Here is a 142483-nt window from a genome sequence, read left to right as displayed (position 1 = left end):
TGACTTTAAAGAATAAACTTTACTTATTGGCTAATATGATAAGAAGATATGTGAGTCTAGTTTCAGGAAAAATTAGCGGATCTTAATTTGGAGTTCTGTAGCTCCAGATATAAATAATTTAGTGACTATGACACGGGTGGATATCTTGAATATTCATATGCCCGATTATAATCGATAAGTGTTGAATTAGAAACGATATAATGTTTTATTTGGAATATTTATAATGGAATTATGATTATCGTTATAATACAAAAATTGAACTTGTGAGTTTATATGGCTAAATTTTAGTGATTATTTGTTAATTTTATGAATTTCATGATGTGTTATTTCATATGTATTGATGATAAAATCGTGAATAATGAAAAAGCATGAAAATTGAATAAATGATCAAGTTGAGCACTTCAGTTCAGTGACAAGGTGAATTGACGGAAAAGAACATGGTTGGACTATGGCAACCAGTGATAAGTGATAGCTTCGGCTACACTTATTTGATCAAGGATAAGTGAAAGTGATAAGTAATAACTTCGGCTACACTAATCTGATCAAGGACAAGTGAAAGTGATAAGGGATAGCTTCGGCTACACTTATCTGATCAAGGACAAATGACAAGTGAAAAGTGGTAACTTCGGCTACCTGATCAGTGAAAAGTGGTAGCTCCACTACGATCGATGAAAATGGTAGCTTCGACTACGATCGATGAATAGTAGTAGCTTCGGCTACAAGTGACAAGTGATTTCCGTATAAGACCATATCTGGGATATGGCATCGGTGTAATATATGCTACTGTATAAGACCATATCTGGGATATGGCATCGATATGTGATATGTGATTACGTGTAAGACCATAGCTGGGTTATGGCATCGATATATGAATATGTGTATGACCATAGCTGTGGCATCATTATGCGAAGATGTGTAAGACCATAGTTGAACTATGGCTTCGAGAAAACGAAGTACTCAATTTCATAAGACGTTCACTAATTTGACAAAGTTTGGTAAGTGTTACATAGAATTATGTGATACAAAGAAGTACGAGTTGATAAGATATGAGTATAGAACTTGGTTGATAAATGAATTCATTTGTGATTATATAATTGTTCATATTGAATGTACTGTCCATATGTATTGATAATTCAAATGTTTTAATGAATAAAGTTCCGACATGGAATAAATTGAACACGAGACAAATAATTATGAAATTGAACTCGAAATTCATGAAAATGACGGTTATTGATATATGGAGACATGAGACATTGATATATGAATATGGAAAATGTTTAATAAATGTGTTCATTCATAATTATGGAATTATATACCTCATGTGTACTATTTGCATAAAGATGATATTTCAAATACTTTGGTTATTTAAGCTTAAATATGAAATAATATGAAATCAATATAAGTTGTTATGAAAAATATATTTAGATTACAGAGATATGGCTGATATATGTTGTATGATTACATAACGTGAAATTGTGTATATATATGAGAAATTTAATGAGAATTGAGATCATACATGTTTCATGTTATTTATATTAAGTGTACGACTGACAAGGGTAAAAAGTTATAAATAGAGAGTTACACGGGTTGAAAACACGGGCGTGTGACTCTCTAAAGTGTGAAAATTTTCTAAGTGTTGCAAAAGTTTCATATGTTTACGGTTTGGTCCCGAACCACCTTGAATGTATGTTTTGGGCCCCGTAGGCCCATATAAGGGACGTTAAACATAAGTATGAAAGTTTTTAATTTAGAAGAAATTTTATGGCTGATTTTTACATGATTGGTCATATTAAGTTCGGTAATGCCTCGTACCCTATTCTAGGCTCGAAATACGGGTAGGGGGTGTGACAGTCCTAATTTGACCCTAGTCGGAATGTGGTTTTGGGGCCACAAGACCGAGTCCCAAAATTTATTTAAAATTTGGTTGCATATCCTCTATGTATATTAGTGCACGTGTGAAAATTTGATGTTTTAATTTAGACTTATGAATGTGAATTTCATGTGATTGACTTAGTTGAGAACTTAAGAAAATATGATAGGGGAATATGTAAGGATCAAATAATAACAAAGTGAGGAAACTTGGGTTTACATGTCAAATTACCCAAACCTCAAGTACTGGCCGGCCAAGCAAGGATGGTTCTTCCATTAAGTTGAATTTTTAATGATGCTTTTATTAGTAAATGATTAAAATAGATAAAAAAAAAAGAAGAAAGGGGAATAAAATAAGAAAGCAAGAGAAAGTCTTCATCTTCTTTCTTTTCTTGAAGTACCGTGAGCTAGGGAAAGAGGGGAGAAATGTTCTAAGACATTCGGCCATCATAAGAGAGGATTAAGGTAGGATTCATGTTAGTTTTGTTAAATTTTTGTGAAAATCTAGCTAGTAGCCAATGCCTTATCATGTCCCATATGTTAATTTTCTACCTAAATAAGTAATTAAATGGCATACGGTTAGGGAGAGGTAAATGCTAAGAGTATGGTGCTTTTGATGTTGTGAAGGGAAATAGTAGGAAGGTGAAAGAAGATTTAGGTAGAAATGTAGTTACATGTAGATTTATATGATGTTACAAATAGATGTGAAGCTAAGCTAGATTAGAAGAAAAAATTTCGGCCAAGTGTTCAAGGGAGGAAACTATGTGTTTGAAAGAATAAAAATGATACTATAATTGATAGTATAGGTATTCGGCCATTTAATCAAGTGTATAGGTGATGTTAGATCTAATTTTAGCACATTCGGCTATATAAGTATGCCCATTTGTGATATTACCTTTGATTGTATAAAATCGACTAAAATGGGTAGTTAGTAAGGGTGGTTACCTAATATACAAATATGTATATGTGTATGTGTAATTGGATTATTGATAGTAATAATATTATATGGTTATTAGCCGAATGGCCCAAAAGCATAAGGTAGAAAAGTAAAAATTTACCATGTGTTTCTTATGATATGAAATCATTAATATTTGGATATAAATATTTAGCAAGACGGTTAAACTAGTTTAACTTATTTGATTAAGCTCAAGAAGTTAAAGGAGGGGAATCAAGCAAGGGCAAAGCAAAGAACATCGAGTAGCCGAGTTGGAACCGTTTTACCCAACACAAGGTAAGTCCTTAAGCATTTTTGTAAGGTTTATTAGTTGGTATGTAAAAAGAAAATACTAGTGAATCATAAAAGAATTCCTTTTGATGAGTATTTTTTTTGGAGTGAATTTTCTAATTATTAATGTGACCATATGTGCTATTTGAATTAAGTAAATTGCCTTATCAAAATGAGTTAACATATGGCACTATGTGTGCGGAATTAAGTAGCACTATGTGTGCCGATTTGGATGTTGAAGTATGAGAGAAAATCCAATGCACTGAGTGTGCGGTGTACTATGGCACTATGTGTGCGAGTGTGACGAGCACTATGTGTGCAAATTCGATTGATAATAAAAAATGTGCGTGAAAGAACGAAGTGGTAGAACTAGTAACTAAAGTATCGAACTTGAGGCATGTACTGAGTAGGTACAAATTATCTAGTGCATCATAATTCCATGCTTTGAGGAATCGGGTCTAAATCAATTGGGTTGTTTTGGTGTTTGATTTGATTATAGGACTTGGCATGAGATTGAACCGAAATTCTAAGAAATGATAGCATAGTTCGGTATAATTGGAGTAACTGATTTTGCATTATTTGCCTTCTCTTATGATCTCTTATAATTGTACGGTATGTAATGCTTATGGCTTACTGAGTTATATACTCATTTGGTGTGTTTATTTGTCACTTATTTAGGTTCCTTTGATCTATTTTTGTGTGCTCGGGACCATCGTCGAAGTCATCACACCAGCTTGCAACTTTTTGGTATCTTCTTCTTAGTTGGCCTAAGAGAACATTTCGGCATGTATAGGCTATTATGTTTTGTTTGAACTTTGGTATGTATACTTTTAGCCATGCGAAAATGGCATAAATGTTAAGTTGGATTTGGTCTTATGATACTTAGTTATAAGTAATAGTTAAAGTCTATTTGATTATTATGCCGTTTTTCATGGCTAATCATTTTCGGTGTTACACTCATGATATGGTTATTGAGTAGTAAGGAAATGCTTGGTAATGATTAGCCTTTGGTATGGCTAGTCATGATCATACTTGGTGATATGTATGTTAAATTACTCTAATAGGTAAAATTTACTCTAATAATAGATGCAGACAGCAGTAGTGATGTGAAATTGAAAAATCACTAAAAATAGTAGAAATGGAATTAAATAATGAATAAGTTATGGAATCGAAGCTTGATGATTCTATTTTCACATGGAAGAAGTAAAACAAGTATATGAGCTATATTGTATGAGATATTTAAAATCTTGTGAAACAGGGCCAGAACGATTTCTGGATCCCCTATTCCGATTTTGGAAATTCACCAGAAATTTTACAAAGATAATTAGAAGTCATAATTTATATGCACAGATTCCTTATTGAGTCTAGTTTTATTAGGGATAAACGGCATAGTTATTGAATCTCTGTACAGGGAGATATATGGTTCGTAATACACAGAGGTCAGAGTAGTCGAACCCTGAAACAGGGAAGATTTTAACTAATAAACTGTACTAATTAGACCGACCAAAAATTGTGGAAAAATTTCAGTAGATAGCTATATGAGTCTAGTTTCAGGAAAAATTTACGGAATTGGATTTTGAGTTTCATAAATCAAGATACGAATTTTTAAGTGACTATAACGCAGATTGACAGCTTGTCTGGGAGTTTTAAAATAAATTGTTTGAGCTGTATAAGTGATGAATTAAGCCAGATAACACCTCGTGTTCGACCCCGGTGACGGCCACGGTTTCGGGGTGTTACATTTTTATTGGTATCAGAGCTATGGTTTAGTCGGTTCTAGGACTACCATAGCGCGTATGAGTCTAGCTATACATGCCTTAATGTTAGTGTTTAATAGTGTGATGACTTCTGACGGCTAAAATTTTTGTTTTGATTAGTAAATGGATCCCGGTTGAGAGAGAACTTTAGCGGATGACGTTGAAAGTGTAGCAGCTGCTCCTGCGCAAGGGACATCGCCTGTTGAACCTCAGTCATCTGCGAATAATCAAGATGAGGGGGCAAAACAAGCCTTCTTTACTATGATGAACGAGTGGGTCACACAATATGCCCGCACTAATCCGGCTGCCCAACCATTCTCGAATTTAAATAATCCGCCCCAGGAGCCTATAATGCCATCGACTACTGATCCTGTAAGGCCGAGTAAACCACCTGTAGACTTGATTAGGAAGCGCGGGGCCGAGGAATTTAGAGCCATAGTTACTAATGATGCTGAAAGGGCAGAGTTCTGGTTTGATAACACCATCCGAGTTTTTGATGAACTGTCCTGCACACCTGATGAGTGTTTAAAGTGTACTATATCTTTGTTGCGAGACTCAGCCTACTATTGGTGGAGGACCTTGATTTCCATAGTCCCGAAGGAACGAGTTACTTGGGATTTCTTTCAAACGGAGTTTCAAAAAAATATATTAGCCAACGGTTCATCGATCAAAAGCGTAAGGAATTCTTGGAACTTAAGCAAGGCCGCATGACAGTATTTGAATACGAACGTGAGTTCGTAAGACTCAGTCGATATGCTCGGAAGTGTGTAGCCGATGAAATCGCTATGTGCAAAAGATTTGAGGAAGGATTGAATGAAGATTTAAAGCTACTAGTGGGTATTTTAGAGATAAAAGAATTTGTAACACTAGTTGAACGAGCTTGCAAGGCGGAAGAACTTGGAAAGGAGAAAAAAAGGCAGAATCTGAAGCTAGAGACTTTCGTAAAAGATCAACGAGTAGAACTCCGTTCTCAGCTATAAAGAAGTTCAGGGAGGATACTCACAAACCGAAGACGACTGCGGGAATTTCTATTAGGACACAACCATTAACGGACTCACGAGCTACTTCGGTTGCTAGTGTGGGTAACAATCGCCAAGAAAAACCTGAATGTCCACAATGTGGAAGACGACACATAGGTGAATGTTGGGGTAAGTCCACTAACAGGGCCTGTTACAGATGCGGTTCGAAGGATCACTTCATTAGAGATTGCACGGAATTTGATGAGAAAAATAAGATGCAAGGTGCAAGACCTAGTGGAACAACGGTTAGGGGTAGACCACCGAGAATTTCAGGAGGTAGGGGTGGTGGTCAGAGAGGGACTTTTGATACGGCTGTTCGATCTGAGACCGTACTCTGCTAGAGCATATGCCATCCGTGCGAGAGGAAGCATCCTCCCCGATCTTCGGTACTTTCACTCTTTTTGATACTAATGTAATTGCATTAATCGACCCTGGCTCTACTCATTCTTATGTATGTGAGACTTTAGCATCCAGTAAGACTTTGCCTATTGAGTTTACTGAGTTCGTAATTCGAGTGCCAAATCCTTTGGGTCAATATGCGCTTGTTGACAAAGTGTGTAAGAGATGCCCTCTAATAATCCGAAAATCCTATTTTTCGGCCGATTTGATGCTTTTACCATTTGATGAATTTGATGTTATTCTTGGTATGGACTGGTTGACCGTATATAACGCAGTGGTGAGTTGCAAAAGAAAAACCATTGATTTAAGGGGTGCAAATACTGAGATAGTCCGAGTTGAGTCTACTGATTTAAAGGGAGTGCCAGCAACAATATCCTCGATGATCGCTCGGAGATATGTGAGGAAGGGGTGTGAAACATATCTTGCGTATGTATTTGATAGCAAAGAGATGGAAAGGAAACTCGGATCGGTACTAGTGGTTTGCGAGTATTCAGATGTTTTTCCTGAGGAATTACCGGGGTTGCCACCTGTTCGAGAGGTAGAATTTGGCATCGAACTTGTACCTGGTACCATGCCAATCTCGATAACCCCGTATCGTATGGCATTAACAGAATTAAAGGAATTGAAAATTCAGTTGCAAGAACTGACGGATAAAGGTTTTGCTCGACCGAGTTTTTCACCATGGGGTGCACCAGTATTGTTTGTGAAAAAGAAGGATGGAACCATGAGGTTGTGCATCGACTATCGTCAGTTGAATAAAGTAACAATAAAGAATAAATATCCGTTACCGCGTATTGATGATTTGTTTGATCAATTGAAGGGAGCCTCAGTGTTTTCAAAGATAGATTTGAGGTCGGGTTATTATCAGTTGAGAGTTAGAGACTCGAGACATACCCAAAGCGCTTTTAGAGCGAGATACGGTCACTCTGAATTCTTAGTGATCTTGTTTGGGCTTACTAATGCCCCTGCGATATTCATGGATTTAATGAATCGAATTTTCAGACAATACTTGGATCGGTTTGTGGTTGTGTTTATTGATGATATTTTAATTTATTCCCAAGATGAAGCTGAACATGCCGAGCATTTGAGATTAGTATTACAGATTTTACGAGACAAGCAGTTATACGCGAAATTCAGTAAATGCGAATTTTGGTTGAGAGAGGTTAGCTTTTTGGGGCACGTCGTATCTGCATCGGGAATTAGAGTTGATCCGAACAAAATTTCAGCCATACTCGATTGGAAACCTCCAAGGAATGTTACTGAAGTTAATAGCTTTTTGGGACTTGCCGGATACTATCGACGGTTTGTAAAAGGTTTTTCGATGATAGCTGCACCGTTGACGAAACTACTTCAAAAAGATGTTGAGTTTGAATGGTCAGAAAGCTGTCAGGAAAGTTTCGATCGACTAAAAACCTGTTTAACTGAAGCTCCAGTGCTAGTACAGCCGGAGTCCGGTAAAGAGTTTGTCATTTATAGTGATGCATCCTTGCTTGGGCTAAGGTGTGTGTTGATGCAAGAAGGTCGAGTTGTGGCTTACGCGTCGAGACAATTAAAGCCGCATGAGAGAATCTATCCGACCCATGATCTTGAATTAGCGGCCATAGTGTTTGCCTTAAAAATATGGCGACATTACTTGTTTGGGGAAAGATGTCATATTTACTCGGACCACAAAAGTCTTAAATATTTGATGACTCAAAGAGATCTGAATCTGCGACAAAGACGCTGGCTTGAATTGTTGAAAGATTATGAACTTATCATTGATTATCACCCGGGCAAAGCTAACGTGGTTGCCGATGCTTTAAGTCGTAAAGCGTTATTTGCTTTGAGAGCAATGAATGTTCACTTGTCCGTCTCACCCGATAATGTGCTAGTAGCTGAATTAAAGGCCAAACCATTATGGATTCGTCAAATATTTGAATCCCAGAAAGTCGACGATGAATTGGTTGCTAAACGAGCTGAATGTGCTTCGAATGAGAAATCGGAGTTTCGGATTGACGACAATGATTGCTTGACGTTCAAAAGTCGATTATGTGTTCCAAGAAATTCGGAACTTATTTCGATGATTTTGAATGAGGCTCATAATAGCCGAATGTCTATCCACCCGGGTAGCACGAAAATGTACAATGATTTGAAACGTCAGTTTTGGTGGCCTGGTATGAAACGAGACATCTCTGACTTTGTGTCGAAGTGTTTGATATGTCAACAAGTGAAAGCGGAACATCAAGTGCCTTCGGGATTACTTCAGCCAATCATGATACTCGAATGGAAATGGGATCGGGTAACAATAGATTTTGTATCTGGTTTACCATTGACACAGAATAAGAAAGACTCGGTCTGGGTTATCGTTGATAGATTGACAAAGACTGCTCATTTTATCCTTGTCCATACAGATTTTTCGCTCGATAAATTGGCAAAATTATATGTCTCCCAAGTTGTCCGATTGCATGGGGTACCTATTTCTATCGTGTCGGATAAAGACCCAAGATTTACATCGTGATTTTGGAAGAAATTACAAGGAGCATTGGGTACCAAGATGCATTTTAGCACCGCATTTCATCCCCAAACCGATGGCCAATCCGAACGGGTAATTCAGATACTCGAGGATATGTTGAGATGTTGCATCCTTGAGTTTAGTGGCTCATGGGAGCGGTATTTACCTTTGATTGAATTAAGCACAACAATAGTTTTCAATCAAGCATTAAGATGGCACCTTACGAGGCTTTGTACGGTCGTAAATGCCGTACACCGTTGTTTTAGACCGAGCTCGGTGAGAGTAAAATTTTGAGTTGATTTGATTAAGGATCTTTGCGAAAGTAATAATGATTCGTGAAAGTCTGAGGGCAACTTCAGATCGCCAGAAGTCGTACGCGGATTTGAAACGAAAAGACATTGAGTATCAGGTGGGAGATAAAGTGTTTCTAAAAGTTTTGCCTTGGAAGAAGATACTCAGATTTGGCCGTAAGGGCAAATTGAGTCTGAGGTTCATTGGGCCGTATGAAATATCCGAACGAATTGGTCCAGTTGCATATAGATTGATTTTACCCCTCGAACTTGAAAAGATTCATTACGTTTTTCATGTCTCGATGCTTCGACGATATAAGTCCGACCCATCACACATAATTACTCCATCTGAGATCGAGATTCAATCTGATTTGAGTTACGAGGAAAAACCGGTTCGCATTTTAACACGTGAAGTAAAAGAATTGCGAAATAAGAAAATCCCATTAGTGAAGGTACTGTGGCATAAACATGGGGTCGAAGAAGCTACTTGGGAGCTCGAGGATTCGGTGAAGGAACGTTATCCAAATTTATTTGCTGGTAAGATTTTCGGGGACAAAAATTTTTGAGTGAGGGAGAGTTGTGACAGTCCTAATTCAACCCTAGTCGGAATGTGGTTTCGGGGCCACAAGACCGAGTCCCAAAATTTATTTAAAATTTGGTTGCATATCCTCTATGTATATTAGTGCATGTGTGAATATTTGATGTTTTAATTTAGACTTATGAATGTGAATTTCATGTGATTGACTTAGTTGAGAACTTAAGAAAATATGATAGGGGAATATGTAAGGATCAAATAATAACAAAGTGAGGAAACTTGGGTTTGCATGTCAAATTACCCAAACCTCAAGTAGTGGCCGGCCAAGCAAGGATGGTTCTTCCATTAAGTTGAATTTTTAATGATGCTTTTATTAGTAAATGATTAAAATAGATCAAATAAAAAAGAAAGGGAATAAAATAAGAAAGCAAGAGAAAGTCTTCATCTTCTTTCTTTTCTTGAAGTCTTAGTGAGCTAGGGAAGGAGGGAGAAATGTTCTAAGACATTCGGCCATCATAAGGGAGGATTAAGGTAGGATTCATGTTAGTTTTGTTAAATTTTTGTGAAAATCTAGCTAGTAGCCAATGTCTTATCATGTCCCATATGTTAATTTTCTACCTAAATAAGTAATTAAATGGCATACGGTTAGGGAGAGGTACATGCTAAGAGTATGGTGCTTTTGATGTTGTGAAGGGAAATAGTAGGAAAGTGAAAGAAGATTTAGGTAGAAATGTAGTTATATGTGGATTTATATGATATTACAAATAGATGTGAAGCTATGCTAGATTAGAAGAAAAAAATTCGGCCAAGTGTTCATGGGAGGAAACTATGTGTTTGAAAGAATAAAAATGATACTATAATTGATAGTATAGGTATTGACCATTTAATCAAGTGTATAGGTGATGTTAGATCTAATTTTAGCACATTCGGCTATATAAGTATGCCCATTTGTGATATTACCTTTGATTGTATAAAATCGACTAAAATGGGTAGTTAGTAAGGGTGGTTACCTAATATACAAATATGTATATGTGTATGTGTAATTAGATTATTGATAGTAATGATATTATATGGTTATTAGCCGAATGGCCCAAAAGCATAAGGTAGAAAGGTAAAAATTTACCATGTGTTTCTTATGATATGAAATCATTAATATTTGGATATAAATATTTAGCAAGACGGTTAAACTAGTTTAACTTATTTGATTAAGCTCAAGAAGTTAAAGGAGGGGAATTGTAACACCCCTAACCCGTATCCGCTGCCAGAACAGGGTTTCGGAGCATTACTACCATTTACAGATCACTAAAAAAAATTTAAATACTTACCGATTCAATGCATCATATAAATAAATATATTACCATTCAATCAACAGTTTGACAGTTGTATAAGCATCAAACAACAACATTGTTAGTATACTTGCACATATCTCATATAAATTCAACAACGATATATCTATTTTCTCGACATATCGTACTTGAGTTTAATAATAGTCTCAATTACATAATTTCCTTGTATCAACATATCAAAGATAATCATATATGTACATGTCATGAAACATATCATGCTCTTACCGTTTCTTCATAAGCATATATCATTCATTTCATTATATCAATATTTCATGCTCCATCATTTCCATATATTTTATGTATATTTATTAGGTAATAGCTTATATCAAACTTAACATAAATTATATTTCATGTACTTGTACTTATTTCGTTTATCTATCCTCATAATTATTTCATATAACCATTCGTCATCGATACATATTACACGAATATCAATTGTTCAATGATGCTAGGCGTCTCCCATCCACGGTCTTATTTATCTTTGACATGATGCCATAGTGTCTTTCAACTATGGTCTTACTCATTTTCATCATGTTGCCATGGTATCTTTCAACCATGGTCTTACACATTTCATATCGAGAGCACACTCCATGAACCTCATCCTTGCAATGGGATTACCGGTCGAGCTAAATCCTGCAATATAAACTCATAGAGTATTGTCGGGATTACGGTCGAGCTAAATCCTAACGACAATTACTCTAATGAGCTTGGATCTGAATTACTAGTCCAGGCTAAATTGAGACCCTAATTCGGATTACCGACCGGGCTAAATCCATTTTACACATATTCTTCGGAGGGCTATATCGGATAGGATCACCCGTCCGGCTAGATCCTTTTACCGTCAATTCCTTTTCGAAATCCATCGAATTTTCCTTTCATTCAACCGGATTTCTTCCCATTTTATCAAATATATCAATGTTTTATAAATTTTCATACAATGAACATTCAAATCATATTCACATCAATAACATACAATCTCAAGCATTTCGAATATAATTCAAGTTACACGAACTTACCTCATTGATTGCTCGTGTTTATTATTTTATTATTCGATATATTTTCTTTCCATGATCAAGTCTCGTATTTGTGTCGTCCGGATCTTTATAAATAAATTTGATCATCATTTTCATTCATTTCATATTCTAATATATTTAATTAATGCTCTAGGCAAAATTACCATTTTGCCCCTAAACTTTAATTAATGACGATTTCATCCTTAGGGACGGAAAGTAAAATTCTTGCAATTTAATCCTTATTTCCAACTATTATTCTCATATATAATGATAACAGTCCATGAATTCTATAAAATATCAAAATTTTCCATAATTTCAACACTTTTCAATTTAATCCCTAAAACATGTTTTCCCGATCTTGAACTAAATTGATAATTTCGTTAAATTTTGTAATTTAAATAATAAAATAATCTATTTCATGCAATTTAGTCATTTCGACATTTTTACAAAATTGCCCATAAAATTTTACTTTTATTCAATTTAGTCCACGAGCCTAAAACATGCAAATTAGCCATGCTAGATGAATATTCATACATATTTTCCTCCTCCTCCTCTCCATTCCACATCCTTAATTTATATAACATACAACAAGTAACATTATCAATAATTTCACTATTTACTTATATGTACATTCAAAACTGTCCATTTGCGTCATAGTCACTAAATTATTTATATATTAAGCTACAGAACTCAAAATTAAGATCCGTTAATTTTTCCTGAAACTAGACTCACATGTATTCTTATCATAAAATTTTCAGAATTTTGGTTTAGCCAATTAGTACAGTTTATTCATTAAAGTCACCCCTGTTCTGCTGTCTGACAGTTCTGACCCTTCTTCACTAAAAATTAGTTATCTCCTTTTACAGAATTCAAATGATGTTCTAGTTTGTTTCTAATAAAACTAGACTCATTCAGGATTCTATAAATATAAATTTAAGCCTCTAATTATTTTTCTTCATTTTTTATTATTTTTCAAAGTCTGAACAGGGAACCCGAATTCATTCTGACCTTGTCTCACAAAATTAATTATATATCAAAATTTACAAATTCATTGCTTACACTGTTTCTTCTATGAGAAACTAGACTCATTAATATTTAATTCCATATTTTTTTCATCTTCTAATTCAATTTATAAAATTTATGGTGATTTTTCAAAGTTAGACTACTGCTGCTGTCCATAACTGTTTTAGTGCAAGATATTAATTACCATGTTATAACACCCTTATTTTCTTTTTCTACACCATTTCTCATCACTTTCTCTTATTTTCTCTTCACTAACATATCAAGAACATAGGACCTTATGTAATAAAACTCTACTATAACATTATTTCCATGATTTATCAACAATAACAAACTTAAAAACATATTGAAATCTTGATGTACTTACCTTATTCTCTTGATACCAATCTTTAACTTGATTTTCTCTCTCCTCCAGCTTCTATTTCTTGAATCCAACTTGATATTCTAACTCCCCATGTTCTCCTTAACATTTTTCTCTCTTGGTAGCTATGGAAATTCATTTGATTTTTAGGTGAAAATGGTGAATTTTTGGTAAAAGGACCAAATTGTGAAGAAAGTAAAACTTTCTTTCTTCCTCTCTTTCTCTCACGTTAGTTTGCATAGAAAGGAAAGATGATGAAAATTCTTCATCTTTCTTTCCTTATATACTAAATAAATAATAATAAAATAATATTAAATATCTCATAAAATATTAATAAAATAATATTTATCTAATTAATTAATTTAAAATATCATTAACATAATCATTACATTCTAGAATTCTCTCTCTTACTAATTGACCATTTTGCCCTTCATGATCTTTTAGAATTCCATCCTTGAGTCATCATTTAATTTGGTAAAATTGCAATTTAGTTCCTCATAGTTCTTCACTTATTCAATTTGGTCTTAATTCATCCATTTTCCTTGGTTTCTAGATCATTCTACCCTTAAAATATTTACACTATTGGTCCTTCAACTTTTCATATTTACACTTTAACCCTTTAAGTCTTGAGTATTTACTCTTAGGCAACAAAACTTTTCTAACTTTTACAATTTAGTCCTTTCTGAATCAACATATCATAATTTACTTCCCAATGTTGCCATAACTCAAAACTTCCTTTTTATCACTTTATTTCCTTATTTTATTATATCAAGGATAATATATTCTTGTAAAGATTTTCGAGGTGTTACATTTCTCTCCCCTTAAAATAAATTTAGTCCTCGAAATTTTCTTGTTTTCTTTGATCATGAATTTCATTATTTCTATAGTTCTATAGTTTCTTTCGTACATATTTACCCAGTTTATCATTTATATCCATTCTCTATCTTTTCATTTCATAATTTATTTTCAATACAATATTTCACATTTACCTTTCGAGCTTCTACCAATAGAAATAGAAAATAATATCATATGAATCTTATTATCAAGTGTTCTATCACATATATTGGCTTGAAAAACCAAAGAAAGATAGAGTAGTACCACTTGTGAATCAATCAGACTTGCGATAATTTCTGTCTATTAGCATATTTATCCAACCTTTTCATATATTGATTATAGCATCCAAACATGAACAATTCCATATGCCTATGAAAATATCAATATATATAAGATACCCATATAAAATCCCAAAAATTTACTATAATATACCCAGTTATAACGGCTATATTCAAATATTTTTGCAATCTATTCACCAATCTATTGACTAGTATAGTCATCAATAATTTCACATCATTTACTCCACTCAAAAAAAACTAATTCGGAAGAAATTTTCAGTTAACTATTCTGTAAATACCATATTTAAATAAATCGATTTTCCCATAAATAACTTCTTTCTTTAACAGTGATACTGTATATCTCAACTAGTTTAAGAAAAATCTGATATCTTTATTCAAAACCCATCTTTACTTATTAACTCATTCTCAGTTCCGACTGCATTATCAATTGTTCAACCATTGAGTTTTTCACTTTCCGCTTCTGAACTTAATCAATATAAATCTCATGAATTTCATTGCATATAATTGTACTAGTAAAGGGGTATAGATCGTAAAGTCTCATAATTTAATTGTCATATATTTACTCATATAACATTTATCTTTCTCAAGTACTATAAAACATTTATTCGTACTTTTACGAGTTCTACTTCATCATAACTAACATTTTTACTCAGAGATAATCCTTTACTTAAGAATGAAAATTGTTTACTTTTTACTTAGCAGAGGCCCGAGAGACTAGATAGAACACTTGGATATATGGGACTTATATAGAGGTGCATTATTATGCACTATTAAACAGAAGAACAACTTGAAGTGCTATCTGAAAAGTACAAATGTCTTGAATGTGCTAATAATCGAAAAGTATCTTTGAGGTCCCTTAATATACTAGTAGTTCTAATCTTGTCTACTTGGGCAAATTATTTCATGCACGCATATCACTTTTACACCTTTCGCATGATACTTTTACATGCTTTACAATTTAATCCTTTTACCAATAATTCATATACTTATATCTTACATATCTTCCATACATGTAATATATTTCAAAATTCACTATTTATTCATAATTCTCTAATAATCCTTATCATGTACTTCATATATTACTTTTATATATTTTGTAATTTAGTCATCAAGACAATATTTCATGTAGTAATATAATTTGCTTTTAATAATACATATAGCATCATATTCATCATCGACATGTATTATAAAACATTTATTCATACCATTTTTTTTTATACCGATTCATCATAATCAACTTTCTACTCATATACTTGAGTATCGCTTTTAACATTATCGAATTAGCTTGGTTGAAAAACATCTCTTTCTATAAATAAAACAAATCTCATCGAGTCGAAAGATATCACACTATCACATATTATAATGACATGTGTTTTAGACTTCACATGTACTACGTTTGGTCCGAGAATCGACTAAACCATAGCTCGATACCACTAAATGTAACACCCTAACCCGTATCCATTGCCGAGCAGGGTTTGAACATTACTACCATTTACTGAGATCACTAAAAAATTTAAATACTTACCGATTCAATGCATCATATAAATAAATATATTACCATTCAATCAACAGTTTGACAGTTGTATAAGCATCAAACAACAACATTGTTAGTATACTTGCACATATCTCATATAAATTCAACAACGATATATCTATTTTCTCGACATATCGTACTTGAGTTTAATAATAGTCTCAATTACATAATTTCCTTGTATCAACATATCAAAGATAATCATATATGTACATGTCATGAAACATATCATGCTCTTACCGTTTCTTCATAAGCATATATCATTCATTTCATTATATCAATATTTCATGCTCCATCATTTCCATATATTTTATGTATATTTATTAGGTAATAGCTTATATCAAACTTAACATAAATTATATTTCATGTACTTGTACTTATTTCGTTTATCTATCTTCATAATTATTTCATATAACCATTCGTCATCGATACATATTACACGAATATCAATTGTTCAACAGATGCTAGGCGTCTCCCATCCACGGTCTTATTTATCTTTGACATGATGCCATAGTGTCTTTCAACTATGGTCTTACTCATTTTCATCATGTTGCCATGGTATCTTTCAACCATGGTCTTACACATTTCATATCGAGAGCACACTCCCATGAACCTCATCCTTGCGGCGGGATTACGGTCGAGCTAAATCCCGCAATATAAACTCATAGAGTATTGTCGGGATTACCGGTCGAGGCTAAATCCCTGCAACGACAATTACTCTAATGAGCTTGGATCTGAATTACAGTCCAGGCTAAATTGAGACCCTAATTCGGATTACCGTCCGGGCTAAATCCATTTACACATATTCTTGGGAGGGCTATATCGGGATAGGATCACCCGTCCGGCTAGATCCTTTTTACCGTCAATTCCTTTTCGAAATCCATCGAATTTTCCTTTCATTCAACTTGGATTTCTTCCCATTTTATCAAATATATCAATGTTTTATAAATTTTCATACAATGAACATTCAAATCATATTCACATCAATAACATACAATCTCAAGCATTTGAATATAATTCAAGTTACGAACTTACCTCATTGATTGCTCGTGTTTATTATTTCATTATTCGATATATTTTCTTTCCATGATCAAGTCTCGTATTTGTGTCGTCCGGATCTTTATAAATAAATTTGATCATCATTTTCATTCATTTCATATTCTAATACATTTAATTAATGCTCTAGGCAAAATTATCATTTTGCCCTAAACTTTAATTAATGACGATTTCATCCTTAGGGACGGAAAGTAAAATTCTTGCAATTTAATTCTTATTTCCAACTATTATTCTCATATATAATGATAACAGTCCATGAATTCTATAAAATATCAAAATTTTCCATAATTTCAACACTTTTCAATTTAATCCCTAAAACATGTTTTCCCAGATCTTGAACTAAATTGATAATTTCGTTAAATTTTTGTAATTTAAATAATAAAATAATCTATTTCATGCAATTTAGTCATTTTTGACATTTTACAAAATTGCCCATAAAATTTTACTTTTATTCAATTTAGTCCACGAGCCTAAAACATGCAAATTAGCCATGCTAGATGAATATTCATATATATTTTCCTCCTCCTCCTCTCCATTCCACATCCTTAATTTATATAACATACAACAAGTAACATTATCAATAATTTCACTATTTACTTATATGTACATTCAAAGCTGTCCATTTGCGTCATAGTCACTAAATTATTTATATATTAAGCTACAGAACTCGAAATTAAGATCCGTTAATTTTTCCTGAAACTAGACTCACATGTATTCCTATCATAAAATTTTCAGAATTTTGGTTTATCCAATTAGTACAGTTTATTCATTAAAGTCACCCTGCTCTGTTGCATCACGATTCGACCCTTCTTCACTAAAAATTAGTTATCTCCTTTTACGAATTCAAATGATGTTCTAGTTTGTTTCATCATAATTCTATAAATATAAATTTAAGCCTCTAATTATTTTTCTTCATTTTTTATTATTTTTCAAAGTCTGAGCAGGGAACCCGAATTCATTTTGACCTTGTCTCACAAAATTAATTATATATCAAAATTTACAAATTCATTGCTTACACTGTTTCTTCTATGAGAAACTAGACTCATTAAGATTTAATTCCATATTTTTTTCATCTTCTAATTCAATTTATAAAATTTATGGTGATTTTTAAAAGTTAGACTACTGCTGCTGTCCATAAGCTGTTTTAGTGCAAGATATTAATTACCATGTTATAACACCCTTATTTTCTTTTTCTACACCATTTCTCATCACTTTCTCTTATTTTCTCTTCACTAACATATCAAGAACATAGGACCTTATGTAATAAAACTCTACTATAACATTATTTCCATGATTTATCAACAATAACAAACTTAAAACATATTGAAATCTTGATGTACTTACCTTATTCTCTTGATACCAATCTTTAACTTGATTTTCTCTCTCCTCCAGCTTCTATTTCTTGAATCCAACTTGATATTCTAACTCCCCATGTTCTCCTTAACATTTTCTCTCTTGGTAGCTATGGAAATTCATTTGATTTTGGGTGAAAATGGTGAATTTTTGGTAAAAGGACCAAATTGTGAAGAAAGTAAAACTTTCTTTCTTCCTCTCTTTCTCTCACGTTAGTTTGCATGGAAAGGAAAGATGATGAAAATTCTTCATCTTTCTTTCCTTATATACTAAATAAATAATAATAAAATAATATTAAATATCTCATAAAATATTAATAAAATAATATTTATCTAATTAATTAATTTAAAATATCATTAACATAATCATTACATTCTAGAATTCTCTCTCTTACTAATTGACCATTTTGCCCTTCATGATCTTTTAGAATTCCATCCTTGAGTCATCATTTAATTTGGTAAAATTGCAATTTAGTCCCTCATAGTTCTTCACTTATTCAATTTGGTCCTAATTCATCCATTTTCCTTAGTTTCTAGATCATTCTACCCTTAAAATATTTACACTATTGGTCCTTCAACTTTTTCATATTTACACTTTAACCCTTTAAGTCTTGAGTATTTACTCTTAGGCAACAAAACTTTTCTAACTTTTACAATTTAGTCCTTTCCTGAATCAAGATATCATAATTTACTTCCCAATGTTGCCATAACTCAAAACTTCCCTTTTTATCACTTTATTTCCTTATTTTATTATATCAAGGATAATATATTACTGTAAAGATTTTCAGGGTATTACAGGAATCAAGCAAGAGCAAAGCAAAGAACATCGAGTAGCCGAGTTGGAACCATTTTACCTAACACAAGGTAAGTCCTTAAGCATTTTTGTAAGGTTGATTAGTTGGTATGTAAAAAGAAAATACTAGTGAATCATAAAAGAATTCCTTTTGATGAGTATTCTTTTGGAGTGAATTTTCTAATTATTAATATGACCATATGTGCTATTTGAATTAAGTAAATTGCCTTATCAAAATGAGTTAAGATATGGCACTATGTGTGCGGAATTAAGTAGCACTATGTGTGCCGATTTGGATGTTGAAGTATGAGAGAAAATCCAATGCACTGAGTGTGCGGTGTACTATGGCACTATGTGTGCGAGTGTGACGAGCACTATGTGTGCAAATTCGATTGATAATATAAAATGTGCGTGAAAGAACGAAGTGGTAGAACTAGTAACTAAAGTATCGAACTTGAGGCATGTACTGAGTAGGTACAAATTATCTAGTGCATCATAATTCCATGCTTTGAGGAATCGGGTCTAAATCAATTGGGTTGTTTTGGTGTTTGATTTGATTGTAGGACTTGGCATGAGATTGAACCGAAATTCTAAGAAATGATAGCATAGTTCGGTATAGTTGGAGTAACTGATTTTGCATTATTTGCCTTCTCTTATGATCTCTTATAATTGTACGGTATGTAATGCTTATGACTTACTGAGTTATATACTCATTTGGTGTGTTTATTTGTCACTTATTTAGGTTCCTTTGATCCATTTTTGTGTGCTCGGGACCATCGTCGAAGTCATCACACCAGCTTGCAACTTTTTGGTATCTTCTTCTTAGTTGGCCTAAGAGAACATTTCGGCATGTATAGGCTATTATATTTTGTTTGAACTTTGGTATGTATACTTTTAGCCATGCGAAAATGGCATAAATGTTAAGTTGGATTTGGTCTTATGATACTTAGTTATAAGTAATAGTTAAAGTCTATTTGATTATTATGCCGTTTGTCATGGCTAATCATTTCCGGTGTTACACTCATGATATGGTTATTGAGTAGTAAGGAAATGCTTGGTAATGATTAGCCTTTGGTATGGCTAGTCATGATCATACTTGGTGATATGTATGTTAAATTACTCTAATAGGTAAAATTTACTCTAATAATAGATGCAGACAGCAGTAGTGATGTGAAATTGAAAAATCACTAAAAATAGTAGAAATGGAATTAAATAATGAATAAGTTATGGAATCGAAGCTTGATGAGTCTATTTTCACATGGAAGAAGTAAAACAAGTATATGAGCTATATTGTATGAGATATTTAAAATCTTGTGAAACAGGGCCAGAACGATTTCTGGATCCCCTATTCCGATTTTGGAAATTCACCATAAATTTTACAAAGATAATTAGAAGTCATACTTTATATGCACAGATTCCTTATTGAGTCTAGTTTTATTAGGGACAAACGGCATAGTCATTGAATCTCTGTACAGGGAGATATCTGGTCTGTAATACACAGAGGTCAGAGTAGTCGAACCCTGAAACAGGGAAGACTTTAACTAATAAACTGTACTAATTGGACCAACCAAAAATTGTGGAAAAATTTCAGTAGATAGATATATGAGTCTAGTTTCAGGAAAAATTTGCAGAATTGGATTTCGAGTTTCAGAACTCAAGATACGAATTTTTAAGTGACTATAACGCAGATTGACAGCTTGTCTGGGAGTTTTAAAATAAATTGTTTGAGCTGTATAAGTGATGAATTAAGCCAGATAACACCTCGTGTTCGACCCCGGTGACGGCCACGGTTTCGGGGTATTACAGGGGGTTTTACACCCGGCCTATTTTTAAACGGGCCTTTTTTTGTCCAAACCCTTTTTTCGAGCCTATATTTTTGTTCAAACCATCCTACATTTTGGGCGGACCTTCGGGCCGAGCCAGGTGGCCCGACCCATGAATAAGTCTAGTTACAGTCAGAAAAAAGAGATTAACTTTGAAGAAATATTTTCTCCGATTGTGAAAATGTCCTCTATCAAAACTATATTGAGTTTGGAAGCTTATTATAACTTAGAGGTTGAATAAATGGATGTGAAAACTACTTTCCTTCATGGTGATTTGGAGGAAGAGCTTTACATAGAACAACTAAAGGGTTTTATTGCAGAAGGAAAAGAAGACTACGTGTGGTGATTGATGAAGAGTTTGTATGGTTTAAAGCATGCTCTAAGGCAATGGTAAAAGAAGTTTGAGTTTGTTATGGGGGAGAATGACTACAAGAAGGCTACTGATTATTGTATTTTCATTTACAATTTTTTTTTATGATGATTTCATTATTCTATTGCTTTATTTCGATGATATGCTTATTGTCGATAGTAATATTTCTAGATTTCCCATGTTGAAGCAAGAGTTGAGTAAGTCCTTTTAAGGTGAAAGATTTGGGGCTAGCAAAGTAAATCTTGGCATTCGATTGACACATGATAGAAAAACCAATAAATTTTGGTTATCATGTAAAAGGTTTATTGAGAAAGTACTTAAAAGATTTAATATGGATAAAGCTAAAATGGTGAGCACTCCCTGCTCTTTGCAGTTCAAAGTGAGTGTCAAGCAAAGTCCTTTAATAGAGAAAGAGAAGGAAGATATACGAAAAGTTCCTTACTCTTCAGCCATGGGTAGTTTGATGTATGCGATGATATGCATGATACAAGACTTGGCTTATGTTGTTGGTACTGTTAGTTAGTTTCTTTTTAGTCTAGGCTAAAGTGCTACTCATCTTGGTAAGAATTCGACTTTCCATGCTTGGACTAAACATATTGATGTGAAGTATCATTGGTTTCGAAAAGTTCTCAAGGCTAAGTTTTTAAAGCTTGAGAAAATTTATACTGGTGATATTGTGCGAATATATTGACCAAGGTATTGCCAAGAAGGAAGTTTGAGGCTTGTTGCTCGATTGCCGGTATGGAGAACATCCCCACGTAGTGGGAGGGGGAGATTTGTTGGGCCGTGGGTGGTCCCATGATGTGGGAACCCACTTCTATACGTGCCCTACATATATATAGTTTGTGGGGTTGTTGAAACATAAAAGAGTGTGTGTGCTACAAGTCAAAGAAAACGAAAAGGAGAAAAATGAGAGAGAAAACAACTTTCTTACACAGACTAATAACCTTTATATTTTCTTCGATCAGAGGTCCGTTTGGTGTCCATTGGAGCTGATTTTTTTACAGTAGTTAGTAGACTCGAAGATATTTAATGTGTATAGTCTAATTCTTGCTTGGGGTACTATAGCTTTGGGTTTTCGGCTTTCAGAGTCAGCCCATTTTTTGGTGATATTTTCAACTTTTCTCTTAAAGTTTGCTTGGAATTATTTGCTGATAACCTAGTTTTAGTTGTATACTCTTTATTATGGCTTGATTGTAATATTGTAGTAAGCCTTTGATCATAGTTTCCATGTAAAATATTGTGCGTCTCAATTTATTATTTTTTGCTTGTAATATTTGGTTGATTTGCATCGATTGTTGATGTATTATGTTATTAGGTTGGTCATAATTATCAAATTGCTTTTGAGAGTAAAAAAATATAAATTGTACTTGCGTGGGTGGTATTTCATTGGGTTGGGTTTAGTTCAACATAGCAAGATGGAGAAATTAGTCATTAACTATACGCCTCATTTGCTTCCAATGCAGTGCAGAGTGTGAACATGATAGCAGAGAAGCTTTTAATATAGGCTGTTGCGTTGATGAAGAAAATATAGGTTAGATCCAGTGCGTGCGACTACACTCGCTTCTAGACTCGGAATCTGATCTCTTGTTAAACAATCTCAAATTTGTAAGGAGAAGCACATGCTCTGATCTGAGCTATTTAAAAATTCCAAACCTACCAACGAATTAAACCACAACTTGCTTTGCCCTTGCATTAATTTTATAACCCAAGTTCAAGTTTCCACTACTCCTCAAATCCATCTTCGTGGTTTTTAATTAGATCTTGAATTTGAGATATAAAACTAGGTCATGTTTACAGTACTAGTTTCAGCTTCTTCATTGCATTACATGGTGGGCTAATAGAATGTCTAATGCTATATAAAATGTTAAACGGTACTTGCATTAATTAATGGTGGATCGAGGGCAGCGGGCTTAAAAAAAGAAGAGAAGAAAAGTCAAAGTAGTAAATTAAATTAATGTGATAGAAACGCATCTCTAAAAATACTAAATTAATGCAAAAGTCACATGCAAATGAGTATACAGTTGCTGTATGTATTTTCTTCTTCACTGAATCCCATGCCATTTTCCACTCCACTTGTCAATCGGATTCATGAATCCCAGAAATTACAGTCCAAGAAGCACATAGTAGAGTATTGTAATGGGCAGAGCAATCAACATTCCGAAAATAACCCTGCAATGAATGGAAGAAGATGACAGAAGTAATTTAATTACTCCCAACAAAAGAGAGAACGTGAAAATGACAAATATGTGCTGTCGCACTAGAATATTATTCCTGAATCAAAGGAATCTTGTTAAAAAAAATAAAAGATGCATGCATCCCAATGGTTATTAACAAGATAAGCACAAATCAATAGAAAGATTAGTTGCAATTTTCCACACTTGATTGTATAAAGTTTGTTTGAAATGGGTATCAATTAACTTACGCAGTGCTAAGTATGTCGGGATGAACATTATACTCCTTGGCAAACACAAATGGAACTATTCCTTGTGGAAGGGCAGCCTGGAACATTAACTCACAATATTTATATCCTGAGTAAAAAAGCCAGAATTGGAAATCATTTTACAATACTATAAAGAGCGGGTCAAGTAAATACCTGAACGATAGCGACATGCAAAAGAACCCCACGAAGACCAATGGCTATGGAGGTTGCAGCAATGACAGCGGGACCCGTCAAAAACCTGACAGCCATGGAAAATGTTGCTACAGATTTTCCGCAAGCTATGATCCTGGGTTGTAATGCCATGAATAAGCCTGTTTTTTTCATATAAAATATTAAAACCAAGCTATATAGCAAGTAAGTGAAGAAATTGATTTGGTACATACTAACTATACTACAATGTATGGAGGGAAAGTGAGTCAGAGAAATACCTAGACTAAACATTGCCATTCCCAGACCAGCATCGGATAATATTGCTATCGACCCACTTACAATTGTTGGCATCTGAATGTTCCACCTGCAAGCAACAGATAGATAGATGTATATAAAATCAAAATTAGTTACTTGCCTTCTACTATTATGTAGTGATTATTAAACAAAACTAAAAGTGAAGAACCTGAAAGATATGAGGGACCAAGTCAAGCCGAAAAGACTGGAATATGTGTTAGGGTTCCTAATGAGCTTCCTCCAAACCATGATAAGAATAAGCCTTGTCATCACACTTGCAGGAGGCATCTGTTGTTTCTTTGCCACTTCGCCTTCTTCCATGTTCATCTTTTTCTGACAACTCAAGGGAGATCCACTTGTTGGAAACTTGGATCCCTCCTCTAATATCTCCAAATCCTTGTCCCCCCCACTGCTTTTACCCATATTTTCAATTAGCTCATGCATTGCTGCAACAACAACAACAACAATTAAGCATGCATCTCGATCGTATCAGATCATCATCATCATCTATTGTTATATATATATATTTATGCTCGGTCAACCTAATGAAGATGAGAATGATGAGAGAAACAGCAACAACAAGAGCCAAATTGATTACCTCTTGAAGCAGCGTTTTCTTGTTGATGGGTAGGTTTAGAAGAGTCAAAGTCAGTAGAGGCAGCTCTATTAACTGCATGCCTTAGATTCCCTTCCGACACAGGAGAAGCACTAGAGCTCCAAACAAACATGTGAAGCTCCTTGTTAGGCATTGCGCCACTTTCCTTCTTCTTAGAGCCACCGCTAGTTGACCCCGCAAATATTGGATTGGGTGGTGGATAAGAAGGAACACCACCACCGTTATACAACTCGCCGCTCATGCTCCTTCCCCCCCTTCTCTTGGCAACCTTGAGCATCTCTTCATCGAAGTTTGAAGTTCTTGGTGTTGCTCCTTTGGAAGATTGCAGCGAAAAAACATCACCAACTGCCCCCTGGAAGCTGTTGTTGTAGCCATGCTTGGGACTTGGAGCCTTGCTTGCAAACATGGCATAGAAATCGTTTTGATTAAAGCTTGAAGCCCTGGGAGTGGGCTCTCTGGATGACTGGACAGAGTATATTTCTACCCCGGTAAGGTTTGAGGCTCTGGGAGTCATGGACGTTAAGGAATTCAGTCCATGTGATTTGTTAAAGGACGATACCATTGATGACGCACTTGATCTTCTCACCACAACGTGGAGTTTTCCGTCATCACCAATCTCAGCGTCAGCTTGTAGAGGCTCGCGGCCATTAAGTGAAACAACATCCGACTCTACTCGGAAAGAGGTAATAGATCCAGCAGTCTCCGGGAACTGGTCGTTGATCAGAAGCTTTGCTCCTCTATATTCAAACATGAAGAGCATGAGAGTGTACCAAATCACACTCTGCAAAACTACAATTTGAACCATAAGGCTGCCGGAGAAATCCCCGTACATAGCCTTTAAAAGGGGGATCCCCATGACAAGAGTGTTGGGGAGAGTGGATAGAGAGAAGAGAGTAATCATCCACTCCAGATTGCCATGTTTGGTGAAGGCTTGCCATAGGAAAAGGGCAACGAGGATGACTACCTTCTGGAGAGAATCGGCAGCTATGAAGTGGTAGTTCATGGCATATGGATCATTTGAGGAGATGAAATGGAAGGAGAGTAACGGAACTGCAAACACTGCAACGAAACGGTTGATGCCTGAACATTGATCTGGGGTAAATATTTTCCACCACCTCACCGACCCATATGCTAACATCATAGCAATATATAGGGGCACAATAGCTGCCAGAACGTCGTATATGTCCTTTCCAGTGATCATGCTTAACAATTAGCTACCTACCTACTTGGATCAGCTTTCAGTATTCAGTAACACTAACACTAGCACTGACTGAGAATGATATTTCAGAGGAGAGGAGAGGAGACTCCCTTATATGGAATCAAACATATATAACTGAAGGTGGGCTAAGAAAGAAATGAAGACAAGTGCCAACCGCCTAGTTTTCCGGGTTTATAGATGGGTTATTAATGACAAACACTAAACTTGTTTGTTTATTTATTTATTTATTTATATGGCGCGGCACGGAAGTTGACGGTGACACTGGCAGAGGAGAAAAGAAGTTGTGCCACTCGCCTTGCTCCCTCTATTTACTCCCTCAAGTTTAACAGTCTCTAAAGATAAATTCAATGAAGGAAAGCCAAGTCTGAATGGAGCCGAGACAGCAAGATCCTTCCTGTCTAAGTAGGTGCGAAATTTTTGAAAATGAAAAAAAGGGGATGTTTGGGTTAAGCTAAACACATTGCAATATAAATATTGCAAATAACGCATAGTTATCGGCAGAGCAGTCGTTTATGCACATGTGTGAGACAGCGTTTAGCGATCTGCGGTTGCAGTAAAGATCTGTCTGCATGCAGATACATATTATATAGAGGTTGCATTGGATGGAGGTATATATTGTCAAAGATTACTCTTTTACCATCATCGATGTAAGCACTGATGTAAGCAAACGGTAGTTTAATAATCACATGCAAAATACCAAGCGGCAAGAGGTTTTTGGCATAGTGCAGCGCTCCTCCTTGACGTCCATCACTCCAAGTCCAATACAAGCGTTGGTTGTAACATTATTTCCTGATTTCCATCGACATGGAATCTCAACACAAATTGGGAGTTGTTTAGATTCATAATATTCAACGTGGAAGCTGCCTTTTTCCTTTTACAAATGACATCAAACACGTTGCATATAAAAATAAAATAAAAGATGCAATATCTTTACACCACTAAAGTGAATTTAATTGAAAATAATAATATTCTCTTCGATATTGATAGCAAGTTGAGAAAATGGAAGTTTTTTATTTAGTGAGCGCAAATATTATGAGGGGTTTAGGTGAGAGTGGAGTCATTTTGTTTTATTGTTGGTCTTAAATGAGACCAATCATCTGGAATCAACAATAATAACTACCGATGAAAATTAGATCATAGTTGACAAGGATATTTTCACAATCCATTGATGATTGTCAACCTAGGCCCACAAGTACTACACATTCACTAATATCTTGCAAAATATAGGGGCATCTTCCTCAAACCGACCAGTAAATTGGAAATCAAGCCCTCTTTTGCCTTCAGTTTCAAGTCCTCAACTTTTTACATAAATCATGGGATTTTGAGTTGGTGTTCTATCTATGTTTCGCCGCCAATTTAGTGGAAGCATGGACACAATAATATAATAATTTTTTAAATATTAGGACACAGGACACGACAATAAAAAATATTTTTTATTAATTTATAATTAGAATTCATTTTATACAGAAATTGAAACTTTAAGAAAATAAATAAATAATATTATATTTACTTTAATCTATTTATTATATAAAACCGAGTTAATAGATGTATTTTAAGGAGTAAAAAAAAAACAATACGGGCTTAGGAGTGTATTTTAGGTAGTATAAAAAATCAAGAGGGATATTTTAGACATTAGAACTTAAAAGTTTTGTTAAAAAAAAAAAGATAATTAATTTACTTAATATTATATATTTAATGTATATCTATTTTAAAAACATATATTTCAACTATTTTTGGAAGTAAATAGAGGTATTGGAAGAATATATTAAGGAGACTTAATGATATTAAGTTATTTATATATTTATCATTAATTGTTCCTTTGAATTTTAATTTATCTGCATCATCTATTAAATTTTAAAAAAAAGTTTCATCTTAAATTATATTTTAGTTAGTTAACTATTAAATTTAGTGTATGGGAGGATTATCTGTTGTTATATTTTAATTTAACTAATTATGCTTCAATAGTTAAGTTGTTCCTTGTTTTACATTCAATCATGGCATGTATCGTAGTTATTGCTTTCATATTATCTTATGCACCACAATCCTGATGTATGAGATTAAATTGGATAGTTGAAAGGAAAATTAAACTTGAGATGATGTTGTTTCCTTTCTCGTTACATTTGAGATTATTTTTCAGGTTGCTAACTTGTTTTTGTTTTTAGTGTGAAAATGGTGACAGCAGTTCCTGATTCCATCTCTTTCTTAATCAAGAGTGTTTCTTTTTAGTATACAGATATAGTTCCAAATTATTTCATACAATTAATTTTACTGATTTTTGTGTAACAAATAATAATAAGAGATTCAAACCACCATTTATCTCATGTGTAATACTTCAAATCCATGTGGTTGGACTATCGAACAGGGTAGAGGTGTAATCTAGACTCCTGTACTTGGGCCATTAAATCTGCACTAAATTTTTCAACAACCGTCTTTTTGAATCATGCCAAAATTTATGTTTTATTCACTTAGTTTCAAGTAATTATAAAATGGTCATTAAATTATTCAAAACTTTTCATTTAACTCACTAAATAACAGGGGTACAGGGCATAAATTAAATTGTAATTTTTCAATAGTAAAAATGTAATTTCACCATTTTAATAGCTATATCTTTATAATTTTTAAAGGATTAAATTAAACTTTTATCATTTTAGGATGTCAAAAAGCAATTTTACTTTTACTAATTTAAAATTTAATAAAATTTAAAGGGCTTGAATGAAAAATTTTCCATTGTAGGGGGTTGGGGCCCTTGCCAGCCCCCTAGCTATTAATTTTTTTTTTTTTTAAAAAAAAGTCTAACTGGCGAGCTCCAAACAACAATTTGACATTCAATACAGTGGATCAATACCCATCGGTGAGTAGAACATACCTTAAATCCAAGTTGATCTAATAGTCAGTGTCAAAGATTAGAGAATAAAGATAATTGGATTTTGGTTTGCAAATTTGTGACATTTAAAGTTGTTACATGAATAAATAAAAGTTGAATTGCATAATAGAAGGGAAATGAGAGCTTTCTACTGGGTGTATTTACCCAGTAATTAATATAGATTAAATCCTAAAGTTTAGCAAAGTAGAGGGCACGAGCAAAGTCAAAAATTTTGTTTGGGGGAGGCAAGATAAGATTATAAAATTTAGAAGGACCAAAGTGGAAAATTTTGTATTAAAATTGCTTAAATTAAATCAACAGTTTTAGAAAAAGGACTAAAACTATAAATTTTCCATTTAACCAAAAGTTAAAAAGGCCTAAATTAATTCTTTTTAATTTTGGGAGGGCATAAGAAGTAATTTAGCTACCTATTGCCCTGCTTTGGCTACACCCCTAATAGAGGGATCAATACTAAAATTTTACTGTTATTTTATAGGGCAAAAAGAAAAGGACATATGTGATTGACACAATCGTTTAGCAACTTCTTTTTATATAAAAGATTAATGAGATTTTAAACATTGAGGTACTAAATTATGTAAAAAAAATTAAATCTTTAATTCTAGCGTAGTATAAGGATGAAAATTGAAAATTGAAATATAAATAAAATAAAAGAAGTAGAATTGAAAAAATGAAGCATTTTATGTTTAGAATGAAAAAGACAAGGATTGGAGAGGTGTGAAAGAAAAGGCTAGTATAGATTTGTAACCAAATTTCAAATTTCGCAGCAAGTGTGAAGCAAAATAAGAAGTGAGTTGTTGACTTGTAGTGAAGTTTGGGAAGCAATATGCTGGCATGAATGTACTTCTCCATTAACACTAATATGCAGCAGCAGCATCTTCCTCAAAGGACAATGCATTGTATCATCAATAATCATTTATGGAAAGAGATAGCATCAATGTTTAAAATTTAATATTAGCTATAATTGATAATTTTTAAAGAAATGAAGGAAGATCCATAAATTCCAAATATAAAAAATTGGTGGGGAATTGTTAATTATGTTTTGATAGTATGGACCCATTGAAGTGTTGAAACATTTCTGACAGGTAAATTTTAGTAAAGCATAAGAGTTGTCCAACTACAGCAAATCAGAAAACAGTTTCAACATTAACAGACCTGGGAATATAAGAAAGTAGGGCAGCCTTGATCCACTTGGCATTTGTTACCCTTGAAACTCCTTCATGAAGCTTTGGCTTTTACATATCACCATCAAACAACAGTTGTTCATAATTAAAATCATATCACCCTAAAGCTTATCTATTTTAAACATACAAACCTCACTTTCTACATCTTTACTTGTATGAAAGAATTAACCATATATCCTTTACCTTAGCTTCATGGTTATATTAGGAAAATCTTTTACTTCATTATTATTGGGAAAAATGTAATGGGTTGGTAGTACCAATAAGTTGTACAAATATAATCTATAATGTATAGTAATTGATGATTATACTAAAAGAAATTGTTGATTCCTAATGTAAAAAAGATGGCATTAGAAGAAGAAGAGTATAGAAATTGAAACCCAAAAGATTTGGGTGATGAAAAACAGATTCAAAATTTTATTTATCTTTTTCTTTATCTCAGTTCTGTAAATGATTCAACCAATAGTTTAGGTGATGAAAATGATGTCAAGTAGAGTGAAACATTTTGTTACCACCAATAAAGGACTTTAGCATCTTACTCTAATTATATGCCTTCTTTTGTTTCATTGTATTTAGTTACAACAACTTCAAACTTATCCAGTTTTTTTCCCTAAGAATGATAATGCATCCTCACAGTGCAATTTTCACAGAATTTAATTTCTAAAATTTAACAACATTTTCAAGTTTAAAGGCTTTTGCAATTTTAGTAATTAGTTGACATCTTGCTTCCACTTTCTCTTGAAAAAACAGTCTTAGTTTTCATTAATATAATTTTAATATATGTGTTTGTTTATGATTTTAGTATATATCGAGAGAAACATAAAATAATAAAATGATCATTTTCTTCTTAAAAAAAGTAGCTACCATAATGGTCCACCCCCACACCATATAGGGAAAAGAGTTTTGAATGGAAGAAGCAAAGGCAATAGAGGGGAGTGGAGACAAGGGAAAAGAGTTTGAGGTATAAGGTTTAGCATTAATTTCAGGGAAGTTGATGATGTTGCTCTTTCCTCTTTGGTCTAACAACCCATTTCATTTTGAATTATTTGCAAGGCTCAATTACCCACTTTTAACACTATGGAAAAAGCCTCTTTCACTACTAATCTAATCCCACACATTTACGCTAATAATAATTTTGGAAAAGGCCATATTTCCTTACATGTGAGTGTGTGGGTAAGCAATCGGATTTAACTTATGTTGCTAACCCTCAAATTTTATATAATGTCTGTGTTTTGAGTTTTCATACATTAAGCAAGCACAAGACAGTAAAATCTCAGATCTGTCATCTCTCTTTTTTCGGTCAGAAAAGCATTGAAGCCTGCCTCTCTGGATCATCATCATCGCCGTCGTCATGGTAAAACAAAACCACAGGGAAGGGATGGTCGGCGAGATTTTTTTTTATAAAAAAAAAAAAAAAGAGCATTGGTAGGCCGCCATTGAAATGGTTTGAGATTGTGGTGAAATAGAAAACCTTGGTAGCCTAAGCTAAACTAATTAAGATGCGAAAATGGAAATTAACCTGAATTAGAATTAACCTTCCAATTAATTAAAAAAAAAAAAAAAACTAGAAATACAAGACCAAACGCCTAGAACATAAGGTGCAGCAATATTTTCGCTTAATGGAGAAGCAAATGGGAAAGAAACAGCAGCACCTCCAACGCCTTTCGACGTCCACCGCTTGGACTTTGCCACCGCAGTGCGGACAAGTCCCAGGCGCTTCCTGTCTTCCCAACTCTCTCTCTTCTTCGTCACACATTCTTTGTAATTGATACCTGTAACTGCTACTGCAAACAAAAATAATGCATTAGTAATGTGAAGAAGCAGGGATAGTGAAGATACCAACACAATACCCTTTTGTTTTCATTTCATGTCAGAACAAGGGTATTTAAAGACCCCCCTGTGTTGTTTGTTGGAGAGATCAGAACTTTTTTTCTTATTTTTGCTTTTCTTTTTCAGGAGAATAATTTATTTTAAATTCCAATAAAATTTAATCATATTATTAAAGATATAAAATTATTATTATACATTTATTTATATTTAACCTAATTTTTAACTTTAATTTTAAAAAAATCATAAGTAATTAAAATAAAAATTAAATTACATAAAATTCAATATAATTTATACTTTTAAAAATATATAATATGAAATAGGAAAACAATTTAAAATAAAAATTTACCTGCACAAAAATAAAAATATTAACTTCTAGAAAAATAATTAAAAATTATAAAAGAAGAAAAGATGTTGGTTTATAATTTAGAAATTAATTATTTTAAGTAATTTAATTAAAGTTAAATTAAATTAGAAAAGATAGTATATATATACGAGAGTATAATAATATTCTATTATCTTTAAATTTTAATAATATGGTACTATTTTATTAATGTCTAAAACTATATTATTTAGTATGATTTTTCTTCTTATATTTATTTATATTTTCACTTTTGATCATTTTCTAGATATTTTTATTTATATCTCTTTTATTACAATTGGCACTGGGGTCACTGGATTTTTTAAAATTATCACTAATAAATATATGAAAAAGGAAAAATTATTTATTACTAAAAATATGACTAGTTTTTAAAAAATATATTTTGTTTTAGAAAATAGGACACAAACTTCCTTATAATTACTACTTTCTATTTAATTTAACTGAGTTAATATCTTATATCTTAAAAACTCTTAATACTAAATTCAGTCCTTATATATATATATATATATTAGTGCAGACTGCAGATAAAATTAAATGTAGATATTTTATTTTTCTCCCTCTTCTAAATTTATTTTTACCACCTACTTGTTTCTGTTTCACCATTAATAATAATTCATGGCCCTTTACTAGTTGTTTCAAGATTATTTATGTTAAAATTTATTAATCTGATTTAATAGTTATATGTAATACTTAAAATTAAAATTTCTTACCTTTTCAATTTAAAATTTTTAGTCTAATTAATATTATTAGCCAAAACATATCAATTTAATATATTTATTTTCAGTCAATTATATACTAATCTTATAAATGTAACTTGACCAACATGTTAAATTAATAAATTTAGATTGATATTTTAAAATGGGAAAAGTAAGATGAGTTTGCAATGATAGCAAGTGATGCTATCTTTAGAAAATTTTCAAATTTCTATATTGTTTTGGTTGAATTCAATCATTTTTGTTTAGGGCTAAAAATATCAGCTGTGACATTTTTATTGTCAAAGTTCAAAACAATCGAAGCTTGTTACATTTAGGGTAACATTATATAATATTTCATTTAAGATTAAAATTATTTTGTTTTCTTTTTACTTGGTAATTTTCAATTTCCAAGTAGTGCTAAGATACTTGAATATAATGTATAATCTCAATTAATATCATCTATTCCTAAGTTGTCTCAAGTTTGGAATATGAAATTTTGATTTTATTATTTTAATAAATTTCATCCTTTTATAAGATTATAATTTGGGATTCATTTATTAGTATATTAATAATGATTGGCGATGCAATCACTTTTTTATTATTATGAATTATTAATTTATTTCAACAATAAAAACAAAAATGTTATAATTTATTATAATTTTATGGAAATTGAGAATAAATAAAATTAAAGGAACTAAATTTGTTTTTTAAATAATAATAATTTAGTAAAATGTATTTTAAATAATCTACCATTTCAGTCAAAGAATCAAACAATGTAATATTCCACCTAGTAGTCTTATATTCTCGTAACTCTATTACTAAAAATAATATAAGATGTTTTGAACCAAAGGAATTCTTAAAAGAGATAGAAAAGAAATGGTAAAAGTGTCTTCTATTTTAATTAATTTTTAAAACTATGATGAGATGTAACAGTAAGATATCATTTTTGTTTATAGATATGTGTGCTACGTAAAATCATGAAGGAATGGCTCTGATGATGGAGTTCACTAAACTTGTTTGAATATATATTTTTACAGGATAAGATTACTATTAATATTAGAATAATATTTTTGTTTTTACTGAAACTGGAAAATTCTCTTTTAACATAAATATTTGTATTCCAATATGCAGAATACTTAGAATGTATGAAAGAATAAACAAGCTGGTGTTGCAAGGCCAAGTAATAGAGTAATTATAAAAGAATTGTCTTCTTCAACTCTTTTACGCTTTCAGTTAGTTTCTAACTTTTGTTTTGTTGTTCTTCATCACCTTGGGCCCCACAAATCATCTATTTCTCTCTCTTTTTTGAGTATGATGAACAAATCTCTACTCAAATGGGTGTGTAATAGGATAGGAGCATCAACCGAGCCACTTATTCCCAACATTCATCTAATAAAACTAAATCATACATACTCATTGCTTCAAAGTCAAAAGCTTGGGTGAAGAGAGGCTAATAATCATATCTCCCATCAAACTCAATATTCAGCCAACATATTGGCATATCAAAGCCCTTGTATCTGTTAAAAGGCATAATTAAAACCCATTACTCACTATCAACACTGAAATGATTAGCTTCCTATGCAAAAGGGTTTGGTTAATCTAGTTTTAGCATCTCCAGTATCCTCATAGATTCCTTTTTTTGTTAGACAGTTTCAGTACCGAACCCATCGCGGATCTCCCCATTTCCCTCACTCAACTTGGACTTGGGCAAAGCGGATGAAACTTGCAGCCCCGGTTGTGGTTGTTGCTTCTTATCACGTAAATTGAGGTATGTGAAAAAGGACGTACCAGCAATTGCTATAAATGCTCCAATAATACTAATTGTGCCCGGATTTGACCCAAACAGGTAACAACTTCCAAGAAGAATAACACAAGTTTTGAATTGTCCGAGAACCACGTGGGAAATTGCAGAAGTAGCCCTGAAAATTGATAGAACAAAAATCAAACAACATAGAAAATTTTTTATCAAACATCTCCAAGAATTGACTTCATGAATTCTTTTTGTACTTTTTGCTAGTGGATAAATTCAAAGCCATGTTACTCAGACTTGAGGGTGAGTCTCAAATAAGAGTATGCTGCCACAAGCAACTCTATATTTCTTATGCTTTTTTCATATAGACGGAGGTCAAACCTGCATTATGGCTATAAACAAGCCGAGCCAAGCCTGAATAATGACAAGCTTAAGTTCAATTTGAACATCACAGCTCAATACTTGGCTTGGGCTAGATTAAGTCTCGTTTTCTAAGCTCAAGCTCAGCTCAAGATGTAATCGAACTGCTTGAGTTCGCTTCATTTGGCCTGATTATATTCTTGAGCTCGAGCTCGAATTAAGTTTTGGATATACAACTTGGTTATTAATCGAACTCAATAATGAAAATTCCACAGATGATATAATGATAATAGTAAAAAACCTTACCCAACAACCAAATCAAAATATTTCTAAATACAAGTTGAAACAACCGAAATAATGCAAGAACTAACTTCTCGGGCTCAACATACCTCTGCAACCTTACATTTTGATTTTGGGCTTTCTTCAACATAAAGATAAACAAGAAATAAATGAGGGAGCATACAATATATAAATCATTTATTTTTATTTTTTTTAAAATGATTTCTTTAGTTGATGAAAGCAAGTAAATATATACCTATTCTTTTAACTCTCGACTTTTGTTGGACTCAAAAGCCAGAGACATATTTGACTGATATATCTTACTTTGTCCAAGTGTTGCTATAGGAGTGTTTAACACTTTACTTAGCTGAGCTTTGGAGGTGCAGAGAAGAATTAGGAGAGAAGTAGACTGGGTAGGTTGTGGGAATTGGGACAGAGATGAAGGCGCCGTTGGCTGGGAGGAAATGTAATGGGATTATGATTGTAAGGGTAAAATAAGTTTAGGGTGTACTAACACATATATTCAGGGTAAATGAATAATTTAATAATATAAAAAATTTAAAATATATATTAAAAAACAAAAAGCTCCACCAGGCTCACAAGTTGATAGAATCAGGTATTAAGATGCTCAAATTTGGATCACTTGACATCTCGAATAGCTTGCAAGCACAAGCATCTCTAGTCTATACTCCTAGTCCTTGCTTATGGACGTTGGGCACGTGTTAGATACAAGTAACTCAAACAAAATGAAGAGTTGCAGCAACATATATTTCAAGTACTATACCTTATTGGGCATGCAGGACAGGCATTCAAACACAATTATTTGACCAAGGCAGAGCAAAATCAAAGAATATCAATTGGCTCAAAAACAACTAGCATACGTGAACAATTATAACAGAAGGAAAGATGCACTTACCCAAGCGCCAAGGCTCCCGACCACTGAAGTAAGAATCCAAGGAAAGCTGATACGAGGATTGCTGATGTATTGTTGAAACTCCAATGAAACGCCAGCACACCAGGGGGATCAAGGAAAGGAATCATAGAAACCAGAAAAAGTAAAGTGATTGGCGTTGTTTTCCACATTAACCTGTTCAACAAATTTGTTAATTCAATAAACAGCCAATTTGACAAGTTTTACGGATAAAATTAACAAAAAGATTAACAATAAATGTTTAGGTATCAAAATAAAGGAAAGTAATAAAAAAAAGCTAGAGGGACTAGAATCCACTAAAAATAAATGTAAACAGCTCTCCAAGAATTTCAATCGATATGACCATTTTTACCCGTAGTAAAGAGTAACATCTAAAAGTTTCTGTTGCTGTTGGCTAGCAAAATATGCAATGTTAGTCATTTTTCTCTCCTATATAAACATCATAAAATGGAACTTTTATCAGCCTTTTAATCCTCTACATTTTCTTGGGCTTAGTTTATCCTTTGCATTCATTCATTTCAATCAAGAATTCCCAAATAAACTACTAGAGTGCTCAAAGGATCTTGCAACATACGACAATGCTGTCCAGTTTTCTTGTTGCTGCATGTTGGACCAAAGGATTTTATTGACAGCACTAGGGATTATCCACGCCACCGCCACACAGGCTCCAAAGAGGCTGAATTGCAAATCAGTAACAGTAGCAATTGCAACACCAATAGATACAACTGTTAGTGCAACCACCTGAGAGATGTCATAGGAAAAATTTCAAGGCAAAGGGTTCAAATGTTACAAACAATGGTGTTACGTAATATAATAACAAGAATATATCAGAAAACGCATCGAACCTCAAGCAAGATTGCATGCTGATATTCAAGGAAAGCTCAGAAACCCTCAAACATTTAGGGTAACAAGGGTAAGAAAATGAAAAAAATATAACAAGATTAATATTTTAGAGTAAAAACATAAATGATTAAAATCATCAGAAAGGCATATTTGAAAAAGATCGTGAAATATTAAAACAAATTTAATCAAGAATGGACAAGATACAAGTACCAGAAATTTAAACATCTATTTCTAGTATAGGAAACGTAGTTTTTTGCGTTCTTTCTCACATCAGATATGAATCATAAGTTTAACAGACATAAATAGGTGCACAATCTGTATGCAGTCAGTAACAGTTCGTGTTCAATAAAGACCAAGAAGGCAAATATGCAAGTATCAACAAGTTTTGAAATAATCAAAACATCCACTAGATGATGGGTACTTATCTTCCAATTTTGGGACTAACATATTCCTATCAACCTGATGGACAACGATAATAGCCTATATAACAATAAACGGTTTCTATGTTAACAGAAGGAGAAATAAATCTATTACCTTGGAGAAAGTGACTTTCTTCTTGTACCATATAAACTCTGCAAGGACAATAGATGGCGTGACAGCAATCTTCGCCATCTGATAAAATCCCACACTAGAAAATAAATTAAAAAAAGTCAAATCAAAAGGTCCTCTAGGAGACATTGGTCAGATATCATTTAAACAGATTTAACAATCTAACCTGTTGTATTTCAAGCTAACATTAGCAAGACCAGTAGATAAAGACATAACAACACCAAGAGTAAACAAAGACAAAGGGGTTGATTTTGAGGGTGGAGATGCAGGAAGAAGAGCAAAAGAATTCAAAATGGCCATCAATGCCCAGCATACAGCATAGTGAATAAAAGTCAGAAACACAGGAAACTGGAATCCTACATTTTTAAGAACCTGAAAACACAAGGAGTATACCATGTCACAATACAATATATAAGATTACAACAAATAGTTTCTTTAGATATCAAGAAATTTTGGCAACAAACCCATTTGTTCATGAAAATAATACCAACAGCAACCATAAAATTGAATGTAAGAGCGGCAACGGGACCACATATTCGTTGCTGTTGACGCTTTGCACTTTCAGATGAGCAGAATTTATTAAATATAGAAGCTCGCAAGTCTTCTAGGGCTTTTCCTGAATTTGTGAGACAAGAGGCAAAGAAATGAGGAAAAGCACATCCAAGAGAATAATAATTTTCCATATATTTTATAGTTTATGCAATTCGAATAGGTAAACACTCAATCCAGAAAGATAAAATAACAAAATCAATTAAAGAGAGTTTAAGAGATGTGTTAACAAAAGCTCAACAGTCCTGCTACACCAAGAGGAATAGGCAAAAATATTCAATACAAGGTACAGGTCAAGGGTGTAGTATAGATGAATAAATAAATGATCCCAATAGTTCTTGCACAAAGTAAATAGATGACAATAGACAGTAATTGTAGCAGTGGTCAGGGATACGGTTCACTGAAAATGCATACTCAAAGCAACATTGCTCAATTGAACGGAAAGATGAAAGCAATATTTACTTAAAGTTTACGCATACTTAAATGGTAAAAATGTTTCAGATGAACTAACAATTAGAATCATCCCGTCCTGACCTATAAAGTTCCAGACTGCTAAATGTGCCTTGATTTAAGCTTACTCTTGTGTACAAAGAAATTCTTGACAATTGAAAATTGACATCTCCATTCATTACACTGTAAACAGATAGAGATCTTAATGTAAGAGTGAAACAATCGTAAAAGCTAATTAAATTTAGAGTTTGAAAATAAAAAAGCGTGCTCCTTTGAGATTTGGGTTTCAACTAAAAATAAAAATTTCTTAGTTAAGGGTGTGGAAGAAATCATGAGCTGGCTACTGAGTAGCGAGCATTTTCATCAACATTTAGCTGCTTGAGTTTTCTCCCTTTCTTGTTCATCTCCAATCCGTTTCATCCAAGGATGTTAAAAACCCTTCTTACAACTCATAATATTTCATCTAAACTTTTCAAAAGCACACATTTAATGCCAGCCATTCAGTCTGGTAAGTTAAAACGATGGTATATAAAACCAAAAGAAACTTTTCCTCCAAAATTTTGCAAGGGCATCTCTTTTTTGTTATCAGCCAAATTACCAATTACCCATTAAAAGTTCAATCACTCATTGCCTTCAATAGAAACGGACCCATAGAGAATGAATCTTGATAAGCTTGTGAAAATCCAAGTTTAGGCAAATTTCTACTGACAAGATCTGTAAACAACATGACTGGTTCAATAAATTGAGGGGGGAAAGTTTAACACTGTTCATTGAATAGCAACCGACAACCATTATCTTATTTTGGGGGAAAATGCAAAAAAAGGAACATGCAAGCAAAATAGAGTAGATAAATGGATCTAGAAGCAGCTTGAGTGTTAAAATGTTGCAAAAATAGAGATGAGAAAAATAAAAATAAAAAAAAAGACCTCGTTGGCCGGCATCGCTGTCCTTCCGCTTCAGTATCTTCTTCACATCTTTCCTGATAAGAAAATTGAGAATCTCACGGCTACAAAGCATTTCCTTCGTTGCTCAGATTCCTGTATTTTACACTTCCATCACTAGTTGAGTAGAGCCTGAGCCTGAGCCTGAGCCTGAGCCTGTGCCTGTGCCTGTGCCTGTGCCTGTGCCTGAGTTTATTGTTTTAGTTCAAGTAGAAAGTAAAAAGATAATAATTATAAAATTTCTTTTTTGCTTTCCATTACTTTTATTATCATAATTCATAAAACTTCCTTGATTGTCGCCTCAATTAACTTGTAAGAAGAAATAAAAAAAAAAAAAGGCTAAACAGTATTCTTTAAATACGTAGACAGCGGAATACCAATAGTGAGAAAATCAGGGTGCGTCTTATGTTTTACTTTTTTTTACACTTAAACTGTGTCTTTTTTCGCTGTTGTCCAATTTTTTCTAAATATATGATTTAAAAGTTTTATATGGAGGCTAATTATTTGTTTAATGTTTATTTTATAAATGAAATAAGTATAATATTTATTTGTTTTTATAAGATATTTTGTGAAGTTTAAATTTTTATAAAAAAAATTCATAATTTATGTTTTACTTCAATACTACGCCCTTTATTGGGCGTAACAAGAAATATATTTTTATTTTTTTCCGTGATCGTTTAAGCAAACAGTTTTTAAGTTGGAAAAACAAATTGTTGTAGGGGAAACAAGGTTGGCATTTCATCTTTCCATTGGAGTCTTCGGTGACTGGGGTGCTCAAAGCAAAGTATTTTTCTCGGTGCGAGTTTCTAGAGTCATAGGAAGGGCATAATCCTTCATTTGGAGAACATGTATGCTGCCAAACAATTGCTTTTGAAGGGCATTTGTTGGCGCTTTGGTAAAGGCAAAGATATAAGTTGTGTTTCACTACCCATGACTCATGGATATAATCGAGATTTTTATGTTGTGTCCTTTCTGTTGTTAGACATAGAAAACGTGAGAGTGAATGATTTGTTATAAATAGTTTAAATGATTTGAGATAAATCTTTAATTGAAGGTATTCTGATTTAATTAGATGTAACTCGAGTAACAATGATTTTCATTAGGTTTTATTTGTCGAATGATAAGTTTGTATAACATTTTATTAAACAAAGAAGTTATACAGTTAAGTCTTGATCCAGGAGTGAAATTAGATGTTATATGAAAATTTTTATTTAGATATTTTTATAATTTATAAAATTTTAAATATAATAAAAAAATTATATAATTTAATTCTACTCCCCTAAAAAAATACATCGCCCGTCTTGCTTGCTACGAATTCATTTATGAATATTGGATAGAACTCTGTTGTTGGCAGCTGGTCGCGTATTTGGAATGCCCATCTCCCTCCTAAAGTGAAAGATTTTGTGTGGCGTTGTTTAAAGAATTTTATCCCGTGTAAAAGTCGCTTGTAGGAGAAGGGGTGTAACGTTGCTCTGTGCTGCTTAAACTGCGGTGTGGAGGAAACGGTGGACCATCTCTTTCTTGAATGTAGCAAGGGTATTGAGGTATGGTAAACTGCTAATATCTCCATATAACATAATACTACTATTGAATTTATTCTTATCTACTTAGCCCATTCTATCAATGCTCTAATGGAAAGAGCACTCACGGTGATGTCCAGTATTTGGTTTTTTTCGAAATCTGCTCAGCTGGAAAAATTAGCAGTTTACTGCTGCACAAGTAGTCGCTTTTGCTGACATATTTCGCAGATTGGAGAAGTGCTCAGAGGACCTTGGATTGTGTAGCTTCTTGTGTGCCGCCTCGTGTTATTGCTGGGCAGCGATGGCAGCTGGCTAGTTAAAGTGTAACACCGACGCTGTCATTCTTCATGAGTCCTGGTCTATCGGTTTGGCGACACTTTTGCATGATGAGTATGGTGCATTTGCGTACGGGCTAAAGTGTCAGGTTCATTGTTCAGTCAAGTCCCATGTTGCAGAGGCTATGTCTATACGGAAAGCTTTGTCTTAGACTTAAATTATTGCAGAAATATTATATATTCTAGAGTTTAATTGCTTGGAAGTGATTGATGGACTGAATTTGCATGCATCTTATTCTTCCAAGTTTGGTTTCATCTTATTGGATTGTTCAATGTTGAAATCTCAATTTCATCATTTGTTGTTTCAATGGACTCGACAGACATTTGATCATGATCCAAGTCATATCGATGAAAAATTTTAGTTTCGTTTTTAAGCTGAATTTGAAAATCAGACTTAAAATTTTGATTAAGCCTAACTCAAATTAAAATATTAAACTCAGTTCACCGTATTAATTTTTATATAAAATATATTTAAAAATATAATATATTAAATATATTAAAATTAAAATAAATCTTTTTAACAAATTAAAATACATTTAAAAAATACTTAAATAAAAATAAAACAATTATAACTTTACAAGCAAATGCCTCTAAAATTAATAATAAAAATACCAATAAAATAAAATTATATCACATTTAAGTAATAACAACATAATAATAATACAATATCGAAATAATAGCAAACCAACAACAAAACAACAACAAAATAAAAGCAAAACAGCATATTCGGGTCGTGCGGTCCGTTTACCCTCACGTTCAATTACAGGGGGGCTGTTTTTGTTATACTAGGGCTTAACGCGTTTGATGTTGCAGTAGCATGGAGACTTACTGGTCGTCGGCTGCCGACCAACAGTTATTTCTTAAACAACGACAAGACCTGGGACAGGATAGCAGGCGAGTTGTTCCAACTAACATGCATCATGAACCATAAATATATTTGTGAATAGCTTAATTGAATGCTTTAGAATCCTTGGCTTTCATTCTCGCTTTAACATACATATATGCATCCATTTACCAAGCATGAAGCATGCATGCATGCATGTTGTGCTGTGCCTGTCAGTCAGTAGTAATTTCCAAGAATTTATGCACAAGGTATTATTGAAACGGAATGCACTCTAGCTTAAATTTCTCTTTGTTAAAGAAAAACAAATAGTTCCAACTCCAAATGCGACATTAAGGAAAAAGAAAACGGTAGTTAAAGGATGGTTGTAGATGAATGATTTAATTGAGGGATGCCATGCCATCATCAATCTTAGGATTGCAGAAGCAGAAGAATGTCTTGTCTGACAGTGTTGGGTTGGGTAAAAAGACTAAGGTTTATGAAGCACTCCTCCAGCAATCAGGGCAGCCTTCATGACAACAGAGATGACATCAACGACTTGATCGACTTGGCATTTATTACCCTTGAAACTCCTTCCTCCTCCTTTCTGGAAATCCTTCATGCACTTTATGAAGCTTTGGCTGCACTTTTGACTCAGATAGTCATCTGCACTCCGTTTTACATTTCCATTTTATTTATTCTTACCATCAAACAACGGTTGTTCATAATTAAAATCATATCACCCTAAAGCTTATCTATTTTAAAAATACAAACCTCACTTTCTACATCTTTACTTGTATAATTCTATGAAAAAAATTAACCAAATATCCTTTACCTTAGCTTCATGGCTATTGAGCACATATAGTATATATTTTATTTGTCAGGAATTTGTCCTTATTTGAGCGTGTCAAAACAAGTTTAATCCTAAAGATTTGACCTCTAAGTGAGCAAATCCGAGAGCATATTTTTGGTACGGTGGGAGCTATACGGGATGTTAAGGCAAAGCCAAGATACCTAATCGGTTCAACCTCTATTCTATTGGTATGGAAAGAGGAAAAGGTAGCGTAAAAATAAATATTGCATATAGCTATGGTTGGACAAAGATAAAAGAAAATAATAAATAATGATTGAGAATGAAGGCAATGGGTGTTAGTGCAATAGGAATACTAAGAAAGAAAGAGAAGGGGAAGGGGGGGAGCATACTGTTCATAGCTTGAACGCAGGCATCGTGCTTCATACAGCAAGCATCAAGTCCATCGCAAGGTTTCTCTCCAGGGCATCCACTGTACAATAGGCCGCAATACTTGCCATACCTCAAAAATGGAGGCACTGTGTTGTTGTTTCATTTATAATTATCTCAGCCCACCCACCTATTTCATTTCATTTCAAAATAACCAAAACCAAGAGCATATGTATGTATGGATGGATGGATGGATACCTGAACAGAACTCTGACTCACATGTCCTACTGCATTCTTTGGTCTGCAAATTAAGATTATTTATTTAGAAAGAAGAAGAAAGAAAGAAAGAAGAAGAAGAAGTGAACTGACCACAGAGATGGCGGTATCAGCGGCCTGGATTCCAACATTAAGGGCTTCAACAGAAACAGAGATGAAGGTGAAGAAGAGAGCTAAAGTGAAAAGATGATGAGGCGTCCTCATTCTTGGCAAATCCAAAGCGCTGAAATCTGAAGAAGCTTGGTTTGGTTTTGTAGGGAAGCAAACAAAGGAAGAGGCAGGGTGGATGGATGAAATTGTTGAAATAAATAAAAAAAAGAAGATGAGGTGTGAGGGGGTTGTCTTGTAATGGCTCGTGATCCGTTTTTGGACGGATGCTTCTTCAACTTCTTCAACTTTTTCAGAGAAATGCAAGCAATTATAGTATATTAAGGGAAGGTATACATTATTACTCCTTCCCTTCACCTAAATGATTGGGATTTCAAGCCATCCCTCCTAAGTCCTATCCAATCTGTGTCGGTGATTCATTCAAGGCAGTGTTACTTCCAAATTTTAAATAAATTACGCATGAAAGGTAGCATGTGCCTATTGAGAGCGACTACCTTACCTCTAGGTTTTATTTCTGTAATCAAAGGTCAAAATGAGACTCCCAAATTTTGGATTTACATTTTCCCATTGTTGAAAATATTTTATTTGAATATCACATCATTATTTTTAAATCGTAATATTAACATGTGATTATATAAAAAAAATGTCTTCAAAGTTTATATGAAGACCCTAATACAGAAATTTCAACCAAAGAAAAGCTTAATAGAGTTCTTTCTGTTTTTTAATATTCTTAAATTTTGATGGGGTGGCATAAAAACTAAACATTTAATATTCTTAAATTTTTTTAATTTCAATCTAAAATTTAATTTTTTATCCTAGTTTTAAAAATAATTTTAAAAATCCCAGTTTTTCATAGAATATTTTAGGATTTTATAAATTTTAAAGATTTTATATCTTTTTAAATTTCCAATAATTTGTTGTGTTTTTTCACTGTTTTTATAATTTTTTGGAATTTCCTATTAATATTTACAAATTTTCATATACATTTTAGGTTTTTCAATTTTTTTAAATCTATACCACATCATCACGTCTTAACACCGTAAAAAAAACAAAAAAAAAAAAACAAACTTACTTGATAAAATTAAGTTCGAGGACTAGCATAGATAAAAAAATTTCAAAAATCAAATTTCAAAACTAAATATTATTTTATCTCTAATACGCAGACAGTTTGTAAGTGAATTAACTATGTGTATATTATATATATATGCATACTAGGAGAGGTTTATGTTAAATATGACTCCTATTTTCAGTCAAATTTGAGAAATAATATTTCAGTTAAACTCTGTTTACTTGTTTCAATCAAACACTGATTAGTTTAGATTATTTTATTATTATTATTTGACTTATGAATTTAACCTATAAATAGGTTCTTTTACAATCTTAGACTACACACCCATTAGAAATTAGAACTCATAACACATTTAGAGTTTTGAGGGTTCTTTGTTTTCAGGTTTTTAAGATTTAGTTTTTATCTCCATCTTTTGTACTCTTCGTTCTTTTGCCATTATAGTAAAATTATATTTGCCCATAGTTTTTTTATCGTCTTTGGAGAAATTTTTCCACGTTAAATTTATATATTTAATTTCTCAAATTTTTCCGCTATTTTTCTTGTTCGTTGTTTAATCGGGTCAATCCTAACAATTTATTTATATTAGTATAAAATTAAAATAATGATACACAACATTTTATAGAATTTATATACTCTACTATTCCCAATGGAGAAAAAATATTGCAGAGAGACTGATAGTATTGTTGTTGATAATAGTGAACAATAATAATGATAATAATATGTTTCTGAAATTCAGTTTATAGATACTGCAAACACAAAGTCAGAGTAGAAAGGAAGAAATGAATCAAATTAGAAAAGAAGGAAAGTTAAAAAAAATCAGAAAATACGGGCGCCGTCACCAGCTTCACAAATCAAAACAGCAGTGCCATGGCTCAATTGGCTAGCAAACACTGGCTGAAGCTTTGGATATTCTACCCTCACAAATTTTGCTGCTTCCGTTGCACGAGCTGCATCTACCAATGCAACACAGCAGCCTCTGAATCCAGCTCCACTGAACCGAGCTCCAAATACGCCTGGTGCCCTCAATAGGACCTCGTATAGTTGAAATAGTGGCTCACACCCTTCACATCACATTTCACTCATTTTATCAGAATTTTCAAACCAAATCAATTATTCATAATGCAGTCTAGCAGTCACTAACTCAAACTTTTTTACGTGGTAGTCCTGGAAAAGGAATCTTGTTCAAGAAAAGAGGAAGCATGGCTTTAGAAGCTTATACTGATCTAGATCTACTAGATCGTTACTTGAAAAAAGGTCAACTTTAGGCTATTGTACATTCTGAGGTGGAAATCTAGAGACTTTGAGGGGTAAAAAGTAAAATGTAATGGCAAGGTCAAGGTCAAGTCCAGAGTCAGAATTCAGGTCAATGGCACTTAGAATATGTGAATTACTTCGGTTGAAAATAATTTTTGGTGATTTGGTGATAAGACGGGAAGGTCCAATGCAGTTGGTGAACTGTATATAAGATGATAGTGTATATATCCGATAGGAATCTTAATTTTTTAGGATGCTAGTTACTTATAAGTTTCCCTAGTTTGATAAGGTAAAAACTGTGTATAAATAGGAACTGTAGAAGTAGTATTTACATGACATAATTAATTCCAGTAGATCAATTCTCTACACATGACAATCATCGAAGTTAGAAATTTGTTATGTCCTCTAGAACCAGTACCTTACTAAGCTTAGCAAGTATTAGAACACCAAGATATTAAACTAATGGGTGCATATAATCACCATCAAGCACATTATGAATGAAATCAAAACTAAGAGAATGAGAGAATAAAAGTTATTCAAGGTATTACAATTACTACAACCCCTAAAATAAGCTACAATTGGAAATTAGAGTATCAATATTTATTGTTTTTGTTGCGTCTTGGTCTTTTTGGAATTAGAGGCATAGCAGTGCAACTAAGAAACAGAAAATGTAGGTCGTACCACATTCATAGTTTTTAATAGAACTTAGACCAGAAGCTGTCATTAGCTCTCCAAAGGCTCTCAGATCTCCTGAGGCCCAAGCCTCTAATCCTGGAATAACCATTATACAGCTCCCCTATTAGTTGATAAGCCATTGAACAACATGGTTATCTACATAAGATCATTATGTTGGCCAGATAAATTTATGGAATTGTAATAACACAGTTGTACCTTTTCTAACCCGCATATTCTCTGAAAAGTAATGCTCTGCTCTTTTGGCTAGATTTGGTTCCAGTTTGAACTGCAAAATAGAAGGCGATCTGATAAAGAAATAAACTTATGAGAAAAACTTAGAATGTTAAGTTGACAACTAGTTGCACAGGTTATATGCATCAAACATATACTATCTACTGCGTTCTTTGCTTAGCTTAGGTGGAATGGTGTTGGGTTTGGTAGAGATCTTACATCTGAGACATGGAAGATTGCTGTTTCTTTTCCTTTCTTATGTAATCCAAAGAGTTTTAAGGCATAAGGGCAAGTATGTTATATGAAGTTGTTTAAGCTAGGTTTATTATTTCATAGGTACAGAACCATTAGGTTCATTTTGCTTGCAATCAAAGTTAATAAGCTTCTACTTTATGTAATTTTCATATTCAAGGAGCTTTTGCTAGTGGCATACTCATGAATGCATGCAAGCTACACTTCTAACTTTTTAATAGTGAGAATTTATAAATCTTATTTAGCAAACTGAATTATTTAACTTAAATGTTTACTCTTCTAGTAGAACAGGTAATCATATAAAATTCATACAAAACATAACGGTTTAACTGATAAGAAGAAATGCTGCAAAACTCTCAGCTTCTAAAATCAGAGTCTGTATTGATGTTTATACCTTGTGCGCTTCGTAAACTTCTGGTTTAACTGTTAAGAAAGAGGGTAGAAAAGGAATTAAGTGCAATTACAAAAATAAATTGAAAAGGAAGTTCAAATTCATTGAGATAATTAGCTCAAGTACTAGCCATTGCAGAGGAAGGGCTCCACTTCTTTATTTCCAGAAGCACTACAAAACAGAAATAGAGAATTCAGTTTACTGAAAATATAACAGAAAAAGAAAAAGGTGAATCACAATAAACCAAGACAAACTTCTAACAAACAGTAAAAAACATGACAAAGTGTTGCAGTTTATTGGAAGTGTTATAAAGAGTTTGCAGTATCTCATTGCAAGGTATATGCGAAATCAGAACAATACAACAAAAGATGTTGATTCATATAGTAAGAAAATGGAGGATAATGCCATGCATTGAACATCTGTACACACTCTATAGTTGGACTTTTGAAAGGCATATAGAATATATATAAGCTTTTAACTCCCCTAATCAGAATAATAAAAAGGCGGATGTATTGCATTAACATGAATATATAATGGTCCCGCAATATAAGAGGATCAGTGATGATATCTGCAATCAGAAAATCAAAATAACAAGTGACAATTGTCCAGTGTTCTCAATTAACAGGAACGAGATCATACTTCAGAAGAACTTTGGCGGCTTCTTGACATTCAGCAACTCGAGAATTGTATCCAGGATTGTTGGTCAAAGCTTGCCTAAGTCCTGAAAATGCCAGTAATATTTTGTAGCCTTTCTGTGGTTCAGCTTCTTGATCCTCCAGAAACTTTGGAGGGCGTATAAGCTTGTGCTCAGTAGTCTACGTGAAACGAGAGGCCATATAACTCAAAGAAGTTCAAATAAATTGAGATTTTGTTTTACAAAATAATTAAAAGGAAAATTTTTCATAATTGGATCAACATTACATTTAAGGAAAAGGGATTACATAAATCAATAAAAATAGAAAACAATCATAAATGCGTCAGTAGAAAACAATCATAAATCTGCTTGATAACCAAATAATGGCAATTGTATGAAGACTAAATTAAGCATAAGCAGTGCCAAGCTAACAAAAATAGAACACTTCAAAACAAAGAAGGATATGTTATTCCTGAAATTACTACAAAAAGTTTGACTTACTTTGCAGTTCATGTAAGTTAGACAACCATGGCTTGAAAGCAGTATGGCTGATTGATCCAGTATGCCATTTCTCAGACCTAAATACTCATTTTCAATCACCCTACATGTGCCATCATGTCAGATGTAGAAAAGGCTTGACATGTAATGCTAAAAAGGCAATCATATATCACTAAGAAGAATGTGCACTCTCTGAGCAATGAAGTAGGTTTGAGATAAAAGAGTAATTAACATTGCAATATAAATAAAGCAAACTTCATTGCCAACTAAAGACAACCAAGAAAGGAAGTTGCATATTTCCAAAAAAAAAAAAAAGAAAAAAAGAAAGGAAGTTGCAAGCAATAATCCATATTATCTATTCATCTATCTTATTTCATTATTATCGATGCATTTTTTGCATGTTCAAAAACTGTAGCTAAAAGTATATGGATATTTAATATTAACTTTTGTTGTATTAAATACCACAACTTTTTAGGGCAAACAAGGTAAGTTACTGAGAAAGTCAAATAAACTTGCAATTCATTTTTCCCCTGCAAATCCAAACAACTAAATAAAAATGCTAATGAGTCCTTATCGCCATGCATTAGAACTATTAAAACAAGATACATTCTATATTAGAATTACATAAGAAAATTGTTTACAGCATCAAATGAAGGCTGATCCAGAAAACATCCCTTAACTAATAAAATCTTATTTGATAAGGGCAGATAAAGACAAGAAAGCTATTCATTAATGAAAGCAAAAAGTATAACTGTCCTCCATAAGTTATGTGACCGCATTTAGTATAGTTCCTTAATTCAAAAGACAACAATTTCGCAACAAAGGGTACAATATTTAATATAATTGCAACAACAAGCACAGTATTTACCATTATTCTCCAAGCTCTATACATCCTCTCGAGGGCATCCACCAAGAAATTAGTAACCTTCTCCAGAAAGTCTTACATCTATGTTTCCCGAAACCTCCTTGATTTAAACAAACCCGCATCTCATCTTCCACCCTCAAACCAGTTCCAGTTCCAGTTTCAAAATCAACAGCCAACTCTAATTAGTAATGCCCCTCCCCCTACCTTTAAAACATTTCCGCTCTCTTCTTCGTTCAAAACAATTTTAGATTTGAGTCTAGGGATTATGGGTGAGCTGTGTCAACCAGTGGACAAAAGAATGAAAATTCTTTAAGATAACCTCTTTCATGTTTTCAGTAGTAGTCCATTTCCAATGTAAACCTAATATTATAGGATCACTTTGGGTGCTCTCCTATCTCATGCAAGACACAATCCACATTATCATATCCCTTGATTTTCCTTCTATACTGCAAATTAATGCTAGATTTCACGCAAAAGTAGGATAGAAAACAAAATGATGCAACAGCAAATTAGTTGTTTGCAATTAAAATTTCAATTCTTATTCTGCTAAACTTAACAGTTTAAACTTTTTTCTTTTATAGAATTAGGATTTTAGATTATCTATGCTATTCTATTTCAATTATTAATTTGCTTATTTTCCAAGTATTAGGGCATTAGGGCTATATTTACCATTTCTTGTTTCCATTAGTTTATAGGTACCGATGTTAGTTCTGTTTCTGGTAGCTTTTGAATGATGAACCATTAATAGTTTGAGGGTTTTTTTTTAGATCTCCGGGGAAAGTGATTCAAACCCAAGTCTGAGCAAGGTGCTAAGTGCACCACCTACCATCAAACCATATGCTCATGTGCATATTTAAAGATATGGGGTATTAAGATTTCCCCTTCTGTTTCTCTCTGATCTTGTACTCCTAGTACCTGTATTCCTATCCATTTTATCTGTTTCTCCCTAACTTCTCATATCTATCCCTAGTTTTTCTCTTTCAATTCTATTCTCTATCTCTTTGCCCTATTTATTCTACATAATTATTTTTTATAAATTAGGTCCTGCAGCATACTCAATGGCACTGAACGCTTAATTTGCCTTAAAAGATAACTTACTAAGATTAAGATCTGGACAAAACCCAGTTTTGATTAATTTTGATGGTGTTACTACTAAATAAGACTGCAGAAAGATTTAAAGTAATCCAACAGTGATGAAAATACCTGTCATATTCAATATTTTCTGTGGGAGATACAGTTAAACCATTTGCAGTTTCCAAAGCCAGCAGGTAAGCTATGCCAACCTGTCAAAAGATAACTTCACTACATCTTTTAACATGGAATGCAGAGAAGAAATTTACTAATAAGATACCTGAAATTGGTCTTTAAAACAAGATAATTACTGACAAAATTGCAATTCATTTTAATCCCCAAGTTTTCAAGAAAAATGCGTACTTAACTATATCTATAAATAGTCCAGATCAATTCCTAAGAAACATTTAAGAAAACACTTCCTCAGCCTATTTATTGTCTAGGTTTTCTTCTTAAACATCTCCAAATGAAAGTTTTCGACAATTTAAGGTACTAGGTTTCTTGATTTTCACTTTGATAGTTTGATATAATGGTACGCACACCAAACCAGCAAATATTATTGAATTGATGGTATGTGCAGAATTTCTTTGTAAGAAAACAAAAAAAAAAGTGAATGCCTAAATCAGATCAACTCTTTCTGCCTGAGGATAACTATTCTCTAATGAAATGTTGATTTACATCTTCCCAACATTGAGGCCGTACAGCTTCACTCAATTTCCTCCTTATTAGAACATACTATCCTTCACTGCTAATTTTGGATCTCCTCCGTTCCATCTTCACTAATGCTTCACAAGATAGAGACATCTATTGGAACACTGATTTTTCTCTATAATTAATATGTCAGCAATTTTTGTAACTTTGAAATGGCAGAAAGAAATGACAACCTGTATCTATTTCTATTTTCAGAATGGTAAATGTGATCATTTCTGGGTGATTCACGTGTTCCGTCCTTTTATCTTTTTGAGTTTTCTCCATCTTGCTACCGTTACATATATGTTCTACATGAATGGAAGAATTTTTTCAGAGTTAAAGTTCCTCAGTATAACTTTCTGTCCTCAAGGAATGGTACCTATAATAAATAATATATAATCTTTATACTAAGGCATCTCTTTGTTAAATTATGCCTCATTGCTCTGCAAAAACCAAAGCCAATTTCACTTATTTATTTTGGAGGTGAAGAGTAGGATTTTCACAGTGGGGGAAGATATTATGAGAGAAATAGGATCTTAGTGTAAGTGATCACCAAGTAAGAACTTATTAATTCTTTTGTAAAATTTGTTTAAATTCAGAACTCTCGGAAATTTTAAACTCATATTTTCTTAAACCCCATTTATGCAGTCCCCTAAGACCTGCTTTAACGTATTTTACAGTGCTATCTAATGCTTCATCTTTATTGGCCTAATAGACTACTTACACCCTCACTCAGCTCTACTAAGTTGCATTATCTGTATAAAATAATGTTCTACTTAAATTGCCTTAAATAAAATAAGCCTTACCCATCTAACTTTGATTTCATAAACATCAGTCCCATTATTCAATGAAGAAAGAAGAGAGAAGGCAGAAATAATGAGAAGAGAGATGTGGTACTTATTCAACTTAACAGTGACTAAATCTATGGAGTTAAGTACAAATGCTTCAAACTAGCGAAGTTCTACAAAACATAGGTTAGTTTTTGAGGTTTAATTCTGTCTGTGTCAATAAGGGTTACTTATTTTCAGGTCAAAAAAAGGATTGATTATTCCAGCCATTGAAGGTGAAAAAGAATTTCTGTTTAGCTTCTAATTACTCAAACAAGCCAAGAATTGGGATTTTATTGAGTAATGTCCATTTTATAGTATAGAGAGGGCACTTTTAGCTTTCTGTTTCCTTATTCTAGGACACAATGAACTTAGTTGTTTCTCTTTATTCACTAGTACTAACGGGGAACATAATTTTTATCGTTACCTGTTGTTCCAATTTGTTCCACAAAGTGCTCCATTATTTCCAAATGATTCATAAAAAAGCATGTTATGAGAAATTTTACTCTAGGATGGATTTGGTTAGAGCACTGAGCTGATTTATCTCAAAAGTGATTGCATGAGCTTTTCTTTCCTTTCCTCTACCACTGAGTATCACCCTAACTATATATATGTTGTAACAAACAGAACCAAAAACATAAACGTACAGCAGCTGAAGAGCTAAGGCCTGAACTGTCCAGACCCTCAGATCCGCAAATGTAGCCAATGATTCCCTGCAAATATGAGTATTTAAAAGTTAGTATTTTCAAAAAGAAAAAAAGAACGTGAAAACAAACTAATGGAAAATTTGTGCTTTCACAGTTAGTAATATGTCACTGTCATTCTCAGCAACTTGACAAACATAGCCATCAAATCAGGAATATGATACTGGAGGTTAATACTCGGTACAAATAATAACTTTTTTTTTATCAATCTCACAGGAGGCATAAACTTGAAAAGGAAGCTTGTTTATAAAGAAAGATATTAGACACTTGGCTGTAACTATCTTTTATTAACAGATTTTGCATATTTTTCTAGGCTGTAAAACAGGTTTCCTGTCATTATCTTCATTACAGGGTTTAGAAAGTGTCTTACAGCTTATTTTAGACCAATGATTTCAAGTTTTTTTTTTCTCCGAGGATATAAACAGTTTACATCTTTTTTTTTTCTATGGAAGTACAGGAAAATAACTCTTACCTGAGCAAGATGGTTCCCTCTACTTTGTAATGCATACAAGGCTCCTCTAGCATAAATACCCCATTCAAATTCATCTGGTGACGGAGAAGATTTATCTGCGTTAATCTCTTCACCCTTGCTAATGGTCTGTCTTGATTTATGGTTTTCATTAACTCTATAATACCATGAGGCCAAAAGATTCAAGTTAAAAATGGCATACTAGAATGTAAAATCATGTAGAAAAAAAAATGTGATTTATGACGGTAATTAATCCTCTCTGAAGCAGACAGATAAGCAAAGTATAAGCAAATGCTCTTGGACTAAGAGGGTTGTACAAGTATATATAGCAAACTAACTGGATTACACAAAGTATAGATTCATCTTTAACAGCAGCCACAGAATTTCCAATGTACTTGGTTCTCCTTTCTATAATAATTGAAGAAACCCTACCACTAACGGACATTTCAGGGTAGTTGATTACCGTAACAATAGGTAAGTGGAGGTTGAGAGCAGGACGTAGAAAGAAAGTAAACTCAATGATTTGTGATACTTTTAAGCAACTCAAATTGGAATGTATTTGGCTATGACACATGTTATATCTAATCATAAATACAGTTCATGCCCATTTTTTAAAATCTAATAAAATGGTCTATTTCATAATTAATCCTCATAAAGAAAAGCTAGCAACACAGCTGTATAAACAAGTACAATTTCCTGCACTATCAATAATTACAATTCTATGGCTGCATAAACAAGAAAACATAAAATGCTGAACATAAATGAAAATAACCAAAAAATCCTTATCAGAATTGGAAATATAAAAGACTAACTTAAAAAATTTTAAGAAAAAAGGACTAAAGGACTTTATGGAAGACCAGTGCACAAAAGGAGTTCTCGTACCTGAACCTAACTTCTCCTTTAAATTGACCTGAGCGTAATGCAACCTACATCAAGGATTCCGAAATTCATTCGGTCAAAGATAAAACGATAGAAATGCAATAACAGAATAAGAAAAAGACATTTTTTCACGTTCTGTTGTGATTTTTGAATTGCGATCCTTGGTTTTCTTTTATAGCCTTCAAACCTTAAGAAACAAGCCGATAGGCTGGCATACATTTGTATGCATGTGTGTGTGATTGAGAGAATGAGTGAGAGTCTCTTTCTGCAAAGTAGATAGTTATGGTACTGGAGTCAGGCACTAGAAATGCAAAATTAGCCTTTCCTTGTGGAAATTCTTGAAGCTTGGATTCCCACTTTAAATTGATCAGTCAAATTCATAACCTTTTGCACTCTAGAGTGGTCTTTAACTTCATTTGTGATACAACAGAAAAATGATGCAGTTAACCCTAAGTAGTTACCCCTATGTCCTAGGACGATATCATGTTTATTTATCAAGAGAGAGAAAAAAAGAAAAGAAAAGAAAGAAATGGAGACATAAACAGAGAGACAACATCTTGCTCGTATGATATGAAGTAGACACCATGCAGCAGTCAGTCTGGCTGCAACATGAATGATAAAGCCAGCAGCCTAGCCACATTCCGGTTACTAGGTTATGAAGCCCTTTGCACAAGCGAAATGGTATCATAAAACTGCTGAAGAGAAAAATGTAGATGAAGACTCTATTCAAAAGCAACCTATTAGTTCTTTTTCATGAAATGCCCTGACAGGTCAATATCTCCTTCAGAAGAAAAAGATACTTGGCAACAGCTCAGGAAATCTGCTTCTTTTAGAACTTACACCTAGTTTGCAAGGTAAACTGGTTCATTCCACCCCCTACCCTTCAAATATACATGGAACTATTGGAGGGTGGAAGTACTCCACATTTTAAGATGGGAAATCCTTTAAGGTTTTAAAGCTCAAGGTAGGTCCAAGCAATTGAGTTTCATATTTATAAAGATAGAACCTTGGAAGAGTAAACCTCAAAGCATAATAAAGTTCACAGGGTAACTATGATGGAGTCAAAAATCAAGTTCACTGTCTTTTATAAACTTCTTCAATGAAGAGAAAGAAAAAGAAGAGCGATAAACTTGCATGGTGTTTCATGTACACAAAATTTTATTTATTTCACATACTTTCTTCGCAAGAATTAGTAAGAACTCTAAAAGATGAATACCAAATAACAGCACGAACTCATATTAATTATAGCATCTTCCATGAGGAACTTTTGTTAAAAAGTTAAGATCCAAGGCACAAGCGAACGCAAAACTTCCAGAAACCAGCTCCTCGTTCTACAAAACCCATAAGGTGAAAATACCATCTTAAGCTCACCTCAGTGCTACCAGAAGGAACAAATCCCAATAGTATTCCCTTATTAATTGTCATAGCAGAAATAATTCCACCCTGCAAGCATTAGAAACCAAGAGTAGTTAAAAAAGAAGAAGAAGAGAGAAATGAAAATGTAGATGAGATCAATGCAAATACAGGTGCAACATAGTAACCTGATGATCGACATGAGCTCCCAATGGACAAATCCTGTAAGGAGATACAACAACTCGAACGTCTTCTCTACCTTTTCCTGCCATTTCAGACACTATCTTTCTGATTTCATGTAACTGCAATCAGGGGTGCAGCCAGGAAATTTTGTTAAAATTTCGAAATTAAATTGTATATTTTTACGAGATTAAAAATATAATTTCATTATAATTTTAAAAGGTTAAATTAAATTTTTATTATTTTTTAGGGATAAAATGTAATTTTACCTTTACTATTTTTATAAATTTTGAAGGGCCTAAATGAAAAATTTTCCATTTCAGGGCCGGGGCGCCTGCCACCCCTGGACATGCACCGACTGCAATCCAATCCCATTCCCCATCCACAATAAATATAAGTACGAAAAAAGGAGGGAAAAAGAGCAGATTCACTTATAAAAAGTGCAGAGGCAACCAAATCTACTACTTATCGTTTCCTTTGGAAAGCAAGAAAATTACAAGGTACTAATAAATTCTCATTAATGTGAATGAATCACAAGTTAACAATCAAACCCAGATTGCTAACCCAAAGAAAGAGAAAATGCACTGAAAGTGATGTATGGATCAAAAAAGAATTGTTACCTCGTCCTGAGTAGGCCAAGACATTGCACCCATCCTCCCAATTTTTGCCTCTGAGCTTTCGTTCTCAATTTGAGGATAGTGTTTATAAACGGAAAAGAGTAGTAAGAACAAAGGAACTGCGAATAGGGGCTATCGATGAACCGAGAAATCTGTTAAAACGTCATTTTATTAGATATGTTACTACCATCATCTAATCATGGTAATGTTTACTTCACAACTTTTACTTTATTGCTTAATCTTAAAGAGAAATTATCTCGTCAGTATCGATGGACTTCAATGTTTGACAATATGACGTGTTCTTAAATTTTATTAATTATTTTTCTTCAAATATAATTATTAATTAAAATATGGGGTTTAAGTTGGATTTATAAATCAATTACTTTTATGTTAAATTATTTTGTATTAATTTTTTATTTTAAAATGATTTACGAGTAATATAACTGAAATTTTGTAAAACGTCGATTGAAAAATAACCTGTCAGAAAATAATAGTATATTCAAAATAATAATAATTGTTAAGACCTAATTAATTTACTTTTTTACTAGTTGAATAATCAATAGGAAAAAACTAAAAAAAAAGCTTTCAAAAGCCAAAAATACAACACAAAAGTCCAAATGCTTACAGTGGGCCAAAGTCCAACTATAACAAATTTGAAGGAAACCTAGCTACAAATTATCATAGTTGAATTGTTCGAATAACGTTTATTTATATTTTTTATTAAGTTAAATAAATATATACGAATGAAATTTTATATCTATTTAATAAGCGAACAAATACGAATAGAGTTATGTTCGATTTATTTATGTTCACGAATAAACTCGTTTAAAAGCTTATTTATTTATTAATGATATTTTCTTATAAAAATTCTATTAGTATATATTAATAAAATTATCTTTAAAACTAATTTATTGTTCCATTAGTATATAATAATAAAATTATATTGGTTTGTATTTTTTCATTTATAATATAATTATTAATATTTATATTTGACTATTTTATATCTAAATAATATATGTGTATGTATTTATTTTTGTTTGTTTATTATTTATTAACATTGTTCGTGAATCGTGAACATGTTTAATTATATGTTCACGAACATGATCGTTTAATGTTTGTGAATATATTTGATTAAGTTAAATAAACATGTTCGTAAACATTAAATAAACGAACATGTAATGTTTGTGAATATATTTGATTAAATTAAATAAACATGCTCGTGAACATTAAATAAACGAACATGGAACACATGTAATTTTAAATAAACGAACATAAAGAGAAATTTAAAATTCTTAACAAACATAGACTAAACATGAACAAACTTAAAAATATACAAACGAACATGAACAAAGATTTATTCATTCAAGTTCAATTCATTTACAACTTTAATCATCGTCGATAGAAATGATCGCTTAAGAAGGCTTAAATTCATCACTAAATATAAATACACCTTTCAATGGCATGTAATGCCTCCAAAGGGATATCATGCCACAACAAGCCATAAAAGAAGCTCTGTAAATCACACAGGTGCTATAAGAGCTGACGCCAATGATTACACTATCGATAAACGACTATAGCCACCAATCGCAAGATTTGGTGCGATGAGAATCGTGCTCTAGCAAGGTCCATGGTGAAGGCGGCGCAAGAAGATAGAGAATGCGGCAACTAGAGAGGTTGGGGAACACCGGGCTTGGAGGCTCCAAGTTGGAGCCACATGTGGGAAGGGAAACTCTGCAAGACAATCGTCAAAAGGCTCTCAAATCGCCGGCAAAAGGCTCCAAGCTTGTAAACCTATATTTTATGAATGGTTCTTTTAAGTAATGGGGCCTTAAGAGTAAAGGTAAGTAACGAGCTCTAATAATTAATTGGGTAAAGTGTACAATTAATCATCAAACTTCCATAACTTTTCGTTTTGGACATCAAGAGATAAAAAATTTCATTTCAGGCACTACTATTAAAAACCATTTCATTTTAAGCATAACCGCTAAAAATTATTTTCATTTTCGTCATCAGTCATTCATTCATTATCATTATACATTCATTTTAGTCACCCAATTTTGATAAGTTTTCATGTTGGTCACTCGTTTTCCTTTTTAAGATTAATTTTATTTTTTTAAAGAAAAAATTGAGTTTTTATACAAAATTGAGTTATTAATGAAACCCAAATAAAAATAGTTTTTAACGCCGATTCCTAAAATTAAATTTTTATTTTTCTATGTCTCAAATGAAATTTTATGAAAGTTGGTCACCAAATATGTATTTTACCTAATTAATTTAATTAAAATCATATTTTTAAGTAATCAAAATATCATTGTCTCAATAAACATAAAAAAATATATAAAATACTAATATAAAATTTATATTAATACTGTAAATTTTCAGTATTAGTTAAAAATTAGATATGTTGTATAGTTTAAAATATTTCAGTATTATTATTTTATTAATATAAGCTAGGTTATACGATTTGTCATTCGGCTATTAGTGTGTTTTTATTTGGTCATAGAACTAAAAAATTATCATCTTTGTCACCAATGTTATCATTTATTTTTATTTTGGTCATTCTTCGTTCAATCATTAATAAAAATATGACATGACTTTTTTTAATTAATATAACACATTTAGTCCTCTTCACCTGCACATTTTATCAATTTAATGCTAATTCTAAATAACTGAAAAAATTTAGCTATCTACATTTACTGTTTCTATCAAATTGGTCCTATTCTCTATCTCCAAACCAATTACTATTAGTTAATTTAGTTTATTCTCTCTATTTTTGTGGGTTGTGTAATTATTGGAAAGAAGATTGTGCGAATGATGATAAATCCAAAGGCTTGTTCACCTAACCTGTCAAAAGGGTGGAGATTATTTACCTGACATTTTGAATTTTATTTTTAATAATCAAAATGATAAATAGTTATTAAAAATACAATAAATAATCAGATATTATTTCAAGATTTAAAAAGATTTTAAATATTAGTAAAAACTAAATATTTAACTTCCGTTATAATGGTATGCTCTTATACCAATTCCTCGATTTATATTACGTAAAAAATTAGTGAGTGATATTAAACTTTTTTTTGAGAAAAAACATGGAGTATGCCAAAATAACTGAGCGTGTTTTTTTTTTGCTTTAATATTTTTCAACGCCTTATGCACTTTATTTTCTAATTTGTCTAGCTCCTACCAACATTATAATTTTTGGGTGAAAGCTCTCAAGCCGCTATTACCATTGTTTTTTGGGATCATCATCCACATTATCCTAATCTAATTCAATAATTCAAATTAAAAATTCTATCAACTCAAAACCTATATATAAAATAAATAATAAAATTTATAGTTTCAAACCAATTATGAAAATATACACGACATTAAAATGAAGAAAAATATTAAATTACGAGCAAAATTAAATTTAAACACGCAAATACATATACAAAATATTAAATGCACTACGATTTTTTATTACGGTGCTATCATCAATTTTGAGATATTGGTGAGTTAATTTGTGACTCCAACTCAATAAATTACATTATCAATATAATATATACAATTGATGAAGATAATAAATTATGTATAATATAATTAAAATATAAATATATATTAAAATAATATTTTTGTTAGTGATAAAAGTTAATATTTTTAATGCAAAAAACGTGGGTACAAATTCAATTACATACAAATCTTTTATTGGGCTTTTTAAAAATAAAAGATTGAAATACTCTTTAATAATATAATTTATTTTAATCACGAAAGAGCATTTTCATAATTTCTCTAATTAAGTTTGTGCTCGATTAACTCGTGACATCAAATTAATTAGAAACTTAAATAATAATAGAAGGTACGAAAAGAGTAAGATCAAATTAATAAAAATTATAAATATAAAAATTATTAAAATCAAAATTAAATTAATAAAATATATAAACTATACCAATTAAAAAAATTATAATCTATAACCATATATTAAAAGTAGTGTACAAACTATGCCTCTTCCTTAAACAAACAAAGCTCTCCTTCTTTGATATTTTAAAATAATGATATAATTTCAGTTTTAATCTTTATAAAATATGCTAAAATTTTAAATTTATTTATTTATTTATAAACCTTAGGCTGACATGTGGTACATCTATTATGCTTTTTCTGTTTCATTTTGCAACATTATTTGGTATTTTTAACATGCTTAAAATTGAGATTTAGTCATTTTTTTCACTTTAAATTTTAACATAATTCGATTTTTATAACGTTATTGTTTAATTAAAATAATATGTAGTTAAATATAATTTGAAAATAAATTTTAAATTAAAAAATAGAGATAAAATTTTAAAAATAAAAGTAAAATGTTTAAATTTTAAATATATAAAATATAGAGACTTAGAACTATGGATGTTTTAATCGAACTAGATTGATCAGAATGTCAATTCGAAGAGGAGCATCGGATTAATTAAACTGTGAATTGGTACAAATCAATTAAACCATATTGAAGTAAGTTTTTGTTTTATAATTTATTTAATGAAATAATATAAACCAATGAGATAATCAATCAAAGAATATTTTAATCTTTAAAATTAAACTCTACAATTAATAAAATAATTAATTAACTCAAAGCTAAATATCGGTCAATCAATTAGTTAGGTGATCAAAATACGAGCAGGTCTAGAAATAGTATAGTTTGCCCTAAACTAACTAATGCGTAGAACTTTGGGGGGAAGCCGTAATATTATCTTGGCGGGCGGGTTCTCGATCCTCTTTCAACTTTCCAATCGATACCATTTGCATCCTCCTGCCTCTCTGCTTCTCAAAATTGAAGCTTTGGAAAACCACGCAGGTCAGCATCTGGTGCTACCCTTCCTTTTCTTGGTTAATACCTTACTCATATTTATATATAAAAGATGTGGCGGTTTTACGGTTTCCCTTTGCTTGTTTTCCTGCTTCTGTCGCCTGGCTTTTATTTTTCCGGTAAATTGGTTTCTTTTTCGATTTAGTTATGCTTATTGTAAATTGGGTTTTTTTGAATTTATGATAGTTTTTGGGTTGTTTCATTATTCAGAATCATGCCCTTCTTAAATTTGAATTCAAAATATGTTGGAACCTGCTGTTGCAGTTTAATTATTTGCTTTGTTTCAGAAATTTGGCTCTATGTTTAGTAGTTTCAGATCTTTAATTGGAATTAGAAAGCATCCAATCTCGAATGAGGGAGAAGAAACCCGGATTCCCGGTCCACACTAATAGAGCTTCCGACTTGAAATTTGATGGTTTTTTACTTGGTTTAAGGTAAGGTTTAGAGGGATTTGATTTAGGCTGAAATAGTGCAGGAAGTGAAGAATTGGAACAAAGAATTTGTTTTCACAGTTCAATTTCCTCAGTCTTCACTTCTGGGTTCCAATGTCATGAAGGATTCGCACCTGCTTTAACCTTGTATGGTTCATTCTACCGCTTCAAATAAACGATAATTTCTCATTAACTTGTTTAAAAAATTAAGTCCTAAATAAGACTGACTTCTATTCCTAATAAAATAGATCTTTTGTTTCCCAATGCTCCTGCCAGATCGTTCTCTTATTTTGAGAGTTATTTTTATGCATAGGTGTAATGTCATTGCATTGATGTAGTTTTATTCTTCACTTTTTTCCCCTCAAATTCGTTTTTTTTTTTGGGTAATTTGACATATCGTTTTTGTTTATTGATTTTCTTTCTTTAAAATCTGGTAATGGTAAATCTTGCAGTCTTAGTCATCTCTTATTTAAAACCTTTTTTTTCTTTACTTTTTTTTTTAATGACTAATCAATCTTTTCTTTGTATATTCTTTGTCTTGGTTGCTTTCAGGAGTGACGATTTCTATGTAATTGATATTTTATTCTATTTGTTGTCTATTTGTCAGTGTAGGTTAAAAGGGGGGGGGGGAATCAAAACGTGTTATTGATTCTTTTTCATTTTATCATGACCGAAAAAGACCCAAGCCACTTCACGAGATTTTCTTCTATTCCTTAGTGTTAACCTATATTACTCGGTGTTGAGTGGGAGTATCTGATATAGGTTAGATTTTCTAAATTTTTTCCTGTATTTAGAGGATCTTTGGAGTCATAAACTCATATGTATGACAGTATGTGTGTGTCAAACAGGTGTGCTTCAAGAAAAATGTAGAGTCCAAGCAATATAGCTGTTAAGAACATATTGCTTTCCTTGTCAGCAGTGATTTTTTTTTTTTAATTCCTGCTTTTCTTTTGATTTTTTTGTGTTAAATCTCATTGATCTCATATCCAGCGAATGTCCAGTTTAATTTTTTGTTCCCTTTTTTGGACGAACTTGTTCTTTTTCAATGATCTAGAATTATATTAAAACCCCCCCTCTAAACATCTCCATTTCTTTGAAAAAGCTTTGAAAAAAACAATCTTGAAATATGTAATGGTCAAGCTAGTCTTATGATTCTTCCTTTCTTTTCTTGTATTACCCTTTGGTAACTAGTATCCCTACAGTTAATGTCAGTGGTAATGTTATTTCTTCTTCCTTTTCCCATAAATTTTTGGTATTGATCCTATCTCCAGGTCACTTTTCAAATAAAAAATGGGATAATTTCCTAGTTTTGCTTTTCCGATAATCTAGAAGTACATCTTAATGACAAATACCCTAACTAATATTTCTGTTTAAATGTATCAGGCTTTCAAGAAGCCATCCATGGATAGTCTCCAAATATACGCAAATAATAGTGATGAGGAAGACCTAAGTCACCAGCCATCTACTCCGTCTGCAGACTCTTCACCCCCACGGCTCATCCCCTCCAAATCTGCAGCACCAAAGGTTGATGACACAATGCTTGCCCTAACTGCAGCAGAAGCACGCCAAGCCCAATCAAGGCCCATTGATCCAACCCAGCATGTTGTTGCCTTCAATCCAACCTATGACCAACTCTGGGCTCCTACCTATGGCCCAGCTCATCCATATGCCAAGGATGGAATTGCCCAGGGCATGCGCAACCACAAGCTGGGATTTGTTGAGGATGCCTCCATTGACTCTTTTGTTTTTGATGAGCAATACAACACCTTCCACAAATATGGTTATGCGGCCGACCCTTCAGGAAGCAACTATATTGGTGATTTGGATGCTTTACAGAAGAATGATGCCATTTCAGTCTATAACATCCCACAAAATGAGCAAAAGAAGCGAAAAATTGAGAGGGAGAAGGATGAGGATGAGGTTGATCCAACAGAGATTGATAATCCAGCTACTGATGTGTGGTTGATGAAGAATAAAAGGAGTCCTTGGGCAGGTAAAAAAGAGGGGGTGCAAACAGAGTTGACAGAGGAGCAAAAGAAGTATGCAGAGGAGTATGCAAAGAAGAAAGAGGAGAAAGGCCATCAAGGTGAGAAAGGCGAACATGTGGTGGATAAGACTACCTTTCATGGCAAAGAGGAGAGAGACTACCAAGGAAGGTCTTGGATTGCACCTCCTAAGGATGCAAAAGCAACGAATGATCATTGTTATATACCAAAGAGATTAGTACACACTTGGAGTGGGCACACGAAAGGTGTCTCAGCTATTCGGTTCTTCCCCAAATATGGGCACTTAATTCTCTCTGCAGGGATGGATACTAAAGTGAAGATATGGGATGTGTTTAATTCAGGAAAGTGTATGAGGACATACATGGGTCATTCTAAGGCAGTAAGAGATATTTCATTTTGTAATGATGGCACTAAATTTTTGACCGCTGGATATGACAAGAACATTAAGTATTGGGATACTGAAACCGGGCAGGTTATTTCTACTTTCTCAACTGGGAAGATTCCATATGTAGTTAAGCTTAACCCTGATGAAGATAAGCAGAATATTCTTTTAGCAGGTATGAGTGATAAGAAGATTGTCCAGTGGGATATTAATACTGGACAAATTACACAAGAGTATGATCAGCATTTGGGGGCAGTGAATACCATTACATTTGTGGATAACAACCGGAGATTCGTTACATCAAGTGATGACAAATCACTTCGAGTATGGGAATTTGGAATTCCTGTTGTTATCAAGTATATTAGTGAGCCTCACATGCATTCTATGCCATCTATTTCGCTTCACCCCAACACGAATTGGCTTGCAGCTCAAAGTTTGGATAACCAAATTCTTATTTACAGTACCAGAGAAAGATTTCAGCTTAATAAGAAAAAAAGGTTTGCTGGGCACATTGTGGCCGGCTATGCTTGCCAAGTCAATTTTTCACCAGATGGACGCTTTGTTATGTCTGGAGATGGAGAGGGTAAGTGCTGGTTCTGGGACTGGAAGAGCTGCAAAGTTTTTAGGACTCTCAAGTGCCATGAGGGAGTTTGCATTGGGTGTGAGTGGCATCCTCTGGAGCAAAGTAAAGTTGCTACTTGTGGCTGGGATGGCTTGATTAAGTACTGGTGAGCAACCTCTTGTTGATGGCTGTTTTAGTTGGATAGTTTTGTTCTTGTTCTATATATTTATGTTTGCAGCTTCCTCCTCTTTATTTTTTTTTTCCTTTCCTTTTTGGGAAATAGGATCATTCTTTTAAATATCATGAACCAGTTAGAAAATTTTCTACTGAAGAAACTCTTTATCAGGATTAGTCAATAAAATCTAGACACATTATGAGGCGCATATCACGTTGAATTATTGTAGTGCAAATAATCAATTACAGTCCTGAACTGTGTAGATCCCATGAAGATATTATGTTGAACCTATTCTCTTAAGTGGTGCACCCCTATGTATTTCTGTCTTTAGATTAGATCATTGCAGGGGGAAATGCTTCCAAATTATGAGCCACATAGTTCTTAGTTACACCAACATATTTACATGATACCTTTGTACGATATTGCATACTGCAAAGCAACTCCTCTTTGATAGGAAGAAGACACTAGTCTCTTGCTAATCTCTGCCCTTCCTAGACCAATAGCTTCTGCCAAGAGAGACTTGCTGCCATTATTTATACTAGTCATGCTTTAAGAAACAACACAGCAGCTCCTGCATATCTATTCTACTACTCAAACAGCCCCATCAACCGTTATCCACCTAGAAAATTCCTTGGCTTGTTGGCAAAAGGGAGCTAAGGTCGCCCCTTCCTTATTTGCTAATCCCATCACAAATGATCTTATAATAAGTCCATGTGATGAATAGGACAAAGTGGTTCTAAATTTGGTTGATCATATAATCCATCTGTCTCTACATTTTTTTTTAGCAAGAAGATCATTGATCACTAAGGGTCACACTAGCATTTCTAAATCCTTAGTATGAATGGTTAAAGTAGGGGCAGGGGGGACGGGGAAGAGTTTTGAAGCAGGACCTTCATTTCAGAGGAGATGTAGATACTAGATAACCATTAAGGCAATTCCTCAGAATGAAGGAAAGAAGTGATGTAGATTGGGTAGAGTTAAGGCAACGCCTCAGCCACTTCGTAATTGCCAGAGTAGAGCAGATGGAAGCAGGAGAAGTGACATGGAAAGAGACTGGGGAATGTTATCCAAATCTTATTTGTTTGCATAGCTACCTATGTTATAGTAGTTGCATTTAATTGTTCACATCGGCGTTAGTTGCATTTAATTATAGTAGTCTATTCCATTTAGAACTCGATAAATGGCACTAAGATGTAGCCTAACTTGTGCTACTTGTTTTGCAGGGACTAATTTTGTTTAGCAGCATTCATATGGTGGAGGCAGCCAAGTCATGAAGTTTAGAAATGGGTATCTCAAGGGTTGAAGTTTGTTTGTAGAACATTATGTACACTTACTAGCCTGCCAACTTTTTTTTTTCCTATAAAAAAAACCCTTATCTGTGCAACAATAGGTGCATTAAGTCATAAAAAGTAATGAAACCATAATACTCTAATCACTATTTTGAATGTAGGGGGGAAGTTGCATATAAAAGATGTGTGTTGAAGTGATGGATGCATGCATTTTTCCCAAATGTGGACCAGAGGATGTGGAAATGCATGAGCCTTGGGAGGGAAAGGCCACCGACCAATGTCCACGTCCCAATATATATTTATATGATATTAGAATAGTCGTACGTCGTAATACATGTATTTTGGTCTAATTTAATTTATAGTCAAAAGTGGTACTATTTGCATTCGTTCGTTCTTACCCCTAATCACAATTCTTGTGTTTTTTGCTAAAGTAGTTCGTACTTTGAAAATTCGGTCTACGACTAATTTTTATAAAGTATTGTTATAAATCTGTATTTTTAAATCAATTCAAACTGAAAAATCAAGCTTGAAATTGATGTCCAGGACTAAATTTTAAAATTTTTTTTTGGGCATACTAGGACTAAGCGTACGAATTCGCGTAATTAGGACGAGCATTACCTTTAAAGTCAAAGCAATAATTCTATCCATTTATCTTTCATTTATATGTATCTAAATGAAATGAATTCATCAAAATAACCGATATAAAATTTCTTATATATAACTTCAAATTAATTTTTTTATATATAAAAGTTTTTTATTATAATATTTTATCACAAATATAAAATAACTTTCAAAAGTGAAATTTTGGCAAATAAAAAAAAGTATTTTAGGCAGAATGATTGAATGACTAAAAATAAAAATAGAAAACTATTATAAGAAGTTCTGGGAAACATCAAGGTCAATAGGAATAGGGATGTGAGACACGAGGGGAGCGCAGAGTGAGGTGAAGTTAAAACAATGTAGGAAGGAGCAATGGAAATGGAAATTACGGCTGATGCTTCTTCGTACGCGTCCGCAGCTTAATGGATTGGACCCACAAAAGAAACGTTAAACATGCCACCCCCATACATTCCTATAAATGTCTTAAGGTCGTTTCTTCTTCTTCTTCTACTCTAAACTCTTCAACTCAAACTAAACAAATCTCTTCCGTCAAGTATATACATGCTCTGGATGGAGAATATGGAGAATGTTAGTGAGGAGTACAACCAAAATATCTGGGAGCCAAACTATGTGTTTGAAAACGAAGAATATAGGTAGGTAGGTAATGTTGATGTTCAGTTGAATTTGGTTTTGGTTTATTAATCCTTACTTAGCAATTAGTATGTGTCGAATTGAAATGAAGCAGTTGGGCAATGGATGAATTGTATGATAATGATTGTTCAAGTTCTCCGGATGGAGCACCTGCTTCTGCCTCTCTCTCCAACTCTAGCAACATCCTTTCTGAGCGAAACCGAAGAAAGAAGCTTAACCAACGCCTCTTTGCTCTCAGAGCTCTTGTTCCTAATATTACCAAGGTCATCCTCCTCCTCCTCTCTGCTCTTCCTGTTTCATCATTTTTTAATTACAAATATTGGGTTGATTGAAACTGGGCAGATGGACAAGGCTTCCATCATCAAAGATGCCATTGACTACATCCAGCAACTCCAAGAACAGGAGGCAACACTCCAGGCCGATATTATGGAGTTGGAGAATAACAACAATAATAATCCAAAGAACCACGACCTACCAATGCTTCTAACATCCAAGAACACCAACGTTTTCGATTCCCCTATCCAACTTCTTCAAGTATACCTAACCCCTCTCTCTCACTTTCATAGATTGGATCTACCACTAGTATTCATTTCTTCTTCTAAAATGTTGCAGCTCAACGTGACACCCATGGGAGACAACACACTACTGGTCAGCATTACATGCACGAAAAGGGCAGACACCATGCTTAAACTCTGTCAACTTTTTGAATCATTGAACCTCAAGATTATTACAGCCAACCTCACTGTTGTCTCTGCCAATCTCTTTAACACGCTGTTTATTCGGGTATCATATATATCCTTCTCCTTTAATATTCTTTGTTTTCTCCTAGGTTAATTAATTTAGACAATGATAAATGCATGCAGGCTAATGAAAAGGAGAAAGAAGAGTTAAAAATGCAGATCCAAACTGCCATTGCAGCATTTAATGGTCCACAAACTCCTCCTATCACCATCTAATCAAAACAACATCTCCTCCCTCTTGGCTATCTGCTTTTATGTATTGTTTTCAGCTTCTGCTGGCACACGCCTTCACATCGATCCACTATGTTTTGAGTTTTTAATTATTTAATTTCAAGAAACTTTATTTTCTTTTTTATCATTTTGGTTGGTTGACTTTGGAATGGTTTCAATATGAAAAAGCCGAAAGAAATAAGAACAAGTATAGACGCAACTTCTGATCTTTGAAGGTTATCGAAAAATAATTTATATTCGGTAAATAAATTTATTAATAATACCACCAACTCAATTAAAAGAAAAAACATTAAATTTTTTTTCTAAAGAGTAATAAATATAAATATAATTTTATTTTTAATATAAAATGTTTAAATAACCTTAAAATAAGTTGAGTAATTTCGAATTTGAAGAAAATAAATGCTTTGCCTAAAATAAAAATATCAATTTTCTTTCCCTCGCACATAGAAATGGGACGGAATCAAAATTTTAACCTTTTTAATGAAATGGGACGGAATCCGTTGGATTACTGGTCCGGTTAAAACAGCGAGTGAGGTAATCTAGTTTTTAATAGATGCTGTTAAGCTTAAATGGAAAAAAAATAATCACCAATTAGAATTGGAGTAAAAGCAAATGATTTATTGGAAGTTTCCATGGGCAGAGGTAAGACGATATTTATGAGCGACATTTTTAGCTTTCTAGCGATCGATCGGAAAAAGTAATCTTTCCAACGGAACACCTCTTGGCTGTAAATTTTACCATGGAAATTGCAAACGCCACGGAGAACGGTTCGGCCCAGACTCAGCCTCCCACCACCACCGCCCAAAACCCTTCAGAAGCAGCTCCCCTTAATCCTGCAATAGAGAAGTGGGCCGGATGGCCAGGCCACTGCGTGTTTCGGCTGATTGTGCCAGTTTTGAAAGTGGGGAGCATAATTGGCCGCAAAGGGGAGCTCATTAAGAAGATGTGCGAGGAAACCCGCGCTCGCATCCGCGTCCTTGATGGCGCTCTTGGCACTGCTGATCGCATTGTAACGCTCTTCTTCCCTCCTTTTTGTCTTTGGAATCAAATTTGCAAAAGATTTCACCACCGTCGATTTTTGGTTCTGAGCGAAGCAAAGTTAAAAATTTTTAGTTTTTAATGGTATCAAAGCAGTTACTTTTTCGTTTTGCCATTGAAGAAGCTAAAAGCAAGCAGTAATATGTAACAACTTCATAAAACCATAATGTCTTAGGCCAACTCTCTATACCTAAGGTTGTGTGGCAAAACAATTGGAGTCTTATCTAGGGAGTAATTTTGGATTTCACCTTGTGACACTTCTTTAAATTATTGGCTTTCCTTGTAGGTGCTAGTATCTGGGAAGGAAGAACCAGAGGCACTTCTTTCCCCTGCGATGGATGCTGCTCTAAGAGTTTTCAAACGCATCTCTGGGTTACCTGATAACGAAAGGGATGCTAAAGCAGCTGGAGCTGCATTTTGTTCAATCCGTTTGCTGGTAGCATATGCACAAGCAATTAATTTAATTGGAAAACAGGGCTCTGTAATCAAGTCATTACAAGAGAGCACAGGTGCATCTGTGAGGGTGTTGCCAGCAGGTTTGTTTTGGACGCTTGAAAACATCATTTTAATGCATAAGACTTCTTTGGGTTCGCTTTCTTGCTTGGTTAAGCTTTTAGGTGATAGGACTTTGAATAGATAGAATAAAATGGAATTGATCGGTGTAATTTGAATGCTCTTATCTTATTTTGTGCAACATTATTCATGTAGGTTTAGACATGAAATGTACCTCAAATTAATAAAGTCCTGGCTAAATTCTGCATGGTTTAGTGGATTACATGGTAAATGGTTGAAATTCCAAGCTTCATTGTTTGCAATTTTATGTATGCACATATGAGCATGTATGTACATTCTTCATTTACCTATGTCTAGGGGAATTCATGTGCTTTGGTTGTGTATTTGTGTCGGGTAGAGGGCTTTGTTGGAAGGGGCTATTGTGTCCCTTGTGAATTTTAATGAAGATTTAGAGAACTTAAGGGGGGCTCATTTTCTGATTGCATGTCTTCTTGTACCGTCTTGCCTCGGCGGAGTTAGGGTTGTCCCTTTCAATTACAAAAGAAGGTTAAGTAATTATTAATTTTGAAGTCCATTTCCTTTCTTTCAAGTCATCTTCTAAGTCGTGCCTTATTACTGAAAGGATTTCAGTTGCCTGGACAACTTCCACCATCTCTTTTTGGTTGGTGCTTCTTGAATCCTGTCAATTTGAGATTCTTACCTTGATGGTGCACATGGTTTTGTAGATATGCTTAGCTGAAAACCCATTTTGCCAAAACTAGGATAAGATATTGCTACCTTCCTGCATGATGTTAGTAATACTCTAAATGACTGGCTTATGCTAAACATTATCAGATTGAGGAATCAGCATGTCTCCATGTTAGGCTGCAAAGCCCAAAGTTCAGACTGTTGGTGTGGCTGTTTGCTTTACTTTTTTGATTCTTTGGTACCTTTCATATTTTACTATTTAACTCAAATCAAAATGTGATGTCTGGTTCTGGAGGAGTCCAAACTCCCCATCTATTAATAAAAAATGTTCAGCAGGAACAGAAAGGGGATTTTGTCAGGACTCACTTTATGAAGTTGTTTAAGATGTTGCAAACTGTTAAGAATGAATCTGAGGTTGCATAAGGTTCCCTATGAACTTATCACATACAATTATAGCCAACTGATGCAGGCGGAAGTGAGGAACATTTTCTAGTGCTTTGAAATTTAAAAGAGCTCTTCACCTAGGAGGAGCAAATAACATTGATTCAAAATACAAATTATCATATTTTTGTGTCTACTTGGTTCTGTCGCTCTTGCATTTTGGGGGCATGTATTTAACACATTGACAAACATGGTATCGTGCCCATATTGGCAACTAAGGGGGTTGGTGGTTAGACTGTGACTACCTACATTGTCGATATGTCTGTTGTAGAGTCATGGTCATGTAAAAGTGGTCAGAAGAAGAGTAAGAAGAAAAGGATCAAAGTGAAAAGGAAAAATGGGTGATTTAATGCAGGCATGTGTTAGACATAATAGGTTACCCTTTTGATCGGGTTATAAATTATTAATTGACTTGGTTATTTTCTTTAATTAATAATGGGGATTTGTTGGTAGCCCTTTGCCTTGGTCTAAGACATAAGCTTTAGAGTAGCAATTTGGGCTATTAACAAGAAATATTGTTTTTTGAGCTGCATGCAAGCAACTTGACCATGAGCCTGTTGTTGTATTCTATGTTGGAAAGCTAACCGTTAAATTTGAACTTTTACTCTTCATCTCTTTGATGAATTTGTGATGCTTTTGAAGTAATATTATAAAAATAAGATAGATTTATATTTCGTCCTCCAATTATTTAGACCACCTTAGTACTGTAAATTGTACAGTGAGTCCAAGCATTTGTATCTTAATTTTGGTTCAAGAAGTGCCCATAAATAATAGGCTTTCAGGTTGTGAAAATTTTAGAATGACATGGTATTGTCATGATAGCAGATGAATTGCCATCTTATGCGGCAGCATATGAGAGGATTGTGGAGTTGCAGGGAGAAGCCCTGAAGGTTCTTAAAGCTCTTGAAGAAGTGGTGGGGCACCTGAGAAAATTTTTGGTTGATCACAGTGTTCTTCCTCTTTTTGAAAAAATGGTAAGTTTGATTTCTGTCAAACTGTTGTTATGTGCACTGCAATTGTTTCTTCTAAGTGGCATTGTCTTCCTTTGCGGAACAATGCAATCATCTCTCAGGATCTTCAAGCAGAGACTCGGGCTGAAAAGTCGTCTCTGCTTACGGCTTCTCAAAGTGGAATTGGTATCGATCTTCCTGTTACAGCAAGAGGGGATTCTTTGTTCCTTGAACATGAAACACAGTTGGAGTCACGAATTCCATCTTCTGGAATTTCTTTCTATACACAGGATCCCACGCTTTCGGCAATATATTCTTCTTCTGGACTTGTTCGATCTGTTGTTCCTATTGTCACACAGGTATGTTTCTGTGTGCATAATTCCTGTTTGCAAAGGGTCAAAGGTGAAATTAGAGATTTTGAGGTCAAACAAGGGAGCGAAAGAGAGTAAGTGGAGATCAGATGGAAAATTAGAGGCCAGATGAAATTGGACAGAACAGGAATAGGGTAATTAAGAGATAGAGAAACGGAAAGAACAAGGAGAGAGAACCAAGTTTAATACTCCAAACTCTCGGTAATTCTTAGCCTAAACCTGGTTGAAAGATAATCCATTGAAGTATCTATAGGCACAAGCCAGAAAATCTGAATAACATAAACTTAAATGTCAAATAAATCTATAAGCAGTAATAAATAACCCCAAGGTGATTCTCCATTATGTTAGATGTTATGTTAATAGAAAAAGATGAGAGCAATATTACTTTGAGCTTCTTTTTGGTTTCATTCATACCCTACTTGGTCTGAAGGCAATGCGATTTGAGTTGCAGGCTTGAATGTAGAAAATTTTCTCTGTTATGCATGTTCATCATTATGTACTTTCAGGGTTATCTACACCTAGAGTTTAGTGTCTTCATTCGATCTATATGTACACATATTGCCTTATGTATTATCAGTTCGCTTGATGCATACTTGGTATCAGATTGCTCAAACAATGCAAATACCATTTTCTTATGCCGAGGACATCATTGGGATAGGAGGAGCTAATATTGCACATATTCGCTGCACTAGTGGAGCTGTCATAACTGTGCAAGAGAGTAGGGGCATGTCTGATGAAATAACTGTGGAAATTAAAGGTACCTCAACACAGGTTCAGTTGGCTCAACAACTGATTCAGGTACGAGGCTTTTGAGATTGACTTATTTGTTAGTTTAGACCCAACAAAATTGAATTCTTTGGCCCGCTATGAGGTCTCTTTTCTTTTGGTAGTTCTCTTTAACGGGTGTATGCATTAGTGAGGTACATGTGAGGGGTGATTAAAGTTTTTGGTTCATGCAGGATTTTATGAGCAATCACAAAGATCCGGTAACTAGCGGCGACTATGGAGACTCAAGTTATAGGTCCTCGTACTCTCAGATGGGGAGCACATCTTCACTATCAACGCAACCCTATGGCGGATATGGGGGATCTTCTTCAAATGTAGGTGGCTACCCTACTTTTAGGCTTTAAGGTCTTATTCTATCTGAGTGATTTCGGGATTGAGCTTGAGATAGAGAATGGTAGGCATAGGAGTGCAGGATTAGTCAGTTTGTGAGTGTTAGAATAGAATTTTTGTTGGGGGAGTATTATAAGTAAAATTACTAGAGTTATCACATATTCGTGCTTTCTTCTTCATTCGAAGTAACGTTGATACCATATGGGAGAAAGATTGAAGAAATAGAGTTTCAATTCAAGCAGTTTGAGGCTGCGTAGAAGATGATTGGTATAAACCAGTGGACACATGTTTCTTAGTATTAAGATTTTTAGCTGAAATAATTATATACCACTCACTCAGTTAATCATTAATTAGTTTTTTCTTAACATATTTGACGAGTTACCATAAGCAACGCATGGATGAAATTTAATATAAATATTATTTTTAGGGGAGAAATTTTATCCATTTTTGAAACCAACTAAATACATTTATCCAAAATTATTTTTGCATGGACCAGATTTCCTAGACAACTATCATGATATTTCCAGATGCAGTTCCTTGGTATCTCAACAAGTTCAAATACCACCGCCTACAAAATCTATCATCAAACTTGTCTTCTCTGTCTGCGCCCCAATTCTCAAATTTGCAACCTTTTTCTTCTTTACATAAATATAATATTTCAGAATTTTAACATGTCGTTTTAAAACCTAATTTTGATTAAAATAAATAGAACCGACTTGATTTAAGAATTAAGGTACTATAAAGAAATGTTTTTTTTTCTAAAAAATTATAAGGGAATTGCTAGAGTGCTATAAAATGAAAATTTTAATTTTTTTAACATGGAAAAGTAGAAAATTAAAAAAAAAAACTTAAAACCGGACAGTGATTATCCAAAACTAAAGGCTATTCTTTGTCCAGGATGACTATAATTCACCAAGCCCTGCTTTCTACTTTGCCCATCCAATAAGACAAAACTTTCAAAAATAAGATGTGAATCTATCTTTTTATGCAATATAAAATTAATAATTAATTTTTTATACAAATAATGAGGTTCAAAAGCAAGCTCGCTTTTTTGGAATTTAAATGGATAACACGAAGACACTTGTTGTTGAAGCAATAAATAAAGAAGTAAAAATGATGTATGTAAAATATCTTGGAATGAAGGAAACACCTCTGACCCTCATCAACTCAAAATATCCTATACCCATTTCTTTTAAGAAAAAAAGGATGACACTTTCTAGAGTCCCACCCATTCTATTACTTTGGGAGGATAATAAAAAAAAATTACTTTTCATCCTTCATATCTTTCATTTTTATGTTTTACTCTTCTACCCTACCTTTCTATTAAATTTTGTTATTTATATATAGTATTTTCTAAAGAAGTGTACTTATCACCTCTTTCTATTAGGATCCAATACCACATACACTTGGAGATTTGAAAAAGAGGAGTGGGTGGCAGATTAGGAAATTTGAAAAAGGGAATATCATAGAAAGAAAGAAAGAAAGAAAGGGGCAGAATTGCAAAGGTGTCAAATTTACATAATAGTTTGGTTGATATAAATAATCACAACGTTTGCTTAGCATCTGCCACACAAAAGACGGCAAAAGGCACCAAAAAGCCTCTATCAATGATTGATTACTTCTTACATATACCATATCTGTATATGAAAGATGTCCAAAATCCTACCTCCTTACCTCGAGACACGTGAAAACGATTAAAGGGCATGCCACCTCAGCCCTAGAAAATCTAGAGTACCCAATCAGAGGATGCCAGTGCCATCTCAGCAGATAAGACCCTTTTTAAAGAATTTTGGACAACGTATGGGGTAGCATGCCACTTCCACCTTACCCTGCCCATCTTTACCATTACATTACTCAATTGCCCTTTTCAATTTCATTCTTCTTTAAATCTATGCAACGCATCAACAAATCCAACCCAACCCTCATGTTTTCAAATTGATTAGTTTTTAATAAATTTTTGTATTAAGAGTTAAGTTATATTTTATATTATCTATTCAAAAATAGATATATTAATCCTTATATCTTCAATTATCAAATATTTCTATTTATTTATATCGTTAAAAGTTAATTCTTAGTAAATAAATTTTAAAATAAATAGAAATAAATATATTTATTTCTATTTATTTTTAAATTTTAAAATAAAAACATAAAATTTTTAGTAAATAAAATATTTTCTTTTTAATTTAACTTACATAAATTAATTTACTCGGAAAACGAGGGTAATTTTCTGGTGGAATAGATTTAAGAAAGTAGTAAAAGTAGTGTTTTGGGGTGAAGAGGTCAGAATGGTAAAAGAGCAATATGAAATAATTGAACAGTGAAAGTAAAAGGAGAGAGAGAGAGAGAGAGAGAGACAGAGAGAAGGGGGGAGTGGTCCAGCAAGTGGGGGTGTGTGTCTTTTCCGTTGTTCCGATGTGATGTCATGTGAGATAGGATGATTCTCATATCTCATAATCATCTAATCAATTTGATTAATTTGTGAATTTTGAAGGGGTAAACATAGAAGAGAAGAGTGGCCTGCCTGCCGCTGCCAGCCTGCGTATATCACTGACACCATTCAATTCAACTCCCCCCAAACGGATCTTTCTCTCTCTTTTATCTCTTCCTTTTTTCCACCTCGTGACCTACTTACTCTACTCTGCACTCCCTTCTTGTGCTACCCAAAATCCCTTCTTCTTTTTATATATATTTAAATATCTCTTCTGTTCAGCTCAAATTTTAGTATTTTCACAGACATACCTTCCCTTTGTCTATTGACACTTTTCATTCCTTTTTTCTCCATAAAGCTAGGGTGCCTCTGCAAATCTGGGTTTTTGTGAATTTCATTTTTTTTGGTTGGTCAAAACCAATAGTATATATTTTTAAACTAGGTAAGCTACTATATAGGCTTGTTGCTAAAAGAATTCTTTTGTTTAGTTTTAGGGTTGCCGTACCTGTTGGGTTCTTTTATATATATATATATGGGTTTCTTCTTTGTAATTGCAGTCTTTGTTATCAAATTTACAACACAAAAGCCAAAGAATTGTTTTAATTAATTATGTATATATATATATTGTTAGTAGGAGAGACTCTACCATTTTATTTCTTAAAATTGGTTTTGGCATTTTCCTGGGCTTCTATAATAATACTCCAACCAACCAGCAGGGTTTAGGGTTTTAATTTGAACTTGTTTTCCAAATGAGGAAACAGTTTGGGGGTCTGAAAGAAAGGTTACAGTTTGGGCTACTTTTTCTTTTCTTTATCTGATTTGCTAATACTAGAATTATGTTGCAGGTATGAAAGTAGAGTGAAAGTTGAGAAATCTCACTGGCGAGAGATGAGTTCGTCGTGTTTAGGCAGGACGTATGCTTTAGACCTTGAAATAATAAAATCACCACCCACATCAACCTCCTCCTCTTCTTCAACTCTCTCCGATGCCATCAATTCCCCACTCGCCATCTCCACCCGCAAACCCCGTTCCCCTCGTAAACGCCCCAACCAAACCTACTCTGAAGCTGCCGCCCTCCTTTCCACTGCCTACCCTTATATCTTCCCCGCCAAAACCTTCGCTAAACCCCCAAAATTCACCCTCCCTCCTCCTTCCTCTTTCTTCCCTGATTCTTCTTCTCAATTATTATTGTTCCCTTTCCGCCATCTCCACCACTCTGGTTTCTTGCTCCACCATCAATCACCCATTCGGGAAAAGCCCAGTTCCCTCATTGACTCCAAAGCCGACACCACCTCCTGGGCCTCCCAAACTAGTAGTGGAGAAGTCAGTTCCCATGGAGGAGGAGATTCCATGGAAACTGACTACTTTAACACTGAATTCCAAGATGATTTCGATGCAGAATCCATTATTCTGGATGAAGAAACTGAGCAAGGTATTGATAGCATTATGGGGAACCTGAGTGTCAACCAGGACACATGGGATGCTGAATCAAACGGCAGATGTCGGTTTACCCATTTAGGTTCATGGTATACCAATCCCATCCCCATGGCCATGGGATTAAGGAAAGGAATAGGAGCATTGAGACATGTTGACCAAGGGAATTGCTGGAATTTCTCAACCGTAGATGTGCTTCAAATCTCACCCAAAACCAGCCCCACAATAACCACCACCAGTAGAGCCGACAAAAAGAAAAGGAAAAACAAGGCGGAAAAACCAATTGCGGCGGCGGAAACTCCAAATCCGAAGCCTAACGACACTGGGTTGAAACTGAAATTAAAATTGAATTACGAGAATGTGGTGAATGCCTGGTCTGACGGTGCCTCTCCTTTCTCTGAGGAACCTCCTGCAGATGATGATGTCTATGTATGTTCTCTTCTCTTCTTCTCTCCCTACAGGAATCACTGAAATTTTAATCAACTAAAATGTAAATTAATTATAATTAATTAAAAATAAATAAATTTTCTATTATTATTTAAAAATTTGAATTTAATTTAAAAGTAATAATAAAAAAGAAGCCCCCACTTTTTTCAGCCTCCTCCACAGCTTTATTGTTTAAAAAGGTTTTGGATTTTATGTTATTTTAAAAATATAAAAATACCTTCCCATCCTTGCTTTATTATTATTATGATAATGGAATGATACGTTTGAGATTATTATATTATATATGAATGGGGCAGGCCAGGCTGGCGCAGGTGGAATTATTGAGTGAGGGGGAGGCGGAGGCGGAGGCCGAAGGCGGAGGGAGGAAAGCAAGCGTGCTTCGCTACAAACAGAAGCGGCATACGCGCCTCCTCTCTACCAAAATCAGGTATCAAGTCCGAAAAGTCAACGCTGATCGACGCCCCAGAATCAAGGTTCCTTTCTCACTTCCCTTTCTTATATATAAATTGGATGGAATTGATGGTTTGTTGATGATAATAGTAATAATGTTGCAGGGACGATTTGTAAGAAGGCCAAGTTCTTCTACCGTGAGTGAAGAAAGGTGAGAACATTGGACAGCCAAGCAAAATAAAGAGAGAGAGAAAAAGATTACACACATTCAAAGTCGAAAGAAGAGGAATATAAAGCCAACGAGGTTTTTTTTTTTTTTGTTCTTTGAAATGGTTACTATTATTACCATTTTGTGTTTCTCTTCGTTTTTTAGTAGTTCTATCACTTTTTTTCATCATATTATTGTTATTTTGTTCCAACGGAAAAAAAGCAAGGTTTTGTTTCAATTCAATTGTAGCAAATAAAAAATATGATAACTGTCAATTTTGCTATTTTAATATTCTTGTTAATTTCAGACGTGTGCAATTAAAGATAATTAATTAAATGGTAATATTTTTCATCAATTGTACTTATTTTTAATTAGATAATAATAAATTTATCCCTCATCATTTACACATTTTATTATTAGTTTACTGTTTCACATTACAACTCTAATACTTATATCATTGATTATGAAGGCAGTCGATTCATCCAAACATTTTCTAACTCTCCTATGGTAGCGTTAATTTGATAATCTTTTTGAATCAATATAAATTGATTAATTTTGTTGACTTTTTTAAAATCAAAACCATTGAGAGTTAAATATATTAATATATCGATTAAAATGATATTGGAAGACAAACATAGATTGAAATCTCTTTCTAAATCTTACCGTTGTAAATTATTGAAACACCCTAAATATGAATTTTGGTACAGAAGCATCAATGAAGATCACTTAATTGTGCTGATAATATGAGGGCAAATTGAACAGATTTTTTTTCATAACTGTTTGTTTGCCCTAATTAGTTGAATTATCGCATACATCAAAGCAACATATATGATATTGGAGAGGGGTTCTTTGAATGCTGTCAAACTAACTCAACAATGAAGACTAGCATCTTCATTCATCAACTGTCACTACTTTTTTTTCTTTCTTTCTTGTGGTCAGCAACAACTATTCATGAGCTTTAAGTAATAATACAAGGGTAATTCACTCAATCACCCACTACCGAGCTATTTGGCAAATAACAACTATATTATATCATATACCAATTGTCATTAGGAAACAAAATCCTGCAACAGTACCCGGAGTTAATTTTTGCATACACTCAAACCACCTTCTCCTTTAGCTCGGCAATCGGAATATAAATAACCGATTCTTCATGTACCCGCCGCCGCCTTTTATTCAACTTCCTTGCTTTCCTACTTTCTAGTCCTAATAATGTTTGCTTCATGTTCTCAAGCCTAACCTTAGCCCTACAAAGTCTTTCCATCTCCAACTCAAATGCTTCTAACCCACCACCCCCTCCAATAATCTTCACCCTCTTCTCCTTCCCCCCCTTCTTTTTCACATTTAAAAGCTTCTTCAATATAACATCGTCACTCAACTCCTTACTCACCTGAATGGAAAAATGTTTAAAAAATGTCAGAATGGAACATGCAACTTCAAGTACGCATGAATATGCCCATTTAGCATTTTTCATGCCTACCACTCCATTAAGCCATTACATGCTTAAAATTCAAACGCACTCGAATAAGAATTCTTATTCTAATGACCATTAAAATTATTTTTTTCTTCTTCAGCTTGCTTCTAATTCTTTAATCACTACGATAAAACATGTGAAGAGAACAAAAGAGAAGGGGAAAGGGAGTCTAAGTTACAACCAAATCTTAGCCAAATTACCTTGTCGCTGTTTGTATGTGAAACAATTGAGAGTCCATTATGTGGACTTCTATCTACAGTGGTGCATACTGACTTTGAGTTTGGACTCTTTCTCAATTTTGCTTTCAATCTCTTTGGTGTCCGTACCAAAGTTGCTTCTGACATATCTTCCAATGCCATGATTTCAGTATCCTTCCTCTTTGGAGCTTCCACTTCAGGCTCCTTGGAGACTCTAGGAGAAGAGCTCTGAAGATGATCTGCTCTCTCTACCTGATCCACACAAAAACAGTGAGAAAAGCTTTGACCTGCCAGAAAAAAAAAACTTGGCCAAAAATTACCAACTAAAATTCTTCTAGCTTTCACCAGTTCCAAAATAAATGCTATTGCATGGTAAAGGTGGGAAACTCATACCTTCTAAGAGAAAGCAATTAATATCATCTAAGAAACCAGCCAAAGTTTGAGCGGAACCAAAGACTCGTGAATGTATTTTTCTTTTGAGAAATCTAAAGGTTTACCATAAATCAAAAACTTGCTACATTTGAAAGAAGAACATACCTTTCTGCTTTTTAGTGCCAAGTAGCGGGCATTCTTGAACCATTTATTTACCTGGACCATGAAACTCATCAATAAGAACCGGAAGGCGTGAGGATCAAACACTTAACAACTTATAAAAGGCAACGTCTGGGAAGGATATAACATTATTCCTCTAATTCTCTATTGCTATTTTGAACCACTATCAAATCCACGTGCCATAATGACCATTGCTTTATTTTGGTGATAACAGTGATACTAGCTCACATAGGTTAAATGCTAGTAGATATCATAGATATAGAATATTACCATCTATTATACTGACATCAAGGTACACTCCAGTCAGTATCTCAGAAAGAATGCTTTCAGTAGGATGAATTAAGAATCATCGTGAAGCAATTGAAATGGTTAGTCACTCTGGTTTCCCAAGAAATATTTGTAAATATGGGCACCAAAATGCATTATCAATTTGTAGCCATCTGTCTTTGAAATTTCAATATTTTTGCAAAACTCAGTTGCTACCTTTTCAGGCTCAAGGCCTAATTCCTTTGAAAGGTTCTCCCTGACGACTCTAGATGGAAGTTCATTCTCAGCAAATACCTCTCGGAGTTTCTGTAAGGACATAGAAAATAAGGAGAGCAGCAAATAAGCATGATAAAAAATTTATTTACAGAGAGTTCAGAAAACAGCTTGGTGAATGAGACAAGTAGTCTCCAATGATATACTTCTATTGGAGAATTCAAGCGATTCCTACCTCTACTGCAGTGGGAGGAATTCTGAAAAATGGTCGCCTGCTCTTCAGGTCTGAAGGTAGCTGTCTTTTCACTTCTGTGGTTTCAATGTTAAGAAATTTTGTCTCACTTTCATACAAAGTCATAAGTGTGCTGGCAGCATCTGACTCTTTTTCTCTATGCTTTCTTTTACCAGGACCCCAATCTTCATCTTCACTGACTTGCTCATATGGAGGGGCATCCTTTCCAAACATTTCCTGCCCAGAAAGGAGAAACACACATTATGGAAAAATGGTCAAGCACTCTGCAAAAACATGCAAACCTCTGCGTTATTGCTTACCCTTATAAAAATATTAGCAGTTAAAAGTGTCGTTTCTTAAGCAATACTATGATGGCAAACTATGAGCAAGTGTTCAGCAATTGTCTAACATTTGCTGATGTAACATACAGCCATACATTGTAAATTCTAGGTACAAAGCAATGACATATCACAAAAGCTTTCTTCTCTCAAAACATTAGTAACAAGTTCAACTCCTATCCTTCACCCTAACCAATTCTAGAACTCCAAAAAGTGTCTTCCTTTTTCTTCTATTTCAATGTTACTAGCCCCTACCCATTTCTTTCCTTATCACTTAAAGATCAACTTGTTTTCCTTACTTCAAAGTTAATAATAAGCAACAAAAATTCTTCAAATACTCACATCATATAGCTTCCTGTAATCAACTGCTCTTCGCCTCCTACGGCCACTAAGAATTTCCCCATCACTGGTTTCATAAGAATCTCCGCCACTGTCAAATGGATGGTTTTCATGCCTTCCGAATCCAGAAAGATCTTCACTATCCACAGACCAACTTAAACTGGTTGAATTGTCTGTTTCATCCGATTCATCACCATCAGTGGCTGTTCCACTGATCCTGCAGCTGTTCTCCCTCCTCTCCGGATCATAATCATCATCTTCAGAATCGTCTGAAGGCCATTCATCCCCTGGATTTAGTGATGCATTCGCATCATCAGGGAAAGCAGCTTCATCTTTGAAAATATCCTAATCCATGAAGAACAGATTGTTGTTAATTTGATTGATAGAGCAATTAAATCCAATTCAAGTATAAAGGGCATCGGAAGGGAGGAACACTTGTTAAGATTGTGCTAATAACCTGCCAATGGCTGTCAACAGAGAAATGGGTGCCAATATGTGCATTCATTGCTTCTATAATTTCCATCTTACATTCACAAAATTTGCAAAACCAGCCCTGATCTCCCGGGGGTACTGTCCATTGATAATTGAACCCATCTTAATGTGACGCTATCTAATTCAGAACAACTTTATTTACACAACTGGAACTTACTATGTTCAGTGTCCAGTGGAGGATCCAGGCACTTTTGGTGGAAGGCCCGGTTGCATGTTCCATCACAAAGTACTATATCATTATCTGGAAAAGCCTCACGTAACTTGCACTTTGCACAAAATATCTAAAGGAAATGATAACAGAAGATGAGAAAAATTATATATAAATCATGCAAATCATCACTTATACTTAGATATAAACAACAATGGAAATTTACATGTTCATGGTAAACAGAGCCATCTGGAGCAATAACAGAGCCTTCAATGCTCCCTACTGAACTAAGTGAATCCAACTGGCGAATTGCCTCGCGTATCCCAAGTTTGCACTTCAAGATTTGTTTCTTGGCTCTCTGCAGTTCCTTTTCTGGCTTAATCTTTTCTCGACTGTGATAAAACAAGATACTAGAAGTAAATGGATAATAGGCAAAAAGAAAAAAAGAGCCAGATCCAACAATACGTAAATGAATATTTGTATAACTAGTAGTACTCTAATAATTAATTTCTGTTGAATGTTTGAACATGGTTAAGCTCAATTGATAGCCTGTCTTCCCTAATTGCTATATAGGATTACTATGAGGGAAGTGTTAAGTTATGTTTTATCTTGCAGTAGTTTGATTAGGCTTTTGTTGTTTACTTCAAAGATAGCCTGCAAGAAAGAAAAGCTCCATACCTTTGACCCTTCCAGCCTTCCCCAGAGTAAGCATCAATAAGATTCTGTTCCAGCTTCATCTTAATCAGAAGGTACCTAGTTCTCCTCTGCAATCGAGATGCTTCATCTAACTCCACCTTATCCTTTTGCCCCTTCTTAGTCTTCTTGGTTAGTTTTTTAATTCTAACATCTGCATTATCCTTTTTGCCATTCTCCTCCAAACTAGCACATATAGCATTTTTACCTTGAAGCTTCGACAAACCCAGCTTCTTAGAAGACCCTTTCTTGTTTGCTTTGTGCAGGTTTGTCTTACAACCGACTTTTCTGGCGGAAGAGACATCATTTCCCGTCCCCTTGGTAACAGAAGCAGTAACTTTCCTCTTCAACAAGGTCGAACTAACTTTCTTAACATGATGTTTGGGCTTACGTACTCTGCCATGGGAAATTTTGCATCGGTTTTTAAATTTTTTTAGCGTTGCAATTAGCTTAGACCCAGCTTCTCTCTTAGAAGAAGAGGATTTGGCAGATCCGTGATCCGTTAATTTCTTTCCAGTACCACGCATACCGATCTATACAGTACAAAAACTGAAAACATTTAGGGTAATGCTAGTAAGTAAGGGTTTCCCTATATAAACACCTAGAAATTTAGAATTGGATACAATAGGCATCCCCAAGATTTGTTAACTAAAGGAAGCAACCCAAAAGTAGTCAAGATCATATCACCTTTGTACTTGACATTTGTTTAACTAACTATCAAAGAGACCTAACCAATCTACTCCAATAAATTGTTCCATCTCATAATTAATATTTCTTATTTACGAATGACAAGAAGAAAAAGAGGAAAGGAAACTGTCGATGGGAAACAAATTAAGAAAAAGCAAGCATGATCGTAAAAAACAACCCATTGACAACTGACCTGCTCAAAGATGCTGAAACTGTTTCTTGGTCGGCATATAAAAGCAAACAAAGGGCTTAAAATGGAATTGATTGATTTGGATACCAATAAAAGGAAATAACAGAGTTTGGCATCCGGTATTAACGATGACAAGGAATTGAAGAAATTGGATTCTTCCCCAAACCGCCGCCTCTCTCTTTATAGATATGTTGGAGGAAGAGGACTCTACTCTTCTTCTCTCCTTTTTCCCAGGTTTTCTAACTTTTGATTGCTACATTCACTTGCATCTTTCTTCCCTTTTATATATAGTCTATGTCTGTTAATACTCACTTCTATTAATTCTACTCATCAACTTTTCCTTTTTAATATATACACTTGAAATCCTATTCCAAACCATAAATTTAAAACATAAATATCCAATTAAAATTACATTCAATAAATAATAAAAATTAATCTTGACTAAATACCTACTTAAATGTTAATTCAATCAAATACATAATTATTTATTTATTTTTATTTTTTAAAATCTCATTTATATAATTTTAATTACCATTAAATAGTGTAAATTTTTAAATTATAAATGTGAACTTTAAAGCAAAGAAAAAAAATATTCATTAGATATATAATATAAATATATATCAACAAAATTTTTAATAATTTTCTACACTTTGTATATTATTACAACACATGGAAATATAATTTCATTATATTATTTTATTTTTCTTTTAACTTTAAATTGTTTTGATAATTAAGATAAAATGAAAGTTAATAAATTGATATAATTTTAAAACTTTAAATAAATAAAATATTAAATGTTTTAAATTATTTCATTCTTATATTTTGATTAAATAATAATTTATTATTAAAAATTTTAAAATTTTCAAAGTAAATAATAATAATTATTTCTATTTTCTTTTCCTTCTTATTATTAAGTTATATTTTAAATATTTTGTAAGAAAACTAGTTATTGAATATAACAAAATCAAAAAACATAAGAATAGAACATTATTTATTTAAGGGTAGTAATGTATTTGTTAGGCTTATTACTTATTTCTTCTCATACAATATAATATTCATTCTATTCAACCAATCAAATTACATATATATATATATATATATATTTTATTTCTATCAAATCAAATCTTATTTAATTACTATTTTATTTTATTCCAAAGAATCAAACCTATTATAAATAGTAAAAAGTACAAACAAAGAACAAAAGACTAAGATATCCAAATTAGTTATTTCTCCTTATTCCGCTCAACAATAATTTTGTTTTTAACAAAAGAATAAATATATAGAACCAAAACATGGCTTGATCTTTTTTTCTTTTTTTCCTGGGAAGGATTGTAGAATAGCTTCGAAATGTTTTTTTCTTTTTCTATTTCTTTATAAAAGAAATAAGAAGAAGAAAATACGGAAATGGGATCATTTAAGAGTTTCAGACAAGCTTACGGGGCTCTCAAAGATTCAACCACCGTTGGTCTTGCAAAGGTCAATAGTGATTTCAAGGTATATTGGGGTTTATTTCATTTTTATTTTTATTTTTTATCTTACAAATATTAATTATGAAATATTGGATTGAAGGATTTAGACATTGCGATTGTAAAAGCTACTAATCACGTTGAGTGTCCTCCGAAAGAACGACATGTTCGAAGTACGTTTCCATTGCATTTATTAATCAAAACATTTTAAATTTATGGTAGTATTATATCATTCTCATCTGCGTATATGGCAGAAATATTGGCAGCCACAGCTGTTGCACGACCACGAGCAGATATAGCTTATTGCATTCATGCCCTAGCAAAGAGATTATCTAAGACACGAAATTGGATTGTAACAATTTCTTCTTCTTTTTTCAAAAAAAATTCTTATATTATTATTGGAAGAACTATAACTTAATAATTATATTGATTTAGGTTGCTATAAAGGTTTTAATAGTTATTCATAGATCATTAAGGGAAGGTGATCCTACATTTAGAGAAGAGCTTATGAACTACTCACATAGAGGACGTATTCTTCAAATATCAAACTTTAAAGATGATTCAAGCCCTCTTGGTATGCATTTTATTTAATCTTTGATAAAAAAAAAAAATACTTCATAATCCAATATAAATAAAAACAAGTGTGGTTGATATGCAGCATGGGATTGCTCAGCATGGGTTAGGACATATGCACTTTTCTTAGAGGAGAGGCTTGAATGCTTTAGAGTATTGAAATTTGTTATTGAAACGGAACGGTTGCCAAAAACATCATCGCCAGCTGGCGCAAGCAAGGTTTTTTCTGTTTTAAACCTTATAGTGGAAGTGAAGTTAGCATGAATGAGACCATAATTTGAAATCATATGGTTTAATCCTTGCAGTCACGTAGCACTAGCAGAACAATACTTTCAGCTAGTGATGAACTAATAGAGCAATTGCCTGTATTACAACAACTTCTTTATCGTCTTATAGGTTGTCAGGTATGTACAATTAAATTTCAGTTTTTACAATTTTGACGTCAAAATGAATCTATTTTGAATACCGCAGCCTGAAGGAGCAGCTTATAGCAATTACCTCGTTCAATATGCCTTAGCTTTGGTACGCACTACGTATTTATCCATTCTCTTATTTTTCTATTTAAACCTAGTATTTTAGATTACTTATTTGCATTGATGTTTGATTCAGATACTAAAAGAGAGTTTCAAAATTTATTGTGGTATCAATGATGGAATTATCAACCTTGTAGATATGGTATGTTGTCTCTTCTACATTTAAATCAAAAATCATTTATGATCATTGAAATTTCCTTTTTCTTTTGTTTACAGTTCTTTGATATGTCAAAACATGATGCCGTCAAAGCTCTTAATATATACAAAAGAGCTGGTCAACAGGTGGATTTAATAGTAATTTTATCATCAATGTTCAGTAAAATTGTAAATTAATTTTATTTTTTTTATACAGGCAGAAAGTCTTGCTGAGTTTTATGAATACTGCAAAGGATTAGATCTTGCTAGGAACTTCCAGTTTCCAACATTAAGACAGGTTCTTTTCCTTTATGAAATTTATAATTTCAAATCAACAACTCTCTTAATTAGTACTTAATTGCTTGGGGCAGCCACCACCATCATTTCTTGCAACTATGGAAGAATATATAAAAGAAGCTCCCCAAACAAGTTCCGTCCAAAACAGGCTGGTGAGTGACAACCTTGAAATATTATTATGTATTATGTATTATAATAAAATTTGTGTTGTTAAAGGAATATGAACAGAGAGTGGAGTCACCTCCACCAGCAGATGGAGTTGAAGAAAAACAAGTAGAGGAGGAGAATAATAAACCATTGCAAGAACCAGCAGCAACAGCAGCAGAAGAGACACAAGCAAAGGAGGAAGTGAAGGAACCTCAACCACTTGTGTCACTTGATAGTACAGATGATTTGTTGGTATGGTTTTTAAATTAAATTTTTCAACACCACAATACCTTATTCATCAAATTTTATTATACTAGCTAATCATTGGTCCTTCAGGGTCTAAATGAAATAAACCCAAGAGCTTTAGAATTAGAGGAAAGCAATGCATTGGCTCTTGCAATTGTTCCATCAGGTAGGGTACCATGTTATGTTTTATTTCAATAATTAATTTCTAACTGCCTCCCCACAAAACAAACAAGTTGATGCTAATCCCTTTTAACCAAGGTAATGAATCAACAACAAATCGTGGGTTAAATGAAATCAGTGGCACGGGATGGGAACTAGCACTTGTTACAGCACCTAGCAATCATACATCTCCGCCGGTAGAAAGCAAATTGGTTAGTTCCCTCTACACACAACTTGTATGTTAAATAGACTTTCACCCCTTATAAGTTTGAAAATTGGACAGGGGGGAGGATTTGACAAGTTATTACTAGATAGTTTGTATGAAGATGATGCTGCTAGAAGGCAGTTGCAACTAAAAAATGCAGGATATGGATATGGAAGTATGGATGTTCAACAAAACCCTTTCCACCAGTATCAACACAATGACCCATTCATAATGTCCAATGACATTGCACCCCCAACAAATGTACAAATGGCCTTACTTGCTCAACAACAGCAAATGATGATGATGGTGCCTTATCAATACCCTCAACAACAGAACATGCCCCTTCTAACCCATTTGGAGATCCATTTTTAGTCTCCCACCACCTTCTACATCCCAACCAGGAAACCATACCCTACTTTAAATGCTTTTTTTTTAATGTAATTTACTTGTATATTTGTTCTTTTTTCTTTTCTTTTTGAAAAAATGTATATTTTGTACTTGTAACTCTTTGATGTAGAAAATGTGTAAATTATTTGTTTGTTACAATATTAAATTTATGTTATGTTTTATACTTTCAACTACTATTTACACACTTTAAAAGTTTTATATTAACTCCATCGTTTATTATTATGGAGTAAGGTGAAAGGTACCAAATTCAAATTTCAAAACTTCTAATAATAGTTAAATTCTAGACCTGTTATCAATATTCCATCCTTATTCATGATCTTTCAAAATTATATTCACCCTTTTATAACATTTCTCTATTTTAGTTCTATTATCCATACTTGAAATGCAATTTACTTTATCATTCATTCTACTTAAAATTTTTTTGCCTGATATTAAATCAGCATATTACAAAATATTTTTAGAAAATTATTATAAAAATATTTATGTCTTTCAATTATTGGTTCCGCATCAAAGGCGGGTAGGTGATTAATCTTGTAGGATCCCCTCGTCAATCAGGACCCGTGCAGCGAGTCGCCCAATTCAACACCATCGGGATAAAGTCTTATATAATCGTCACCGTTGTAACGGCCAAATTTTTAGTGATACAAGAAAATGTGATTTGAAATCCTATTTTTATAAATCAAATCTTTAAATATTAAAAATAAATATTTACGGAGATAATATAAAAATATATTAAAGAGTGGTCGAATAATTTTGTCAAATTTATAGTTAATTAAGGCACAAAGACTAAATTGTAAAGTCCAATTGCTAAAGATTTTTAATTGACAAAATGATTGAGGATTTGAAATAGCAATCAACTAAAGGTCCTAAAATAATAATTAAACCAAGAATTAATGAACGTTAGTGGGAGATGATGGCCATCTCCAATTGAAGTTAAAATGATGATTATGTTAATTAATTAAGAAAATAAAGTTAATTAAGCCTTAAATTATCATATAAATAGGTGATGAGTGGAAGGAAAGAGAAAAATTATCATCTTTTCTTCCTCGCATGGCCGAATGTTCATAAGAAAGAAAAGGAGAAAAATCCTTCAAAGCTTTTGATATTCGGCTAAGCAGTCACATTAGCTATTTGATAACATTAAAACAAAATCCAGAACCGTCTGATGTGCCGCTTGCTCTTCCGGTGTTAGGGAAGGAAAATCAAAGTACGGTATTAAAATCTGTCTTATGATGTACCCACCATAATATCAGAAAAAGTTTTTTCGCCTTCCTATTAAAGAAGAAAATATTTATTTTGAGTCCAGAGCGTTTAGTTTTTTTTTATCTCATGTTTATAGTATTTAATTTTATCATCATGATTATTTTTACATGATTCGCAAATAAACACACCATCCATCCAAAAAAATTCTAAATGTGCAACAAACACGTCATTCGCATAAAACAAATTAAAAAGGATATAAATGATGTGGTATTATTATTTCATACAATCATTTCCCTAAGTTACAAATACATAAATAAAAAAAATTAATGTATTCCATAACTTCCATGAGAGTTTTAGGAATTGAAAGGTCATCGACATAATTGTTTGAGGTTTTAGAAATTAAAAGGTCATTCATATAATTATGACGTCAATTTCAATAAAATCAAGAATATATTATTATTATTATTATGCTAAATTCTGTACTATTTGTGTAACGGCTTGATAGTCACAGGTGTGGGAAAGTGTATTTCTGGAACTCCGTTACCTTAAATTTGATTTGTAAATATTTATTAAAAATATTTACGAAGTTGTTGTGTGGATAATTAGTTTTTGGTTAGGTGAATTAGCTTGAATTAAGAATAATTAGGTAAAAAGACTAAATTGCATATACGATGAAAGTTGAATTATAGATTAAAAAAAATTAAAGAGACTAAAGATGAAATTATGCCATTTTCTTTAGTTGAGGCGACATAAGATTTAAAACATGTGAATATTTATTATATATATAAAATGTTAAATAAATATATTATAATATTATAATAATATATTATATTATTATAATAAAACAAAACAAATAAATAGATAAAGAAAACAGAAAAAGAAAGAAAGAAACAGGGAAGGCCAAACGAAACAGGGAGAAAAAGAAAGAAAAGAAAGAAGGAAGGAGAATTAGGGGTTTCAAGGGTTTAAAGTTTAATTGATTAGTCAATTTAGTCCTTTTTCTTGTAATTTTTATATTTTTAGAATTTCGGTATTAAATACTACCTGGCCCATGTTAAAATTTTAGAAATTATTGAGTTTTTAAGTGATATCTTTGTTGAATAATTTTAGTATTAGAGATTAAATTGATAGATTTTAAGTTAGAAATGAAAAAGGATTGAATTGTAGAATAAATTGTAAATTTTGAATATTAGGGACTAAATTGTGAAAATTTTAGAATTTATGGATTTAAGTGAAATTAGAAACTTAAATTTAGTTTAAAGTGGAATTTGTATGAAAATATAAGATTAATTGTAAAGAAATAAAGTTAGTCTCGGTTTAGTGACCTGAATTGGACTTTAAGTAATATTGAGTAAAATTTAAAATATTAAATATGAGATTTTATTGTGTTGTATTGATGAATTTTAATTGTTTTAATTTTCGTAGCTAACGTTGTACCGAAAACTTTGACTAAGAAAGGAAAAGATAAAGTCGATGAGGAGTAGCTCGATAATTCTGGTTTGTATTTCTATAATCCGAATTTAATTATTTATTATTGTATTTTGATTTAAATGTTTATGGTAAGTAAATAAGGTAAGTGTTAGCATTTTTTATATTGAATTGAATGTATGTGAAATTGTGATTTATGTGATAATTGAGTATTGGATAATTGTGGCATTAGAAAAGTGAATTGAAACCCTATGAACTGTATCGGGCTGAGTCGGATATAAATGGCATGCCACAGGATTGGAAGAGTTCAGGGATACTTCGACTTCGAGTCGATGAGACATTGGGTATCAAACTATTACTTCGGATAAATTCGATGAGGTACTGGGTATCAATTTACTTCAGCATGGCCGATGAGACATTAGGTGTCAACTTATTGCTTCGAATTAACCAATGAGGCACTGGATGCCAAACTGGTATGTTTTGGTTAGATCTGTGTATCCGTCCGAGTCCGTGTCATGTTAATAGGGGTTATTGAATAAAATAGTGCTATGATTGATATTGAGTGGTGATTTGAAATATAGTTAGAGACACATAATTTGTGTCTTTATGAATTGAATATGAATGAACAATATTGTTGTACAAATGGTTTGTGCTCATATTGTGAAAAGCTATCTGGGATAGCAAATGATAAAAATTGAATGTGTTATAAATACCTTATTTATGAATTGAATAATTGTATGACTATGGTTATTGTATGTTTTATTATTTTACTTTTAAGCATTCAGATTATAGAAATATCACTGAGTTTATACTCAGCGTACGGTTTGTTTTCCGTGCGCAGGTTAGGTTAAAGTCAGATTGTCGATTCAGCATCCATCAACAATCCCGAACTCAAGACGTGGTGAAGTATATTTCTTTTATGTTGGCATGTACCTAGGGTGTCTAAATATTAAATATTTTTGTGGATTTGAATGTAAATAAGTTTATAAGTTAATCTTGGTTGGTTATATACATATAAATATACAATTATATTTGAGATCATATATTGGCATATTTTGAGTTCATATTTAACTGAACATGAATTAGGCAAAATAGATTAAATTTGGCATGTTTACAAATTGGACTTGAATGATATTTTGATGATATAATTTAATGATATAATTGTGGTAGCAATGAGGGTATATTAGTTAGGCACTTAGGATGATTGTTTTGACATGTTTTGGATGTGTTTGATTGTGTTTTGAATGTGTTTGAGTTGCTTATTGTCCAAGCTTGCAGGGAATGGTAAACTTGTTGTTTAAGGTACATCTTGAGTCCGCATGGTCAGACACATGGGCGTTTGACTGGACTGTGTGAGACATATGGCTAGCACACAGCTGTGTGAACCCTGCAGCTTTGAAAATTTTTATTATTTTTTGAAAAATTCTCTGAATTTTCGAATTAGTCCCAACTTGTTTCTATCACGTATTTTTGGCCTCGATGGCTCGAATAAGGGACAATATGTATGAGTTTGATTGATTTTGACTTGATTATTATAATGATATAAAATGTTTTGAAATTATGTCTATCATGATGTTTATTGTACTCAACTAGGTGAGAAACGTAATGATAGAGAATATTGATAAAGTCTTGGAGAGAGGTGATCAGTTAAAATTGCTGGTTGACAAAACTGCCAACATGCAAGGAAATACCTTTTGCTTCCGAAAGCAAACTTGCCGTTTTAGAAACACAGTATGGTGGAGAAACGTCAAACTTACGTATGCTTTCTGAACCATTTAACCTCACTTTTTATGTCTACATGAGCAGTTAGCATTCTTTGTAAATTTGCTCCTGGAAATAGAAGAGGTACTAGGATTAGATGAATTTATCTCTCACTAACTTGCTTTGCACATTGCAGGGTTGCTCTAATAATCCTCCTCCTAATAATTATTTATGTTGTGCTGGCTTTCTTTCGTTTGCCATGGGATCACACTACCTTCATGCCTAAAATGAGGTCAAGAGCTTGGGATTCAAACTCCTTCGGTACCTGCCCCCTTTCCTCTTGCTTATAGTTTTATTTTTTATTTTTAGTTATTTATAATGTTTATGTTGAGTTGAGTTGATTTTATTGTTTATTTATTCAATGTGAAGAGCTAGAAATGTCATGCTTGTTCCTGTGTTAACATGTTTCTTTTAGGAATTCAAAATTGTTTGGTTTTCTTTTGAAGACATGGCTTGATTACTCGAACACTACAGGAAAATAGGGTTTTAGCGGCGTTTTTGGTGCTCTCAACGACCGCATCAGAAACAGCCCCAATAACCGCGAATAGTGGAACCAGGTAGGCTAAGCAAGTGAAAACCACTGCCACAAGCAGAGCTCGAGGAAACGTCTTACGGGATTATCTACTTCCCAAAAGTTCAAATTCGAGCGTGTTGAAGAACAAATGCCAATCTCTTTTCACACCTTTCGGACCTAAACTCGACCATCTATGGGGTTGGATCTTGGGTATTGCTATGAGAGACATTATAACGAAAGGCGAAAGCGAAATAACGCCAAAGAAAGCTGAAGCCCAACCAACGATGGCTAATCCGGTATAGTTTATAAAAGATAATACCAGCGTGGAAATCAAAATAGAGATGTGGCGAGGCCACCCCGACTCCAAAAGATGAATGATCTTCTCCAGGTAGTCCACGCAGAGAACTGGGAAAGCTGCGATGTTAATGACACCACTCAATAACTTCAAAGATCCCATCAGGGACCCACAGAATGGACCGAACGCACGTTCAGCACAAATAACGAAGCCTCCGTTACCATGAAAAGAAGTAGAAAGCTCAGCCGTGATGAGAGCTTCAAGGACGCTCCAGATAAAAGGAAAGAGGAGGAAGCCCAGAAGGGCCAAGAGGGGTCCCGCAGCCTGGACTGCCGGCTCTTCTCCATAGGGACCGCTGGCAACTTCAAAATAGATGAGGAAAATTAGAGGGATCAAAGTCAATTTTTTGCGTGGTTTGGGGGTTGTTCAGATGGGTGGCCAAGATTTTCTTCGTCCATGCTGAAGAAGAGAATAAGAGAGAAGAGAGAATAGAAGGAAGAAGGAGAAATAAGAGAAAGAGAGAGAAGGAAGAAGGGATGAGAAAATGCTACTGTATTTTCATAACAGAGTGACAGACTCAGCGCACACAGGGTGCTTAAAAGGACGACGGTCATTACAGCTGTGCTGTCAATTTGTTACAAGAAACAAATTGTTCGGAAATGAATTTCAATTGTTTGCTTTTGGTCCTCTAGTCAAAATGGTCAAATGCCAAGTATTCTATTATGCTAATTAATTTTTCTTATTGAAGGTTTCTCCTAATTTTATTTTCATCTTCTTGACCCCAAACTTAGAGAGAGAAGGAAGAAGGGATGGGAAAATGGTACTGTATTTTCATAACAGAAATGGTACTGTATTTTCATAACAGAGTAACAGACTCAGCGCACAAAAGTTGCTTAAAAGGACGACGATCATTACAGCTGTGCTGTCAATTTGTTTCAAGAAACAAATTGGAAAATCAATTCGGAAATGAATTTCAATTGTTTGCTTTTGGTGCTCTAGTCAAAATGGTCAAATGCCAAGTATTCTATTATGCTAATTAATTTTTCTTATTGAAGGTTTCTCCTAATTTCATTTTCATCTTCTTGACCCCAAACTTGCTATTGTTTACTAAAAAAGCATAGTATAGAAAAGGTGAGTTTTGCAGTTCCTTTTTATTTCTATAGTATAGCTGATGACTGGCATATTTGCAGGTATCATTCTGAATCGGGTTGGCAGACTTTGCAAGAGATAATTGTTGAGCATTGTGGACTCCAAGTTGAATAGTCCGCTATAACGATTTTTGTCTACCTGATTCCGGTTGTTATTGATGCTTGTGTGAAGCTTTGAGGTACTAGGATTAGATAAATTTATCTCTCACTAACTTGCTTTGTACATTGCAGGGTTGCTCTAATAATCCTCCTAATAATTATTTATGTTGTGCTGGCTTTCTTTCGTTTGCCATGGGATCACACTACCTTCATGCCTAAAATGAGGTCAAGAGCTTGGGATTCAAACTCCTTGATTGCCCCCTTTCCTCTTGCTTATAGTTTTATTTGTTTGTTTTTAGTTATATATAATGTTTATGTTGAGTTGAGTTGATTTTATTGTTTATTTATTCAATGTGAAGAGCTAGAAATGTCATGCTTGTTCCCGTGTTACCATGTTTCTTTTAGGAATTCGAAATTGTTTGGTTTTCTCTTTTGAAGACATGGCTTGATTTACTCGAACTTTATGGCGTGTGTGTGTTTACTTTTGGGTTAAAAGTCTATATTTTTCTTCATTGCTACTCCTATTTTGTATGTTTTTAAAGTTTTTTTAGTTATACAAACAGCATTAGACTGATGTTTACAAATGTTTATGCCAACTCAACTGCTTGTTATCAAGGTATGCCCTTTGGTTACATGCATTACAAACATCATGGGAGCTCACTTGAAAAAGCTGTAGATTGTAAAAATGCAACAAGCTTGATATTTAAATTTTGACATGTCATTTTATTTTTCTTCATGATCTTTAATCATCCTTTCTCATGAAAGGGCAGCCGCGGTATTTCAAATTATGAAAATGAATTATGAAATTACTTGTCCAAGGGGTAATATATTATTTTGTATTTAAATATACGATGCTAGTTTGACATATTCCAAAAATATTATATTTTTAAAGGGTTAATATATTATTTTGTATTTAAATTTGATTTTGATATTTAATTTGGTACAAATTTAGTTTTATTGATCAATTTGATACCAAAATATTTTTAATTTGATATTATTTAAGTTTTTCTTTGTCCCATTTAAATACTTAAGTTTAGCTTCAATGTCTAATACATGTCAAATATTCATAAGGCCACATGATGTCATTTGATATGAGTATCAAATTGAACGTTAAAACTAAATTAAATTCAGATATCAAATTTTATATTAACTATTTTAAAATTTTAAATACGATAAAACAATATTAATATAAGACGAATATACAAATATTATATAAATATTAAAACATACAAGATATTTGGTTTTGAATGGAATTAGATAGGTCTATAATATACTTCACCTATTTGTTAAATCATGATAGATGGACCATCAACAAAAGCAAAATCAAGGAATTATTTTAAGGTATGTTGTCTTTATTGTGAGCTTTATGGGATCCATTATACGTGCCAAGAACAATTTTTCTATGTGAAGTTTTAAATATATATTAAAATTTTAAATATTTAAGCAATGATTTTTAAATAATAACTATTGATAAAGTAATAAAAATTAAATTGTTAATTAAAATTTCGTACGTGAATTTTTATTTTATTTTAAAATAAATTGAATTACTTTTTTTGTTTTAAAAGTTAGTCATTTGTTAATTTTTAATAAAGTTGGAGGCTAATTTAGGAGTGTTCAAATTTCAGTTAAAATCGAATTAATTGGTCAAAACGATCTAATTAGGTTAATCGATCGGTGACCGAATTTAATTCAATCAGAGGTTGATTAATTATTTTTTTGGAATTTTTGTTATCGACTAATTTGGTTCAAAATTCGTAATTAACCAAACTTAATAATTAATGTTTTGTGTTAATTATGTATTACTTTCAAGACTTGTAGTGTTTCAAGACATAAAATTTCGATTAATTTGATTAACATTCAAGATAAAAACAAATATTTCGGTTAATTTAAATGTATTTGTTTGACATGTTTTATACTTGTTTTAACAAAAAAAAAACATAAATTTCAATTAATTCGGTTAACGAACAGAATTAACCAAAATATTTCAACCAAACAAAAGAAGAAAACTCCAAAAAGCATCCCTAAATCGTACAGGAAATTTGCGGAGGATATGATATCGTTGAAATCCATATACGACATTCCAATTGTGATCAAAGTTGAAAGCGATCCCCACCAAGGAGTGTTGAACCATTTGGATCTGCTAGCAAAAGCTTGGGCGGGATGGCTAAATTTGCCATTCCTCCAGGTTGATAAGCACATTTGCTTAGTTAAGCTTCAAATAAGCCAATCACGATAAAACAAAGACCGACTTCCATCCACACTTTTAGCCACTTGCCCGCAATCATCTCAAAGAACGTCAAGATGAAATCCGGACCCCAATCACGTTGATCCACAAAACAAATTTCCCAATAACCGCGAATAGTGGAACCAGGTAGGCTAAGCAAGTGAAAACCATTGCCACAAGCAGAGCTCAAGGAAACGTCTTCTGGGGATTATCTACTTCCCAAAAGTTCAAATTCCAGAAAAGCGTGTTGAAGAACAAATGCCAATCTCTTTTCACACCTTTCGGACCTAAACTCAGCCATCTATGGGGTTGGATCTTGGGCATTGCTATGAGAGACATTATAACGAAAGGCGAAAGCAAAATAACACCCAGCAAAACTGAAGCCCAACCAACGATGGCTAATTCGGTATAGTTTACAAAAGATAATACCAGCGTGGAAATCAAAATAGAGATGTGGCGAGGCCACCCCGACTCCAAAAGATGAATGATCTTCTCCAGGTAGTCCACGCAGAAAACTGGGAAAGCTGCGATGTTAATGACACCACTCAAGAACTTCAAAGATCCCATCAGGGACCCACAGAATGGACCGAACGCACGTTCAGCCCAAATAACGAAGCCTCCGTTACCATGAAAAGTAGTAGAAAGCTCAGTCGTGATGAGAGCTTCAGGGACGCTCCAGATAAAAGGAAAGAGGAGGAAGCCGGAAGGGCCAAGAGGGGTCCATGACTGAATCACTCTTCTCCATAGGGACCGCTGGCAACTTCAAAATAGATGAGGAAAATTAGAGGGATCAGAGTCAATTTTTTGCGTGGTTGGGGGGTTGTTCAGATGGGTGGCCAAGATTTTCTTCGTCCATGCTAAAGAAGAGAAGAAGAGAGAAGAGAGAATGGAAGGAAGAAGGAGAAATAAGAGAGAGAGAGAGAAGGAAGAAGGGATGAGAAAATGCTACTGTATTTTCATAACAGAGTGATGACTCAACAAGACACAGGTGCTTAAAATGACGACGGTCATTACAATTTGTCTTGCCAATTTGTTCCAAGAAACAAATTGGAAAATCAATTCGGAAATGAATTTCAATTGTTTGCTTTTGGTCCTCTAGTCAAAATGGTCAAATGCCAAGTATTCTATTATGCTAATTAATTTTTCTTATTGAAGGTTTCTCCTAATTTCATTTTCATCTTCTTGACCCCAAACTTAGAGAGAGAAGGAAGAAGGGATGGGAAAATGGTACTGTATTTTCATAATGAAATGGTAATCAGTATTTTAAATAATGAGTGTGATGACTCAACAAGACACAAAGTTGCTTAAAAGGATCGACGGTCATTACAGCTGTGCTATCAATTTGTTTCAAGAAACAAATTGGAAAATCAATTCGGAAATGAATTTCAATTGTTTGCTTTTGGTCCTCTAGTCAAAATGGTCAAATGCCAAGAATTCTATTATTCTAATTAATTTTTCTTATTGAAGGTTTCTCCTAATTTCATTTTCATCTTCTTGACCCCAAACTTGCTCTTGTTTACTAAAAAAACATAGTATAGAAAAGGTGAGATTTGCAGTTTCTTTTTATTTCTATAATAAAGCTGATGACTGGAATATCTGCAGGTATCATTCTGAATCGGGTTGGTAGACTTTGCTTGAGATAATTGTTGAGCATTATGGACTCCAAGTTGAACAGTCCGCTATAACGATTTTTGTCTGCCTGATTCCCTGATTCCAGTTGTTATTGATGCTTGTGTAAAGCTTTGAGGTACTAGGATTAGATGAATTTATCTCTCACTACCTTGCTTTGCACATTGCAGGGTTGCTCTAATAATCCTCCTAATAATTATTTATGTTGTGCTGGCTTTCTTTCGTTTGCCATGGGATCACACTACCTTCATGTCTAAAATGAGGTAAGAGCTTGGGATTCAAACTCCTTCGGTACTTGCCCCCTTTCCTCTTGCTTATAGTTTTATTTGTTTGTTTTTAGTTATATATAATGTTTATGTTGAGTTGAGTTGATTTTATTGTTTATTTATTCAATGTGAAGAGCTAGAAATGTCATCCTTGTTCCCGTGTTACCATGTTTCTTTTAGGAATTCGAAATTGTTTGGTTTTCTCTTTTGAAGACATGGCTTGATTTACTCGAACTTTATGGGGTGTGTGTGTTTACTTTTGGGTTAAAAGTCTATATTTTTCTTCATTGCTACTCCTATTTTGTATGTTTTTAAAGTTTTTTTAGTTATACAAACAGCATTAGACTGATGTTTACAAATGTTTATGCCAACTCAACTGCTTGTTATCAAGGTATGCCCTTTGGTTACATGCATTACAAACATCACGGGAGCTCACTTGAAAAAGTTGTAGATTGTACAAATGCAACAAGCTTGATATTTAAATTTTGACATGTCATTTTATTTTTCTTCATGATCTTTAATCATCCTTTCTCATGAAAGAGCAACATGCAGTTTTCAAATTATGAAAATGAATTATGAAATTACTTGTCCAAGGGGTAATATATTATTTTGTATTTAAATATACGATGCTAGTTTGACATCTTCCAAAAATATTATATTTTAAAAGGGTTCATATATTATTTTGTATTTAAATTTGATTTTGATATTTAATTTGGTACAAATTTAGTTTTATTGATCAATTTGATACCAAAATATTTTTAATTTGATATTATTTAAGTTTTCTTTGTCCCATTTAAATACTTAAGTTTAGCTTCAATGTCTAATACATGTCAAATATTCATAAGGCCACATGATGTCATTTGATATGAGTATCAAATTGAACGTTAAAACTAAATTAAATTCAGATATCAAATTTTATATTAACTATTTTAAAATTTTAAATACGATAAAACAATATTAATATAAGACGAATATACAAATATTATATAAATATTATGTTAGAATTAAGTGACCCAAATTCTTATTTAAATAAAATACGATGGAAAATAAAATTAAAGTAAAATCCATATAGAACTAGACTTCTTTTATTTTATTTTAGAATAAGATTTTTAAACCTTATTAAACTCCATCTATTTTATATTGATTAGGATAAGGTGTTTCAATCCTACTAGAATATGGCTTTGCAAGCCTATAAATAGACATAGTCTATTCCTCTTGTATTTGAGTAAAAAATTTTCGACATAGTGAATTTTCTTCTCCTCTTGCCGTGGTTTTTTTCCGAAAGGGTTTCCACGTAAAATTTATGTGTTCTTTATTTTTATTTATTTTATTCTATTTTATTTTTCATAAATTGGTATCGAGCTTAGGGTTATTCATCTCGATCACGGTAATGGCGTCTTTGAAGTATGAAATTCATTGTTGGATCGCAACACCGATTTGCGTTGTGGCAAATTAGGATGCAAGCGCTTCTTGCACAGATGGATCTAGAGGATGCCCCGCTAGGATAGATAAGATGCCTTCGACATTAACAGATGAAGAGAAGAAGCGTAAGGATCGAAAGGCATTAACACAATTACATCTGCATTTGTCCAACGAAATTTTGCGGGATGTGATGAAAGAGAAAACCGCCACGCATTATGGAAGAGGCTAGAACAAATATGTATGTCGAAAACTCTAACAAGCAAGTTGCATATGAAGCGGCGTCTTTATGCTCATCGTTTGGAGGAAGGTGCGTCGTACACGAACACTTAATGTGTTTAAAGAAATTCTCTCAAACTTGGAGGCCATGGAGGTTCAAGATGATAAGGAAGATCTAGGGTTGATTCTACTTTGTTCGTTGCCCCGTCTTATTCAACCTTTAGAGACACGATTTTATATAGCCGCGAGTCTCTCACAGTTGATGAGGTTTATGATTCTTTAACCTCGTATGATAAGATGAAGCATCTTGTGGTTAAACCCAACTCTCGGGAGAGGGTCTCATTGTTCGTGGGAGACAAGACCGGAATGTTGATGATGATCGTGGTAGAACACAGAACGGAATCCTCGTGGTAAATCTAAGGGTAGATCGAAATCTTCAAGCAGAGGTAAAACTTGCAACTTCGCAAGAAGAAAGGGCACATTAAATCTGAAAAGCTATAAGCTACAAAATAAGATTAAAAGGGAGGTGCGAATCAAAGGAAAACAAATGGAAAATTCGGTGAAGGCGATGTTGTAGAAGACTACAGCGATGGTGAACTTCTAGTTGCTTCATCAATGATTCTAAAGTGGCGAGTGGATACTTGATTCAGTTGCACCTTCCACATGAGTCCCAATCGGGATTGGTTTACAACTTATGAAACGATGATCTGAAGGTGTTGTTTTGATGGGAAATAATGCTTCATGTAAAATCGCGGTGTTGGAACAATTAAAGTTAAGATGTTTGATGGAGTTGTCGAACACTTAGTGACGTGCGGCATGTTCCGAATTGAAAAGAAATTTAATTTCGTTGAGTACTCTTGATTCAAAAGTGCAGATACACAATGAAAGTGGGGTTTAAAGATTTCAAAGGGTCCCTTGTTGTGATGAAAGGGCAAAGAAAGATTGCCAAGTTATATGTTTTACTGAGGTTCTCTCATATCTTGGTGATGCAATTGTCGCTTCCTCTTCCTTGTCGATGATGATATTACTAAACTTTGGCATATCGCCTAGGGCATATGAGTGAGAATGGCATGGCGAAATTAAGCAAAGAGGACTTCTTAATGGGCAAGGAATTTGCAAACCGAATTTCGTGAGCACCGTGTTTTTGGGAAGCAAAAGAGAGTTCGATTCACTAGAGGAATCCATAACACGAAGGAAACGTTGGAGTATATCCATTACGATCTGTGGGGCCGTCCGAGTGCCTTCGAGAGGTGGAGCTAATTATATGCTAACCTTTATTGATGATTTTTCCGAGAAAAGTTTGGGCGTTCTTCACGAAGCGAAAAGCGATGTGTTTTCCATATTTAAGTCTTGGAAAATTATGATTGAAAAAGCAGACGGAAAAGCAGATAAAATACCTCCGTCTGCACAATGGCTTAGAGTTACGCTCGATGAGTTTAATAGATTGTGCAAGTCGAAGGATCATGAGACACTTGACGATTCGTCATACTCCACAACAAAAGCGGCGTTGCGAACGAATGAACAGAACGATCATGGAGAAGGTTCGATGTATGTTGTCAAATGCCAACTTACAAGTCATTTTGGGCGAAGCGACCTCTCGCATGTTTTTGATCAACCGATCTCCATCCGTTGCCATTGAGAAAAGACTCACAAGAGGTATGGTCCGTAATCCCGCTAATTATTCCGATTTAAAGATTTTTGGGTGTCCTGCGTATGCTCATGTTGATAATGGAAAATTGGAACCGAGATCCATTAAATGCGTTTTCTTGGTTATAAAGTCGGTGTAAAAGGCTATAAGTTATGGTGTCTGAAAATAGAAAAGTTGTGATTAGCGAGATGTTGTTTTTGATGAAACCGCTATGCTACCTAACTTATCTCTTAAAGACTCTTCCAATAAAGAAAACCAAAAGCGGTGGAGCATCGATTATCTGAATCAACTCCTCAAGCCAAGACAAAATTGAGAATAGAGTTGCTTCTTCACCGCAATACTCTATCGCCAAAAACAGGACAAGAAGAGAAATTAAACCTCCAAAGAAGTATCTTTGAGGTTGATCTAGTTGCTTATGCTTTAAATGTGGTGAAGATATAGATGCGAATCAAGAGCCATTTAATTATTCTGAGGCGATTAGTGTGAAGACTCGAAAAAGTGGATGTTTGCTATGCAAGAGGAGATGGAATCACTCCACAAAAAGCAGAACATGGGATCTTGTAAAACTTCCTAAAGGTAAAAAGGCATTCGTTGTAAATGGGTGTTTAAAAGAAAGAAGGGACTCGGGAGTTGAAGAACCCGGATATAAAGCAAGGCTTGTTGCAAAGGGTTACATCAAATTCCGAGTGGACTTCACAGATGTGTTCTCTCCGGTTGTTAAGCATAGTTCGATTCGAGCTTTGCTTGGTATTGTGGCCATGCATGATTTGGAGCTTGAGCAATTAGATGTAAAACGCATTTTGCATGGAGAACTTGAGGAAGATATTTACATGCAACAACCGAGGGTTTTATAGTCTCGAAAAAGAGGACTATGTTTGCTTGTTGAAAAAGTCCCTTTACGGTTTGAAACAGATCACCAAGACAAGTGGTACAAGAGGTTTGATTCCTTTATGACTTCTCATGATTTCAAAAGAAGTAGTTTTGACAGTTGTGTCTACTTTAAGAAAAATAGTGATGGTTCTTTTGTGTATCTACTTCTTTATGTTGATGACATGTTGATAGCAGCAAAAGATAAAAGAGAGATAAGAAAGGTTAAAGCCCAACTAAGTGAAGAATTTGAGATGAAAGATCTAGGACCAGAAAAGAAGATACTTGGTATGGAGATTCTCGAGAGATAGAAAAGCAAGTAAATTGTACCTAAGTCGGAAGGGTACATTGAGAAAGTTCTTTGCGAGTTCAATATGCAGAGTGCTAAGCTTTGTTAGTACTCCTTTAGCGACCCATTTCGGACTTTCATCGGCCTTATCTCCTCAATCGATAATGAGATTGAGTACATATCACATGTTCCATACTCTAATGCGAGAGGATCTCTCATGTATGCTATGGTTTGTTCACGTCCGATTTATCATATGCGATCGGTCAGTTAGCGATACATGGCGAATCTGGTAAAGAACACCGGAAAGCGATTCGATGGATTTTAAGATACTTACGAGGCACTACTAATGTTTGCTTACGCTTTGGAAGAACTAAAGATGGAGTTATAGGGTATGTTGATGCTGATTTTGCTGGAGACCTTGATAGAAGAAGATCTCTCACGAGTTACGTCTTTACAATCGGAGGTTGTGCAATTAGTTGGAAAGCCACTTTGCAAACTACGATCGCTTTGTCTACCAATGAAGTCGAGTACATGGCGATTCTTGAGGCTTGTAAAGAAGCTATTTGGTTGAAGGGACTATTTAGTGAACTCAATGAAGACCTTCAAATCAGCAAGATTTTGTGACGGTCAGTGCCATCTTTCTTACAAAAGATCAAATGTTTCATGAGAGAACAAAACACATTGATATTCGGTATCATTTTGTTCGTGATATTATTGCTCGTGGTGATATTGTTGTGAGCAAAATTAGCACTCATGAAAATCCTGCAGATATGATGACTAAGTCACTTCCTATAACCAAGTTTGAGCATTGCTTAGACTTGGTTGGTGTTCATTGTTGAAGTTAAACCCTTAAGGGTTTTTGGAAGAGGTGAAGAACTTGTTTATTGAAAGTTCGCGATGAAGAACTTGTTCATTGAGAATTTGTGTCAAGGTGGAGATTGTTAGAATTAAGTGACCCAAATTCTTATTTAAATAAAATACGATGGAAAATAAAATAAAAGTAAAATCCATATAAAACTAGACTTCTTTTATTTTATTTTAGAATAAGGTTTTAAACCTTATTAAACTCCATCTATTTTATATTGATTAGGATAAGGTGTTTCAATCCTACTAGAATATGGCTTTGCAAGCCTATAAATAGACATAGTCTATTCCTCTTGTATTTGAGTAAAAAATTTTTCGACATAGTGAATTTTCTTCTCCTCTTGCCTGGTTTTTTTTTCGAAAGGGTTTCACGTAAAATTTATGTGTTTTTTATTTTATTTATTTTATTCTATTTTATTTTTCACATATTAAAACATACAAGATATTTGGTTTTGAATGGAATTAGATAGGTCTATAATATACTTCACCTATTTGTTAAATCATGATAGATGGACCATCAACAAAAGCAAAATCAAGGAATTATTTTAAGGTATGTTGTCTTTATTGTGAGCTTTATGGGATCCATTATACGTGCCAAGAACAATTTTTCTATGTGAAGTTTTAAATATATATTAAAATTTTAAATATTTAAGCAATGATTTTTTAAATAATAACTATTGATAAAGTAATAAAAAATTAAATTGTTAATTAAAATTTCGTGCACGTGAATTTTTATTTTATTTTTAAAATAAATTGAATTACTTTTTTTTGTTTTAAAAAGTTAGTCATTTGTTAATTTTTTAATAAAGTTGGAGGCTAATTTAGGAGTGTTCAAATTTCAGTTAAAATCGAATTAATTGGTCAAAACGATCTAATTAGGTTAATCTATCGGTGACCGAATTTAATTCAATCAGAGGTTGATTAATTATTTTTTTGGAATTTTTGTTATCGACTAATTTGGTTCAAAATTGGGTAATTAACCAAACTTAATAATTAATGTTTTGTGTTAATTATGTATTACTTTCAAGACTTGTAGTGTTTCAAGACATAAAATTTCGATTAATTTGATTAACATTCAAGATAAAAACAAATATTTCGGTTAATTTAAATGTATTTGTTTGACATGTTTTATACTTGTTTTAACAAAAAAAAACATAAATTTTAGTTAATTCGGTTAACCAACAAAATTAACCAAAATATTTCAACCAAACAAAAGAAGAAAACTCCAAAAAGCATCCCTAAACCATACAGGAAATTTGCGGAGGATATGATATCAGTGAAATCCATATACGACATTCCAATTGTGATCAAAGTTGAAAGCGAGATCCCCACCCAAGGAGTGTTGAACCATTTGGATCTGCTAGCAAAAGCTTAGGCGGGATGGCTAAATTTGCCATTCCTCCAGGTTGATAAGCACAATTTGCTTAGTTGAGCTTCAAATAAGCCAATCGTGATAAAACAAAGACCGACTTCTATCCACACTTTTAGCCACTTGCTCGCAATCATCTCTCTGCCGTCAAGATGAAATCTAGACTCCCAATCACGTTGATCCACGTAAATGCCCCAATAACCGCGAATAGTGGAACCGGTAGGCTAAGCAAGTGAAAACCATCGCCACAAGCGAGCTCGAGGAAACGTCTTCGGGATTATCTACTTCCCAAAAGTTCAAATTCGAGCGTGTTAAAGAATAAATGCCAATCTCTTTTCACACCTTTCGGACCTAAACTCAGCCATCTATGGGGTTGGATCTTGGGCATTGCTATGAGAGACATTATAACGAAAGGCGAAAGCGAAATAACGCCCAGCAAAACTGAAGCCCAACCAACGATGGCTAATCCGGTATAGTTTACAAAAGATACTACCAGCGTGGAAATCAAAATAGAGATGTGGCGAGGCCACCCCGACTCCAAAGGATGAATGATCTTCTCCAGGTAGTCCACGCAGAGAATTGGGAAAGCTGTGATGTTAATGACCCCACTCAAGAACTTCAAAGATCCCATCAGGGACCCACAGAATGGAACGAACGCACGTTCAGCCCAAATAACGAAGCCTCCGTTACCATGAAAAGTAGTAGAAAGCTCAGCCGTGATGAGAGCTTCAAGGACGCTCCAGATAAAAAGGAAAGAAGAGGAAGCCCAGAAGGGCCAAGAGGGGTCCCGCAGCCTGGACTGCCGGCTCTTCTCCATAGGGACCGCCGGCAACTTCAAAATAGATGAGGAAAATTAGATGGATCAGAGTCAATTTTTTGCGTGGTTGAGGGGTTTTTCAGATGGGTGGCCAAGGTTTTCTTCGTCCATGCTGAAGAAGAGAAGAAGAGAGAAGAGAGAATGGAAGGAAGAAGGAGAAATAAGAGAGAGAGAGAAGGAAGAAGGGATGAGAAAATGCTACTGTATTTTCATAACAGAGTGACAGACTCAGCGCACACAGGGTGCTTAAAAGGACGACGGTCATTACAGCTGTGCTGTCAATTTGTTACAAGAATCAAATTGGAAAATCAATTCGGAAATGAATTTCAATTGTTTGCTTTTGGTCCTCTAGTCAAAATGGTCAAATGCCAAGTATTCTATTATGCTAATTAATTTTTCTTATTGAAGGTTTCTCCTAATTTCATTTTCATCTTCTTGACCCCAAACTTAGAGAGAGAAGGAAGAAGGGATGGGAAAATGGTACCGTATTTTCATAACAGAAATGGTACTGTATTTTCGTAACAGAGTGACAGACTCAGCGCACACAGGTTGCTTAAGGAAGACGATCATTACAGCTGTGCTGTCAATTTGTTTCAAGAAACAAATTGGAAAATCAATTCGGAAATGAATTTCAATTGTTTGCTTTTGGTCCTCTAATCAAAATGGTCAAATGCCAAGAATTCTATTATGCTAATTAATTTTTCTTATTGAAGGTTTCTCCTAATTTCATTTTCATCTTCTTGACCCCAAACTTAGAGAGAGAAGGAAGAAGGGATGGGAAAATGGTACTGTATTTTCATAACAGAAATGGTATTATATTTTCGTAACAGAGTGACAGACTCAGCGTACACAGGTTGCTTAAAAGGACGATGGTCATTACAGCTGTGCTGTCAATTTGTTTCAAGAAACAAATTGGAAAATCAATTCGGAAATGAGTTTCAATTGTTTGCTTTTGGTCCTCTAGTCAAAATGGTCAAATGCCAAGAATTCTTTTATGCTAATTAATTTTTCTTATTGAAGGTTTCTCCTAATTTCATTTTCAACTTCTTGACCCCAAACTTGCTCTTGTTTACTAAAAAAACATAGTATAGAAAAGGTGAGTTTTGCGCCTTTTTATTTCTATAGTATAGTGATGACCGCATATCTGCAGGTATCATTCTCAATCAGGTTGGCAGACTTTGCTTGAGATAATTGTTGAGCATTATGGACTCCAAGTTGAACAGTCCGCTATAACGATTTTTGTCTGCCTGATTCCGGTTGTTTTTGATGCTTGTGTGAAGCTTTGAGGTACTAGGATTAGATGAATTTATCTCTCACTAACTTGCTTTGCACATTGTAGGGTTGCTCTAATAATTCTCCTAATAGTTATTTATGTTGTGCTCGCTTTCTTTCGTTTGCCATGGGATCACACTACCTTCATGCCTCAAAATGAGGTCAAGAGCTTGGGATTCAAACTCCTTCGGTACTTGCCCCCTTTCCTCTTGCTTATAGTTTTATTTGTTTGTTTTTAGTTATATATAATGTTTATGTTGAGTTGAGTTGATTTTATTGTTTATTTATTCAATGTGAAGAGCTAGAAATGTCATGCTTGTTCCCGTGTTACCATGTTTCTTTTAGGAATTCGAAATTGTTTGGTTTTCTCTTTTGAAGACATGGCTTGATTTACTCGAACTTTATGGTGTGTGTGTGTTTACTTTTGGGTTAAAAGTCTATATTTTTCTTCATTGCTACACCTATTTTGTATGTTTTTAAAGTTTTTTTAATTATATAAACAGCATTAGACTGATGTTTACAAATGTTTATGCCAACTCAACTGTTTGTTATGAAGGTATGCCCTTTGGTTACATGCATTACAAACATCATGGGAGCTCACTTGAAAAAGTCAGAGATTGTAAAAATGCAGCAAGCTTGATATTTAAATTTTGACATGTCATTTTATTTTCTTCATGATCTTTAATCATCATGTAAGAAAGCGTACCATGTTTTTCAAATTATGAAAATGAATTATGAAATTACTTGTCCAAGGGTAATATATTATTTTGTATTTAAATATACGATGCTAGTTTGACATCTTCCAAAAATATTATATTTTTAAAAGGGTTGATATATTATTTTGTATTTAAATTTGATTTCGATATTTAATTTGGTGCAAATTTAGTTTTATTGATCAATTTGATACCAAAATATTTTTAATTTGATATTATTTAAGTTTTTCTTTGTCCCATTTAAATACTTAAGTTTAGCTTCAATGTCTAATACATGTCAAATATTCATAAGGCCACATGATGTCATTTGATTTGAGTATCAAATTGAACATTAAAACTAAATTAAATTCAGATATCAAATTTTATATTAACTATTTTTAAAATTTTAAATACGATAAAACAATATTAATATAAGACGAATATACAAATATTATATAAATATTAAAACATACATGATATTTGGTTTTGAAGGGAATTAGATAGGTCTATAATATACTTCACCTATTTGTTAAATCATGATAGATGGACCATCAACAAAAGCAAAATCAAGGAATTATTTTAAGGTATGTTGTCTTTATTGTGAGCTTTATGGGATCCATTATACGTGCCAAGAACAATTTTTCTATCTGAAGTTTTAAATATATATTAAAATTTTAAATATTTAAGCAATGATTTTTAAATAATAACTATTGATAAAGTATTAAAAATTAAATTTTAATTAAAATTTCGTGCAAGTGAATTTTTATTTTATTTTAAAATAAATTGAATTACTTTTTTTGTTTTAAAAAGTTAGTCCTTTGTTAATTTTTTAATAAAGTTGGTGGCTAATTTAGGAGTGTTCAAATTTCAGTTAAAATCGAATTAATTGGTCAAAACGATCTAATTAGGTTAATCGATCGATGGCCGAATTTAATTCAATCGGAGGTTGAATAATTATTTTTTTGGAATTTTTGTTATCGACTAATTTGGTTCAAAATTGGGTAATTAAACAAACTTAATAATTAATGTTTTGTGTTAATTATGTATTACTTTCAAGATTTGTAGTGTTTCAAGACATAAAATTTCGATTAATTTGATTAACATTCAAGATAAAAACAAATATTTCGGTTAATTTAAATGTATTTGTTTGACATGTTTTATACTTGTTTTAACAAAAAAAAAACATAAATTTCAGTTAATTCGGTTAACGAACAGGATTAACCAAAATATTTCAACCAAAGAAAAGAAGAAAACTCCAAAAAGCATCCCTAAACCGTACAGGAAATTTGCGAAGGATATGATATCAGTGAAATCCATATACGACATTCCAATTGTGATCAAGGTTGAAAGCAGTATCCCCACCCAAGGAGTGCTAAACCATTTGGATCTGCTAGCAAAAAGCTTGGGCAGGATGGCTAAATTTTCCATTCCCTCCAGTTGATAAGCACAGCTGCTTAGTTGAGCTTCAAATAAGCCAATTGCTGATAAAACAGCACCTACTTCCATCCACACTTTTAGCCACTTGCTCAATCATCTCAAGAAGTCAAGATGAAATCCAGACCCCCAATCACGTTGATCCACGGAAACAGCCCCAATAACCGCGAATAGTGGAACCAGGTAGGCTAAGCAAGTGAAAACCACTGCCACAAGCAGAGCTCGAGGAAACGTCTTCTGGGGATTATCTACTTCCCAAAAGTTCAAATTCCAGAAAAGCGTGTTGAAGAACAAATGCCAATCTCTTTTCACACCTTTCGGACCTAAACTCAGCCATCTATGGGGTTGGATCTTGGGCATTGCTATGAGAGACATTATAACGAAAGGCGAAAGCGAAATAACGCCCAGCAAAACTGAAGCCGAACCAACGATGGCTAATCTAGTATAGTTTACAAAAGATAATACCAGCGTGGAAATCAAAATAGAGATGTGGCGAGGCCACCCGACTCAAAGGATGAATGATCTTCTCCGGTAGTCCACGCAGAGAACTGGAAAGTCTGCGATGTTAATGACACCACTCAAGAACTTCAAAGATCCCATCAAGGACCCACAGAATGGACCGAACGCACGTTCAGCCCAAATAAAGAAGCCTCCGTTACCATGAAAAGTAGTAGAAAGCTCAGTCGTGATGAGAGCTTCAGGGACGCTCCAGATAAAAAGGAAAGAAGAGAAAGCCCAGAAGGGCCAAGAGGGTCCCATGACTGGACTGGCGCTCTTCTCCATAGGGACTGCCGGCAACTTCAAAATAGATGAGGAGAATTAGAGGGATCAGAGTCAATTTTTTGCGTGGTTGGGGGGTTGTTCAGATAGGTGGCCAAGATTTTCTTAGTCCATGTCAAGAAGAAGAAGAAGAGAGAAGAGAATGGAAGGAAGAAGGAGAAATAAGAGAGAGAGAGAGGAAGGGATGAGAAAATGCTACAGATTTTCATAACAGAGTGATAGACTCAACAAGACACAGGTGCTTAAAAGGACGACGGTCATTATAGCATGTTTCATCAATTTGTTACAAGAAACAAATTGGAAAATCATTTCGGAAATGAATTTCAATTGTTTGCTTTTGGTCCTCTAGTCAAAATGGTCAAATGCCAAGTATTCTATTATGCTAATTAATTTTTCTTATTGAAGGTTTCTCCTAATTTCATTTTCATCTTCTTGACCCCAAACTTAGAGAGAGAAGGAAGAAGGGATGGGAAAATGGTACTGTATTTTCATAACAGAAATGGTACTGTATTTTTGTAACAGAGTGACAGACTCAGCGCACACAGGTTGCTTAAAAGGACGACGGTCATTACAGCTGTGCTGTAAATTTGTTTCAAGAAACAAATTGGAATATCAATTCGGAAATGAATTTCAATTGTTTGCTTTTGGTCCTCTAGTCAAAATGGTCAAATGCGAAGAATTCTATTATGCTAATTAATTTTTTTATTGATGGTTTCTCTTAATTTCATTTTCATCTTCTTAACCCCAAACTTAGAGAGAGAAGGAAGAAGGGATGGGAAAATGGTACTGTATTTTCATAACAGAAATGGTACTGTATTTTCGTAACAGAGTGACAGACTCAGCGCACACAGGTTGCTTAAAAGGACGACGGTCATTACAGCTATGCTGTCAATTTGTTTCAAGAAACAAATTGGAAAATCAATTCGGAAATGAATTTCAATTGTTTGCTTTTGGTCCTCTAGTCAAAATGGTCAAATGCCAAGAATTCTATTATGCTAATTAATTTTTCTTGTTGAAGGTTTCTCCTAATTTCATTTTCAACTTCTTGACCCCAAACTTGCTCTTGTTTACTAAAAAAACATAGTATAGAAAAGTTGAGTTTTGCGCCCTTTTATTTCTATAGTATAGTGATGACCGCATATCTGCAGTATCATTCTCAATCAAAGTTGGCGACTTTGCTTGAGATAATTGTTGAGCATTATGGACTCCAAGTTGAACAGTCCGCTATAACGATTTTTTTCTGCCTGATTCCGGTTGTTTTTGATGCTTGTGTGAAGCTTTGAGGTACTAGGATTAGATGAATTTATCTCTCACTAACTTGCTTTGCACATTGCAGGGTTGCTCTAATAATCCTCCTAATAGTTATTTATGTTGTGCTGGCTTTCTTTCGTTTGCCATGGGATCACACTACCTTCATGCCTAAAATGAGGTCAAGAGCTTGGGATTCAAACTCCTTCGGTACTTGCCCCCTTTCCTCTTGCTTATAGTTTTATTTGTTTGTTTTTAGTTATATATAATGTTTATGTTGAGTTGAGTTGATTTTATTGTTTATTTATTCAATGTGAAGAGCTAGAAATGTCATGCTTGTTCCCGTGTTACCATGTTTCTTTTAGGAATTCGAAATTGTTTGGTTTTCTCTTTTGAAGACATGGCTTGATTTACTCGAACTTTATGGTGTGTGTGTGTTTACTTTTGGGTTAAAAGTCTATATTTTTCTTCATTGCTACTCCTATTTTGTATGTTTTTAAAGTTTTTTTAGTTATACAAATAGCATTAGACTGATGTTTACAAATGTTTATGCCAACTCAACTGCTTGTTATCAAGGTATGCCCTTTGGTTACATGCATTACAAACACCATGGGAGCTCACTTGAAAAAGCTATAGATTGTAAAAATGCAACAAGCTTGATATTTAAATTTTGACATGTCATTTTATTTTTCTTCATGATCTTTAATCATCCTTTCTCATGAAAGGGCAGCCGCGGTTTTTCAAATTATGAAAATGAATTATGAAATTACTTGTCCAAGGGGTAATATATTATTTTGTATTTAAATATACGATGCTAGTTTGACATCTTCCAAAAATATTATATTTTTAAAAGGGTTAATATATTATTTTGTATTTAAATTTGATTTCGATATTTAATTTGGTACAAATTTAGTTTTATTGATCAATTTGATACCAAAATATTTTTAATTTGATATTATTTAAGTTTTTCTTTGTCCCATTTAAATACTTAAGTTTAGCTTCAATGTCTAATACATGTCAAATATTCATAAGGCCACATGATGTCATTTGATTTGAGTATCAAATTGAACATTAAAACTAAATTAAATTCAGATATCAAATTTTATATTAACTATTTTTAAAATTTTAAATACGATAAAACAATATTAATATAAGACGAATATACAAATATTATATAAATATTAAAACATACATGATATTTGGTTTTGAATGGAATTAGATAGGTCTATAATATACTTCACCTATTTGTTAAATCATGATAGATGGACCATCAACAAAAGCAAAATCAAGGAATTATTTTAAGGTATGTTGTCTTTATTGTGAGCTTTATGGGATCCATTATACGTGCCAAGAACAATTTTTCTATGTGAAGTTTTAAATATATATTAAAATTTTAAATATTTAAGCAATGATTTTTAAATAATAACTATTGATAAAGTAATAAAAATTAAATTGTTAATTAAAATTTCGTGCAAGTGAATTTTTATTTTATTTTTAAAATAAATTGAATTACTTTTTTTGTTTTAAAAGTTAGTCATTTGTTAATTTTTAATAAAGTTGGTGGCTAATTTAGGAGTGTTCAAATTTCAGTTAAAATCGAATTAATTGGTCAAAACGATCTAATTAGGTTAATCGATCGGTGACCGAATTTAATTCAATCGGAGGTTGATTAATTATTTTTTTGGAATTTTGGTTATCGACTAATTTGGTTCAAAATTGGGTAATTAAACAAACTTAATAATTAATGTTTTGTGTTAATTATGTATTACTTTCAAGATTTGTAGTGTTTCAAGACATAAAATTTCGATTAATTTGATTAACATTCAAGATAAAAACAAATATTTTGGTTAATTTAAATGTATTTGTTTGACATGTTTTATACTTGTTTTAACAAAAAAAAAACATAAATTTCAGTTAATTCGGTTAACGAACAGGATTAAACAAAATATTTCAACCAAAGAAAAGAAGAAAACTCCAAAAAGCATCCCTAAACCGTACAGGAAATTTGCGGAGGATATGATATCAGTGAAATCCATATACGACATTCCAATTGTGATCAAAGTTGAAAGCAGTATCCCCATCCAAGGAGTGCTAAACCATTTGGATCTGCTAGCAAAAAGCTTGGGCAGGATGGCTAAATTTTCCATTCCCTCCAGTTGATAAGCACAGCTGCTTAGTTGAGCTTCAAATAAGCCAATTGCTGATAAAACAGCACCTACTTCCATCCACACTTTTAGCCACTTGCCTGCAATCATCTCAAAGAATCAAGATGAAATCCGACCCCAATCACGTTGATCCACGGAAACAGCCCCAATAACCGCGAATAGTGGAACCGGTAGGCTAAGCAAGTGAAAACCATCGCCACAAGCAGAGCTCGAGGAAACGTCTTCTGGGGATTATCTACTTCCCAAAAGTTCAAATTCCAGAAAAGCGTGTTGAAGAACAAATGCCAATCTCTTTTCACACCTTTCGGACCTAAACTCACCATCTATGGGTTGGATCTTGGGCATTGCTATGAGAGACATTATAACGAAAGGCGAAAGCGAAATAACGCCAAAGAAAATCTGAAGCCCAACCAACGATGGCTAATCCGGTATAGTTTACAAAAGATAATACCAGCGTGGAAATCAAAATAGAGATGTGGCGAGGCCACCCCAACTCCAAAGGATGAATGATCTTCTCCAGGTAGTCCACGCAGAGAACTGGGAAAGCTGCGATGTTAATGACACCACTCAAGAACTTCAAAGGTCCGATCAGGGACCCACAGAATGGACCGAACGCACGTTCAGCCCAAATAACGAAGCCTCCGTTACCATGAAAAGTAGTAGAAAGCTCAGCCGTGATGAGAGCTTCAGGGACGCTCCAGATAAAAGGAAAGAGGAGGAAGCCCAGAAGGGCCAAGAGGGGTCCTGCTGCCTAGACTGCTGGCTCTTCTACATAGGGACCGCCGGTAACTTCAAAAAAGAGTGAGGAAAATTAGAGGGATCAGAGTCAATTTTTTGCGTGGTTAGGGGGTTTTTCAGATGGGTGGCCAAGATTTTCTTCGTCCATGTTGAAGAAGAGAAGAAGAGAGAAGAGAGAATGGAAGGAAGAAGGAGAAATAAGAGAGAGAGAGAGAAGGAAGAAGGGATGAGAAAATACTACTGTATTTTCATAACAGAGTGATAGACTCAGCGCACACAGGGTGCTTAAAAGGACGACGGTCATTACAGCTGTGCTGCCAATTTGTTACAAGAAACAAATTGAAAAACCAATTCGGAAATGAATTTCAATTGTTTGCTTTTGGTCCTCCAGTCAAAATGGTCAAATGCCAAGAATTCTATTATGCTAATTAATTTTTTTATTGACGGTTTCTCCTAATTTCATTTTCATCTTCTTAACCCCAAACTTAGAGAGAGAAGGAAGAAGGGATGGGAAAATGGTACTGTATTTTCATAATGTAAATGGTAATCAGATTTTCGTAATAGAGTGATGATGACTCAAATAAGACACAAAGTTGCTTAAAAGGACGACGGTCATTACAGCTATGCTGTCAATTTGATTCAAGAAACAAATTGGAAAATCAATTCGGAAATGAATTTCAATTGTTTGCTTTTGGTCCTCTAGTCAAAATGGTCAAATGCCAAGAATTCTATTATGCTAATTAATTTTTCTTGTTGAAGGTTTCTCCTAATTTCATTTTAAACTTCTTGACCCCAAACTTGCTCTTGTTTACTAAAAAAACATAGTATAGAAAAGGTGAGTTTTGCGCCTTTTTATTTCTATAGTATAGTGATGACCGCATATCTGCAGTATCATTCGAATCGAAGTTATGCGACTTTGCTTGAGATAATTGTTAGAATTAAGTGACCCAAAATTCTTATTTAAATAAAATACGATGGAAAATAAAATAAAAGTAAAATCCATATAGAACTAGACTTCTTTTATTTTATTTTAGAATAAGGTTTTAAACCTTATTAAACTCCATCTATTTTATATTGATTAGGATAAGGTGTTTCAATCCTACTAGAATATGGCTTTGCAAGCCTATAAATAGACATAGTCTATTCCTCTTGTATTTGAGTAAAAATTTTTCGACATAGTGAATTTTCTTCTCCTCCGCCTGTGGTTTTTTTTCCCTAAAGGGTTTCCACGTAAAATTTATGTGTTCTTTATTTTATTTATTTTATTCTATTTTATTTTTCACAAATTGGTATCGAACTTTCGGGTTATTCATCTCGATCACGGTAATGGCGTCTTTGAAGTATGAAATTCATTGTTGGATCGCAACACCGATTTGCGTTGTGGCAAATTAAGATGCAAGCGCTTCTTGCACGATGGATCTAGAGGATGCCCCGCTAGGATAGATAAGATGCCTTCGACATTAAGATGAAGAGAAGAAGCGTAAGGATCGAAAGGCATTAACACAATTACATCGCATTTGTCCAACGAAATTTTGCAGGATGTGATGAAAGAGAAAATTGCCACGCATTATGGAAGAGGCTAGAACAAATATGTATGTCGAAAACTCTAACAAGCAAGTTGCATATGAAGCGGCGTCTTTATGCTCATCGTTTGGAGGAAGGTGCGTCAGACACCTAACACTTAATGTTGTTTAAAGAAATTCTCTCAAACTTGGAGGCCATGGAGGTTCAAGATGATAAGGAAGATCTAGGGTTGATTCTACTTTGTTCGTTGCCCCGCCTTATTCAACCTTTAGAGACACGATTTTATATAGCCGCGAGTCTCTCACAGCTTGATGAGGTTTATGATTCTTTAACCTCGTATGATAAGATGAAGCATCTTGTGGTTAAACCCAACTCTCGGGAGAGGGTCTCATTGTTCGTGGGAGACAAGACCGGAATGTTGATGATGATCGTGGTAGAACACAGGAACGGAATCCTCGTGGTAAATCTAAGGGTAGATCGAAATCTTCAAACAGAGGTAAAACCAATCGGGATTGGTTTACAACTTATGAAACAGTATCTGAAGGTGTTGTTTTGATGGGAAATAATGCTTCATGTAAAATCGCAGTGTTGGAACAATTAAAGTTAAGATGTTTGATGGAGTTGTCGAACACTTAGTGACGTGCGGCATGTTCCGTAATTGAAAAGAAATTTAATTTCGTTGAGTACTCTTGATTCAAAAGGGCAGATACACAAATGAAAGTGGGGTTTTAAAGATTTCAAAGGGTCCCTTGTTGTGATGAAAGGGCAAAGAAAGATTGCCAAGTTATATGTTTTATGTGGTTCTATCATTCTCGGTGATGCAATTGTCGCTTCCTCTTCCTTGTCGATGATGATATTACTAAACTTTGGCATATCGCCTAGGGCATATGAGTGAGAATGGCATGGCGTAATTAAGCAAAGAGGACTTCTTAATGGGCAAGGAATTTGCAAACCGAATTTCGTGAGCACCGTGTTTTGGGAAGCAAAAGAGAGTTCGATTCACTAGAGGAATCCATAACACGAAGGAAACGTTGGGTTATATCCATTACGATCTGTGGGGCCGTCCGAGTGCCTTCGAGAGGTGGAGCTAATTATATGCTAACCTTTATTGATGATTTTTCCGAAAAGTTTGGGCGTTCTTCCCGAGCGTAAAGCGATGTGTTTTCCACATTTAAGTCTTGGAAAATTATGATTGAAAAATGACGGAAAATGATAAAATACCTCCGCATGCATAATGGCTTAGAGTTACGCTTACGATGAGTTTAATAGATTGTGCAAGTCGGAAGGATCATGAGACACTTGACGTTCGTCATACTCCACAAAGAAAGCGGCGTTGCGAACGAATGAACGAACGATCATGGAGAAGGTTCGATGTATGTTGTCAAATGCCAACTTACCGAAGTCATTTTGGGCGTATGACCTCATCGCATGTTTTTGATCAACCGATCTCCATCCGCTGCCATTGAGAAAAGACTCCACAAGAGGTATGGTCCGTAATCCCGCTAATTATTCGATTTAAAGATTTTGGGTGTCTGCGATGCTCATGTTGATAATGGAAAATTGGAACCGAGATCCATTAAATGCGTTTTCTTGGTTATAAAGTCGGTGTAAAAGGCTATAAGTTATGGTGTCCTGAAAATAGAAAAGTTGTGATTAGCAGAGATGTTGTTTTTGATGAAACCGCTATGCTACCTAACTTATCTCTTAAAGACTCTTCCAATAAAGAAAACCAAAAGCGGTGGAGCATCGATTAATCTGAATCAACTCCTCAAGCCAAGACAAAATTGAGAATAGAGTTGCTTCTTCACCGCAATACTCTATCGCCAAAAACAGACAAGAAGAGAAATTAAACCTCCAAAGAAGTATGCCGAGGTTGATCTAGTTGCTTATGCTTTAAATGTGGTGAAGATATAGATGCTAATCAAGAGCCATTTAATTATTCCGAGGCGATTAGTGTGAAGACTCGTAAAAGTGGATGTTTGCTATGCAAGAGGAGATGGAATCACTCCACAAAAAAGCAAACATGGGATCTTGTAAAACTTCCTAAAGGTAAAAAGGCTGTTCGTTGTAAATGGGTGTTTAAAAAGAAAGAAGGGACTCAGGAGTTGAAGAACCCGGATATAAAGCAAGGCTTGTTGCAAAGGGTGACAATCAGTGCCATCTTTCTTACAAAAGATCAAATGTTTCATGAGAGAACAAAACACATTGATATTCGGTATCATTTTGTTCGTGATATTATTGCTCGTGGTGATATTGTTGTGAGCAAAATTAGCACTCATGAAAATCCTGCAGATATGATGACTAAGTCACTTCCTATAACCAAGTTTGAGCATTGCTTAGACTTGGTTGGTGTTCATTGTTGAAGTTAAACCCTTAAGGGGTTTTTGGAAGAGGTGAAGAACTTGTTTATTGAAAGTTCGCGATGAAGAACTTGTTCATTGAGAATTTGTGTCAAGGTGGAGATTGTTAGAATTAAGTGACCCAAAATTCTTATTTAAATAAAATACGATGGAAAATAAAATAAAAGTAAAATCCATATAGAACTAGACTTCTTTTATTTTATTTTAGAATAAGGTTTTAAACCTTATTAAACTCCATCTATTTTATATTGATTAGGATAAGGTGTTTCAATCCTACTAGAATATGGCTTTGCAAGCCTATAAATAGACATAGTCTATTCCTCTTGTATTTGAGTAAAAATTTTTCGACATAGTGAATTTTCTTCTCGCCCCGCCTGTGGTTTTTTTTCCCGAAAGGGTTTCCACGTAAAATTTATGTGTTCTTTATTTTTATTTATTTTATTCTATTTTATTTTTCACAATAATTGTTGAGCATTATGGACTCCAAGTTGAACAGTCCGCTATAACGATTTTTGTCTGCCTGGTTCCGGTTGTTATTGATGCTTGTGTGAAGCTTTGAGGTACTAGGATTAGATGAATTTATCTCTCACTAACTTGCTTTGCACATTGCAGGGTTGCTCTAATAATCCTCCTAATAGTTATTTATGTTGTGCTGGCTTTCTTTCGTTTGCCATGGGATCACACTACCTTCATGCCTAAAATGAGGTCAAGAGCTTGGGATTCAAACTCCTTCGGTACTTGCCCCCTTTCCTCTTGCTTATAGTTTTATTTGTTTGTTTTTAGTTATATATAATGTTTATGTTGAGTTGAGTTGATTTTATTGTTTATTTATTCAATGTGAAGAGCTAGAAATGTCATGCTTGTTCCTTGTTACCATGTTTCTTTTAGGAATTCAAATTGTTTGGTTTTCTTTTTGAAGACATGGCTTGATTTACTCGAACTTTATGGTGTGTGTGTGTTTACTTTTGGGTTAAAAGTCTATATTTTTCTTCATTGCTACTCCTATTTTGTATGTTTTTAAAGTTTTTTTAGTTATACAAATAGCATTAGACTGATGTTTACAAATGTTTATGCCAACTCAACTGCTTGTTATCAAGGTATGCCCTTTGGTTACATGCATTACAAACACCATGGGAGCTCACTTGAAAAAGCTGTAGATTGTAAAAATGCAACAAGCTTGATATTTAAATTTTGACATGTCATTTTATTTTTCTTCATGATCTTTAATCATCCTTTCTCATGAAAGGGCAGCCTGTTTTTCAAATTATGAAAATGAATTATGAAATTACTTGTCCAAGGGGTAATATATTATTTTGTATTTAAATATACGATGCTAGTTTGACATCTTCCAAAAATATTATATTTTTAAAAGGGTTAATATATTATTTTGTATTTAAATTTGATTTGATATTTAATTTGGTACAAATTTAGTTTTATTGATCAATTTGATACCAAAATATTTTTAATTTGATATTAATTAAGTTTTTCTTTGTCCCATTTAAATACTTAAGTTTAGCTTCAATGTCTAATACATGTCAAATATTCATAAGGCCACATGATGTCATTTGATTTGAGTATCAAATTGAACATTAAAACTAAATTAAATTCAGATATCAAATTTTATATTAACTATTTTTAAAATTTTAAATACGATAAAACAATATTAATATAAGACGAATATACAAATATTATATAAATATTAAAACATACATGATATTTGGTTTTGAATGGAATTAGATAGGTCTATAATATACTTCACCTATTTGTTAAATCATGATAGATGGACCATCAACAAAAGCAAAATCAAGGAATTATTTTAAGGTATGTTGTCTTTATTGTGAGCTTTATGGGATCCATTATACGTGCCAAGAACAATTTTTCTATGTGAAGTTTTAAATATATATTAAAATTTTAAATATTTAAGCAATGATTTTTTAAATAATAACTATTGATAAAGTAATAAAAAATTAAATTGTTAATTAAAATTTCGTGCAAGTGAATTTTTATTTTATTTTTAAAATAAATTGAATTACTTTTTTTTGTTTTAAAAAGTTAGTCATTTGTTAATTTTTTAATAAAGTTGGTGGCTAATTTAGGAGTGTTCAAATTTCAGTTAAAATCGAATTAATTGGTCAACACGATCTAATTATGTTAATCGATCGGTGACCGAATTTAATTCAATCGGAGGTTGATTAATTATTTTTTTGGAATTTTGGTTATCGACTAATTTGGTTCAAAATTGGGTAATTAAACAAACTTAATAATTAATGTTTTGTGTTAATTATGTATTACTTTCAAGATTTGTAGTGTTTCAAGACATAAAATTTCGATTAATTTGATTAACATTCAAGATAAAAACAAATATTTCGGTTAATTTAAATGTATTTGTTTGACATGTTTTATACTTGTTTTAACAAAAAAAATATAAATTTCAGTTAATTCGTTAACTAACAGATTAACCAAAATATTTCAACCAAAGAAAAGAAGAAAACTCCAAAAGCATCCCTAAACCGTATGTGAAATTTATGGAGGATATGATATCGATGAAATCCATATACGACATTCCAATTGTGATCAAAGTTGAAAGCAAGATCCCCACCCAAGGAGTGCTAAACCATTTGGATCTGCTAGCAAAAAGCTTGGGCGGGATGGCTAAATTTTCCATTCCTCCAGCTTGATAAGCACAATTTGCTTAGTTGAGCTTCAAATAAGCCAATTGTCGATAAAACAAAGACCTACTTCCATCCACACTTTTAGCCACTTGCTCGCAATCATCTCAAAGAATCAAGATGAAATCCGCACCCCAATCACGTTGATCCACGTAAATGCCCCAATAACCGCGAATAGTGGAACCGTAGGCTAAGCAAGTGAAAACCATCGCCACAAGCAGAGCTCGAGAAACGCTCTTCGGGATTATCTACTTCCCAAAAGTTCAAATTCGAAAAAGCGTGTTGAAGAACAAATGCCAATCTCTTTTCACACCTTTCGGACCTAAACTCACCATCTATGGGGTTGGATCTTGGGCATTGCTATGAGAGACATTATAACGAAGGCGAAAGCGAAATAACGCCAAAGAAATCAAGCCCAACCAATGATGGCTAATCCGGATAGTTTACAAAAGATAATACCAGCGTGGAAATCAAAATAGAGATGTGGCGAGGCCACCCCAACTCCAAAGGATGAATGATCTTCTCCAGGTAGTCCACGCAGAGAACTGGGAAAGCTGCGATGTTAATGACACCACTCAAGAACTTCAAAGATCCCATCAGGGACCCACAGAATGGACCGAACGCACGTTCAGCCCAAATAACGAAGCCTTCGTTACCATGAAAAGTAGTAGAAAGCTCAGCCGTGATGAGAGCTTTAGGGACGCTCCAGATAAAAGGAAAGAGGAGGAAGCCCAGAAGGGCCAAGAGGGGTCCTGCAGCCTGGACTGCCGGCTCTTCTACATAGGGACCGCCGGTAACTTCAAAAAAGAGTGAGGAAAATTAGAGGGATCAGAGTCAATTTTTTGCGTGGTTAGGGGGTTTTTCAGATGGGTGGCCAAGATTTTCTTCGTCCATGTTGAAGAAGAGAAGAAGAGAGAAGAGAGAATGGAAGGAAGAAGGAGAAATAAGAGAGAGAGAGAGAAGGAAGAAGGGATGAGAAAATACTACTGTATTTTCATAACAGAGTGATAGACTCAACATTACATGTGGTGCTTAAAAGGACGACGCCATTACAATTTGTCTTTGCCAATTTGTTACAAGAAACAAATTGAAAAACCAATTCGGAAATGAATTTCAATTGTTTGCTTTTGGTCCTCCAGTCAAAATGGTTAAATGCCAAGAATTCTATTATGCTAATTAATTTTTTTATTGACGGTTTCTCCTAATTTCATTTTCATCTTCTTGACCTCAAACTTAGAGAGAGAAGGAAGAAGGGATGGGAAAATAGTATCAGTATTTTCATAATGTAAATGGTAATCAGATTTTCGAATAGAGTGATGACTCTCAAATAAGACACAAAGTTGCTTAAAAGGACGACGGTCATTACAGCTGTGTTGTCAATTTGTTTTAAGAAACAAATTGGAAAATCAATTCGGAAATGAATTTCAATTGTTTGCTTTTGGTCCTCTAGTCAAAATGGTCAAATGCCAGGAATTCTATTATGCTAATTAATTTTTCTTATTGAAGGTTTCTCCTAATTTCATTTTCAACTTCTTGACCCCAAACTTGCTCTTGTTTACTAAAAAAACATAGTATAGAAAAGGTGAGTTTTGCGCCTTTTTATTTCTATAGTATAGTGATGACCGCATATCTGCTGGTATCATTCTCAATCGGGTTGGCGACTTTGTTTGAGATAATTGTTGAGCATTATGGACTCCAAGTTGAACAAATCCGCTCTAACGATTTTTGTCCACTTCGATTCCTATTGTTATTGATGCTTGTGTAAAGCTTTGAGGTACTAGGATTAGATGAATTTATCTCTCACTAACTTGCTTTGCACATTGCGTGGTTGCTCTAATAATCCTCCTAATAGTTATTTATGTTGTGCTGGCTTTCTTTCGCTTGCCATGGGATCACACTACCTTCATGCCTAAAATGAGGTCAAGAGCTTGGGATTCAAACTCCTTGATTTGCCCCTTTCCTCTTGCTTATAGTTTTATTTGTTTGTTTTAGTTATATATAATGTTTATGTTGAGTTGAGTTGATTTTATTGTTTATTTATTCAATGTGAAGAGCTAGAAATGTCATGCTTGTTCCTTGTTACCATGTTTCTTTTAGGAATTCAAATTGTTTGGTTTTCTTTTTGAAGACATGGCTTGATTTACTCGAACTTTATGGTGTGTGTGTGTTTACTTTTGGGTTAAAAGTTTATATTTTTCTTCATTGCTACTCCTATTTTGTATGTTTTTAAAGTTTTTTTTGTTATACAAACAGCATTAGACTGATGTTTACAAATGTTTATGCCAACTCAACTGCTTGTTATCAAGGTATGCCCTTTGGTTACATGCATTACAAACATCAAGGGAGCTCACTTGAAAAAGCTGTAGATTGTAAAAATGCAGCAAGCTTGATATTTAAATTTTGACATGTCATTTTATTTTTCTTCATGATCTTTAATCATCCTTTCTCATGAAAGGGCAGCTGCGGTTTTTCAAATTATGAAAATGAATTATGAAATTACTTGTCCAAGGGGTAATATATTATTTTGTATTTAAATATACGATGCTAGTTTGACATCTTCCAAAAATATTATATTTTTAAAAGGGTTAATATATTATTTTGTATTTAAATTTGATTTCGATATTTAATTTGGTACAAATTTAGTTTTATTGATCAATTTGATACCAAAATATTTTTAATTTGATATTATTTAAGTTTTTCTTTGTCCCATTTAAATACTTAAGTTTAGCTTCAATGTCTAATACATGTCAAATATTCATAAGGCCACATGATGTCATTTGATTTGAGTATCAAATTGAACATTAAAACTAAATTAAATTCAGATATCAAATTTTATATTAACTATTTTTAAAATTTTAAATACGATAAAACAATATTAATATAAGACGAATATACAAATATTATATAAATATTAAAACTTACATGATATTTGGTTTTGAATGGAATTAGATAGGTCTATAATATACTTCACCTATTTGTTAAATCATGATAGATGGACCATCAACAAAAGCAAAATCAAGGAATTATTTTAAGGTATGTTGTCTTTATTGTGAGCTTTATGGGATCCATTATACGTGCCAAGAACAATTTTTCTATGTGAAGTTTTAAATATATATTAAAATTTTAAATATTTAAGCAATGATTTTTAAATAATAACTATTGATAAAGTAATAAAAATTAAATTGTTAATTAAAATTTCGTGCAAGTGAATTTTTATTTTATTTTTAAAAGAAATTGAATTACTTTTTTTGTTTTAAAAAGTTAGTCATTTGTTAATTTTTTAATAAAGTTGGTGGCTAATTTAGGAGTGTTCAAATTTCAGTTAAAATCGAATTAATTGGTCAAAACGATCTAATTAGGTTAATCGATCGGTGACCGAATTTAATTCAATCGGAGGTTGATTAATTATTTTTTTGGAATTTTGGTTATCGACTAATTTGGTTCAAAATTGGGTAATTAACCAAACTTAATAATTAATGTTTTGTGTTAATTATGTATTACTTTCAAGACTTGTAGTGTTTCAAGACATAAAATTTCGATTAATTTGAATAACATTCAAGATAAAAACAAATATTTCGGTTAATTTAAATATATTTGTTTGACATGTTTTATACTTGTTTTAACAAAAAAAAAACATAAATTTCAGTTAATTCGGTTAACGAACAAAATTAACCAAAATATTTCAACCAAATAAAAGAAGAAAACTCCAAAAAGCATCCCTAAACCGTACAGGAAATTTGCGGAGGATATGTGTTAGAATTAAGTGACCCAAATTCTTATTTAAATAAAATACGATGGAAAATAAAATAAAAGTAAAATCCATATAGAACTAGACTTCTTTTATTTTATTTTAGAATAAGGTTTTTAAACCTTATTAAACTCCATCTATTTTATATTGATTAGGATAAGGTGTTTCAATCCTACTAGAATATGGCTTTGCAAGCCTATAAATAGACATAGTCTATTCCTCTTGTATTTGAGTAAAATTTTTCGACATAGTGAATTTTCTTCTCCTCTTGCCTGTGGTTTTTTTCCAAAGGGTTTCCACGTAAAATTTATGTGTTCTTTATTTTATTTATTTTATTCTATTTTATTTTTCACAAATTGGTATCGAGCTTCCGGTTATTCATCTCGATCACGGTAATGGCGTCTTTGAAGTATGAAATTCATTGTTGGATCGCAACACCGATTTGCGTTGTGGCAAATTAAGATGCAAGCGCTTCTTGCACAGATGGATCTAGAGGATGCCTGCTAGGATAGATAAGATGCCTTCGACATTAATGATGAAGAGAAGAAGCGTAAGGATCGAAAGGCATTAACACAATTACATCTCGCATTTGTCCAACGAAATTTTGCGGGATGTGATGAAAGAGAAAACCGCCACTGCATTATGGAAGAGGCTAGAACAAATATGTATGTCGAAAACTCTAACAAGCAAGTTGCATATGAAGCGGCGTCTTTATGCTCATCGCTTGGAGGAAGGTGCGTCAGTACACGAACACTTAACAAAGTTGTTTAAAGAAATTCTCTCAAACTTGGAGGCCATGGAGGTTCAAGATGATAAGGAAGATCTAGGGTTGATTCTACTTTGTTCGTTGCCCCTGCCTTATTCAACCTTTAGAGACACGATTTTATATAGCCGCGAGTCTCTCACAGCTTGATGAGGTTTATGATTCTTTAACCTCGTATGATAAGATGAAGCATCTTGTGGTTAAACCCAACTCTCGTGGAGAGGGTCTCATTGTTCGTGGGAGACAAGACCGGAATGTTGATGATGATCGTGGTAGAACACAGAACGGAATCCTCGTGGTAAATCTAAGGGTAGATCAAATCTTCAAACAGAGGTAAAACTTGCAACTTCGCAAGAAGAAAGGGCACATTAAATCTGAGTGCTATAAGCTACAAAATAAGATTAAAAGGAGGCTGCGAATCAAAAGGAAAACAACCAAAAATTCCGGTGAAGCCGATGTTGTAGAAGACTACAATGATGGTGAACTTCTAGTTGCTTCATCAATGATTCTAAAGTAAGCGAGGAGTGGATACTTGATTCAGTCGCACCTTCCACATGAGTCCCAATCGGGATTGGTTTACAACTTATGAAACAATGATTCAAGGTGTTGTTTTGATGGGAAATAATGCTTCATGTAAAATCGCAGTGTTGGAACAATTAAAGTTAAGATGTTTGATGGAGTTGTCGTAACACTTAGTGACGTGCGGCATGTTCCGAATTGAAAAGAAATTTAATTTCGTTGAGTACTCTTGATTCAAAAGGGCATGATACACAAACTGAAAGTGGGGTTTTAAAGATTTCAAAGGGTCCCTTGTTGTGATGAAAGGGCAAAGAAAGATTGCCAAGTTATATGTTTTATGTGGTTCTCTCATATCGGTGATGCAAATGCCGCTTCCTCTTCCTTGTCGATGATGATATTACTAAACTTTGGCATATGCGCCTAGGGCATATGAGTGAGAATGGCATGGCGTAATTAAGCAAAGAGGACTTCTTAATGGGCAAGGAATTTGCAAACCGAATTTCGTGAGCACCGTGTGTTTGGGAAGCAAAAGAGAGTTCGATTCACTAGAGGAATCCATAACACGAAGGAAACGTTGGAGTATATCCATTCGATCTGTGGGGGCGTCAGAGTACCTTCGAGAGGTGGAGCTAATTATATGCTAACCTTTATTGATGATTTTTCCGAAAAGTTTGGGCGTTCTTCACAAGCGAAAAGCGATGTGTTTTCCACATTTAAGTCTTGGAAAATTATGATTGAAAACAGACGGAAAATGATAAAATACCTCCGCATGCACAATGGCTTAGAGTTCTGCTCGATGAGTTTAATAGATTGTGCAAGTCGAAGGATCATGAGACACTTGACGATTCATCATACTCCACAAAGAAAACGGCGTTGCGAGCGAATGAACGAACGATCATGGAGAAGGTTCGATGTATGTTGTCAAATGCCAACTTACAAGTCATTTTGGGCGTAAGCGACCTCATCGCATGTTTTTGATCAACCGATCTCCATCCGCTGCCATTGAGAAAAGACTCCACAAGAGGTATGGTCCGTAATCCCGCTAATTATTCGATTTAAAGATTTTTGGGTGTCCTGCGTATGCTCATGTTGATAATGGAAAATTGGAACCGAGATCCATTAAATGCGTTTTCTTGGTTATAAAGTGGTGTAAAAGGCTATAAGTTATGGTGTCCTGAAAATAGAAAAGTTGTGATTAGCAGAGATGTTGTTTTTGATGAAACCGCTATGCTACCTAACTTATCTCTTAAAGACTCTTCCAATAAAGAAAACCAAAAGCGGTGGAGCATCGATTAATACGTAATCAACTCCTCAAGCCAAGACAAAATTGAGAATAGAGTTGCTTCTTCACCGCAATACTCTATCGCCAAAAACAGGACAAGAAGAGAAATTAAACCTCCAAAGAAGTATGCCGAGGTTGATCTAGTTGCTTATGCTTTAAATGTGGTGAAGATATAGATACGAATCAAGAGCCATTTAATTATTCGAGGCGATTAGTCATGAAGACTCGAGAAAAGTGGATGTTTGCTATGCAAGAGGAGATGGAATCACTCCACAAAAACGTAACATGGGATCTTGTAAAACTTCCTAAAGGTAAAAAGGCTATTCGTTGTAAATGGGTGTTTAAAAGAAAGAAGGGACTCCGAGTTGAAGAACCCGATATAAAGCAAGGCTTGTTGCAAAGGGTTACACCAAATTCCGAGTGGACTTCACAGATGTGTTCTCTCCGCTTGTTAAGCATAGTTCGATTCGAGCTTTGCTTGGTATTGTGGCCATGCATGATTTGGAGCTTGAGCGGTTAGATGTAAAACCGCATTTTGCATGGAGAACTTGAGGAAGATATTTACATGCAACAACCGAGGGTTTTATAGTCTCGAAAAAGAGGACTATGTTTGCTTGTCAAAAAAGTCCCTTTACGGTTTGAAACAAATACCAAGACAATGGTACAAGAGGTTTGATTCCTTTATGACTTCTCATGATTTCAAAAGAAGTAGTTTTGACAGTTGTGTCTATTTTAAGAAAAATGTTGATGGTTCTTTTGTGTATCTACTTCTTTATGTTGATGACATGTTGATAGCAGCAAAAGATAAAAGAGAGATAAGAAAGGTTAAAGCCCAACTAAGTGAAGAATTTGAGATGAAAGATTTAGGACCAGCAAAGAAGATACTTGGTATGGAGATTCTCGAGATAGAAAAGCAAGTAAATTGTACCTAAGTCGGAAGGGTACATTGAGAAAGTTCTTTGCGGGTTCAATATGCAGAGTGCTAAGCTCGTTAGTACTCCTTTAGCACCCATTTCAGACTTTCATCGGCCTTATCTCCTCAATCGATAATGAGATTGAGTACATGTCACATGTTCCATACTCTAGTACAGAGAGGATCTCTCATGTATGCTATGGTTTGTTCACGCCCGATTTATCATATGCAACAAGGTCGCTTAGCGATACATGGCGAATCCTGGTAAAGAACACTGGAAAGCAGTTTAGTGGATTTTAAGATACTTACGAGGCACTACTAATGTTTGCTTACAGTTTGGAAGAACTAAAGATGGAGTTATAGGGTATGTTGATGCTGATTTTGCTGGAGACCTTGATAGAAGAAGATCTCTCATAGGTTACGTCTTTACAATCGGAGGTTGTGCAATTAGTTGGAAAGCCACTTTGCAAACTACGATCGCTTTGTCTACCAATCGTCGAGTACATGGCGATTATCGAGGCTTGTAAAGAAGCTATTTGGTTGAAGGGACTATTTAGTGAACTCAATGAAGACCTTCAAATCAAGACAATATTTTGTGACAATCAGTGCCATCTTTCTTACAAAAGATCAAATGTTTCATGAGAGAACAAAACACATTGATATTCGGTATCATTTTGTTCGTGATATTATTGCTCGTGGTGATATTGTTGTGAGCAAAATTAGCACTCATGAAAATCCGGCAGATATGATGACTAAGTCACTTCCTATAACCAAGTTTGAGCATTGCTTAGACTTGGTTGGTGTTCATTGTTGAAGTTAAACCCTTAAGGGGTTTTTTGGAAGAGGTGAAGAACTTGTTTATTGAAAGTTCGCGATGAAGAACTTGTTCATTGAGAATTTGTGTCAAGGTGAAGATTGTTAGAATTAAGTGACCCAAATTCTTATTTAAATAAAATACGATGGAAAATAAAATAAAAGTAAAATCCATATAGAACTAGACTTCTTTTATTTTATTTTAGAATAAGGTTTTAAACCTTATTAAACTCCATCTATTTTATATTGATTAGGATAAGGTGTTTCAATCCTACTAGAATATGGCTTTGCAAGCCTATAAATAGACATAGTCTATTCCTCTTGTATTTGAGTAAAAATTTTTCGACATAGTGAATTTTCTTCTCCTCTGCCCGTGGTTTTTTTCCCGAAAGGGTTTCCACGTAAAATTTATGTGTTCTTTATTTTTATTTATTTTATTCTATTTTATTTTTCACAATATGATATCAGTGAAATCCATATACGACATTCCAATTGTGATCAAAGTTGAAAGCAGTATCCCCACCCAAGGAGTGTTGAACCATTTGGATCTGCTAGCAAAAAGCTTGGGCAGGATGGCTAAATTTGCCATTCCCTCCAGCTTGATAAGCACGGTACCGCTTAGTTGAGCTTCAATAAGCCAATCACGATAAAACAAAGACCGACTTCTATCCACACTTTTAGCCACTTGCTCGCAATCATCTCAATTTGCGTCAAGATGAAATCCAAACCCCCAATCACGTTGATCCACGGAAATAGCCCCAATAACCGCGAATAGTGGAACCAGGTAGGCTAAGCAAGTGAAAACCACTGCCACAAGCAGAGCTCGAGGAAACGTCTTCTGGGGATTATCTACTTCCCAAAAGTTCAAATTCCAGAAAAGCGTGTTGAAGAACAAATGCCAATCTCTTTTCACACCTTTCGGACCTAAACTCAGCCATCTATGGGTTTGGATCTTGGGCATTGCTATGAGAGACATTATAACGAATGGGAAAGCGAAATAACGCCCAGCAAAACTGAAGCCCAACCAAGGATGGCTAATCCGGTATAGTTTACAAAAGATAATACCAGCGTGGAAATCAAAATAGAGATGTGGCGAGGCCACCCCGACTCCAAAGGATGAATGATCTTCTCCAGGTAGTCCACGCAGAGAACTGGGAAAGCTGCTATGTTAATGACACAACTCAAGAACTTCAAAGATCCCATCAGGGACCCACAGAATGGACCGAACGCACGTTCAGCCCAAATAACGAAGCCTCCGTTACCATGAAAAGTAGTAGAAAGCTCAGCCGTGATGAGAGCTTCAGGACGCCCGGATAAAAGGAAAGAGGTGGAAGCCTGAAGGGCCAAGAGGGTCCCATGACACTGACTACCCAAGCACTTCTCAATAGGGACCGCCGCAACTTCAAAATAGATGAGGAAAATTAGAGGATCAGAGTCAATTTTTTGCGTGGTTGGGGTTTTTCAGATGGGTGGTTAAGATTTTCTTCTTCCATGTCAAGAAGAGAAGAAGAGAGAGAGAGAATGGAAGGAAGAAGGAGAAATAAGAGAGAGAGAGAAGGAAAAGGGATGAGAAAATGCTATCAGATTTTCAAAACAGAGTGATAGACTCAACATACACATGTGGTGCTTAAAAGGACGACGGTCATTATAGTCAGTGTCATCAATTTGTTACAAGAAACAAATTGGAAAATCAATTCGGAAATGAATTTCAATTGTTTGCTTTTGGTCCTCTAGTCAAAATGGTCAAATGCCAAGAATTCTTTTATGCTAATTAATTTTTCTTATTGAAGGTTTCTCCTAATTTCATTTTCAACTTCTTGACCCCAAACTTGCTCTTGTTTACTAAAAAAACATAGTATAGAAAAGGTGAGTTTTGCAGTTCCTTTTTATTTCTATAGTATAGCTGATGACTGGCATATCTGCAGGTATCATTCTGAATCAGGTTGGCAGACTTTGCTTGAGATAATTGTTGAGCATTATGGACTCCAAGTTGAACAGTCCGCTATAACGATTTTTGTCTGCCTGATTCCCGTTGTTATTGATGCTTGTTTGAAGCTATAAGGTACTAGGATTAGATGAATTTATCTCTCACTAACTTGCTTTGCATATTGCAGGGTTGCTCTAATAATCCTCCTAATAGTTATTTATGTTGTGCCGGCTTTCTTTCGTTTGCCATGGGATCACACTACCTTCATGCCTAAAATGAGGTCAAGAGCTTGGGATTCAAACTCCTTCGGTACTTGCCCCCTTTCCTCTTGCTTATAGTTTTATTTGTTTGTTTTTAGTTATATATAATGTTTATGTTGAGTTGAGTTGATTTTATTGTTTATTTATTCAATGTGAAGAGCTAGAAATGTCATGCTTGTTCCCGTGTTACCATGTTTCTTTTAGGAATTCGAAATTGTTTGGTTTTCTCTTTTGAAGACATGGCTTGATTTACTCGAACTTTATGGTGTGTGTGTGTTTACTTTTGGGTTAAAAGTCTATATTTTTCTTCATTGCTACTCCTATTTTGTATGTTTTTAAAGTTTTTTTTGTTATACAAACAGCATTAGACTGATGTTTACAAATGTTTATGCCAACTCAACTGCTTGTTATCAAGGTATGCCCTTTGGTTACATGCATTACAAACATCATGGGAGCTCACTTGAAAAAGCTGTAGATTGTAAAAATGCAACAAGCTTGATATTTAAATTTTGACATGTCATTTTATTTTTCTTCATGATCTTTAAACATCCTTTCTCATGAAAGGGTACCATGTTTTTCAAATTATGAAAATGAATTATGAAATTACTTGTCCAAGGGTAATATATTATTTTGTATTGAAATATACGATGCTAGTTTGACATCTTCCAAAATATTATATTTTTAAAAGGGTTAATATATTATTTTGTATTTAAATTTGATTTCGATATTTAATTTGGTGCAAATTTAGTTTTATTGATCAATTTGATACCAAAATATTTTTAATTTGATATTATTTAAGTTTTTCTTTGTCCCATTTAAATACTTAAGTTTAGCTTCAATGTCTAATACATGTCAAATATTCATAAGGCCACATGATGTCATTTGATTTGAGTATCAAATTGAACATTAAAACTAAATTAAATTCAGATATCAAATTTTATATTAACTATTTTTAAAATTTTAAATACGATAAAACAATATTAATATAAGACGAATATACAAATATTATATAAATATTAAAACATACATGATATTTGGTTTTGAATGGAATTAGATAGGTCTATAATATACTTCACCTATTTGTTAAATCATGATAGATGGACCATCAACAAAAGCAAAATCAAGGAATTATTTTAAGGTATGTTGTCTTTATTGTGAGCTTTATGGGATCCATTATACGTGCCAAGAACAATTTTTCTATGTGAAGTTTTAAATATATATTAAAATTTTAAATATTTAAGCAATGATTTTTAAATAATAACTATTGATAAAGTAATAAAAATTAAATTGTTAATTAAAATTTCATGCAAGTGACTTTTATTTTATTTTTAAAATAAATTGAATTACTTTTTTGTTTTAAAAGTTAGTCATTTGTTAATTTTTAAAAAGTTGGTGGCTAATTTAGGAGTGTTCAAATTTCAGTTAAAATCGAATTAATTGGTCAAAATGATCTAATTAGGTTAATCGATCGGTGACCGAATTTAATTCAATCGGAGGTTGATTAATTATTTTTTTGGAATTTTGGTTATCGACTAATTTGGTTCAAAATTGGGTAATTAACCAAACTTAATAATTAATGTTTTGTGTTAATTATGTATTACTTTCAAGACTTGTAGTGTTTCAAGACATAAAATTTCGATTAATTTGATTAACATTCAAGATAAAAACAAATATTTCGGTTAATTTAAATATATTTGTTTGACATGTTTTATACTTGTTTTAACAAAAAAAACATAAATTTCAGTTAATTCGTTAACTAATGTAATTAACCAAAATATTTCAACCAAATAAAAGAAGAAAACTCCAAAAGCATCCCTAAACCGTACAGAAATTTGCGGAGGATATGATATCGATGAAATCCATATACGACATTCCAATTGTGATCAAAGTTGAAAGCAGATCCCCACCCAAGGAGTGTTGAACCATTTGGATCTGCTAGCAAAAGCTTAAGCGGGATGGCTAAATTTGCCATTCCTCCAGCTTGATAAGCACAAATGCTTAGTTGAGCTTCAAATAAGCCAATCACGATAAAACAAAGACCGACTTCCATCCACACTTTTAGCCACTTGCTCGCAATCATTTCAGCAACACAAGATGAAATCCAGACCCCAATCACGTTGATCCACGGAAATTTCCCAATAACCGCGAATAGTGGAACCAAGTAGGCTAAGCAAGTGAAAACCACTGCCACAAACAGAGCTCGAGGAAACGTCTTCTGGGGATTATCTACTTCCCAAAAGTTGAAATTCCAGAAAAGCGTGTTGAAGAACAAATGCCAATCTCTTTTCAAACCTTTCGGACCTAAACTCAGCCATCTATGGGGTTGGATCTTGGGCATTGCTATGAGAGACATTATAACAAAAGGCGAAAGCGAAATAACGCCCAGCAAAACTGAAGCCCAACCAACGATGGCTAATCCGGTATATTTTACAAAAGATAATACCAGCATGGAAATCAAAATAGAGATGTGGCGAGGCCACCCCAACTCCAAAGGATGAATGATCTTCTCCGGTAGTCCACGCAGAACGGAAAGTCTGCGATGTTAATGACACCACTCAAGAACTTCAAAGATCTCATCAGGAACCCACAGAATGGACCGAACGCACGTTCAGCCCAAATAACGAAGCCTCCGTTACCATGAAAAGTAGTAGAAAGCTCAGCCGTGATGAGAGCTTCAAGGACGCTCCAGATAAAAAGGAAAGAAGAGGAAGCCCAGAAGGGCCAAGAGGGGTCCATGACTGACTGCGGCTCTTCTCCATAGGGACCGCCGGCAACTTCAAAATAGATGAGGAGAATTAGAGGGATCAGAGTCAATTTTTTGCGTGGTTGGGGGGTTGTTCAGATAGGTGGCCAAGATTTTCTTCGTCCATGCTGAAGAAGAGAAGAAGAGAGAAGAGAGAATGGAAGGAAGAAGGAGAAATAAGATAGAGAGAGAAGGAAGAAAGGATGAGAAAATGCTACTGTATTTTCATAACAGAGTGACAGACTCAGCGCACACAGGGTGCTTAAAAGGACGACGGTCATTATAGCTGTGCTGTCAATTTGTTACAAGAAACAAATTGGAAAATCAATTCGGAAATGAATTTCAATTGTTTGCTTTTGGTCCTCTAGTCAAAATGGTCAAATGCCAAGTATTCTATTATGCTAATTAATTTTTCTTATTGAAGGTTTCTCCTAATTTCATTTTCATCTTCTTGACCCCAAACATAGAGAGAGAAGGAAGAAGGGATGGGAAAATGGTACTGTATTTTCATAATGAAATGGTATCAGTATTTTAAATAGTAGTAATGACTCAGCGCACACACAAAGTTCTTTGAAAAGGACAACGGTCATTACAATTTGTCTTTGTCAATTTGTTTCAAGAAACAAATTGGAAAATCAATTCGGAAATGAATTTCAATTGTTTGCTTTTGGTCCTCTAGTCAAAATGGTCAAATGCCAAGAATTCTATTATGCTAATTAATTTTTCTTATTGAAGGTTTCTCCTAATTTAATTTTCATCTTCTTGACCCCAAACTTAGAGGGAGAAGGAAGAAGGGATGGGAAAATGGTACTGTATTTTCATAATGTAAATGGAACTCAGATTTTAAATAGAGTGATGAGACTCAAGCATTACACAAGTTGCTTAAAAGGATTTACGGTCATGACAATTGTCTTTAATTTGTTTCAAGAAACAAATTGGAAAATCAATTCGGAAATGAATTTCAATTGTTTGCTTTTGGTCCTCTAGTCAAAATGGTCAAATGCCAAGAATTCTATTATGCTAATTAATTTTTCTTATTGAAGGTTTCTCCTAATTTCATTTTCATCTTCTTGACCCCAAACTTAGAGGGAGAAGGAAGAAGGGATGGGAAAATGGTACTGTATTTTCATAATGTAAATGGAATCAGATTTAAATAGAGTGATGTGATTGCAATAAGACAATCGGTTGCTTAAAAGGACGACGGTCATTACAGCTGTGCTGTCAATTTGTTTCAAGAAACAAATTGGAAAATCAATTCGGAAATGAATTTCAATTGTTTGCTTTTGGTCCTCTAGTCAAAATGGTCAAATGCCAAGAATTCTATTATGCTAATTAATTTTTCTTATTGAAGGTTTCTCCTAATTTCATTTTCATCTTCTTGACCCCAAACTTAGAGGGAGAAGGAAGAAGGGATGGGAAAATGGTACTGTATTTTCATAACAGAAATGGAACTGTATTTTCGTGAATAGAGTGATGACTCAACAAGACACAGTTGCTTAAAAGGACGACGGTCATTACAATTTGTCATTTGTCAATTTGTTTCAAGAAACAAATTGATAAATCAATTCGGAAATGAATTTCAATTGTTTGCTTTTGGTCCTCTAGACAAAATAGTCAAATGCCAAGAATTCTATTATGCTAATTAATTTTTCTTATTGAAGGTTTCTCCTAATTTCATTTTCAACTTCTTGACCCCAAACTTAGAAAGAGAAGGAAGAAGGATGGGAAAATGGTAATCTGTATTTTCATAATGTAAATGGTATCAGTATTTTCGTAATGAGTGATGCACTCAACAAGACACAAAGTTGCTTAAAAGGACGACGATCATTACAATTTGTCATGTCAATTTGTTTCAAGAAACAAATTGGAAAATCAATTCGGAAATGAATTTCAATTGTTTGCTTTTGGTCCTCTAGTCAAAATGGTCAAATGCCAAGAATTCTATTATGCTAATTAATTTTTCTTATTGAAGGTTTCTCCTAATTTCATTTTCAACTTCTTGACCCCAAACGTGCTCTTGTTTACTAAAAAAACATAATATAGAAAATGTGAGTTTTGCGCCTTTTATTTCTATAGTATAGTGATGACCGCATATCTGCAGGTATCATTCTCAATCAAAGTTGGCGACTTTGCTTGAGATAATTGTTGAGCATTATGGACTCCAAGTTGAACAATCCGCTATAACGATTTTTGTCCTTTGATTCGGTTGTTATTGATGCTTGTGTGAAGCTTTGAGGTACTAGGATTAGATGAATTTATCTCTCACTAACTTGCTTTGCAGATTGCAGGGTTGCTCTAATAATCCTCCTAATAGTTATTTATGTTGTGCTGGCTTTCTTTCGTTTGCCATGGGATCACACTACCTTCATGCCTAAAATGAGGTCAAGAGCTTGGGATTCAAACTCCTTGATTGCTTGCCCCTTTCCTCTTGCTTATAGTTTTATTTGTTTGTTTTTAGTTATATATAATGTTTATGTTGAGTTGAGTTGATTTTATTGTTTATTTATTCAATGTGAAGAGCTAGAAATGTCATGCTTGTTCCCGTGTTACCATGTTTCTTTTAGGAATTCGAAATTGTTTGGTTTTCTCTTTTGAAGACATGGCTTGATTTACTCGAACTTTATGGTGTGTGTGTGTTTACTTTTGGGTTAAAAGTCTATATTTTTCTTCATTGCTACTCCTATTTTGTATGTTTTTAAAGTTTTTTTAGTTATACAAACAGCATTAGACTGATGTTTACAAATGTTTATGCCAACTCAATCGCTTGTTATAAAGGTATGCCCTTTGGTTACATGCATTACAAACATCATGGGAGCTCACTTGAAAAAGTTGTAGATTGTAAAAATGCAGCAAGCTTGATATTTAAATTTTGACATGTCATTTTATTTTTCTTCATGATCTTTAATCATCCTTTCTCATGAAAGGCAGCGTGCCATGTTTTTCAAATTATGAAAATGAATTATGAAATTACTTGTCCAAGGGGTAATATATTATTTTGTATTTAAATACACGATGCTAGTTTGACATCTTCCAAAAATATTATATTTTTAAAAGGGTTAATATATTATTTTGTATTTAAATTTGATTTCGATATTTAATTTGGTACAAATTTAGTTTTATTGATCAATTTGATACCAAAATATTTTTAATTTGATATTATTTAAGTTTTTCTTTGTCCCATTTAAATACTTAAGTTTAGCTTCAATGTCTAATACATGTCAAATATTCATAAGGCCACATGATGTCATTTGATTTGAGTATCAAATTGAACATTAAAACTAAATTAAATTCAGATATCAAATTTTATATTAACTATTTTTAAAATTTTAAATACGATAAAACAATATTAATATAAGATGAATATACAAATATTATATAAATATTAAAACATACATGATATTTGGTTTTGAATGGAATTAGATAGGTCTATAATATACTTCACCTATTTGTTAAATCATGATAGATGGACCATCAACAAAAGCAAAATCAAGGAATTATTTTAAGGTATGTTGTCTTTATTGTGAGCTTTATGGGATCCATTATACGTGCAAGAACAATTTTTCTATGTGAAGTTTTAAATATATATTAAAATTTTAAATATTTAAGCAATGATTTTTAAATAATAACTATTGATAAAGTAATAAAAATTAAATTGTTAATTAAAATTTCGTGCAAGTGAATTTTTATTTTATTTTTAAAATAAATTGAATTACTTTTTTTGTTTTAAAAGTTAGTCATTTGTTAATTTTTAGTAAAGTTGGTGGCTAATTTAGGAGTGTTCAAATTTCAGTTAAAATCGAATTAATTGGTCAAAACGATCTAATTAGGTTAATCGATTGGTGACCGAATTTAATTCAATCGGAGGTTGATTAATTATTTTTTTGGAATTTTGGTTATCGACTAATTTGGTTCAAAATTGGGTAATTAACCAAACTTAATAATTAATGTTTTGTGTTAATTATGTATTACTTACAAGACTTGTAGTGTTTCAAGACATAAAATTTCGATTAATTTGATTAACATTCAAGATAAAAACAAATATTTCGGTTAATTTAAATGTATTTGTTTGACATGTTTTATACTTGTTTTAATAAAAAAAACATAAATTTTAGTTAATTCGGTTAACGAACAGAATTAACCAAAATATTTCAACAAAACAAAAGAAGAAAACTCCAAAAAGCATCCCTAAACCGTACAGGAAATTTGCGGAGGATATGATATCAGTGAAATCCATATACGACATTCCAATTGTGATCAAAGTTGAAAGCAGTATCCCCACCCAAGGAGTGCTGAACCATTTGGATCTGCTAGCAAAAAGCTTGGGCAGGATGGCTAAATTTGCCATTCCCTCCAGCTTGATAAGTACAATGCTTAGTTGAGCTTCAAATAAGCCAATCGCGATAAAACAAAGACCGACTTCCATCCACACTTTAAGCCACTTGCTCGCAATCATCTCAAGCAACGTCAAGATGAAATCCGCACCCCAATCACGTTGATCCATAGAAACAGCCCCAATAACCGCGAATAGTGGAACCAGGTAGGCTAAGCAAGTGAAAACCACTGCCACAAGTAGAGCTCGAGGAAACGTCTTCTGGGGATTATCTACTTCTCAAAAGTTGAAATTCCAGAATAGCGTGTTAAAGAACAAATGCCAATCTCTTTTCACACCTTTCGGACCTAAACTCAGCCATCTATGGGGTTGGATCATGAGCATTGCTATGAGAGACATTATAACGAAAGGCGAAAGCGAAATAACGCCTAGCAAAACTGAAGCCCAACCAACGATGGCTAATTCGGTATAGTTTACAAAAGATAATACCAGTGTGGAAATCAAAATAGAGATGTGGCGAGGCCACCCCGACTCCAAAGGATGAATGATCTTCTCCAAGTAGTCCACGCAGAGAACGGGAAAGTGCGATGTTAATGACAGCACTCAAGAACTTCAAAGATCCCATCAGGGACCCACAGAATGGACCGAACGCACGTTCAGCCCAAATAACGAAGCCTCCATTACCATGAAAAGTAGTAGAAAGCTCAGTCGTTAAGAAAGCTTCAGGGACGCTCCAGATAAAGGAAAGAGGAGGAAGCCCAGAAGGGCCAAGAGGGGTCCCGCAGCCTGGATTACCGGCTCTTCTCCATAGGGACCGGCGGCAACTTCAAAAAAGAGTGAGGAAAATTAGAGGGATCAGAGTCAATTTTTTGCGTAGTTGGGGGGTTGTTCAGATGGGTGGCCAAGATTTTCTTCGTCCATGCTGAAGAAGAGAAGAAGAGAGGAGAGAGAATAGAAGGAAGAAGGAGAAATAAGAGAGAGAGAGAGAGAAGGAAGAAGGGATGAGAAAATGCTACTGTATTTTCATAACAGAGTGACAGACTCAGTGCACACAGGGTGCTTAAAAGGACGACGGTCATAACAGCTGTGCTGTCAATTTGTTACAAGAAACAAATTGGAAAATCAATTCGGAAATGAATTTCAATTGTTTGCTTTTGGTCCTCTTGTAATATCCCGAATTAGGGCCTAATCGGAATAGTGGTTTCGTGACCACAAATCCGAGATAGAAAGAATTATTTTATAATTATTTTGAGGTTTATGATATGAATGCATAATTGTGTGAAGATTTCGTGAAGAAATTTTGGGCATAATGATTTTAATTTAAAGTTAGGGACTAAATTGAATAAGTTGCAAAATTTGCATTTTAGAAGTTTTTAGTATGAAATTGTTTTGGAATATTAATGAGGAGGTCTTAAATAGCAATTTGACCAATTTTAAGTTCATGGACAAAATTAGGACATGGAAGGAATTTTTGGAAAGTTTAGTAGTAAGGGTATTTTGGTCATTTAGTTATTAAAATAAATTGCAAAGAAAAGGTTATAGAATTAAAGTGTGAAAATGGTGAAACTCTGCGGGTTGAATCAGATAAATCGAGGCATTGCCTAGTGTGATTTCTTCAATGTCTGCTCAAAGATATCTGAGAAAGGGTTATGAAGCTTATTTGGCGTATGTAATTAATACAAAAGAAGTTGAAAATAAAGTTGAATCAGTGCCGGTTGTGTGTGAATTTGCGGACGTATTTCGGAAGAATTGCCGGGTTTGCCTCCATCGGGAAGTAGAATTTGGTATTGATTTGATACCGAACAGACTCGATTTCGATTGCTCCGTATAGAATGGCACCAGCAGAATTGAAGGAATTAAAGTTGCGATTGCAAGAGTTGGTGATAAAGGTTTTGTGAGACCGAAGTTTTCACCTTGGGGTGCTCCGTGTTATTTGTGAAAAGAAGGATGGTTCTATGAGGTTGTGTGTTAATTATCGGCAGTTAAACAAGGTGACAATCAAAAACAAGTCTCCATTGCCAAGAATTGATGATTTGTTTGATCAGCTAAAAGGAGCGACATGGTTTTCAAAGATTGACTTGAGATCTGGGTATTATCAGCTGCGAGAAAAAGAGTCAGATGTGCTAAAACTGCTTTTAGAACAAGGTACGGTCATTATGAATTTTTAGTTATGCCATTCGGGTTGACAAATGCTTCTGCTGTGTTTATGGATTTAATGAATCGCATATTTCGGCCATACTTGGACAGATTTGTTGTGGTGTTTATAGATGATGATTTTTTAATTTATTCAAAAGATGAGACAGAGCATACTGAGCATTTGAGGATAGTTTTGCAAACTTTGAGAGATAAGCAGCTGTATGCTAAGTTTAGTAAAAGTGAATTTTGGCTCCGGGAAGTTGGATTTTTGGGTCATATTGTTTCAGGTGATGGTATATGGGTTGATCCTAGTAAAATTTCAGCCATTGTTGATTGGAAACCACCGAAAAATGTAACTGAAGTTAGAAGTTTCTTGGGGCTAGCTGGGTATTATCGGCGGTTTGTAAATGGATTTTCTATAATTGCGGCTCCTATGACTAGACTACTCCGAAAGGATGTTAAATTTGAATGGACGGAAGAATGTCAATAGAGTTTCAAGAATTGAAAAGTTATTAATCAAGCACCGGTGTTGATACAACCCGAATCAGGTAAAGAATTTGTGGTGTATAGTGATGCTTCTCTAAATGGTTTGGGATGTGTGCTCATGCAAGAAGGAAAAGTGGTGGCTTATGCTTCGAGGCAGTTAAAACCTCATGAGAGGAATTATCCTACTCACGATTTGGAATTGGCTGCAGTGGTGTTTGCTTTGAAGATTTGGCGACATTATTTGTATGGTGAAAAGTGCCGAGTATATACCGATCACAAAAGTCTTAAATACTTGATGTCACAAAAAGACTTGAATTTGAGACAGCGAAGATGGTTGGAGTTATTGAAAGATTATGTGCTTGTTATTGATTATCATCCGGGAAAAGCGAATGTGGCTGCCGATGCTTTAAGTAGAAAGTTGTTGTTTGCTTTGAGAGTTATGAACACTCAGTTGAAAGTGTCAGATGATGGTTCGATTCTAGCAGAGCTAAGAGTAAAACCGAAGTTTTTACAAGATATTTCCGAAGCTCAAAAAGATGATCAAGATTTGCAAGCCAAGAGAAAACAGTGTGAAGTTGATACAGAGTCAGATTTTAGAATTGGTTCTGATGGGTGCTTAATGTTTAAAGATCGGATTTGTGTACCAAAGAATGAGGAATTGATTCAAAAGATCCTACAGGAAGTACATAGTGGTTATTTCTCGATTCATCCGGGTAGTACGAAAATGTATAATGACTTGAAGAAAATGTATTGGTGGAATGGAATGAAAAGAGATATATCGAGTTTGTGTCCAAATGCTTAATTTGTCAACAGTGAAAGTGAACACCAAGTACCTTCGAGATTACTCCACCTATTATGGTTCCCGAATGGAAATGGGATCGGATTACTATGGATTTTGTTTCAGGATTGCCATTTACTCCGGGAAAGAAAGATGCCATCTGGGTAATAGTTGACAGATTAACTAAGTCGGCTCATTTTATCCCGGTACGAACGGATTATTCTCTTAACAAGTTGGCTGAACTGTATATTAGAGAAATTGTTAGATTACACGGAATACCATTATCGATTATTTCAGATAGAGATCCGAGG

At 33.7% G+C, this 142483-nt stretch overlaps 11 protein-coding genes and 9 pseudogenes across 22 annotated transcripts; 5 read left to right on the top strand and 15 right to left on the bottom strand.

Annotated features, from left to right (window-relative positions):
- Window positions 1-23308: 23308 nt before the first annotated feature.
- On the bottom strand, window positions 23309-26649 carry LOC108450691 (auxin efflux carrier component 2). 2 transcript variants are annotated; one of them, XM_017748426.2, is made up of 6 exons: window positions 24869-26649; window positions 24440-24716; window positions 24255-24340; window positions 23980-24137; window positions 23809-23885; window positions 23309-23555 (listed from the first exon to the last, which is right to left on the bottom strand). In XM_017748426.2, exons 1-6 carry the CDS (start codon window positions 26085-26087, stop codon window positions 23489-23491), a joined length of 1884 nt encoding a protein of 627 aa, XP_017603915.1. In that variant the 5' UTR covers window positions 26088-26649; the 3' UTR covers window positions 23309-23488. The 2 variants fall into 2 exon arrangements, with proteins under 2 accessions (XP_017603915.1, XP_052884711.1); XM_053028751.1 differs by lacking the exons at window positions 23309-23555; window positions 23809-23885 and having other exon boundaries at window positions 24007-24112.
- A 5032-nt stretch (window positions 26650-31681) lies between these two features.
- Window positions 31682-32055, bottom strand: LOC108452281 (uncharacterized). Its single transcript, XM_017750057.2, has one exon. It carries the CDS (start codon window positions 31921-31923, stop codon window positions 31732-31734), a length of 192 nt encoding a protein of 63 aa, XP_017605546.1. The 5' UTR covers window positions 31924-32055; the 3' UTR covers window positions 31682-31731.
- Window positions 32056-34443: 2388 nt separating this feature from the next.
- LOC108453791 (nucleotide-sugar uncharacterized transporter 1) lies at window positions 34444-40183 on the bottom strand. Its single transcript, XM_017752089.2, has 7 exons — window positions 39709-40183; window positions 38248-38399; window positions 37950-38155; window positions 37769-37862; window positions 36966-37132; window positions 36377-36547; window positions 34444-34990 (listed from the first exon to the last, which is right to left on the bottom strand). The coding sequence occupies exons 1-7, from the start codon at window positions 39797-39799 to the stop codon at window positions 34714-34716; spliced, it is 1158 nt and encodes a 385-aa protein (XP_017607578.1). The 5' UTR covers window positions 39800-40183; the 3' UTR covers window positions 34444-34713.
- Window positions 40184-42673: 2490 nt separating this feature from the next.
- Window positions 42674-44375, bottom strand: LOC108449944 (phospholipase A2-alpha). The gene is made up of 4 exons (XM_017747341.2): window positions 43948-44375; window positions 43837-43879; window positions 43602-43727; window positions 42674-43064 (listed from the first exon to the last, which is right to left on the bottom strand). The coding sequence occupies exons 1-4, from the start codon at window positions 44056-44058 to the stop codon at window positions 42889-42891; spliced, it is 456 nt and encodes a 151-aa protein (XP_017602830.1). The 5' UTR covers window positions 44059-44375; the 3' UTR covers window positions 42674-42888.
- Window positions 44376-45645: 1270 nt separating this feature from the next.
- Window positions 45646-56893, bottom strand: LOC108453403 (galacturonokinase). Of its 2 annotated transcripts, XM_017751481.2 has the most exons (14): window positions 56625-56893; window positions 56013-56126; window positions 55843-55914; window positions 54475-54518; window positions 53596-53749; window positions 53067-53132; window positions 51035-51114; window positions 48970-49069; window positions 48474-48649; window positions 47965-48005; window positions 47838-47866; window positions 47177-47246; window positions 46967-47056; window positions 45646-46092 (listed from the first exon to the last, which is right to left on the bottom strand). In XM_017751481.2, exons 1-14 carry the CDS (start codon window positions 56655-56657, stop codon window positions 45848-45850), a joined length of 1314 nt encoding a protein of 437 aa, XP_017606970.1. In that variant the 5' UTR covers window positions 56658-56893; the 3' UTR covers window positions 45646-45847. The 2 variants fall into 2 exon arrangements, with proteins under 2 accessions (XP_017606970.1, XP_017606971.1); XM_017751482.2 differs by lacking the exon at window positions 46967-47056.
- Window positions 56894-61217: 4324 nt separating this feature from the next.
- Window positions 61218-66829, top strand: LOC108453204 (uncharacterized). 6 transcript variants are annotated; one of them, XM_053028151.1, is made up of 4 exons: window positions 61218-61440; window positions 61928-62030; window positions 63267-64999; window positions 66232-66727. In XM_053028151.1, exons 3-4 carry the CDS (start codon window positions 63285-63287, stop codon window positions 66236-66238), a joined length of 1722 nt encoding a protein of 573 aa, XP_052884111.1. In that variant the 5' UTR covers window positions 61218-61440; window positions 61928-62030; window positions 63267-63284; the 3' UTR covers window positions 66239-66727. The 6 variants fall into 6 exon arrangements, 5 of the variants coding, with proteins under 5 accessions (XP_052884111.1, XP_017606664.1, XP_052884110.1 ...); XM_017751175.2 differs by lacking the exon at window positions 61928-62030 and adding an exon at window positions 61740-61886; XM_053028150.1 differs by having other exon boundaries at window positions 61740-62030.
- A 359-nt stretch (window positions 66830-67188) lies between these two features.
- On the top strand, window positions 67189-68626 carry LOC108452610 (transcription factor bHLH35-like). Of its 3 annotated transcripts, none has more exons than XM_017750410.2 (5): window positions 67189-67550; window positions 67643-67811; window positions 67891-68082; window positions 68161-68331; window positions 68412-68626. In XM_017750410.2, the coding sequence occupies exons 1-5, from the start codon at window positions 67459-67461 to the stop codon at window positions 68502-68504; spliced, it is 717 nt and encodes a 238-aa protein (XP_017605899.1). In that variant the 5' UTR covers window positions 67189-67458; the 3' UTR covers window positions 68505-68626. The 3 variants fall into 3 exon arrangements, with proteins under 3 accessions (XP_017605899.1, XP_017605898.1, XP_052884112.1); XM_017750409.2 differs by having other exon boundaries at window positions 67375-67550; window positions 67640-67811; XM_053028152.1 differs by having other exon boundaries at window positions 67375-67554.
- A 271-nt stretch (window positions 68627-68897) lies between these two features.
- Window positions 68898-73985, top strand: LOC108449918 (RNA-binding KH domain-containing protein PEPPER-like). Its single transcript, XM_017747299.2, has 6 exons — window positions 68898-69528; window positions 69844-70093; window positions 72024-72172; window positions 72271-72507; window positions 73123-73317; window positions 73479-73985. Exons 1-6 carry the CDS (start codon window positions 69259-69261, stop codon window positions 73647-73649), a joined length of 1272 nt encoding a protein of 423 aa, XP_017602788.1. The 5' UTR covers window positions 68898-69258; the 3' UTR covers window positions 73650-73985.
- Window positions 73986-76048: 2063 nt separating this feature from the next.
- Window positions 76049-78831, top strand: LOC108453140 (protein CHLOROPLAST IMPORT APPARATUS 2-like). 2 transcript variants are annotated; one of them, XM_017751079.2, is made up of 4 exons: window positions 76049-76505; window positions 76909-77926; window positions 78241-78417; window positions 78499-78831. In XM_017751079.2, the coding sequence occupies exons 2-4, from the start codon at window positions 76952-76954 to the stop codon at window positions 78547-78549; spliced, it is 1203 nt and encodes a 400-aa protein (XP_017606568.1). In that variant the 5' UTR covers window positions 76049-76505; window positions 76909-76951; the 3' UTR covers window positions 78550-78831. The 2 variants fall into 2 exon arrangements, with proteins under 2 accessions (XP_017606568.1, XP_052884109.1); XM_053028149.1 differs by having other exon boundaries at window positions 76064-76174.
- Window positions 78832-79549: 718 nt separating this feature from the next.
- On the bottom strand, window positions 79550-84710 carry LOC108453139 (pathogenesis-related homeodomain protein). Of its 2 annotated transcripts, none has more exons than XM_017751078.2 (11): window positions 84368-84710; window positions 83473-84036; window positions 83021-83186; window positions 82804-82927; window positions 82612-82724; window positions 82158-82499; window positions 81481-81714; window positions 81249-81338; window positions 80751-80801; window positions 80217-80465; window positions 79550-79932 (listed from the first exon to the last, which is right to left on the bottom strand). In XM_017751078.2, exons 2-11 carry the CDS (start codon window positions 84012-84014, stop codon window positions 79642-79644), a joined length of 2202 nt encoding a protein of 733 aa, XP_017606567.1. In that variant the 5' UTR covers window positions 84015-84036; window positions 84368-84710; the 3' UTR covers window positions 79550-79641. The 2 variants fall into 2 exon arrangements, with proteins under 2 accessions (XP_017606567.1, XP_017606566.1); XM_017751077.2 differs by having other exon boundaries at window positions 83473-84020.
- Window positions 84711-85599: 889 nt separating this feature from the next.
- LOC108450853 (putative clathrin assembly protein At5g57200) lies at window positions 85600-88691 on the top strand. The gene is made up of 15 exons (XM_017748623.2): window positions 85600-85858; window positions 85934-86003; window positions 86085-86182; window positions 86266-86404; window positions 86489-86622; window positions 86709-86807; window positions 86875-86925; window positions 87013-87078; window positions 87153-87218; window positions 87289-87369; window positions 87443-87520; window positions 87585-87767; window positions 87852-87927; window positions 88020-88132; window positions 88204-88691. Exons 1-15 carry the CDS (start codon window positions 85769-85771, stop codon window positions 88495-88497), a joined length of 1638 nt encoding a protein of 545 aa, XP_017604112.2. The 5' UTR covers window positions 85600-85768; the 3' UTR covers window positions 88498-88691.
- A 4058-nt stretch (window positions 88692-92749) lies between these two features.
- Window positions 92750-94136, bottom strand: LOC108450854 (probable polyamine transporter At3g13620; annotated as a pseudogene).
- Window positions 94137-96951: 2815 nt separating this feature from the next.
- On the bottom strand, window positions 96952-98005 carry LOC108450855 (probable polyamine transporter At3g13620; annotated as a pseudogene).
- Window positions 98006-105593: 7588 nt separating this feature from the next.
- LOC108465312 (probable polyamine transporter At3g13620) lies at window positions 105594-106647 on the bottom strand (annotated as a pseudogene).
- A 3126-nt stretch (window positions 106648-109773) lies between these two features.
- LOC108465314 (probable polyamine transporter At3g13620) lies at window positions 109774-110828 on the bottom strand (annotated as a pseudogene).
- Window positions 110829-113928: 3100 nt separating this feature from the next.
- On the bottom strand, window positions 113929-115013 carry LOC128293084 (probable polyamine transporter At3g13620; annotated as a pseudogene).
- Window positions 115014-121260: 6247 nt separating this feature from the next.
- LOC128293082 (probable polyamine transporter At3g13620) lies at window positions 121261-122312 on the bottom strand (annotated as a pseudogene).
- Window positions 122313-129963: 7651 nt separating this feature from the next.
- LOC108465720 (probable polyamine transporter At3g13620) lies at window positions 129964-131132 on the bottom strand (annotated as a pseudogene).
- A 2332-nt stretch (window positions 131133-133464) lies between these two features.
- On the bottom strand, window positions 133465-134513 carry LOC108465721 (probable polyamine transporter At3g13620; annotated as a pseudogene).
- A 4081-nt stretch (window positions 134514-138594) lies between these two features.
- LOC108465719 (probable polyamine transporter At3g13620) lies at window positions 138595-139655 on the bottom strand (annotated as a pseudogene).
- Window positions 139656-142483: the final 2828 nt, after the last annotated feature.

The sequence above is a fragment of the Gossypium arboreum genome, chromosome 5 (assembly GCF_025698485.1).
Source record: "Gossypium arboreum isolate Shixiya-1 chromosome 5, ASM2569848v2, whole genome shotgun sequence".
In the NCBI taxonomy this organism is placed as follows: domain Eukaryota; kingdom Viridiplantae; phylum Streptophyta; class Magnoliopsida; order Malvales; family Malvaceae; genus Gossypium; species Gossypium arboreum.
This window is presented reverse-complemented; position numbering and strand designations above follow the sequence as displayed.

Coding starts and splice junctions, on each gene's coding strand:
- LOC108450691 (XM_017748426.2), bottom strand. CDS start 26,087: ATGATCACTGGAAAGGACATATACGACGTTCTGGCAGCTATTGTGCCC. Junction 24,717..24,868: donor AGAAAACGCTGCTTCAAGAG/GTAATCAATTTG, acceptor TTGTTGTTGCAG/CAATGCATGAGCTAATTGAA. Junction 24,138..24,254: donor AATGGCAATGTTTAGTCTAG/GTATTTCTCTGA, acceptor TGAAAAAAACAG/GCTTATTCATGGCATTACAA.
- LOC108452281 (XM_017750057.2), bottom strand. CDS start 31,923: ATGTGTGACGAAGAAGAGAGAGAGTTGGGAAGACAGGAAGCGCCTGGG.
- LOC108453791 (XM_017752089.2), bottom strand. CDS start 39,799: ATGCTTTGTAGCCGTGAGATTCTCAATTTTCTTATCAGGAAAGATGTG. Junction 38,400..39,708: donor CAGCGATGCCGGCCAACGAG/GTCTTTTTTTTT, acceptor TCACAAATTCAG/GAAAAGCCCTAGAAGACTTG. Junction 37,133..37,768: donor AGAAAGTCACTTTCTCCAAG/GTAATAGATTTA, acceptor GACATCTCTCAG/GTGGTTGCACTAACAGTTGT.
- LOC108449944 (XM_017747341.2), bottom strand. CDS start 44,058: ATGAGGACGCCTCATCATCTTTTCACTTTAGCTCTCTTCTTCACCTTC. Junction 43,880..43,947: donor CTGATACCGCCATCTCTGTG/GTCAGTTCACTT, acceptor CTTAATTTGCAG/ACCAAAGAATGCAGTAGGAC. Junction 43,728..43,836: donor TGAGTCAGAGTTCTGTTCAG/GTATCCATCCAT, acceptor ACAACAACACAG/TGCCTCCATTTTTGAGGTAT.
- LOC108453403 (XM_017751481.2), bottom strand. CDS start 56,657: ATGGGTGCAATGTCTTGGCCTACTCAGGACGAG. Junction 54,519..55,842: donor TTCCTTCTGGTAGCACTGAG/GTGAGCTTAAGA, acceptor TCCTTGATGTAG/GTTGCATTACGCTCAGGTCA. Junction 47,247..47,837: donor AAGTTTACGAAGCGCACAAG/GTATAAACATCA, acceptor TCTATTTTGCAG/TTCAAACTGGAACCAAATCT.
- LOC108453204 (XM_053028151.1), top strand. CDS start 63,285: ATGGATAGTCTCCAAATATACGCAAATAATAGTGATGAGGAAGACCTA.
- LOC108452610 (XM_017750409.2), top strand. CDS start 67,459: ATGCTCTGGATGGAGAATATGGAGAATGTTAGTGAGGAGTACAACCAA. Junction 67,551..67,639: donor TTTGAAAACGAAGAATATAG/GTAGGTAGGTAA, acceptor ATTGAAATGAAG/CAGTTGGGCAATGGATGAAT. Junction 67,812..67,890: donor TTGTTCCTAATATTACCAAG/GTCATCCTCCTC, acceptor GAAACTGGGCAG/ATGGACAAGGCTTCCATCAT.
- LOC108449918 (XM_017747299.2), top strand. CDS start 69,259: ATGGAAATTGCAAACGCCACGGAGAACGGTTCGGCCCAGACTCAGCCT. Junction 69,529..69,843: donor TTGGCACTGCTGATCGCATT/GTAACGCTCTTC, acceptor CTTTCCTTGTAG/GTGCTAGTATCTGGGAAGGA. Junction 70,094..72,023: donor TGTGAGGGTGTTGCCAGCAG/GTTTGTTTTGGA, acceptor TCATGATAGCAG/ATGAATTGCCATCTTATGCG.
- LOC108453140 (XM_017751079.2), top strand. CDS start 76,952: ATGAGTTCGTCGTGTTTAGGCAGGACGTATGCTTTAGACCTTGAAATA. Junction 77,927..78,240: donor CTGCAGATGATGATGTCTAT/GTATGTTCTCTT, acceptor TGAATGGGGCAG/GCCAGGCTGGCGCAGGTGGA. Junction 78,418..78,498: donor ATCGACGCCCCAGAATCAAG/GTTCCTTTCTCA, acceptor ATAATGTTGCAG/GGACGATTTGTAAGAAGGCC.
- LOC108453139 (XM_017751078.2), bottom strand. CDS start 84,014: ATGCGTGGTACTGGAAAGAAATTAACGGATCACGGATCTGCCAAATCC. Junction 81,339..81,480: donor TTCCTCCCACTGCAGTAGAG/GTAGGAATCGCT, acceptor ATGTCCTTACAG/AAACTCCGAGAGGTATTTGC. Junction 79,933..80,216: donor CACATACAAACAGCGACAAG/GTAATTTGGCTA, acceptor TTTTCCATTCAG/GTGAGTAAGGAGTTGAGTGA.
- LOC108450853 (XM_017748623.2), top strand. CDS start 85,769: ATGGGATCATTTAAGAGTTTCAGACAAGCTTACGGGGCTCTCAAAGAT. Junction 85,859..85,933: donor AGGTCAATAGTGATTTCAAG/GTATATTGGGGT, acceptor ATTGGATTGAAG/GATTTAGACATTGCGATTGT. Junction 87,768..87,851: donor ATAGTACAGATGATTTGTTG/GTATGGTTTTTA, acceptor TTGGTCCTTCAG/GGTCTAAATGAAATAAACCC.